Here is a 127,083-nt window from a genome sequence, read left to right on the forward strand (position 1 = left end):
CTAGAGTGCCAGTCTGGTAGGCTGAAAGAAACTCCATCTCACAGTGTCTGCATCAGCAATAGCGAAGGGATCGCTGCCTCTTCCTAATGTTCCACTCAAGAGCTTTTGAATGGATAAAAGTCAAGTTTTGCAGACAGAAGGTTGCTGGCTGATTCCAGCTAGGGTGGAATATCTAATTCAGAGCAATATCCATTGCTATCTAATGGCTCTACGTAGCCCATTTTAATGTAGTTAGAGTGTCTTAGAATCCTCTGTCAAAGTTCATGATTTCTTCTCAGTCCAGCTGGGTATAGCAATCAGTAAAATTCAGGTTCTAAATGACAGGTTATTCCCTGTCCCTCACACTGCAATCTGTCCACAGAGCACAACACCAGCATCAGAACCTCCTATGGCTCCCTCTGTTCCTGAAGATGAGGCTAAGGAGGAAGAAGATGCCCAGGAACTTCCACCTGTTGTCACTCCACATCCCGAAGCAGTAAGTGGCAGCCGTGGTTGGCACTGTTTTTGGTGCAGTGCAGATCAGAAAAGGGAAATGCTCCCTGCTTCTCTTGTGGCACATACACACCAACTCAGGAGTCATTTTGCAGGCCCTGACAGAAGAGCTTTCTGCCAATGAGGACTCTTCAGTCCAGGCAGAAAAGGTGGAGTGGCAGGAGAGGATGGATGGATGGAGCTCTCAGTGTCCAGGAGCTCCTGTGAGTGTTATACTTTCTCACTTTCTGTGGGCAGGGCAGGGCATTGATGGGCTTTAGGAGGTCCAGTGTCAAAGAAGGGATTTTGCATGCTTGTCATTGGAGCACAGATGAGAGAACCAAGCACGTGGGCAGTTGTGGCTGCCCCCTGATAGCTGCCTCCTTGTACTTGCTTCATGAACCTTGAAAAAAATCCTTCCAAACCAGACCAGAATAGCTGGTGAAAGGCATAGGCTGAAAGAAGAGAGGTTCACACACAGTTTCAGGAGAGAGCAAAGAATTGAACCAGAAAGGCAATCAGGCAGCAGAACAAGCGGCTGAGAGAGCCTCTGCGGATTCCACCTCTGGAAATTTGGAAGTCACAACTGCATAGCAACCTGCCCACATCCCTTAGCTGAACCCAACTGCTTTGAGCTGAAGATTGGGCCGGAGTCTTCCTGGGGTCCCTGTCAGCCTGAATCATCCTGTGATACTATGATTATTGGACTGGAAATTCATACACATCTCCTCCCCATATAGCTTGCAGGGTCTTTCATTGTTTCCCCGCTGAAGGCAAGAGCAATTGTGGGAATAAAAATCTGGATTAAGAAAATGTGTCTTACCCAAAGAAAACCTTTGGGAAGTAGCCAATGTATTAAAAAAGAGAAAAGAGTTAGCAGGCAGGAAGCTGTTGAGAATACCTGAGCTTTCTGGAAAGGTCTAGGATTTCTGGAACCTTGTTTTCCTTTCTCAGTGAGGAGTGTTTTACCTGCATCAAGGACAAAGAGTGATGCAGCTTTAGTCAGGGAATTCCAGCACTCTGAATAAGGACTAGAAGGCTGTTGAAAGTCCCTTGAACTGCCATAGGTGGGACATGGTGTGTCACTCTGGTTTTGGAAATGAGACTTCTTTGCTATTAAAGACTTGTTTGTCTGTACCCTGCTCGTAGACCGACAGAGCTATCTACTGTTGAGAGAAACCCCTCTTTATTAGAGAGGGATTTGGTCATGGTGGAAGAAGGAGGGGATATCGGAGGAGACCAGCAGGATGAGGAATTTATCAAGTGGCAACAATATTATAAACGTTGGGTGGATGAAGATGCAGAGATCCAAGATCCCAGGGAACCTATGCAGCAGTTGAATTGGGACTATGGGGGTTTTAGAAGTTATATGGATATGTCCCCAGTTTGAATGTTACATTCCTAATATGGCTGCCCTAATAATTTTTCCCTTAGTCATCCCTGTTCAGGTTTCTTCTTCCCACAAACCCCTAGGGCATTTTCCTGCCAACCCATTCCTGATTGGCCCCAGTTTGGTGCAGTGCACCAGTTTCCCTATATGGTTATGTTTGAACCCTACTCTGTCATTGGTTCCTTCTTCGCTCCTCCCCTTAATTTGCATGTCACCCAGTGAGGTGCATCGTTCCTCCCCGTCTCCTCCCATTACTTCACCCAAGTTCTAGAAAGTCCCAGGCTACCCTATATAAGTCCGGGCACGCCAATAAAGTTGCTTCTCTGCGTGGACTCTTGACCTGTGTGGACTTCTTCCTTCAGGGGGCGGTTGCCAGTTTGGGAGTGGGAGGAGCTGCCCTAGGCCTCAAAGGGGCTCGATCCCAAGGAGCCCACAGCATTGCTCTGCAGGACCTGCCTCTTGAGGCCATGACTTCCAACCCACTGTATCAGTGGACATAAACCATCCACCGATAATTGGTGCCCAACGTGGTGGTGGTGTCCACCACCCTACGGCATTATCAGCTATCGGTATGGGTGAGTCCCTTGGCCATTGGCGGACCTCGGAGACAACGGATCGGGCAGAGCACCTTGGCATTTCCTCAGTGTGTTCCTGAGTCATCCCCCGTTGCTTCGAAATGGGACTGAAGGACTGACCCTCAGCCTACCTCGGCATTATGTAGGTAGCTCTCTGAGTAATTCCTTTACCCTTCTCATACACTGTTTCTCCATTTCTTGAAAATGGGTGGGATTCTCTCTAAGAGAGAAAAAGACAACTACCACCGCCTAAAGTCATTAGTATCCCAGGCAAACCATGAAGTGGATAAGCAGTGGTCAAATCATTGATAAAGACTATGAATGAGTAAAATTATTTGCTGCCATTTAATCTCACTACAACTGAATGGGACTGCTTCGGTTGCAAATTATGGGCGGCAGCCAATAAAAGCGACAAAAATGCCACACATGCTATTGTGGTATGGACAGTTATACAATCCATCTTAGAGGCAGAACAAGACACGGGGATCCAGGGGGGCCCAGGACACAGCAGCGCAGGGAGTTGCAGTCGAAGCGTGGTCTTGGTGTCGCGATCTCAGAACCCCTCCTCTAATATCAATCCACCTGCAAATGCTGGGGCCATTACCAACACAGTGACAACTAACATTTGTACTTCTCCACCTGCATTGATCACTTGTTCACAAAATGGCGGAGGAGAGTGTGGTGAAGGGCCATCGCAAAATGGAGGCTTGGGGAAGGGGGAGGAGACAGCCAATGCCTACTTCTTGAGCGTGGCATTAAGAGGGGAGGGGCTGACCTCTGTGGGAGGCTTTCCCTGTGATCCCTTATGTCAAACCCCACCCCCTTATCCAAAGAGTGGCCCCGCCTCCTCCCTTTATCCAGCCCTCCCTAAGGAAGGCAGCCATGGTGATATGTGTCAACATCTGGTTCAACATGGCGGCGCCCTTAAGCCAGGCCTAAGCCAGGGCCTACTGGACTGTCACGTAATAACCCATTCAACCCAGCATTTGGATCCATACAGAATACAACTGATTTGTCTGTAGTGCGCCATCGCCTGGCACGATTATCTCGCGTGGATCATGTGGCTATTCAGGCTAGGGATATTGATGATTTGCAAGCGGTGAAAGCTTTTCCTGTTTTCTATGATAATGATAATGGTGCATCGTGGGAGCCTTTATGAGTCCCTTTAACTAAAGACGCTAAAAATGCTATAGCGGAATATGGCTTATCCTCTGCTTTTGTTATGGGCATAATAGGCTCCTTTTTGCAAGCCTTTATGTTTACTCCAAACAATCTTAAGGATCTTACCAGGACTCTTTTAAATAACATGGAAATAATGATGTTTTTGGATACCTGGCTTGCCAATATCTGAAAGTACGCCCATGAGACCGCGAATGTGACTAACCGACTGGTTCCGGAAACTATTGATATGCTATTTGGAGTCAGAAAATATTCGTATAATGTCCAACAGATGGAGATTGAGCCACAAGATCTAATAAGCACAAAACCATTGGCTTTTCAAGTGTTACAAACGATTGCGGAGGTGTCCCAAGTAACCCCACCATTTACAGCCATTTTCCAAGAACCAGATGAACCTTTCATGAGGTTCGCTGAAAGACTCAAAGAATCAATAGCTAAGGAAACCAAAGACAAACATGTTCAGGACATTATTTTCAAACAAGTTGCCATTTCTAATGCTAATGCACAGTGCCAACCTGTCTTGAGAGTGCTTAAAGACCCAACGCCACTTGACATGGTGAAGGCATGTAAGGATATTACCTCTACTGACAGACTGGCTAGTACTCTGGCACAAGCCCAGGTCACCATGGGTGATAATATTGGGTCACGTATTGCAAAAAACAATAAACAGTTAGCTAAAGATGTTGCCAAAGAGGTTTCCAATGCCCTGTCAGCAACTATTCAGCTGTTCCAAGCCACGTGGTTCAGTTGTGGTGATGTTGGACATTTCAAGACCAATTGTCCTAAAGCATCAGCTGCTAAATCTTCAGCACCCCCCGGTCTTTGTCCAAAATGCAAAAAGGGGAATCATTGGGCTTCAGAATGTTGCTCACAGTTTGATTGGCAGGGGCGACCTCTCACTCCAGTACAACCCAAGAGACAGTTGGGAAACCACCAGCAGAGCGCTCGGGGCGGCGCGATGACAAAAGATGCACATCCAAATGACAACGTCACTCGTCGCCTGCTGCCGCCAGTACCGGAGAGGGAGCCATCCCAGGTGGGACTGACATGGGGTCAGCAGTTGCCTCCCCAGTGACTTTAGATAAAGACTCGTTTTACACAATAATAATGACCTTGACCCAAGGAGTAAAGACTGTTAATGGAATGTTTCTCATTACAGGGACGCAGACTGCAATTGATATGGGTTTTATTGTTGTTCCATCTTTAGTGACCTTGATGAATGCTAACGCTGTTTCCGTTTTCCTTAAACCCACTTTCGTTCCAGTTGAGCTGTCCAAGGAAGACATGGTAGCTCAGCTGTTGCCAGTTCGGTCACTGTCATCATAGAAAGAACATGTCCAGGTGTCATGGTCGCAGCTGGTAACCTTGCAGAAACCAATACTCAGTTGTGAACTTACCTTTCCTAATGTTGATCAGAAGGTAAAAGTTAATAGTTTGTTGGACGCAGGTGCTGATGTCACCATCATCGCTGAAAAGGATTGGTCGAAGGACTGGTCAAGGCTCATACCCTCAATAGATATTCAGGGTGTGGGGGGAATTCAGATCCCTCGTCAAAGCTCGTTCCCGCTTTTGGTAAGGGGGCCAGAACATAGGTTGGCCTCCTCTTGTCCCTTTATCCTTGAGATCCCAGTTACCCTGTGGGGAAGGGACGTTGCATCCCAGTGGGGACTGTCCTTAGAAATTTAAAATTTATAATGGCGGCCACTGGAGCGCCACAAGCCCCTCCCCTCACCTGGACTGCTGACACCCCGGTCTGGGTGAACCAGTGGCCCTTAAAAGGGGAAAAATTTTGGCACTTACAAGAACAGATTGGCGAACAATTGGCAAAGAAAAGGTTGGTCCCCACCGACAGCCCATGTAATTTTCCCATATTTACGATTCAGAAGTCATCTGGGAAGTGGCGGCTCCTCCATGATTTACGGGAAGCTAATAATCTAATAGAACCAATGGGACCCTTGCAGTTGGGATTACCGTCCCCTGCTTTGATCCCACAGAATTGGCCGATAGTCATTCTGGACATCAAAGACTGTTTCTTTAACATCTATCTCCATCCCAAATATGCCCGTAGGTTTGCATTTACTGTTCCATCATTAAATTCTGAGGAGCCTGCCAAAAGGTACCATTGGGCTGTCCTCTCCCAGGGTATGAAGAATAGTCCCACCATTTGTCAATCTGTGGTTTTGAGGATTTTGGGCCCGGTGAGGACAACCTATCCTGAGGCTATCATTTACCATTACATGGATGACACATTATTGGCTGTGCGAACTTCTGCAAAATTACAAGACATATATGGAATGGTGATTAATACCCTTATGGCCTCAAGGCTGGAGGTAGCCCCTGAGAAAACCCAAATGACTGCTCCGTGGAGATATTTAGGACTGCTCTTATCAGATAGAACTTTTACTCCCCAGAAGGTGGAAATTGCCTCAAGAGTAAAAACCCTAAATCTGTTACAGACCCTTCTGGGAAACATTAATTGGATAAGGTCATATCTGGGATTATCAATTGATCTCCTAGCTCCGCTGTTCCACTGGTTAAAGGGAGATCCAGACCTCTTGTCTCCTCGGACCCTCACCCTGGAGGCCCGACAGGTTTTGGACATTATCAATCAGCGCATCTCATCCTGCCAAGCGAGAAGAAGAAAACTTGGCCTCCCATCTGCCTTAGTCATCTTTAGAGGCCAGCGACAACCGTATGCTATTATAGGGCAAACAGACGACGGGAGGTGGGACTTTGTACTTTGGCAATGGGTGTTTCTTTGTTATCAGTTTCAAAAGACAATTGCCAGTTTTCCAGAGATGCTCGCAAAGATTTGTCATAAGGGAAGGCTGCGTTTTTGGGAGCTCTCTGGACAAGATCCTGATTTTCTTTATTTACCGTTGTCAAAATCGCAGTTGAGTTATTATGATGTTCATATCTGTGACTTTCAAACAGTGATGGCTGAGTTTACCAGAAAGATTCTTTATCATTTACCGTCTATTCTTTTTTTACAGTTTCTTTCCATTTCACAGCCCAAGCTTACGTTTATGCTTTCGAATACGCCCATCCCCGGAGCATTAACAGTTTTTACAGATGGTTCCGGCAGGACAGGAAAAGCAGTTGTGGCCTGGTCTGAAGGAAACAAATGGAAGATGGATGCCCATCAAGTTTCTGGGTCATCTCAATTAGTAGAATTTTCTGCAGTATTAAGAGCATTTTCTCTGTTTCCCCAGCCTTTGAACGTAGTGTCAGATTCTTCTTATGTTGTAGGAGTGGTCTCTCGGATTGAAGGCAGTTATTTAAGAGAACTTTCCAATAAACCTTTTTTTAAAACGTTTAGTCAGTTACTGAGGTTTGTTCAACAGAAGAAGTGTCCGTATTACATCCAACTTATCAGGTCACATACTGACCTTCCCGGCCCACTTGTAGAGGGCAATAGGGTGGCTGATAAAGCAACTAATTCGGACTTAATGGTTAATTTGGTTCCAGTTCCCAACATGTTTGAGCAGGCCAAAATTTCTCATAAATTTTTTCATCAGAGTGCTGAGTCGCTTAGAAAACATTTCGGATTATCAGTCACTCAGGCAAGAGCCATTATTTCCACTTGCTCAGACTGTCAGAAGGTAACACCAATACCTCAAGAGGGGGTTAACCCCAGAGGACTAAGTCCTCTAGACCTCTGGCAGTCTGACCTGACACATATGCAACAATTTGGCTGCCTGCGATATGTGCATGTGTCAGTGGATACCTGCTCGGGACTTATAGCAGCTACTGCCCATACCGGGGAAAAGGCTAAGGACGTGAAGCGTCACTTTTCCTTGGCTTTTGCTATTATGGGCATCCCAAAGCAGATAAAAACAGATAATGGACCTGCCTACGCATTCTCTACAGTGAAGGAGTTCTTCTCCCTTTGGGGTATCAAACAAATTACAGGCATCCCACACTCACCCCAAGGCCAGGCTATTATTGAGAGAGCCCATCTTACTTTGAAAAACCTGTTGGCAAAACAAAATAATTCAGCCACTGGACTCTCTCTGCAAGAAAAATTAAATAAGGCATTATATGTTTTGAATTTCTTAAACAGATTACATGAGGACGGTTCCCCTGTTGAATGGCACTTCGGAGAACAAAAGTTAAAAAAGGGGAAGCCAAGGTGTGGTTGGTTCCGTGATGTTGCCACAGGAGAATGGGTCGGCCCTGTGCCGTTGCTCACATGGGGCAGAGGCCATGTGTGTGTCTCCACAGGGTCTGGCCCACAGTGGATTCCATCCAGGTGCATCAGGTTCCATCAGAAGGATACCCTGGAGAGATGGGCAACGGCGGAGAAAGAGGAAGATTGGGGCTTCACCTTACTCTTCAAATGATGATGTTAATTAGTGGTATGACGGTCATGGTAAAGGGATAAGATGCGTTACCCATACGGACCAAACCAACTTGGGGTTTGTTGCTCTCATTTTCAGCTGAAATACAAACAACTACCACAGAGAGTGTTAGTAATCCAGTAATGCCTACATGGGCATTGTCGGCATCGAAGAACATATGGATTGGTTTGGCTCAGTCTTTGAACACTGATTCCATATGTCTGTGGACCACGGACCTGTCAAACCCATTTAAGACCTGTTTGGTGGGTATTCCGTGGTCGGCGGAACAGTGGAGTCAGACGATTATCCATTATAATACTTATTACAATAAACCTGTAGGCTGTGCTGGGAACCCGTTCATGGAGTGTGCAGTAACACTCCAGGACAGGCCTGACAACAAGGTCAGGGGAAAATATCAGTGGGATAGACCGGAAGAACTGGAAATCTTGGGTACATTGCGGTCTCCCATGTGTTTTTATTTTAAACCAAAGCAACAAGACAAGGCTATGATCTATTTTAATGTTACATCTAAGGGAGTCTACTCTAATTTTAGTTTCTGGTGCAAGGAGGGGGTTACTTTCTCAATACCACCCATGCAGTTTTCAGTTAAGTTACCTAAAGGACTCTTTCTCCTTTGCAGGAAGAGAGTGTGGAAAGCAATTCCACCGATGGCAATAGGAGGACCTTGCACCGTGGGTAGGCTTACCTTGTATAATCCAGCAATATTTATTAATAAGGATGATTTACAACTTAAGGAAACTATAAATACTTCGGACTTGCCAACTCACGTCCACCAGCAGTCCTTAAGACGCCGGAGGACTGTTGCTATGAGAGGTGGGGGCAAACCTGTTCGGCGGCATGTAGGTTTGGAGTGGGGAAACAAGAGAAGAAGAAATAGCACCAGAGGAAGGCGTACCCCCCCGGGCTACCACCAAAGAAAAGTGTAGCCCCCGAATTACCACCCCCACAAATTTGGGGGGAACATCACCCCCTGCAAAATATGAATAACCTGCATGAGTTTGTTGGAGGTTGTGACTCCACTATGGAATTTTGGTCTCCAGGAAAAAATTTAGCAGGAAGTCTCTTTATTCCTGCTATTGGAACAAAACATGCCTTAGATCTATTGACCAAAATGGGGTGTTGGCTGGCTAAGGAGGCGAATGCCACCAGCCAAGCCCTGGAAGAATTATTACTGGACACAGAGAATAACAAAAAGGCGTTGCTCCAAAATAGAGCAGTGATTGATTTTCTCCTCTTGGTCAGTGGGCATGGTTGCCAAGAGTTTGAAGGTTTATGTTGTAAGAATTTCTCAGATCATTCATGTTCCATTCATTCTCTTATCTCACAATTAAAGAGTATGGTTCACCAAGTGAAAGAGGAAAAAGGATTCAACTTTGATGACCTTTTTAGCTGGCTTCCCTTTAAAGGATGGTCAGAAACTGTTAAGAAAATAGCGGTCATTTCATTATTAGTGTTGATCGTGGTTGTTATGTTCATGTGTGTTATTCCCTGTATTCTTCAGTCTTCAAGATCCTGTAGAGCTGCATCATCCCCTCAAGCTTTTCCAGGACAGCAACAACAAAATAAAGAAGGGGCAGATGGAGGAGGAGACCAGCAGGATGAGGAATTTATCAAGTTGCAATGATATTATAAATGTTGGGTGGATGAAGATGTGGAAATCCAAGATCCCGGGGAACCTATGCAGCAGTTGAATCGGGACTATGAGGGTTTTAGAAGTTATATGGATATGTCCCCAGTTTGAATGTTACATTCCTAATATGGCTGCCCTAATAATTTTTCCCTTAGTCATCCCTGTTCAGGTTTCTTCTTCTCACAAACCCCTAGGGCATTTTCCTGCCAACCCACTCCTGATTGGCCCCAGTTTAGTGCAGTGCACCAATTTCCCTATATGGTTATGTTTGAACCCTACTCTGTCATTGGTTCCTTCTTCACTCCTCCCCTTAATTTGCATGTCACCCAATGAGGTGCATCGTTCCTCCCCGTCTCCTCCCATTACTCCACTCAAGTTCTAGAAAGTCACAGGTTACCCTATATAAGTCCGGGCACGCCAATAAAGTTGCTTCTCTGCGTGGACTCTTGACCTGTGTGGACTTCTTCCTTCAGGGGGCGGTTGCTGGTTTGGGAGCGGGAGGAGCTGCCCTAGGCCTCAAAGGGGCTCGATCCCAAGGAGCCCACAGCATTGCTCTGCGGGACCTGCCTCTTGAGGCCGTGACTTCCAACCCACTGTATCAGTGGACATAAACCATCCACCGATAGGGAGGAATTGAAGCTCCTGAGGGATCTGCTGAAGGAGAAGAAAGATGAGCTTCGGTTTGTGACCCCTTGCACTTTCTGGTGCCAAGTCCCAAGGAAGCCAACCTGGCTCTGAATAGAGTAGCAGGGAAACCATGCAGATGTTCTCTGAAACCTCAAGTTTTTCTCTGGTTTTGGTTTCTTCTTCTGTGCTTCTGAACATCAATCTTTCCTTGCCAAGTAGTTTGACATGAGATCTTCAGAATTCAAGGCCCCAACACGCAAGTGTTGTGAGTAGGTCACTGCCATTTTAGAGTGAAGCAAGAGGGTCATGCTGAAAATCTTGAGGGCCTTCTGGGCTAACTTATGTGAAGCATGTTCAGGACCTAGAGTTGCTTACAGCAGCAACAGCAGCAGCAGCAGGGAAATGTCTTTTAACTTCTACACAATCTCTGGGCATTCTTGCTCACCATTCCTGTCCACTGAGCTCTCTAACCTGTCAAGTCCCTTTGGTTGGTCCTGCTTCCTATTTAAATAATGCTTAGTAAGCAATAAATAAAGGTAGCAAGTTCTTCTGTTACCTTCCAGGAATTTAAACTGCAGGATACCCATCTCTCATCCCACATAGTTGTTGTCCAGAGAAAATCTACTTCAGATTTCTAACAAATGCTGCTACAAGCCTGAGATTTTACTGTATCATTGGATATATCCCCTTAGTCCCTTTTAAATAGAAGTGTCTGGAAAATTAGGTACCTTCATGTACACAGTTAACAGCATTAAAACATCCCAAGTCAGATGGGAAAATAGTCTGTTTGCTGCCCCTGCAGAGTGCCTTGAAGGTGCTGATGAAATCAGGGCTGTGAGCAGAAGCTATGCTTTTGCTCCTGGGCACAGACTGTTTGGGCACACTACATGTGTGCAGTTGGTCAGACAACAGCAGTTTAAGATTTGGCTGTTGAGATCAAACTGGACTGAGCTTTATCTGCTGTGCTAGGCAAGGTCATAACAAAAGCCTGGGCACTCCCTCAGAGGGGTCTGCTTTGTTATTTTAAATACACTTGCTGTCTCTGAGTTTCCACGGACTCCATTTCCATACTCAGGTGTAGGGATCTTGAACCACATCTTACTGGAAAAACTCCCATGTGGCTGTCTGGAGCAAGAAAGTGATTTCTGTTCATCTTCATAATTTGTAGGTCAGAGAAGGAGAGCATGAAATGCAGCCTGTCTGAGGCTCAGCAGCAGGTCTCTCAGCTGGAGATGGTCAGGAGTCACCTGAAAGGCCAAGTTCACACAATCATGCAGGTCAAGGAGGTGATGCAAGGTGAGACCCTCATGTACTTTGTTTCTTCTGATGCTCCTGCCCAGAGAAGGTGCTACTAAACCACCTGTGTCTGCTGGGCCTCTGAGCAGTGAAGGAGCTGGGGGCAGGTCCCTCCTAGAATAAGGTCAGTAAAGTCCACTCCTTGAGTAGACTTTGAATGTCACCCTTTGTCATGTTTGCAGAGAATGTGAAGGGCCTTGAAAATCAAGTGGAAGAATGGAGATCCTACAAGAAGCAGGAACTGGCAGATTTGGATCAAGAGCTGCAGTCGATAGAAGAGCTGAGCCACATTACACAAAGGATTTTGGAACATGCTCATGAAGAGGTAAAAAGAAAGCTCTTGCAAAAGGTGGTAAGAAACAATATGCATCTGAATTTTTCAGGCAAGCTTTATGGCCAACTGTAGTCACAGGAACTGCCTTCCTTTCTTTCTGTCCTTCCACGGTGGACAGAGATGACCTTACCTCTGGTCTTAAAGCATATGGAACAGGCTACTAATTCCTGGTACTTCAGCTAATAGCCTCTCTTGAGACTAGGGCATCAGGGGGCTGGCCTCCTCAGTGCCCTGCAGTCCATCTGCCGCTCTACATGGATGAAAAGACTGGTGAACTTTGACAGCAGAGCCCCTGAGAACAGGGAGAAATCCTGAGGATGGTGGTGCCAGGAAACAGGCAGCTAGGAGAGAGGGGAAGGGGACATCTCCATTTCTTCCCCCTGCTTTTCAGTTCCTTGTTTGGACATGATTCCTGGAGGGCACAAAGACACTACTGGGCACCGTTCAGGGGGGTTGTGGAAGGGATGAAGCTTCCCTTTCTTCACTTGAGGAGCTTGGCTGGTCCTTCATGTGGAAGTGTGTTCCTCCCCTCATCAGATAAGAAAGCTGGAAGGCTTGGAGATGCAAGAGCATCAGAAGACCTGCAAGGCAAGGAGAAAAAGAAAGCACCAGAGAGCTCTGCTTGAGATGAAGCAGGAAGTCGCCACCATGCGAGCTGAACAAGACAAGGTAGGAAGCAGAACCAAGCAAGAAAGAGATAGTGAAAGGAGAATTTGCTTTTGACTCTTCTGGGATCCTTGTCTTAGTCCTTCACTGGACACAATCCTTCTGGGTAGAATTTTCTCTTAGATGCGTCTTGGTAAACAGAAATGATTCTTTAGCAACCACAAGAGCTTGTGCCTTGAGGGACAGGGCCTGTAGTGGGAGACGCTACCAGAGGGGACATGTAAGGAAGGCGCAGGTGGTGTTGCAGGCCTGAAGAGAAAACGAATCCCACAACTGTCTCTTCTTGCAGAAGAGGAGGGATAGCCTGGGCAGCGAGGCCAGGTGCTTGAGAACTGCCACCCATTTCCTGTTAGCTACCTAAGAGTTTGTTGGAGTTTCAGTCATGGCTGGACCATATATATACTGCTGGTCTCACTTAGGAAACTGAGCCTTGCCATGGGCAGAAGGCAACCCAGGAGAGCAGAAGCACAGTGCCTTGGGAATGTGGGAGACTGTCAGTTTTCAGTCTTAAACCACAAGTGTTCTACAGGAAGTTTAAAGATATCTCCTCTACCTTCCTGTGCAGGTCCTGCAGGAAAAGAACCGTGAGAAGACTGCACTCTTTGAGAGGCTGCTCCAAATCCAGCAGCAGCTTGAGCAGCCAAGGCAGGAGAAGAAAGAGGAACGAGAGAAGGGCCAGGTAAGCCTGAGTAGCCCCCAGACAGAAGGAAAGCAGTGGCAAAGGGCTGCAAGGTAGGTCTTGGTAATGAGGAGGGAAGGACGATAGCAGGCCCTGAAAGCACAGAGCCCTTCAGGTCCAGAGATGAGCACCAGGAAGGAAGGGTTAGGATGGAAACAGCACCGGGGAGAGACACAGAACAAAGTGTCTGAAACAACAGGAGTTTGGGATTGAAAGAGGAAAAACCTGAGTGTGACAGCAGGTCCCAGTCACTTTGCGTCCGTTTGTGTTTTTAGAACATCAAGGAACAGCTGGAAGCAGAGCTGCAGGAAGCTCAGAGTAAGATCAAGGCACTGGAGAAGAGGCAAAAGGAAGAAATAGAAAGAATCCGAGAGAAAAACAATCTTGTGCTTCAGCAGAGGGAGGCTCTGCAAAACCAGGTGAGGGAAACAGCGGTAGGCACTGCAGTCATGCAACAGTGGTCTCTGTCCGTCAGCAGCAGGATGATGGGGGCACTCCCTCTGATGACCATCCTCTTGTGGTCTGCATTGCAGCTGGTCTGAAGGAGACTTACAGCTCCACTGAATCTCAGCTGCCACTCTGGACAGCAGGGCTGGTCCACTTGGCCAGCAATCATCCCAGTGGATTTCTGCTGGCCTGCTACTACTAGCCTAGTTTTTTGAGATGTTTTTTTGGGTGAACGTGGTGACCCAGATAAATTTTAGATCAAGTGGTCCATGTCCATTGTGATTCTTGTTCTCATAATGGAGTGAAATTTAAAGCTGTTCTTCACCTTTCCTTATAGTCTCTAATGTGGCTGACAGTAACAAGGCTGTAGTCTCTCACTGCTTTGCTCCGTTTGATTGGAGGTGGAAGAGCAATCATCTGAGCATGCAACCTGACACGAGTGTTGTATGGGAAGTTTAAAGCCATCTCCTCTACCTTCCTGTGCAGGTCCTGCAGGAAAAGGACCATGAGAAGAATGCGCTGTTTGAGAGGTTGTGCCAGATTCAGGGAGGGGTACTCCGAACCTGGAAGCAGCTTGAGCAGCTGAGGCAGAAGGCAAGAGGGCAGGACAAGAATGACCATGTAAGCCTGAGTAGTGCAGTGATAGAGGGAAGGGCAGTGGCAAGGGCCTGCAAGGTAGATCTTGATAGTGAGGAAGGAAGGACTATAGCAGTCACAAAGCTGAGCAAGGTCTGAGTGAGGCACAGGCAGTTTCAAGGAAGAAGTGTCGGAGGCTGAAGACTTATCTAAGATACTGCAGAAATAGAGGAGTTGATGGAGGTGGTAGAACATTAGAATAAGGAGCTACAAGCGTGTGTGCAGTCTTGGGAAGGGAATTGTTGAAAAGAAGTGGAGCAGTCATTCTTGCAATCATATCTCAGAAAATCTGTGAAAATGTAACATGAGCTAGTGGAAGACTAGGCTTTTGTTTTTGCCTGTTCACTTTTAGAAGTGGACGTCAAAAATAAAGGGAGCAGTTTTAAGAGCACTGGATGTGGCATCTTCATAAGGGCTTGCATTTGAAATGTGATCCCTGGGGCATCGCTGCCAGATACTTTTCTGACATAAACCAATTTTTTGTCCCAGATATACAGAGGTGAACCTTACATCACACCTCTTGATGCAGCAGCACCCTTTAAAGAAGCCTTTGCTCCCCAGCCTGAGAAGTCAAGCCCAAGCTGTTCATCCATCTTGCGCCTGGACGCAGAGCAGCTTGAAGAGATACGTGAGGAGGAGTCCCTGAAGCTGCTGAGTATGTCTTGTGTATTTCTGGTCTGCTAGAGCAGTGCACTGTGTGCATGTCTCAGCATGAGCTATGCCACGTGTTCCTTCTCCGTTTAGTGTTCCAGTGGCATTTACACCTCCCTACAGAACCTATTGCTGTGCTGTGAGGCAGTGAGAAAGCACTCGGGGTATTTCTCCTGCCACTGAGGGCAGCTCACCCTAAGATGCCTTGCCTGAGCTTCCTTCTATGCTAAAGGCAAAAAGCAGGGATTGTTGCCAGATGAGCAAAAGGCTGTGACCTAGCAAATGACCTAGTGAATTCCTGTGTGCTAGTGACCTAATGGAGCAGAATATTTGGCTTCCTAGTTTCTCTCTAGACTCCTGATGTCTCACCAGTCATCGGAGCCAAAGTACTTCACTGAAATCAATTGGTTTTGGAATTGGTTTCTTATTTGTGTAATTTTGGGCTGGTATTAGTACTGCCATTACATCTACAGTTTGCTTTTGCAAGAATTCTACAGTTTTGTCAGCAAGAACCCCTTTGAAAGAACATCAGGTGACAGCATGAATAAGAGAGGAAGGGAAAGGCGTTTTCAGTGTGCCCCAAAAGCAGGAAAGGATACTTTTATAACATTCCCTATTCCATTTCTTTCTTTTATGCTTATAAAGATGTATTAAAGGGGTATATCTATGTGGCATCATCAGCTAAAAGTGCACTGCAGGCCATTCTCATGAGCAAGCCTTCAGCCCACCCCACTGGATATTCTGTAGACATGGCGCACTTTGTTAACGGCTGATTCCCAGCCTGTTCAAGCACTGGCCTGAAGCCCTGAGCATATCATACTTTAGGAAAAGAGTTTACGGCTCTGTTTAATCTGTGCCTATCGTCAAGTGTTGGACCAAAAAGCGGATTGATCTACTGCTTCATGTGTCCGTTCTCAAAGGCAATAACATTCTGTCTTGAATGGGTGCAACAGCTCTCAATGGGGCTCAGCCTGGCTGTGGCTTCTTCACAGTGGTTGTCAATGCTCCTTCTTGGGCTTTAGAAACCCTTTTGTCATACCTGCCCTGCCATTGAGGGCTGGTATGACTGCAGAGGCTGGAGCCTTCCTTAGCTGTTTCCCCATGCATTTACTTTTCTGTCAAGGAACTTTAGAGGGCAAACAATCAGACTTTGTGCAGGTCATCTGTGCTACAAAGCTGCATGTGTTGTTGTTGTTGCAGTTGTAGTTGTAGTTATTACCCAAATGACCACAAAGGGCTCAGAGCCCCAGCCAGAGGGGCTGCATGTTGGATGTGCTGGAAGGTGGTATCTCTGTTTTGAAGTCAGCGTGTTGCCTTTTGTGTCTTTCAGGGAGCATTGTAAATGTGGGAAATCCGATGAAGAAATACATTGGATGGGAAAAAATTGGAGAAGGGTGAGTGCAAACACACTTACTTCTAGAAAACCATGGGTCAGGTATTTTGCTGATGCCATTTCAAGTGTGAAGTCAGGCAAGCTCTAAGCATCCTCAGACACTGGGCTTGGAGTCTCCCGTCTCTTAGAGCTGGTCAGGATTTATGAGTGTGTCCCGAAGACATGGTCAAAGACATCTAGATGCAGGCAATGTCTTACCTGCAGCAGGGAGCAGGATTTGGAAGATTTCCTGGCCCTCAAGTGTGTGGCAGCTGTTTGCTTATTTTTTTTTAGGAGAAATGCTTTTCGCATGGCTCACAATGAGGCAACCAGGCTAACGGAAAGAGAAAAAGCTTTACTGCCTAAAATGGCAACTTTCCCTCTGGTAGCTGTCAGATGACAGTTCTCAGTAACATGTTTTTCAATCTTCTGCTGAGAACAATATGCAGTAGTCAGGATTATAACCACCGAGTTTAGAAAGTGAAATGAGAGATCAAATAAGGAGCTCTCTTTTCTAGCCCGTGCGGTGAAAATTCAGAACTTCAGGAACAGAGTGCCAGTGCACTTGAGAGAAAAATGCATCACCTGCCGGATGGCTTTAGGAGTTGATTGAAAATATTCCCCAAGACGTTCTCTTTTTCAACCCAACTTTACTTCCTGTGTGTCAGGAGGCAATAACCAAAGAAGATACCTCAAAAGTAGAGTCCTTCCCCTGTCTGGTGCATCTAACAGAAGTAGCTGCCAATGGGTCTTGACACATCAAAAAGCTATCTAAGCATCCTGTGTTTTCAGCAGTTTTCCCTTTTGTGTGTGAAACAATCAACCCCTTAAACTCCTCTAGCTGTGACCTAGCAGGAATGGCTGGAGACTGCTTTCCTTGCATGCTGGATAAAGCTTTGTCCAGATCCTTTCCTGAAAGGGCCATCACCTGTGTTAGGACTTCTCAGAATCACTGCTTGGTGCTGCCTGGTTTTGGCAGAGAAATTCAGAAGAGAGGTGTGAGAAGGCCCACCAGAACTATATGCTCCTTTTTCATTCATGGCCAGGCTTCGCGAATGAAGATTTGAGAAGGGCACTACCCACGCTTGCTGCAAGCTGCTGGTGGTTAAAAAGGCCGATACGGGATAGGCAGGTCCGGTCACAAAAGGCACAGCGGAACGTCTCCCTAGGTGACATTGGCAAGGAACGGTTCTTTCTGCGTTGTCTTTTCTCCTCAAGACTGACTCTCCGTGCGTTCTCAAAGGAAGCAGCAGCGTCGTGAATGGTGTGTCTCCATGAATCCCAATTGGAGGACAGAGTGGATCATTGGTGGCAGTCAATATGGCCAAGGCTGAGGTGTTGTTTCAGGGAGTCCTTGTATCTCTTCTTCGGGGCTCCTCTCTTGCGGCAGCCGATGGTGAGTTCACCATAGAGCACAATCTTCGGAAGGCGGTGATCCTCCATCCTGGAGATGTGCCCTGCCCAGCGCAGCTGTGTTCTCATCAGCATGGCCTCGATCCTGCTGACCCCTGCCTGTTCAAGAACAGACACATTGGTCACATAATCAGACCAGTGGATGTTTAAGATTGAACAGAGGTAGCTCTGATGGAAGCGTTCAAGAAGCCGCAGGTGGTGGCGATAGATGACCCAGGATTCAGACCCATATAAAAGAGTAGACAGTACAATGGCTCTGTAGACACTAATCTTTGTACTTTTCTTCAGGTCTTTATTGCACCAGACTCTTTTATGCAGTTTTCCAAAGGCTCTGTATGCCTTTGCTAGCCTGTTGTCTATCTCTTTGTCAATCTTACCTTCTGAGGAAATGATACTTCCCAGATAGGTGAACTGCTGGACTGACTTAAGCTCTGAATTGCCTATGGTGATGTGAGGATGATGGAAGACTTCTTGAGGTTCAGGTTGATAGAGAACTTCCGTCTTCTTCAGACTGACTTCCAGCCCAAAAAGCTCAGCAGCTTCTGCAAAGCAGGATGTTAAGCACTGCAGAGCTGCTTCTGTGTGAGAAACGAGGGCGGCATCATCAGCAAAAAGCAGCTCACGACAAGGTGATTCAGGGTCTTGGTGTGGGCCTTCAGTCACCTTAGGTTGAATAGGCTTCCATCGGTACGATATCGGATGTAGATGCCATTTTCTTCCTCGAGGTCTGCTGTGGCTCTTTGGAGCATCATGCTGAAGAAGATTGTGAATAGAGTTGGTGCACGAACGCAACCTTGTTTCACACCATTGGTTATTGGAAAGGGCTCAGAGAGTGCATTGCCATATCTGACTTGTCCAGGCTGATCCTCATGTAGCGGGATGATCATTTTGAGGAACTTCAGGGGACATCCTAAATGTTCCAAGATCTGCCACAGGCCTTTTCTGCTCACAGTGGCAAAAGCTTTGGTGAGGTCAACGAAGGTTACATAGAGACCTTTGTTCTGTTCCCTACACTTCTCTTGCTGTTGTCTGAGAACAAACACCATGTCTGTGGTGCTCTTATTGGCTCTGAAATCACACTGGCTTTCAGGTAGAAGTTCTTCTGCAATAGTGGGTACTAATCTGTTCAGAAGTATTCTTGCAAGGATTTTACCAGCAATGGAGAGCAAAGTAATACCACGGTAATTTGAGCAGTCTGATTTTTCTCCTTTCTTCTTGTAAAGGGTGATAATGACTGCATCACAGAGATCTGGTGGTAGTTCCCCTTGTTCCCAGCAATGCACAACAACCTTGTGGAATTTGGCATGGAGTGCTTGACCTCCATGCTTCCAGATTTCAGGTTGAATTCCATCAACCCCAGCTGCCTTGCCAGTTTTCACCTGTTGTATGGCCTTGAGTATCTCTCCCATAGTAGGGGCTGCATCCAATTCATGTTTCACTGGTTGTTTTGTAATGTGCTGAATTGCTGAGCCTTGGACTACACAGCTGGCACTGAAGAGAGTCTGAAAGTACTCAGACCATTGGTTAAGGATGCAGGTTTTATCTGTTAGAAGCAGTTGACCATCTGCACTGAGTAGGGGGCTTTGAACCTGGTGTGTGAGTCCATACACTGCTTTCAGGGCCTCATAGAATCCTCTTTGGTCACCGAAATCTGCACATAGTTGTGTCTTTTCTGCTAGGTTGAGCCACCATTTGTTCTGGATGTCTCGAAGTTTCTGTTGGACCTCACTGCATGCAAGATGAAAGGCGGCTTTTTTTATATGGCAAGATGGCTGAGCAAGGTGTGCTTGGTGAGCAGTTCTCTTCTTCTTCAGCAATTCCTGGATCTCTTGATTGTTCTCATTAAACCAGTCTTTGTTTTTCTTGGAGGAGAACCCTAGGGACTCTTCAGAGGACTGCAGGATGCAACTTTTAATATGCTGCCAAAGCGATTCAGAAGACGGATCTATGGGATTATCTTTAAGTCTAGTTTGAAGGTTTCCCTGGAAGCTGTCTCTCACTGTGGCTCTTTGAAGATTGCTGACTTGGAGCCTCCTCCTTGGAATGCTGCCTCTCTTAGGTGTGGGCTTGAAGTGGAGGTTAAGTTTGCAGCGCACAAGGCGGTGGTCTGTTTGACATTCTGCTCTTGGCATCTCGTGGGTATGACGGACATCACCAACATTTCTCTGTTGTACTAAGATATAGTCAATGAGGTGCCAGTACTTGGATCGAGGATACATCCAGGTTGTCTTCAGGCTGTCTTTCTGTTGAAAGATAGTGTTGGTGATGGTGAGCTGCTGTTCTGCGCAAAACTCTAGCAGGAGGCGTCCGTGTCGTTGCAGTTTCCAACGCCATGCTTGCCCAGGACTCCTTTCCGGGCTTCAGAATTCTTACCTACTCTGGCGTTGAAGTCACCAAGGATTATGATCTTATCATCTGCAGGAACATTTTGGGTGAGGCGGCGCAGGTCGGTGTAGAATTTGTCTTTTTCTGCTGGGTCAGCTTGGAGAGTTGGGGCATATACGCTAAAAAGAACAACCTGTTGCTTGTTGTGTAGAGGGAGGCGTAAGAACATAATATGATCAGAATGACCTGTCATCAGATTTTCAAGTTTGCAGGCAATGGAGTTTCTAATCATTAAGCCAACTCCTGAGATGTGCCTTTCGGTTTTGGGTTTGCCTGACCAGTAGAGTGTGTAGCCAGCACCATGTTCTTTAAGGCTGCCTTCCTCATGAAGACGAACTTCACTGAGAGCAGAAATGTCGATGCTGAGCCATGACAGTTCGTGGGCAATTAGAGCAGAATGACGCTCAGGACGTCCACCATCCCCAGTATCAAGCATGGTTCTGATGTTCCAACATGCGAGTGTTAGTTTGAACACACCTTTGGAGGTAGGTGCATGCCTTTGTCTCTTTGTTTTTGTTTGGCCACATCAGAAGATGCCGGTTGGCTGCAGTTATCCAACCGGGTGTGGAGATGAGCTTTTTTTTAGGCCACCTTTGCTAGGCCCCTGTCTGTGTGGAGCAAGTAGTGCTGTCCCTAGAAAAGGCTGCTTGGTTGTTCGAAATGCTGCCTCATGAGACTGTCATCTCCGGGGTGAAGTCTTGAATGACCAATATTCCGAACCGCCTGCATGCAGGATTGGGTCTGTGGCTTCCAGCTGCTTCCTATCACCTGCCATTTTCGACCCTCACCTGTCGCTACAGGGATTTGCAATGTGAGTGAACCCTTCCAGCCTGTGCAATGGATTTTTCAGGTGAGGCACAGCGTGCACAGAACTGGCCCCACCCTTTACTCCTAAGGTTCATCTGCCACGGCCTACCGAGCTCGGACGGTGACAGTGAATACCTCTGGACGTAGGTTTGGTTAGAGTATCCTTCTCTTAGATGGATGGCCTTACAGGGCTAAGCGAGCTCCATCTGCCTGGGTTTGGAGTTGTCCTTCTCCTAGGATGGCTGCCAGAGGGCTAACGAGCCCATCCTGCCTGTGGACACACTTTGTCTGACCTTTCAGCTGAGACCTGTCTGGCATGGGAGACCCTATCAGCAGCACAAACCACCTCCAGCATAGCTCTCAACCTCATGAGGGCACGCAAGCGTCTCCCCCGCGACAAGGCGGTGTCCCCGGAGAAGTGTTGTGTGTAGAAAATATTTTATAGCCCTATCTGCCCTGTGATATAAGGAATAGTTTTCTAATGATGTTACAAGAGTGTCTGAAGCTCCCTTGTTCTTACCTGGTTTGCACAACCCTTCCCTTGTATTTGAATGTCATGCCCTTAGAGCTTTTATGTAGCAAAATGTGTGTCTAATAAAGAGTTTTTGCTCCCACAACTGGATTGTGTAATTATTGACACTCACCAATGGCACGAAGTTTGGGGTCCAAAGAGCCTCAGCCTCTAAAATTTAGAAGTTTGCAGCCTAGAGCCCTTGGCAGAAGCATGGAGAATGGTGGTTTCCTCCAGCTCCAGTGAGGGTACACAGCAGACCTGGGGAACGGACATGCGCAAAGTTGCCACAGTGTAGGTGGACTACTGGTGAGCTGCTGTGGACTAGTAGAGTTCTTTAGAACAGATATTGAAACCTAAAATAGGGAACAGGGGCGCAGATGTCTTCTGTTCAAAGTCACATTTATTTGATCATGAAGTGGCTGCTTAACAACATAACTCAAACGCTGATGAACAGCTTTGGGCTTTTGGGTTGTGGAAAACATCCTTTAAAACCTTGAAAAAACATGTGTCCAAAATAGCACCAACCCCCAGCGCCTGAAAGCAACAGTTGGCTCGGTTTTTCCACCCCAAAGCGAGACAGAAAAAACTGTTCCCCTCTCCAAACCACCAGCCCGTGCTGCATTGCCACATGGCGAATATGGTGGTAATGGCTGCGCCACACCACTCCCTCCACCATTACTGTAGGCTTCGCATCTGGCTTGCTCCATGATCCTGGTGAGGACCCCTGGGACCACGGTCCCCTTGGCCACAGCCAGGATGCCCAACTGAGTCCTGCACAGATGTCGCAAGGAAGCAGAGCTGGGGAGCAGTGGCAGACATGGTGCCTGCAAGAAGCTGCCTACTCCAGCCGCAGTCACAGACCCGGTTCTGGTCCTGAAGCCGGCTCTGTGTGAGAGAATTCTCCACAATCCCTCACTTGCTAAGCCCAGAAGCAGCCATGACAGCTCAAAGCAGCCAGCAAGACGCAGAAGCAGAGATAGTTCTGAGAACACCTCGGCACACCCTCCCGGCGCTGCTGCAGTCGGCGCTAGGACTCAGCAGAGCCGAGAGGAGCCGAGCCAGCGGTGCTGCAGGAGAGGAGAGCCGCCAACCACAGAAGTTCTGCATGGGAACTTCCCAGCCCCCTGTCATTGGCATGGCTCTGCCGGAAGAGAAAAGGTGGCTACTAAGATGCTGGACAGGACCAAACTTCACACTCAAAAGACAAGAATAAGTGACCAGAAAAAGAAAAAATAACCATCCACTGGACAGTTGCTGGTAAGTTATCAGTTTGGAAGGCTGCTCCTGCTTTTTCCCTGTTTATCTTTTTTATTCAATAAGTACCTCAAAATCTAATAAATTACCTTAAAAACACTAATATAACCAATGCTAGAGGCTTTTATCTCCTCAGAAATTAATCAAACTGGAGAGAAATTACAAGACCTGACCACAAATTTTCTGTTATCATTTTCAAAGGTTAATTATTCTTTCTAAGCACTGTCTGTTGGATTTACTATTTCTGATGGTTCATTGTATTAAGTATAAATTTGGATAAATCAGTGCCAAACTGAAGTTCAGAACCGTGCCTGTGAGAAATGCAATAACATTGTTTTCTTACAAGCAAATGAACTAAGCAGAGAGGCGTGTCGCAGTCTTGGTCTCTCTGGGAAGGGACCAGACCAGCGACGGGGTTCGCAGACTGCCTGCTGAGTTGTTGTTTGCGGCTATTCCTTGACCCAAGGTATGGTTTGCCTCGCGAGCTGAGAACAAACACCAAGGAGCCAAGGATGGTCTGACCTGATCCGAAGATCCAGGCTGATCCAACTTTATTGGGGGGAACAGGGGCTTATATAACTTGGGATAGGGAAGGTTCTGGAAAAGGGGAGGAACTAAGGCGGAGCATGCAAATCCGCTAACAACTATAGGGTAGGAGAACTGAGGGGGAGTGAACTAGGGCGTGGACTTGTGATAGGCAGGGCCAGGCCCGCCCCCTAGAGGGAGCTGGCCAATGGTAGCTGCACCCTTGTTGCTAGGCGCCTGCCTGCCTGGGGGAAGATTCTAGAACTGGGAGAGACATTAGACAATATGATTTAAACAAAAATGAGGGGTATAACTAGCATATAACTGGTAATAACGAAAGTCCTTTCATATGTTGTTGCCGTCAGGATTCTTGGGGGTCTTCCTGGACCTTCCACACGTCGAACTCCGTACGGCGATCCCTTGCCCTCCTCCATTCCTGCATGTCCATATATTCCCCATCTCCAACATCTCCTCCTTTTTTGTCTTGTAATGAAGCAGGGAAGACCCTTCGGATGATCAGATTCTTGGCAAAACCCAAAGAATAGGTGAAAGCAGAGGAAAGGCACACGAGCACAATTTGTTTCAGCCAATTGGGCATAAATGGAATTTGAATGCTTTCGAAAATATCTTTAGAGTAAAAGTTTGGTGGGGCTCGAGCTGCGGAGAATAAATTTTTAAGTTCTGCGAAATTATAGAAGGCAAATTTAGTTCTCTCCTGCAGCTTATCGAATTCCAAACAGCATAGGTTGGGTCTGCCCGAGCAGTTTATAGATCCAGGGAGATTCAGGGTATAATCGGTCAATTTAGTAGTAATTGGATTGACATACTTATCAATGTGCCCGTCTGTCTTTCCTAGAAAAGAACGGTTAGTGAAGCGGTCTAGGGAGTCGAGATCGGAGGTGGTGTTAATAGAGATGAAAGATACTATCGTGGATTTTAAATTGTCTGGGTCCGGGTCCTCGTTGACGCGCCGGGGCATAGTAGGGGTGGCTGGGTCAAGGAGGACCAGCCGGGCGATGGTGCATGGACCCCCTACTGGCAAAGACGGAATGCCCGTCCAGGCGCGGTCACCACAGACCAGGAACCAGCCCTTAGGTAGGTTTTTTGGCCGAATGAAAACATGGGACTTTAGAGGCTCTCTATACCACTTGTTGAAGCACCAAAACGAAATGTTGCGGTAGGCAAAGGAATCTGGCGTTAGGGTGTTGTTAGCAACAGCAGAGGTCTGGCGAAATGAAAAACAGGTGTTAGTGCGGGGTGAGCCTAAAATTTTTATCTCGATAGGTTCAGAGTCAGCCGGGGTCAAGAAATAATAATCATTGAACAGCCGACTGACTTTGGAGCTATCGGGGAGAGCCATCAGGTGAGATTTTAGAGGGTCGTCTATGTTAGTGTTGGTTAAGCAGATTTTGCCAGAATTCATCACATCCGAAAGTTCGGCCCAGATGTTACCCCAAAGGGCCGCTTTGGGTGGTAACTTGGGAGATGCTGGAGTCGGGATGGGGCGATGTTTGGTCGGGGACACGCAGTTGAGGAGGATCAGGATCGCGCATGGGTCGGTCAGGGAGATGACGGTGGCTGCGATGACGATGGCGATGGTCCTTGGAAGACCCGGACTCGCTTGGAGGGAACCCATCTCGGTCCGCTTTCTGTTGAGACAGAAGCGTATCCCTTTCCCCAGGTTATTAGGGGAAAGGGGCCCTCCCACTTATCGGTTTCTAGATTTTTATACATTATTTGAGGTTTTTCATCACTTAAGTTGTTATTCTCATTAAAATGACGAAGGATGGGGGTCAGATTTCCTTCTTGGCGGTTCAGGAGATTGAGGACATACAGGGCTTTGGCCAATTTTTCTTGGGGCGTTAGTGATGCGGTGCTCTTTTCTTGTTTTTTCAGCATGTTTTTTAGAGTTTGGTGAGCACGTTCCACTATCGCTTGCCCCGTAGGATTGTGAGGTATCCCCGTGGTGTGTCTGATGCCCCACTGTTGGAAAAATGCTTGCAGGCTGGCCGAGACATAAGCAGGGCCATTATCGGTCTTAATTTGCGCTGGCACTCCCATGAATGCAAAAGTGGCAGTTAAGTGCCTCTGAACATCCTTGCTTTTTTCCCGCGTGTGGGCAGACGCCATCATTAATTTGGAGAAAGTGTCAATTGAAACATGTACATATTTTAGATGGCCGAATTGTGGAATATGAGTGACGTCTGTCTGCCACAGTTGTAAGGGCTTCAGTCCCCTAGGATTGACTCCCGAGGGCTGAAGGGGGGAAACTTTTTGGCACTCTGGACAACTTTTTACAATTTCTTTCGCTTGATTTTGGGTTAGGCTGAATTGTTTCTGCAACGCCTTTGCGCTTTGATGGAAAAATTCATGGGAGGCGCGCGCCTGCTGCACCAGGTTAGGGACAACAGACACACCTGCCAAAATATCGGCTCGGCGATTTCCCTCCGCTACGGGACCAGGGAGAGTGGAATGAGAACGGGTGTGGACGATGAAATAAGCGTGCTCTCTATTGCTAATTAGTGTCATCAGGGTCCGAAATAGGGTGAAGAGTTGTTGATTGCGTAGTTTTTTGAGGTAGGAGTGTTCCGCTTTCTTAACAACCCCTACTACATAGGCCGAATCACTGACAATGTTCAGAGCCTGGTTGGAGAAAATAGTAAAGGCTCTGACCATTGCCGACAACTCCACCACTTGGGAAGAGCCTGTGGTGACATGGCAGTCGTAACACCACTCATCTTTGACTTTCCATGTCACCACAGCCTTGCCCGTTCTTCCCGACCCGTCGGTAAATACCGTGACGGCGCCGGGAATAGGGGTCAAGGACCGCATAGTTTTTAAATTTAGGGGGATAAATTTGAGTTTTTGTGTGATTTTCTTACCGGGTAAGGAGAATTGCACTTGGCCCTCAAAATCCTGGACCGCCAATTGGAAATCTGTGGAAAGAAGGATCATTGATCATTATGGGGAGATATATGGTATTAGGGTCTTGGCCTTCCATTTCCCAGCACCGCTTTCTCCCCCTGAGAATGACCTTGCTGATCATCTCAGGGAGGGTAACGATGGTTTTAGAAAAGCAGTGCTGGAGGAAGACCCACTCCCAAATGACCACTTCATCATTTTTCTCGTCGATTTGCCCTATGATGGCGAAGGGCTGTTTTGGGCCTTTTAGCACAACCAGGATAGGCGGAGCCCCAACCAGCTTCCTCTGGGACTGCATTTTTGAAATTTTGTCTTCTACAATTTGGAGGGCATTTTTAGCTTCTTTTGTGAGGGAACGGGGCGAATCGAGGTTGGGATCCCCTTGCAATAGATCGAATAGGGGGCTTAACTCATCGGTGGTTATTCCTAATTGAGGCCGAATCCAATTAATATTCCCTAACAATTTTTGCATGTCGTTGAGAGTCCGAATGTCATTATCAATTTTAATCTTTTGTGGAGTAATGGAGGAATGGGACAGTTTCCAGCCTAGGTAATGCCAAGGAGAATCCCATTGGATTTTCTCTGGTGCAATTTCAAAATGGAAGGCCTGCAACGCTGTTGTGACCGAATTAAGGACCCGAATTACATCTTTTTTGGATTCTGCACAAATCAAAATGTCATCCATGTAGTGGTAAATGATGACTGTCGGATTTTGGAGCCGAATTGGGGATAAAATTTTAGCAACATAAATTTGGCACAGCGTGGGCGAGTTCTTCATGCCCTGTGGCAGAACCTTCCATGCAAATCTCTTATGGGGTTCTCCGACATTCCTAGTTGGAACAGAAAATGCGAACTTGTCCACATCCTCCGGATGCAAGGGGATCTGGAAAAAGCAGTCCTTGATGTCAATTACTACAATAGGCCAATTTTGAGGAAGCATGGATAGGGCTGGCATACCTGGTTGTACTGGGCCCATGGACTCCATCGCATCGTTTATTTTCCTTAAATCATGTAATAACCGCCACTTGCCTGACGCTTTTTTGATAACGAAGACGGGGGGAGTTCCAGGGACTGGTTGATGGGGCGATATGGCCTAATTCTAGCTGTTCCTTTACAAGGAGTTCCAATTGTTGCAGCTTCTCATCTGGAAGGGGCCACTGGTCTACCCATATCGGTTTTTGCATTAGCCAATTGAGTTTGGGTAGCAGCTGCTCACCAGTGGCCGATGTTAAAAATTTGTCTTTAATTTGGCACCCCACTGCCCCAGTATGTCCCTCCCCCATAGCGTCATTGGCTCCCTAGAGGGAGCTGGCCAGTGGTAGCTGCACCCTTGTTGCTAGGCGCCTGCCTGCCTGGGGGAAGATTCTAGAACTGGGAGAGACATTAGACAATATGATTTAAACAAAAATGAGGGGTATAACTAGCATATAACTGGTAATAACGAAAGTCCTTTCATATGTTGTTGCCGTCAGGATTCTTGGGGGTCTTCCTGGACCTTCCACATGTTGAACTCCGTACGGCGATCCCTTGCCCTCCTCCATTCCTGCATGTCCATATATTCCCCATCTCCAACAGAGGCGGGAGAAGGGGAGGCTATTATTAACCAAAGTAAGAGTTTTCTTTCTGTTTATAAAAATTACATAGATATAACGTGGAGTTGTAAGGTGAATAGTCCTGTCTGGGCCTGATTCCAGGGAATGTCTCCCGTTGCAATAAGGGAAAAGATAAAGTAGCTAAAACAATGGCCTTCCTTGAAGCCTTTAGTTACAGTGCAGGGGGGGGTCTTATCTTGGTACAGTGGGGTCCCCCCTGTACATATCCATTGGGGTACATCATGACCAGTTGAAAGAAAGGTGATACCCTCTTCCCAATCCACAAAGCAAAAATAACCTTTTAAGGCAAAAATAGCAATTTCATGAATATGGAATAGTTTATGTAACCACAGCAACTACAAAAAGTGCATGTTTCAAACTGGCAGTGTGTCTTCAGATCCTAGTGGACTGAAGTACCCACAGCACTGTGAATAAACCTTCCATTTTAATTCCTATGTTTTGTGAGAAAAACTCTCTGAATAGAAATTTGGAAGACGGTTTTCTATTGAAAGTAGAGCAAAAATTTTATTTACTGCACATAAAGTTTGCCTCACACAGTCGTAACTGAGGAGCACACACTGGCAGGGTGGAGGTGTTACATTTTTATACCCTTATTTCCATGCCCTCTCCCACCCTCTTGATGGCTCATCCCTCTCCTTCCTTTTTCTGCTCGTTGCCTCTGGATTGGATGTTGCTGTGGTGCCCCTTTGCTTCCTGATTAGAAATCTTTATATGGGCAATTAATTGCTGTGACATTCCTTCTGATTGGTGATCCATAGTGCCCTGTCAGCCCTAGTCACCTGCTGAAGTCATTGGCTCCCTGATTGGATCTGCTGCCTTACAGACTTCCCGCCTTTTTCGCCCTGCTACCAAGGCACCCTCCCATGGAAACCCCACAGCAACTCCTAGAAACTTTTTATTAACAAACTCGTAATTACAACTCTGTAACTATGTTTAACTTATAAAAACTTTACAAATGCTGAAGCTCTCAAAGCCCCTCTCCCCAACATCCATTAATCAGTCCTTTGCTTGTAACAAACCCACATAAATTCTTCCTCACAGTTTCACCATTTTTCTAACCATGAGAGAAAAAATTTTCTCACTGTTTAGGGTGCTTGTCCAGGTTCCAGCATCCGTCAGCCCTGGGCAGAGGGACCAGTGCCTCTGGATGGCATGCCCTGCTGATTTCAGCAACCAGTGGCCTTGGAACCCTCCATCAGGATGGCTGTGATGAAGGTCTCTGGATGGCTGTGAAACAAAGAAAGCAAAGAAAGAACCAACTGGTATACAAATGAAGGACCATGGCACTGCTGAATTCTATGCATAGAACCCCATAAGACAAGAAAAGGGGCTGTTTTAACTCTTACCAAGCAGTCGGGGAGACATTCATGTGTGCAGGGATAGTCTAGTGTGCATGTATGTATCTAGAGCAGACGGCCCCCGAGCAGTAGAATCAGTGCCAGCAGCAGGGAAATTGGTGGCAGACAGTGCCCATGGCTGCCTCTGCCACTGGTGCTGCTGTGGATGGTGGTGCTGCTGGCCCAGGGGCTGGAATGGAGGTCCGGGGCACCAGTATGAGGAGAGTTGCACGCTGTGGCTGTGTGGGTGGCAGCTGGAACTGCTCATCCCTGCCCACCACTCCTGTCACGAGTCGCAAGTTCAGGTCAGAAGAGGGGGCAGCAAGAGCCTTGCAGTACAGACAATGCTGATTGGCAAAGTGGCTTGGGCTGACTCTTCTTAATTGTGAGAAGTGGGATACACTTTCAAAGGTGGGGTACAATGACACCATCACACTGAGAGATGAAGGCAGTTAGAAGTCAGCCTATCTGAGAAGACCCCACAAACTACACTAGAGGAAAGAGGACACTGACTTAAAATAATAAAATTAGTCTTAAGGAAGGGACTGCAGAAAGACTAAACAGCTCCACTACCACGTAACTTCTCATTGTTTAACTCTGCTGTGTGTAGCCAAGGGAAAGGGGTGCATTTGACACTGTAATTTGTAACAGATCCTAATAAAAAAAATGAAGCCTTCTCCTACTGAAGAGTCTTACTGCAGCACACATCCTGAAAGTCAAATCTACAACCATATGACTCAACACAGCTTTCAGTCCTCACATTATTTTCTCTTGACTGTAAGCTACAGCTCTTTCAAATATGTTTCTGCTTACAAGGGTTTTGTCCAAACTCTAAAGACATCATTGTTTCAAAATGCAATGGTTTTTGTTAAGATAATACAGAGTGTAGATTTTTAATATTTGGCATGGTTAACTTTAAATGAAAAACTTGGCACAGGTATCCTGTTCCTTGTCTGTAGTAGTTTTTCAAACTATATGATTGACAATGTGTCAGAACCTTTTAAAGAATTTTTAAGGTGTGAGAATCTTTCCAGCTTAAGTGAACTAAAAAAGAGCAAATGGAGGAAAGACAAAGTTCCAAAGTCTTACAAAAGTAAATCACACTGTTCCCTCTGCTGTCCACAGGAAGAAAAGTCAGATTTTTAAAAGATAAATTTAATAAATGCCCATAGAGTGTTGCAAACCAGAAATATGAATAAAAAACAGAGTCTGAGAACATCATAATTATATCAGGAGAAGTTCATAGATTGTAAGTATTTAATTAATCAGCACTTTCATTAGCTGAGTTACTCTTAACTCGCATTACATACATGATCAAGAATTTTGAAGTTGACAGAATAATTCAAAGTCAAGAAGGAAGAGCATTTCTGGCGTGGCAAATAGGGATCTAGTGTGTAGCCCTTGACAGTTCTGTGCAATCACTTTTAATTCAGTGAAATGATCTGATCTTACAGCCATTGCCCTTCCCAGAGGCATTCACTTTTGGTTGTAACAGTCATTGTATGGCCAAACTTCATGAATGAAGATTTGGGAAGGGCTCTCCCCACGTGGGTGTGCCCTTCGAGCCTGCACAGTGGATTTTTTAGGTGAGGCACAGCATGCACAGAACTGGCCCCACCGTTTAAGTCCTACTGCCACGGCCGAGTGAGTTTGCACAATGACAGTGAAGTCCTCAGGACTGTCACAGCACTGGGTACTAAGTGGGCCTGACCCTGCTGAGCATCCGAGATCTGATGGGATCGGATGGCAGGGAGGCATTGAACTGCCAGGAGACGGTCCCCACTGAGACTTGAACTCATGACCTTGTGATCCAGAGTCCAGAGTGCTCTCCATTACACCATGGGACCACCCTGTAACAGTCATTACTTTTCCAAATTTAGGCAAGGACCTGAGCAGTTGAACCCTTTTTGGTGTGAAATATAATATGTCTTTTTAACCATCAGAGATGAATGCATCTCTATCTGGAGACAAAGAAAGGTTTAACCTCTGGCTGAGGCAGACTGTGTTCAAGTGATAAATCCCTCACTCCAGGGGAGAGGAATAATACAAAGGCAACTGGCATGCAGTCATTCCCTTCACATTCCAGGCAGTACACAGAAGTGTCCACAGAGAATTCAAGGCAAGATTAAGCATAGTGTGGTGGCCTTAAAAATTTGGTTTCATGCTCCAGGTACTCTAGAAGTGGCTGATTGACTAATTAATGAACAGGGATATAAAGCAACATTACGAAGATACGTGTAAGGTTGTGTTACAAGACATAAGCAAATGTGATTTTGAGCTGAGAGGCTGAATTAGCAGAACTGAACACATGGTAAATGAGAGGCCTTGGAAAAAAACTAAACCACAAAATGACATTGAAAATATTCAAGATTGGCTGTGTATGTATTTGGCTTACATACAGAGAAAATTAAGAATTACATGTGCATGTGTATTTTAAACATAATATGTAAAATGTTTAATTTCAGGATACTAGTTATTAGCCATCTTGCAAATGGTCTGCAAAAATCTAATTGTCTTACTATTTGCTTTTCTCCTTTTACCATAGATCACAGATTTTCTTCCGTTTTCATTTTTCAAGAAAAAATTATACTGCCTGACACCTTAATGAATAAGCATTGCTACAGGAAAAAGGTTAATAAGATCTATCTTCTTAACTTCCTGTCGTGGTCTTTGAAAATGCAGTATGTTCCACACATAAATATATTATATATATAAATGATGTAATTTTCTGTGATTTTTTCCAAAGCAAGTACTAGAGGAGACACCAACAAAAAATCCTCAACCAAAACCCTCCAAGCCTAAAGAAGGAATCAAACCCCAGAACAGAATAAAATGTGAGGCACTTATTACTAATATATGAAATAATTTCTGGTCAGAAATTTCATTCTGCCTAACAATTACAGAATTAGGTTTTTAGTTAAAGCTTGCAAATAGAGTATGTTGCATTTTGCTTTGAAAGAAAATACAGCTATTTCTATCCTGTAACTAAAAAGATGCCATACTGATTCCACAGCAGCATTAAGCAGTGGCAGTTCCAGTGCCATTTCCAGCATGATGACTCCTTACCATAGTTTTACTTTGAGCAGAATTTTAATAATTCACTTGTATGGATTTGGGTTTGACATCCAAGAAAAAAGGTTCATGACTTAAGCATGCAAAAAGAATGAGACAAAAGGATTTAGACATTTCCTTATGTTTTTCACATTGCCCTAGGCTCAGAACAGAAGGCTAAAGGCAGTGCAGCACAGACTCTTAACCAAAAGAAAACTAAACAAAACAAAAAACCCCTCCCAAACAACAGCAACAACAACAAAAACAAAAAAAACCCAACCAAACAAGAAAAACAAAGAAACCCCCAAACCCCTCAATCTGAACTGCTTGAAGTCTGAACAGTAAAAATAACTACAGAAGAGATATTCTGATTTAATTTTATTAAAATATAAAAGTACCTGGGCAACAGCTGGTATTCTTACTTTCACATACGAATTAGAAAAGTAAAAAGAAAACTATTTCAGATTTTTGTACTTGAAAAAATTTAATAGCTGACAGTTTCCATCTGTTTCTCTAGGAAAAGTTAAATACTCTACCTTTCTTTATGGTCTTTTTATTCTTTTATTGGTTCAAACAAAGATCTATATCCGGCACTCACTTGTGCCATGGGTTTCTCTGCTCTGTACACCTGTTTCCTTTTTAGGAAAGATTTTTTTTCATCCTTCTGAATATGCTCCATAACAAATCCTGGATGGATCTAATAACAGGACTTTGGCTGGACCACAGAACCAGGGGATAGCCAACCTGTTCAAGTAATTGTTTTGAATGAATGCATTGTGCCTTACTTTGAATCCTAAAAAGCACCCCCAAACTAAGAATGAGTAATGGCAATGGAGTTCAGTCCCATTTGTTATTCCAGTCTGTGAATGAGCGATCTGCTCCAGTAAAGCTTTTACACCACTTGTTTTATAGAGGTCAGATTTTCAAACATTAGTTTGATCTTGGTGTGAATTTTGTTATGTTCTTGTTCCAGTAGTTTGATGACTTTTCACCAGTTTGGATCATGGCAACTTGATGGTAATGGAGGAGCAGACAAATCAGAAGTAACAAACTGAAGGCATTGTCTTTCCCAGCACCTGGAGTGACAGAGTCACAAGCAGCAGTACAAGCTGACCTTCAACATTGTACACCAGATCTGCAGAGTAAATCCCTCAGGTTATGTCCTAGTTTAAAGGAAGTCAAGGTGTCTCTAAAGACTAGAGGAGAGGACTCCTTCTCAATAACTACTCCACCCCTTACTAAATTTAAAAGAACTTTAATTGGAAAATGTATAGAAAAAGGATAACTGTTCTTAACTAGTATATCTATACATATAGATATATAACTATAAACCGAGCAGAGTAAGCTACCCCCCCACTGCACCAGAACAACCTCAAAACAGGAGATAGTTTCTTCCTGGTGCAATCATACCTATGGACAGTGGCAGTGTTGCACCTTGACTGGCAGTGAGGTCAGTTCTCAGTCTATTCTCAGCGAGGCAGAGACAAGAGGCAGGAAAAGGTACCGACCTTATGGCTCATGTGGGGGCAGAATGGAACCTTTTCTATGGGGAAGAGCAGACTCTCTCTTCTTGTCCTTTGTTCAAAGAAGGAAGTACTGAAAGCTGCAGTGGGGGGAGGGGAGGGGGTGGGGAAGTGGGGGTGGTTCTCAGCAATCCTAGTGCGGGGGTAGTTGGTCCCTGGGAGAAAAAGGGCTGCAGTGTGTCCAGAAAGCAGCCATGACCCTCCTCTCACTCTTTCTCTCTGAAGCTCAGGGTGCCCAGAGTTGGAAGAGGGGAGGGAGAAGAGCAGAGCCAGAAGGAGCTCTTGTCAGCTCAGCAAATGGTGGCTTCTAGTCACAGCAGTTGGCCAAAATGAAGTGAAGTCCAGCACGCAGGAAAAAACCTTTTCCTCTCTCTCATCTTACTCTCACCATTAAACTGGAATCTAGAGTCATCAACCAAACCTATGTTGTTGGCCCTGACCCAAAATCTTTGTGTTGGTAGGGAAAGAAAAATTCCCTGAAGAACCCCTCCTCCCCCATTTTATTTTGTTTGTTTTGAACCTTTAACAGGTTATTTAATTGTTTTGCTCATTTTAATCTGCTGTACTTTACATTCTGGAAGTTTTTTTTCTAGTGAACTGGCATAATGAATGATTCATGTGGGCCCATTGAATGAAATCAGCTTGTGCAATGCTGGCTAATAGCAACAAATGCTGTGTCAAATTAAGGTAGAATTTTTATCACAGTTCCTGCTCATCTGCAGGAATATTCATGTTTTTTCAGATGGGAACCCTGATAGGTATTATCCCTTGTCCTGTCACTACACACCCTGGCCAAAAGTCCCTCCCTATCCTTCTTGTATGTCCCATTTAGGTACTACATACCACCCAGTATAAGAAGAATAAATGCAATGTATTAGATTATTAGAATTTTAAGGGTTTGTCTTTGAAGTGTTTTTCAACTAGTAGATAATATTTCCCTTCTCACATTTGATCATGTCAAAGCTCCTTAAAAAATCAACCAAGCAAGTAGGCAGAATAATTAGTCATAGTCTTGGTATGTGTGTTCTGGAGGCAACTGGGAGGTCAGGTGACTTAATTCTTGGGCTTAACTGTGCAGGTCTTACCTGTGTGTGTCACTGAAACTACTGGCAATTGTGAGAGTTTTCAAACAACACTGTTGGTTTATTTCTCTGGTCATTTTCCAAGATAAAGCCTCAGAAACTCAAAACAGGCAGTGGAATAGTTTTCTTTATTCTGTTAATATAGTATAAAGTCCACATGCATTTAGTTTAACTAAGCACTTGTCTGGTGAAAACAGAAAAGAACAGTTTGTGGAAACATCTCATTATTTTTACACCTTGCACCCAGGAGAGCCTGAAAGACACAGGAACTGAGCGAAACACATTCCAGTGCAGCATGATGGCATAAAGCTTGGATAATTACTTCAGAGCTATCTGCAGGCTGAGGAGGTCTTCCTAAACTGGGCCAGAATCCTGTTACTATCACTGCATCTGCTGGCTGTCTTTTCCCTCATGGACATTGATGGCACTGTGTAGAAAACAAATTGCATGATGATTTGCCTAAAATGACAGCTACCAGCTTACTTCACTGTGTTCCCAGCCACTTGGATGTCTTGCTGCTCCATCCACATAAAGGTGGGTGTGTTCAGGAAACTCACTTGGTTAAAGAAGATGTCACATTTTAGAAGTCAGCCCATTGCTATGAACAGCAATGACACCTATGAGTACTGGCAGCTGGTGGCATTTGCTCATTTTAAGTCAGAAAGTGACGTGACAAGTGCTTCATGCTGAACTAAAAAAAAAAAAAAAGTGTCCTGATTAGCAGAGCTGACTAGCCTGTAAGATTTTGTAGAGCTCTACGAGTACTCTGTGACACAGTTTCTGCTGATACATTATAAATGTCCAATTCCAGAACAGACTATTTTTGGTTTCATGTTGTGGGGTTTTTTAGCAATTTGACTGAGAATGTGATACAATTTGGCTTACACCAAGAGAGCATTACTGTTCATGCACATTATTTCCTAACCACTGCTACCCTTTGTGCCATATTTATTAGTGAATTGTTATTAATTACCTACAGTATGGCTTTTAGGGATGTGAGTAATGTCTGGCTTTTACTCTGCCAGAGTGGCTTCACTTATCAAAATGTGTGCACCAAGTGGGTGACACCTTCAGATGACCTGTCAATCCACTGGAAATGCTCCAATTGCTGTGACATACTAATATAATCCAAGATCTCAAACCATGAGGGCCATCTGTTCTATGTCAGATCTACATTTTTTAATCACTAAGATCTGGTTTTTGTCCCATCACCTATTGTGTTTGCCTCATTTTTACTCTGTGCTATCTGAGGACTGTGAAGAGCAGTTTGGAATAAAAAGAGAGGCTGAACTCTGCTTTACCATCACATTGTGCAGCAGCAGGAAAATGTCATCCCAGTTACAGTGGCAATGACACAGCTGAGACAACTTCTCCAGTGCAGCAAAGTGTGCAAGACGCAATAGCCAGTCTCACTTCTGCACTGCTCCTTTGCTTCTTGGCTGACACACGGAAGTGCCTTCCACTTGCTGTTCAGCCTTCATTGCTGTATGGAATCAGACCAGAGAAAAAAAAGGGAGGCATGCAACAGTTGAATAGGAAAGGGTTTCGGGTAGCTCTTTCTCTTGACAGAATAGGTCTCTCCTGGCCTAGACAGGAAAATAGACAACAGTAAACTAAAGAGCCTTGTCACTGCTGAAGAGCCTACACATGTTGCAGTGATCATAGGCTCACCACACCACTGGACTGGAGGCACTGCTGGCAGTTGCTAGTCCAAAGCCACACTGAGAGCAGGGTCACTTAGAAGAGGTTTTTCTTATGTTTAGTATGTGTTTTCTGTACTTCTAGTTTGTGTCAATTGCTTTTACCATTGTTTACCACGAAGAAGAGTCTGTCTTCTTCACTCACCTTATCAAATGTTTATATGTAGAGATAATGTCCCCCTTGGGCCATCTCCAGGCTAAACTGTCCCATCTCTTTCAGTTTCTCCTTGTGTGAGCGATGCCCTAGTCCATTCATCATCCTTGTGGCGCTTTTCTGCACTTCCTCTAGTCTGTACTGTCTCTTGTACCGGTGAGCCCAGGACTGGACCCAGCAGTTCAGGCATATCTCAGAAGGGCTGAGCACAGAGGAAAGATCAACCTGCTGGCAACACTCCTCCCAATGCAGTTCAGGAAGCTATTTGCCATAATTGTCAAGAGGGCATATTACTGGGTCTTGGAGTGTTCACTGCAACCCTGAGATTCTTCCTTGCCAAGCTGTTGCCAGCTGGGAAAATGCCTTTCTCTGCATATACAACCTGGGTCTGCTCCTCTCAGTTGCAGGACTTTGCAATTCCCTGTGTTCAACTTCATGAGGTTCTGCTTGGCATTCTTCTTCAAACTAATGAGGACCCTCTGAGTGGTGGCACAGCCCTCTGGTGTATAGATATGCACATGGTACTGGCTTCTTTCAGCTTGTCACATTCCTCAGCAATTCTCAGGAGCTGTTTTCAAGTTACTCCATTAGTCCCAGGATCTCCAATCTTCAGATCACAGAATCATAGAATTGATTGGGTTGGAAAAGACCTCCGAGATCATCAAGTCCAGCCCTTGGTCCAACTCCTGTCCGTTTACTAGATCATGGCACTCAGTGCCACGTCCAATCTCAGTTTAAAAACCTCCAGGGATGGTGAATCCACCACCTCTCTGGGCAGCCTATTCCAATGCCTGATTACTCTCTCTGTAAAGAATTTTTTTCTGATCTCCAACTTAAATTTCCCCTGGCAGAGCTTAAGCCCGTGCCCCCTTGTCCTATTGCTGAGTGCCTGGGAGAAGAGACCAACCCCCAGCTGGCTATAACTTCCCTTCAGGTAGTAGATCCTCCCTACATCAGAGAGAGACACTCAAAGTCCAGCATCAGCTCTTCTACTGGATGCTGTCTCTACAGAGCCATTCTTAATCCCTATGCTCCTGCTTCCCTCAAGCTCTGTATCTGACTTGTATTAAATTCACAGTAACTTTATGTACAATAACACACATATATATGGTTATATATGTCTTAGGAATCAGGCCAAAGAGAACAATGCAGTGAGCTCTAGTGAGAGATAGTTTCTATTATCCTATTAGACCTTTATTTCCTTGTGTGGCAACCAAATTCTAACCATGGCTTTTTAGTTCTATTTTTAAGAGATGAAACTTTGCCTTGAATTGGCTTGGTGCTGCTTACATGTCCCTCCTGTTTTGAAGTGTCCCATCAAGAATCATCTGAAGAACATGATGAAACCCATAAATTATCCAAGCCCTAAAATCTGATGGACAAGATCAGCTATGCTAAGGAAAGTCTACTTATGCCTAGTCTGATCCCACTGGGGTTGCTGAGAGACTGGCCAGTTTTCATTAGCATAACATTTGGTCAATTTTTCTTGGTGTCACATTGGTAACAGGAGGGCTGTGAGGAAGTTGGTGCAGTGGCAGTGATGGATCTCACATGTCTCTTTAGTCCTGTTAGCCTGCCAGGGAATTCTACTCTGTGGTATGAGAACCACGCACATTTTTCTGGCTGAGGAGTTAGATCCCAGGTAACTTTACAACACTTCCATAAGGTTAGGGTTTTTTTATTCATATTTGTGTTCCATTACTGGGTTGAAAAATAAACTTTCCTTTTCTTTGAATGACTACAACAGTTAGTGTTCTCTCTTCTCACACAGTTGAACCATTACTTACTAACAAACAGAACTAAAGAGCCTAAGACACACATGACATGATTAAAAAAAATAACACAACAAACAGTGTTGATGCATGGAGGAGAAAAAGGAATCAACCACTTATTCCTTAGAAAGATGCATCTCCCTTAAAAATTAACAAAATTAAGGAACATATTGTGTGGGGAAGAGCAAGAAGGGTACATATGCATATGATAATGCTCCACATCTGTATCCCCACTCCAGCACAGAAACACACACCCCCACACACCTCCCCATATATATATGCATGCATGTACATACACAAACACGCAGGTATTAGACTGAACAAGTAATTTATTTTTCTTCCCTGGGAAAATATGATTATAATTCTAAATTATATTAATTACATCTGTATTTAAAACAGGAAAACTTACAAAAACACAGAAAAGAAACTTTAAGAGCTCTTATTTGGCTAAACCTTGGAAATCACTGCTTTAGCATAAAATACACGAAAATTCAATTTTTGTAATATTAGATTTAAATATATAAAACTATCACATTCTTAGTGCAGATTTGGCTTGCTTTACCTTTAGAACAGTCTTCATAATTATTAAAAGTGTCTTTTATTAATATTTTTTCAATATATAGGAAAAAAGCATCTAAATACTGACCACTTGTCTATACTGGGTCTCCCAGTGTTATCCCCTTTCTAAAGGCCATAGATAATATCTCTATGGGCATATTTCTATTTTATAAGCTGTGCCTCCAGTTTTGCTGCTCTTGCAGGTACCTCATGCTCTCTTGCTTGTGCTCTTCTGAAGAGGCAATGCACAGCCAGCTCTAAGTGGTCTCTCTTCAGAGGGCACAGGTGAGAGGTAGCCCTTCTAGAAGCAGAGAGGGAGGTGAGAAAGCTATTTCATGTAAAATATTGTCCTCGGGGAAGCAAAAGGAACATTGACTGGCAGAAGTCCAGCTCTGACACCTCACACTCGGAAAATGTGAGAAACCTCAAGAGTGTGCAGAAAAGCTAAGAAGCAACAAGAAGGAATGGCTTTATGTGAGAGAGCTCCAAAATGTGTAATTTATTCAGCATGAAGTACAAAAGTGCTAAAAGACCCCATTAGTCTGCTGTTCATAGAGCCTTGGTGATAGTGACTTACTGAATACAAAGGGTACCATTCTCTCTATCCTTTGGACAGATCTGGAATTCGTGATCACTGTGGATGATGTTTATCCATTAGGTTTCTGCATATCTTGAACTATTGTCCGTAGGTCCATGTAGAGTTACATATTAATTATTTTCTACTGATTTCCTGCCTTGCTCTTAGTGAATCCATTGGTCAGGAGAATGAAATACCTTGTTAGGTGTAAGTCTTGCTGCTTAGAGCTTAAGTTCTCGGAAAAAACTCTTAAGTTTCATAAGTCCCCAATTTTTATCAAATCATTTTTATCATTTTCACTGTTGTGGATTAGTTAAATAAAACCAAACCAAATATCATTTGATAGACTCTGGGACTCCATCCTTCATAAAACCTACAGGAGGTTATGTTAAGATCTATGTTCACATAAAGTAGAAATTAATTTAAAAAATATCTTATTAAAGAGACAGTCAAGGAAAGGTTTAAAGTCTTTAACCATTAAAGGCAACTTTGATATCACAGGACCCTTTCACATTCTGAAATAATGCTGAGTGTGGTCCCAGTCAGCCAAAATGATCCTTTTTATGGTGCCTTGAAGCTTAACACTAACAGCATCTCCAAAGGTAAGTACCAGAAAAACCTCAACTTTTTAGTCAAAAAACCCAAAACCTGATTGATGGACTAGAATGATGATTAAAAAAGACAACAAAATAACAAATCCAAATAATAAACTCTTTTTCCCTCTTCTACCCTGCCTTCCCCAGTTCCAGAACCATATGAGATGCTTGATTAGGAACATACATAATTGATCCTGAAAACCTGATGAAGTTGGGATCACAAGATCCAAGGGGATGCTGCTCTTCTCTGGTCTGTGGGAAGGGATAATATGACAATTTTATGTTGTGAAGCCACATTCCAAACATTATTCTTATTGCATTATCATATACCAGAAGAAATGGCCCATGGCATGAGATGGTCAGGTGGTGGCTGAAGACCTCTGCAGTGGAAACAAGAGTATCTTTTTGGAGATACTTGGCCGAAGGTGAAACCCTGCCATTTGGAGGAATCAAACTCTGTGCGCTTACCAATAGAGTAAGCAATCAAAACAACTACACTTTGCACTCCTTTGCAGATGGTTCAGTTCCTGCATTACAATAGGCTTTTCCCATTACAGGAATTTTGTTCAAAACACAGGTCAAACACAAATTCTCTAGGGTTCAACTCTGCATTTTCCTCCTTTGCCTCCTACAGTGTGCTGTACAAGAAAAGGAAGCATAAAAGTTTACAAAAAACAGCTTTAAAAAAAGAGGAAAACACTCCAACAGGTTTTACATTCACAAATGTAGCTGGAAACAAATTCTGCTTAATCTTCAGACTGAGCTACAGTGAATAGACTCAAATCAGCATATGTAAGTAGTGTAATAAAATGAAGAATAAATTATGCAAAAATTATGCATTAAATACCATGTTTTTCAATTTGTGTAGTGACTTTGAACTTTATGCAAAAATTTCATGTTTGCCTCTTCATATTGGTCTTCCAATTATAGTGAGGTCCACCCATAAGAACACCAGATGGCAACTATCTGTAGTGAAATTCAAGAGCACAGTATTAGCTACAGCTCCATCTTAATAGTGCCACAGCCCAGACATTTTGGATGAGTTCAAGACAACCTTTTCATACACAATTAAGTTGTAATTCCAGGCAGCTGTCATGTACATGAGCCATGTGCTGTCTTCCCAAGATGTAACATTTTTCATCTTCTTTAAAATGAGACAACTAAGCTCAGCAGTAGCTGTGGCAATGAATTCTACAAGTTAGTTGGGTCCTGCAAAAGTGCCAGCAGGCTAGAAATTATCTGTGTGTACATTCCAATCCCCAAAGAATTAACCTGATTGCAAAGACCACCAAAGGAGGTAGGAATATTTAGGTCCATTCCCTTGAAGGCAATGGATAATACTTCTTGCGTAATTCTAAAACTACAGAAAAGCCTCCACCATAGCTACACCAAATGTTCACAGACAAAAGCACTTTTTCTCAGCAAGGATGTGATCACTAACACTTACAAGCCCTGATTTAAGCAAGCAGACATGTAAATCAGAATGTACTAAAACATGAGCTAGAAAAGTTTGCTGTTAATCTTTAGTGTCTGCTTCTCCTCTATTTCAAATGTTTCAATGACTGGATACTCCATGAGATCCTCTTCTGATGTTGTCTCAGAAGGTGTAAACATACCTAACTAAAATACAAAGGTGGCAGGAACAGGATTCAGGACTTACTCAGTAAAAGTAATCTTTCACAATCACACAAATGTGCAAAATTCCTTACAAGGCACAAAATATATAGGTGTGTTCTATCAGATTCACATTTATTCAGCAGTATCTCTCTTGTGATCCCTCTAAGTATCACTTTTTTTTTTTTTTTAATTTCCAAAAGAAAGCCTCTTGTATTTGGCATAGAAGACTTGATTTACTGCAATAGATCCTTCCAGGCTGTCTATACATGTGTTAATTAAATTGGATTGAGTTCTGGAAAAAAAAGTTATGTTAGTCCAGTGTGGAAAGCAAGTCACACTGCTGGATGCTGTGTAGATGCAACAGAGACTTTAAATAGCGCCTCCCTGGTCTGACCTTTATACTACTCATCTTTACTGTATCTTCCTTCAAGTTACAAAAATTACATTTCTTTTTCTCTCAAAATATGAAAGTTTTTGGTGATTGAGAGAAATTCTTTTTCTAAGAGAACAGAAAGCTATGAAATTACATAACAGATTCATGTACTTCAGAGGGTACTTCAGGAAAACACTGACTGTAGCTCTTTTTTATGTAATGTAGAGATACTGAGCAGATTTGCTGTCAGTCACAGCATGAATTGAAGGAAAATACTTCAGTACTGCGCAGCTATATTTGGATTCCTGCTCATGTAATTGAGATCAGAAACAATCCCATTGTCATTCAGTTATGAGTCACAATGAAGCACAGACTGACTGATCAGCTGAAGGACATGGCTTTCTTCCTGGAAACACGAGGCTCGCTGGCATTTGGGAATGGTGGCCAAACCTTGGGTGGCCTAGTGCAGGGTCAAGGGCATTAAAGGCTAAGTCTTCTTCAATTTCAGAACATCTTAACAGTCTACTGCAGTTAGAAAAGAAACCACATACCAAGAAACAAAAGAAAAAGAAAACAAGGTTGCAGCTAACAATAGTTTCATTTCAAAACAAGTAATCTGGAGGTCAGCCTAGGTACCTCAATTGCAATAAATCTTTAGCAGCAGCAGCACTGCCATTGTTTGTGGCTGAAGAGGTTCTTATCCCTAATGAAGGAACTAAAACTAGTATGATGCTTTTTTTTCTCCATAATCCATGTTGCTCAGATGAGGCTCTTAGCAGCATATTCAGGTTTAAGAACACTGACACTAGAGAGAATTTGTGAAAGTAACTGTGGTTCCCAACTTTCCCGTTTTCAGGGATTAACAAGGAAGCTCAGTCCATCACAGCTGTCATATTCTTGAATGCTGCTGTAAGAAGAAAATTGGAGTTTGCTTTTCTCCAGTGCGTAGTTTTTAGTGACACATGCTGGCTGTCATCTCTTTCTGTAAAACAAAGAGAAACAAAAGAGAAAATGGCATTTTGATAAAGTGTGCACAGGCCTCCTCCCTGTTAATATTTCTGCATCTCTGCAAACCCATGCAGTTTTATATGCCACCATGGTTAGAATCATAGAACCATAGAATCGATTGCATTGGAAAAGACCTCCAAGATCATCGAGTCCAACCCTTGGTCCAACTCCAGTCCATTTACTAGATCATGGCACTCAGTGTCACGTCCAATCTGCGTTTAAAAATCTCTAGGGATGGTGAATCCACCACCTCTCTGGGCAGCCCATTCCAATGCCTGATTACTCTCTCTGTAAAGAATTTTTTTCTGATCTCCAACTTAAATTTCCCCTGGCAGGGCTTAAGCCTGTGCCCCCTTGTCCTATTGCTGAGTGCCTGGGAGAAGAGACCAGCCCCCACCTGGCTAGAACTTCCCTTCAGGTAGTTCTAGACAGTGATAAGGTCACCTCTAAGCCTCCTCTTCTCCAGGCTAAACAACCCCAGCTCCCTCAGCCTCTCCCCATAGGACTTGTGCTCCAGTCCCTTCACCAGCCTTGTTGCTCTTCTCTGTACCCGCTCCAGCACCTCAATATCCTTTCTGAACTGAGGCCCAGAACCGAACACAATACTCAAGGTGTGGCCTCACCAATGCAGAGTACAGGGGAAGGATCACTGCCCTGGTCCTGCTGGCCACGCTATTTTTAATCCAGGCCAGGATCCTATTGGCCTCCTTGGCCACCTGGGCACACTGTTGGCTCATGTTGAGCTTCCTGTCAATTATTAACCCCAAGGTCCCTTTCTGCCTGACTGCTCTCCAGCCACTCTGTGCCCAGTCTGTAGCTGCTGCAGGGGGTTGTTGTGGCCAAAGTGCAGGACCCAGCACTTGGCCTTATTGGACTTCATCCCATTGGAATCAGCCCATCTCTCCAGTCTATCCAGATCCCTCTGCAGAGCCCTCCTGCCTTCCAGCAGGTCGACACTCCCTCCCAGCTTGGTGTTATTAGCAAATTTGCTGATGATGGACTCAATGCCCTCATCTAAATCATCAATAAAGATGTTAAGCAGGACTGGACCCAACACAGACCCCTGGAGAACACCACTGGTGACTGGCCGCCAGCTGGATGCAGCTCCGTTCACCAGCACTCTCTGGGCCCGGCCCTCCAGCAGGCTCCTAATCCAGGAGAGGGTACACTTGTCCAAGCCATGGGCTACCAGCTTTTCCAGGAGTATATTATGGGAGACAGTGTCAAAGGCCTTGCTGAAGTCCACATAGACCACATCCACAGCCTTCCCCTCATCCACCAGGTGGGTCACCTGATCGTAAAACTTGCTCTTTTTAAGTTTTCTCATTCACATGGATTTAAGAAGAATAATTACAGCCCAATCCAACACCCAATAAAACTAATAAAGTCACTCAACATGTAATTTTCAAATTAAGAAGAGGCATATTTTTAGTCAGGTACAGTTGCTTTTCTGAAACTTCTTAATTATGTCTTTATAATTGCCTTCTGATGAACTACTGGATTAAGCCATGGAGTATTACAGAAAGGAAATTATATGCATTTTTGGAACTGTTACTGAAAATCTCAAGTTTCTTCGAGTTGTAGTAAATCTCAGATTTAGCTGCTGTTGAGCTTTTGTAGCCAGTCTTTTATTTGTGTAAATTGACAACACTCAGTCAGTTGATTTCCTCCTTGTTTTAGTCTTCTAAGAGCAGCTGATACACATTATTCAGACAAGCACAGGATATGACTAAAATGAGAAGATGCCATTTTGCAATGCTGCTGAAGAAGCTTTTTCCAGGCTGTGCTTGCTGTTAGTGTACTCCCCTCACAGGTCATGAGGACAGACAGTAAGCACGCAACCTTTCAGCTAACTGGAATAAGAACAAGTGTAAGTGGACCTATACAAACTATAGGTGGAAAAGGCTATTTGATTAAACACTTAGTGGTTTTGTCACTTTCTGATTTCACCTACACTGTACTACTCTCCAGGGTTTTGCCTTCATGGGGTATGAACTGCAACTCTGATTCACAATGGCTACAGGGTACTAGAAGAGGCTGAGTAAGTCGTGGTGTTGCAGTTACTGAGGAGCAAATCTGGCTCTGATTCAGCTCAGAATTTAAACACAGGGACAGGTCCATGTGCAGGGCAGAACACTTATGTATTTATTATAAAACAAGTAGTTTCAAATTTCTTTGTTTTTAATAGCATAACTAACATTGTCATTTTTCATAGTTTTGCAACCTCAACTGCTTCTTGTTACTTTGTTTATTTGATTTTTTTCTCCTTGTTACTGTAAACAGGATAGATACTCCCTATACATACTGAGCTAGGAATAACCTACTGACTCGGCAAGATTCATATGAACACATCAGAAGTTCAAAATCAATTAATGAATTATGGAAAAGATGTGTGTGTGTGTGTGAGAGAGAGAGTGTGTGTGCGCGTGTGTTATGTCCCTTGTATTACGGCAATCTAGGAAGGAAGGAAGGAAGGAAGGAAGGAAGGAAGGAAGGAAGGAAGGAAGGAAGGAAGGAAGGAAGGAAGGGAGGGAGGGAGGGAGGGAGGGAGGGAGGGAGGGAGGGAGGGAGGGAGGGAGGGAGGGAGGGAGGGAGGGAGGAAGGAAGGAAGGAAGGAAGGAAGGAAGGAAGGAAGGAAGGAAGGAAGGAAGGAAGGAAGGAAGGAAGGAAGGAAGGAAGGAAGGAAGGAAGGAAGGAAGGAAGGAAGGAAGGAAGGAAGGAAGGAAGGAAGGAAGGAAGGAAGGAAGGAAGGAAGGAAGGAAGGAAGGAAGGAAGGAAGGAAGGAAGGAAGGAAGGAAGGAAGGAAGGAAGGAAGGAAGGAAGGAAGGAAGGAATTCGGAAGGAAGGAAGGAAGGAATTCGGAAGGAAGGAAGGAAGGAATTCGGAAGGAAGGAAGGAAGGAAGGAAGGAAGGAAGGAAGGAAGGAAGGAAGGAAGGAAGGAAGGAAGGAAGGAAGGAAGGAAGGAAGGAAGGAAGGAAGGAAGGAAGGAAGGAAGGAAGGAAGGAAGGAAGGAAGGAAGGAAGGAAGGAAGGAAGGAAGGAAGGAAGGAAGGAAGGAAGGAAGGAAGGAAGGAAGGAAGGAAGGAAGGAAGGAAGGAAGGAAGGAAGGAAGGAATTCGGAAGGAAGGAAGGAATTCGGAAGGAAGGAAGGAATTCGGAAGGAAGGAAGGAAGGAATTCGGAAGGAAGGAAGGAAGGAATTCGGAAGGAAGGAAGGAAGGAATTCGGAAGGAAGGAAGGAAGGAATTCGGAAGGAAGGAAGGAAGGAAGGAATTCGGAAGGAAGGAAGGAAGGAATTCGGAAGGAAGGAAGGAATTCGGAAGGAAGGAATTCGGAAGGAAGGAAGGAATTCGGAAGGAATTCGGAAGGAAGGAAGGAAGGAAGGAAGGAAGGAAGGAAGGAAGGAAGGAAGGAAGGAAGGAAGGAAGGAAGGAAGGAAGGAAGGAAGGAAGGAAGGAAGGAAGGAAGGAAGGAAGGAAGGAAGGAAGGAAGGAAGGAAGGAAGGAAGGAAGGAAGGAAGGAATTTGGAAGGAAGGAAGGAAGGAGGGAAGGAGGGAAGGAGGGAAGGAGGGAGGGAGGGAGGGAGGGAGGGAGGGAGGGAGGGAGGGAGGGAGGGAGGGAGGGAGGGAGGGAGGGAGGGAGGGAGGGAGGGAGGGAGGGAAGGAGGGAAGGAAGGAAGGAAGGAAGGAAGGAAGGAAGGAAGGAAGGAAGGAAGGAAGGAAGGAAGGAAGGAAGGAAGGAAGGAAGGAAGGAAGGAAGGAAGGAAGGAAGGAAGGAAGGAAGGAAGGAAGGAAGGAAGGAAGGAAGGAAGGAAGGAAGGAAGGAAGGAAGGAAGGAAGGAAGGAAGGAAGGAAGGAAGGAAGGAAGGAAGGAAGGAAGGAAGGAAGGAAGGAAGGAAGGAAGGAAGGAAGGAAGGAAGGAAGGAAGGAAGGAAGGAAGGAAGGAAGGAAGGAAGGAAGGAAGGAAGGAAGGAAGGAAGGAAGGAAGGAAGGAAGGAAGGAAGGAAGGAGAGCAAAGTATCAGATGGTTGCTGTTTTGCAGTTAGTTTCTCCTTCTTAAATGTTTTGCAACACTGAAGACATTTGTAGGAAGAAGTTTCTTGAAAAGTCTCCTGTTCTTGCTTTATTCTGAACTGTTAACTACAATGCTTTTTTCTTTGTATTAATAATCTGAAGGACAAATATGGTGCTGTTTATTGCAAACTGTGAAACATAGATCAATTTGGAGAAGCCCTTTGTATTCAAAAGGCTATAATTTACAGTCATTAGCTAAACTTTAAAAGAAGACTTATGTAGTGTCCTCCTAACCAGCAACAGACACCTATACCTATCCACCCACAAGAGTGAGAACTGTGTCAAAGCACAAGACAGTAGAGAGGGTGGTTAATCCAGAGCACTAAAAAGAACCACTCCAATCCCTCTGATAAAGAGATACCATACAGAAAGTTGTACCAAGGAAAGTCTTTCTGTCTTGAGTTCAGTGCAGGCAAGGCAGTTGATGTGATAAAAACATGTATGCCAGAAATTACACACTCAAAAAATCTGAGACCACATGCAACGGACCGGAATACTATTTTGGGCCTTGAAAAGTAGGTCCTGTGGAGACATGGCACTCCAGATCACATTGAGTCAGACAATGGGACTCATTTCAAAAACAATCTAGTGGCCACTTGGGCACGGGAGCATGGTATTGAATGGGTATATCACATTCCATATCACGCACCTGTGGCTGAAAAGGTTGAAAGGTGCAATGGACTGTTAAAACAACTCTGAAGGCACTAGGTGAAGGAACTCTGAGGAACTGGGATAAGCACTTAGCCAAGGCCACCTTGTTGGTTAACACCAGAGGCTCTGTCAATCGAGCTGGTCCTGCCCAAACAGAATCCCTCCACATGGTGGATGGAGACAAAGTCCCAGTGATTTACCTGAGAGGCATGTTAGGGAAATCTGTTTGGATTACTCCTCCCTCGGGCCAAAGCAAACCCATTCGTGCAAGCCTGGACGGTCTGTTCTGTTTCTGTTGGTTTTCCTATCCTGGGACGTGGTGAGATTATTTCATGCTTGTTCTCCTTTCCTGAGGTCTTTAACAGTATTTATCTGTTTCATTTGTTTTGGTTTGGTTTTGGGTTTTTTTTTCCCTATTTCTGGTTCATGAGTTCTCTTTTTCCACCTTTCCCTTTTCCCCCTGGGGTGGGGATCCAGTAGTGTGTACAATTGCATATGTACCTGCAAATGTTAGGAAATATAATTCCTTTTTAATTCACTTCAGTTTCTTCTAAGTTCTTTTCTTTTCAGTTTTTTTTTCCTTTGTCGGGAAGGCTCTGGGGGGAGGGAGGAGGCAGTCCAGGGTTGGTGAAAAAACTAGGCCAACCTGAGACACCAGTGCATCTTATGATTCTCCTTTCTTTGAGCATCAAAGTTGAGAATTCCATTTTTCAGAAATGTCAAGTTCTAGAGTTTTCGATTCCTCTCTAACTTTTTCAGGACATGTAAAAGGAGGCATTTAGCTATGACTGGTTTCTTGTTTAATTAGTGATCAGATTAATTTCTTGAGAAATTTGCATCACTTCTTCACTTGTACAATGCAAAAGAAACCTTCTTGGAAATCATCATCACCATATTTGGACTAGGGGCAGGGAATACTTGGTTTCTTTGTTCTTGCTTTTTGCTTTTCGGTTTGGGGTTTTTGTCTAGAATTAAAAAATGCTGCTTTCTAGTTGGCAGCAGTGACAAGCATTGCCTGAATAGGAATGCTTTTACTAAAGCAAACAACCAGGAGATGGGAAGAAAGAGAAAATTATACCTAAAGCTGACTTAGTAAGTGTGCATCTATTTTTGGATAATACCTGAAGAAGTGATGATAAAGCAACAACTTTAACAGGAAAACTAAATTATTAAATGAATTAAAATTGTGAACAATTGTATCTGAATTTTGAACAGTTTTAGAATAGTATGTCTACATTACATGCCTAAAGAGAACCACTGAAAGCAAACACACGCTCTCCCTGGTAAACAACCTCTGACTCAGTTATCCAAATGTACACACATACTGGGCATTGGTTCTGCATCTACAGGCACACATAACAGTTGGGCAGATAGTAAATATTCAGCAAATAGATTTTGAATTAAGAGAGACTGTTAGTCAGCTCCATCTAGTAGAGAGCTTTGTGTGCAGTTTTGTGAGAGGATAGACAAAACCATGTCAGAGAAAGGATGGGGAAGTCAGGTGCCAGCTCCTCCAGAAGGAGCTGTTTGGGTTGTGTTTATTTGTTCTTAACAGACCAGCAGGGAGTTGTCAGCTCTCCCTTCATATTCCACAGTGTCAAGGCATAAGAAAAGCAGAAAGAGTTTTTCATACAGAAGCTTTATTGATTTATTGATATATTTTTGGTTAGAATTTGTAAACAAAGCATTATTTAGGGAATGATCAGTTATCCTTCTGGAGCATGAGCAGCATCTATGACTCTGAACAAGATTAAACACTACATGTTCCCTGCTTAAAGCTTAAGCCATCCAGACAGCGCACACAACACACTGAGACATCTTAAAGGATAAAAAGCCAGACAAATCTTTAAAATAGTGTGTTAATACTATGGTTGTCCTGCTTCTTCTATGTGCTGAAACACAGGACACTGGAGAAGGATCTGAAGGGCTGTACTTTGATGGCAGTCAGCAACAGTATAAAAGTAGAACTGTGAAGCTATAAAGGATAGTGACAAGAAGAACACAGTGATTATAATTAAATTAGTTCTCCTGTACTTTTGAGCTACAATTGTCCTCTGCTGACTGGCAAATAATTTAAATTTCAGACTCTATTGATTTGTGGGTACCTTCACTGCTTTCATGAAGATTGTAAGTGGACATGTGGAACAAATGGACTGGAAGAGTGCAAATTCTAATTTTCAATATATAAAAATTAGCTAAGCAGGTAAAGCAGTAATTTGGGAAGAAAACCCAACAAGTGAAACTAAGAAAGGTGTATTTTTATTTTAAAATACATTCTTGAAAAATGTGTCTGCAGAAATTTCATTTAATCATCCTATTTCACTCAGTTGTGCTTCATCTGAGTGCTCCTGTGTCAAAATGTCATTACATTGCCATGTTTTGTTAAACTTGCTGCTGCTGAGTTTTCCACTGTGAGTGCTGGATGGGGCTAGTGCCAGACATGCTATGTTTACACTATTTCTACTATATTTATGGTATTGCTGGCAAAGAATTGCCTGATGAGTAAACATTTTTTGTATAGACAAAGAGGCAGCAAAGTCACTAATTATTTTGTGGAAAGATGTAAATTAAATGTGTAGTAGCAGCTAACTGGGCCTCATGCATAGAGTCAAAGTGACAGTGTGATGGAGCTGGTGAACTGATATTTATGCATTGCTGTAGCTGTGGCAAAGCAAAAAACATAAAAGAGAAGTTCTCAAGTGTTCACCTGAGCACCATATGCCTACTGTTGATTAGTCCATCCTGAAACAGACAGGGGACATAGAGACACTCATGTGGAAACAGAGACTTTTTGATGTGGTATCCTGATTTTTGTGTCATTGTTAGTTACTTTCAAGCAACTTCAAATGTGACATGAAAATGTTATCAGAAACCAATTATGCTATAATGCCAATGGGAAGATTTTAGATTGACTATAACAGAGAACAAGGCAAGAAAATTCTACTGTCCTTGTTTATCCTGCAGACAAACTACATCTTCATGGAGGAAATTACCAGCTTCACCATTTTTAGACACTCAGCTACACTGACAGTCATCCCTTCTATGCCCAACACTATTCAGTTGCTACCATGGCTAATAGTCTCTGCATCTAAATTAAATCAACATTCCAACAGTTAGGAGAACAGCACACATAAGTAATATTTTTCTCTAATTGTTCTCTTTCAAGTGTAATTATTACTTTTTGTTCTTGTTAAAAAATGTTTACAAAAATTTCTGCTGAGAAAAACGTCCATGTTTTCATAGGATGTGACATAAAAAAAATACTTCTGGAGAATAAGCAAAACAGGTGGCCATATTCTGCTATTACCCCTGTCCTCAGAGGTGATTTTTCACTACCATCAATAGTTTCTGATTACTTAGGAATCTGCTGGGAAACTGATTTGCAGTATATTTTTGGATATTTCTGAAGGTGCACAAAAGGTAATCTTTGCTCTGTAAGGATGGCATTACATTGACTAAACAGAATAAAGATTGCCTTGACCAAGTGCGAGACCTTGCACTTGGCCTTGAGAACTTCACAAGGTTTGCACAGATGCACTCCTCAAGCCTGCCAAGGTCACTCTGGATGGCATCCCTTTCCTCTAGTGTGTTAACTGCACCACACATACACAACCACTTGGTGTCATCAGTAAACTTGCTGAAGGTGCACTCGATCCTGCTGCCCCTGATGCTGACAAAGATGTTTAACAGCACTGGTCACAAACCCAAGCCCTGAGGAATAGCACTCTCCACTGATGTCCACTGAGCCACTGACTACAACACTTGTGAGTGCGAGCATTCAGTCAATTCCATATCCACTTATCCACCCATCAAATCCATGTCTCTCCAGCTTAGAGACAAGAATGTTGTGTGGAAAAGTGTGAAATTCTTTGCAGAACTCCAAAGAGATGATAACCAGTTGCTCTTCCCTCATCCACCAACATTATAATCCTGTTGTAGGCAGCCACTAATTTTGTCAGGCATTATTTGCCCTTAATGAAGCCACGTTGGCTGTCACTAATCACCTGTGTCTTCCATGTGCCTTAGCATAAGTCCCAGGAGGATCTGCTCCATGATCTTCCCCTGCAGAGGTGAGACTGACTGGCCTGTAATACCTCAGGTATTTTTTATTTAGTTTTTTAAAAACAGGGGTTATGATTATCCTTTTCCAGTTGGCAGAAACTTCATTAGACTGCCAAAACTTCTCAAACATGATGGAACGTGGCTTAGCCACTTCCTCTGCCGGTTACCTTAGGATCATGGATGTATCTTGTCAGGTTCCGTGGACTTGTGCACCTTCAGGTTCCTCAGATGGTCTCAAACTCGATGCTTTCCTACAGCTGTTGGTTCTTTATTCTCCCAGTTACTGCCTTTGCTTTCTTTGACTTGGGCAGTGTGACTGAAGCACTTGCTGGTGAAGACAGAGGCAAAAAAGTCATTGAGCAGCTCAGTCTTCTCCTGGGTACCATGATCAACTATGCCCTGGGTAACCAAGTCTCCAGCAACCTTCCACAGAGGGCCCACATTTTCTGCTTACCTTCTTTTCATCACCAACATACCTATAGAAGCTTTTCTTGTTGCCCTTGGTGTCCCTATCCAGATTTAATTCTATTAGAACTTTAGCTTTCCTCACTTGAAAGGTGATCCCTTGGATCACCCTTGTCTGCTTGGACAACCCTTCTGCATTCCTCCCAGATTACCTGTTCTTATTTCCATCTTTTGCAGGCTTCTTTTCTGTGTTTGAGTTTGTTCAGGTGCTCATTGTTCATCCAAGCAGACCTCCGGGCATTTTTGCTCATCTTCCTCTCCATTGGGATGCATTGCTCCAGAGCTCAGAGGAGGTCATCCCTGAATATTAACCAGATTTCTTGAGCCCTTCCTTCCTCCAAGGATTTAATCCTTTGGTACTCAACCAAGAAGATATCTGAAGAAGCAAAAGTCTACTCTCCTGAAGTCCAGTGTCGTGAGCTGGCTGTGTACCCTCCTCTCTGCCTGAAGGATCTTGAACTCTACCATTTCATGGTCATGGCAGCCCAGGCTGCCCTTGAGCTTCACATCCTTGCTTGTTGCGTGAGAACAAGGTTCAGCATAGCACGCACCTTGTTGTTTCCTCTATCACCTGAAGAAAGAAGTTCTCAACTCATTCCAGTAACATCCTTGGTTGCTTGTACCCTGCTGTGTTGCCTCTCCAACAGATATTGGGGTGGTTGAAGTCCCCCATGAGGACCAGGGTTTGTGAACACGAGGCCACTCTGATCTGTCTGTAACAGGCCTCATCTGCTCAGTCTTCCTGCTCAGACAACCTGTAGAAGACCTCCACTGTAATGTCATCTGTCCTCACTGTCCCTTCAATCCTGACCCATAAGATCTTACCCAGCTCCTCATCTGTCCCCAAGTGATGCTCCATTCACTGAAATTTGTCATTGACATAGAGAGCAACACCCCCTTCTCATCTTCCCTCCTTGTATTTCCATTCCAACACTCCAGTCATAGCAGTAATCCCACCATATCTCCTTGCTGCCAGTAAGATCGTAGTCCTGCAGGCATGTGCATGTCTCTAACTCCTCTTCTTTTTTCCCTATGCCATGCGTGTTTGCACAGAGGCATTTAAGTTTGACCCCATTGGACTGCCAGGAATTCCTCTGTGCTGCTCTTCAGGTGCTCTCCTCCTGACCTGTGATCCCTGTTCAGTCTCTGGGCATTTATAGCTGACCCTGCCATCAAACTGGCAGGAGTAGGATGGACTGAGGCTCTCCTTCCTTGGCACCTTTAGTTTAAAGACCTCCTCGGCAGCTTGGTGACTGAAGATGCTCTTTCCCTTCTCTGATTGATGAACCCCACCAAGCCCCAGTAGACCAGGTTCCTTGTCTCACTTCCCTGTTTTACCAGTGTAATTCCTAAAGCAACAAAAAAGCAAGCACCAAGTTGAGAAACACAGTAAGTTTTGGTCTTCTCAATTCATTTGTATGTGGCAAGGATCCAGTTTGCTGCTGAAGGTAGGAAGTAGAACTAGGAGCAAGCTCCACTACTAGTACAACTCTTATTTTGTGGCACCAGGATACTTTGCAAACACTGTTAAATTCAGGCTCACCAGACTTCTGTCAAATGCTAAATATTTTTATATTCCACATGAGAGGAGTCAAGAAAAGAGCTATTATCCTGAGATAAGCAAAAAACCTACAAAAAAATTGGAAACAGAAAGTAAGGCTTTAAAGAACAGATTACATATGATTTACTTAGAAGAGCACTCTTTGTACTGGGCTTAACTGACAGAGTTTTTGTAGCAAGGAGTGACTTCTTGTGGCAGGAGGCCATGAACTGTCCTGTGGCAGCCAGCTACTTCTAGATGCTCCTGAAACCACTGCAATAAACCTACCATGTGCCAAAATTTCAACTAGAAAAGCACGTGGTGCCTCTGCTCACACATTTTAAAGAAAGCAGCAGATGTTAAAAGAAGAGGACAAATGGTGGCACTGTTGGAATGTGGTTAGAGACATACTCATGGAAGGAAGTGTTGTGTGCCAGAGCAGACACATCCCTAAAGGGACTGTCAGTCATGGGAAATCTACACCAGAACAAGGACACTATGTTCCTCAGTAAACCCAAGCTGGTGTCAAGGAAAACAAGTAAGAAGAAAGAAGCAACACATACATCCTCAGTCTCCTACATTGTCCCTTTCTTCACCAAAAGGATTAGGGGTAGCTGAATATAACATGTAGTATAAACAAGATCAGTCAGGACCCAAAACAGGAAAAAGTTTTTTACCAAATTAGAGCCTGGGGAAAAAAGTGTTTCTTCACTAAGCATTTTTGTTTGTTTTTTTAAACTCAATACCCAGATCTGTAATCAGAAGTTTTGTTAATTGGCAATAAATTAAGTAAAATTCCACAAACCAACACTGTTTTGCTTATGATGTGCTTATAAAGTTACACGGTATATTTCTTAAGTCCAATGTACTATGAAATATGTTGATGGAGAAAAGGAATCACAGGAAGGAAGAAGGGTGGCCTTACTTGCCTTAGCTGTGCTACTGTTTGACAAGTGAATTTATGTGCTGAGGCAGCTGCATAAAGATTCTCACTAAAAAATATGTTTAAATGCTGTGTGTGAAGTAGACAGGCAGTCACCTACACAGGGTGAGGGTGGGATGGAGGTAATAGGCACCACTATGCTACACAATTTTGGGCATGGGAAGAGGCTCAGAAGGGAATTAAAGTGAACTGCTCCAGTGGAAAATAATGCTGGTTACACAAGCAGCTGACACAAAGCAGCCACCACATCTTAAAACCCAAACAGTTTGTTTCCTGATAGCCTTCTCATGAAGGCATACCTTAAAGGTCTTCTGAGAGCTCTTATGTTGCTGCCTTGTTTGTTAGTTGCAGGAAAGGACAGATACACTTTCTGACTTCTTCTTTTTCCCTAAATTAACCCACTGGATATGTGTTTTTCCCTCAGGAGCCTCTATGGGTTCAATGAGCATGTCACTTCCATTTTTCATGTCCACATAAAACAGCTCTATGAAAAAGTCAGGAATCTGTCAAATTAACATACTGATGTGGATGGGAAAATGATGTGTAGCATTTTCAGCTATAGCCTCCTCTTTCACTGCAGAAAGGGCAAGTTATACAACTCCCAGATAGGAGGGAGAACCCCATTTGACTTATTTGCTTCAGTTCATTTTATAAATGTGGCACTGGGTTGCAAAAGATGAATAAAATCTATTTTAAACATAGAGCATAAATCCTGCGGATTAATATTATGATTCAGCTACCACCAACTTCCGCTCTAATTTTCTCTTCCTAAAGTTACATTGATAAATCAGTTACCTTCCTGTTTATTAGAGCATGTTGCAGTCTGTTTATTTATTTGTCTCTTGGCCCATTTTCTAATTAAGGGAGATAATGTGGGCTCATTTCCTGTCATAGCAGACCACAGGTTGTCCTCAACTACCATATTAAAATTCAAGATTATTTGCAATGTCTGCTTTGTCTGACAACTCCTTCCCTCCTCCCTGCTCACCTGAAGAGAAAAATACAGACATGGATTTTTTTCTGCATTTCCACACTGTTGATAGCCACCAAAGTCAAGGACAGGAAGAGCAAAGCAGGCGAAACATTTTTCTGTGAGATGGTGCATCACAGCAAAGTTAACAATACTGCATCATATGATGATCCCATGAATAATTTTGTGAAGGGAAGGAATGCTGGAATGCAAAGTGAAAGCACAGGTGGAGGACGTTCCTAGCTTGCTCTGCTGCTGCCCTTGGCCCACCTCCTGGACCATTCTGGCCCCAAACCTTCACGTCAGCTAACCATCAACTGAAGTATTAAATAAGTGTCCCAGTTCAGCAGGAGGGACCAGCTAACACTGTGTGGGGGTGATCAAAGCTGTGTATTCTACTCCCTCTATTCATTCCCCAAGGACAATGGGCCATTAGCAGCAGCTGCCCAGGGAGCCATTATCACCTTCACACCCAGCCTGAGGGGGGCGGAGCTGCTAATGGGCCATCAACAGTTCAACACCCCCTGGCTCCCAGAGTTAATCACCCATTGTGTGAGTCCCCGCCCAGGGGGAGGGACTGGGTGCTCCCTGAGGGTACATAAGTGGTGGGTAAGAAGACCTCAGGAACTTCTCGTTGGATCCAGAGAAGCAGCAGGACCTCGACAGAAGGAGATCACCGCTCTCGCCCAGACCACAGCCCTCACCTGCACCAACAGGTTTTTCATTTCCTTTTGCTCTGGACTGGGGGGAGCCACAGGGGTCTGAGCACAAGGGCAAACAAACCCCCTTGGGTTTGTGCCCCAGGACACTGGGTTGCACTGCTGGGGTTTTGTGAGTTGAAAGCAATTTCCCTTTTGTGTCAGTGTTTTTATTGTAATATTATTATTAAATTTTAGCTCTGACTTATAATCTCTCTGTGGTGAGTTCATTTCCCCTGCTGGTTCGCCTTTAAACCAGCACAATAAGTTTTGTGTTCCCTGTTTTCCAAAGCAAGAAAAGTTCTTGTAACAGCCTTAGGATCACGGCTATTCCTACTTCTGAGACATCCTTCTTTTGTATCTTGCTTGTGATTCACCCTCAGTATTTAACACCTACAGCTAACCTAGGATCATTAGTCTGGCAGAGAAAATCTCTTTTGCAAGGCCTTCCTCTATCCCTTAGGACACACTTAGATGGCATATTAAATTCTGTCTAGAAAGAAACCATAGATAAATTGCAACTTATCAATACATGCCACACTGAAGTGACTTTCAGTGGGCCTTGTGAACTGTTGAAACAAGATGATCAATTTTTGTCTCACTTCACAGGCTCTACTCCAATCAGCATTAAGTACATGCAAGAACCACACCTGCAACAGCTCGAATTCCTGCAGAAACAAAGGCAAACACCACTTTGACACACTTTCAGAATTGTTTCATATCAATTATGCTATACACATCTTGGCAAAGTGACTTTCTTTACAAAAACTGAAAATGTGATGTGGTCCCAGGCAGCCCTTTCTTGGCGTCACAGCTTTGAGCAGGGGTTTGGACTACAATACCTGTAAGGTGCCAACCAACCTCAGCCATTCTGTGATTCTGTGTAAAAAAAAAAAAAATTTAAAAATCCCAGTGTTTCCAGCACTTCATAATAAGCTGTATAACATAGTATTTTCCAAACTCTGACCTAGAGAGAAAAGTCTTCCTGATCCCTTTTAAAATTGGCTAAATGTCCACAGTGAGAATTTGAACATAATTTGCTTTCTTAATTGTGCCTTACTTTTCCTTCTCTGCTTATATTTTTATTTTATTTGCATTTGCAAGCAACAGCATAAGCAGTTTCATTTCTTGGGCCTTACTTTTGAAACAACAAATTTAATTTTAATCTATTTCAGTCACAAGGAAGTGTCTGGTTTTGTTACACTGCTAATTATTTGAACCTCTGTCTTACCTCATCTCTCTCCCTTATATTCAGAGTGTGCTCTGGAGTTACCTTCATAAACACCTATTTAAAGATTAAAAAGACTTCACAATTCAGCTTTATATAAATAACTGTTCCTTTCACATGCATTCAAGTGACTGCTATGAGTGCCATGCTATTACTGACCAACAAAAATAGACAGAAAAAAGTTATATATTAAATATATAGTACAGGAGGAAGCAGAAGATAAACTTCTATTTTCAAATGGCAGGATTTCCCATCTTGTATTTTTCTATACAAAATACATTACACTTTCCTCTTTCTCCTGAGCCTAGTGAGCATCTCACAAATACCACAGCAGATGGAATGGGTCTATGCGCAGAGGCAGTTCATCCATTTATGTTGCCAGTGTTGAATCACAGACCTTATTCCTAGAGGAAATTCACTGCAATAAGTGTGAGAAAATCCCAGTGAAGCAAGGAGAATTTCCTAGAGCTTTTTCCAAACACACACTTACCAAAGGCTCTAGTTCTCTGCAGTCTATGAGGTTGAACTCTGTCACAAAGTAATAAAAATGCTTGTAACAGGTATTGACATGGGCCTCAGCTCCCATGAGGATGATACGGTCAAAGTGATGGATGTAGACGTGAACAAACACACGAAAAAGCCGACAGAGTATCTTCTTGCAGATCTGAAGGAAGTTCTTTGGAAAGGGAACATCTGTGAATACAGAAGGCAGGGTTGTCATAACCATACTGTCATCCTCCCAAGACAAGAACTTTGGAGCAAAGTGAGAGATTGCAACTGCAAACTAGATTATGACTTCCTGGGCCTCCTTTCCAATCCAGGAGGTCACCTAATGCACTCTTTCATCTGATGGCTAATACCAAAGACAACCAAATACTTGAGCAACTTCAAAGGATCAGGGTTGACAGGTACTAGTCTTTTTTTTTTCCCTGAATAATTTATTGGAAGAATATCCATTTTCCTAACATTCAAAAATGTGATTTTTCACTCCAGTGCATGCTGACCTATTAACATCAATGGCTTTACGTCATGAGGTGGCTGTTTGCCAACCTGATAAATACAGAGCTCTTTCTAGAAGTAAGAGATATTATCCTGCTCATCTTACTCAACAGTGGCATTTTACAGCATCAAATTTAAAAAAATTTGAAATAACTGAATAAAGGACAGACCCCTTTGCCTTCAATTTCTTCCCAGTTATATGTACTAATGATTGTTCCTTTAATATAAAAACTCCTGAGACACAGGAACAGTTCTTCTGAAACACTTTAGAAGTTACACTGCTTTGTAGCTGAGACTTCAGAGCAGCTGGAATAATAAAAAGACACGCATACACACTGTGGTACAAGTAATTCCTTCAAAACTGCCCTTCATAAAAGACTGATCTTGCAAGGTATTGTGTGCCACTGAGCAGTTCCTAAAAGTTTAAATGTTCATCTCCTTCCATGATTGTCCCTCAGACATAATGACTTCAGTGCCATGCTTGGAACTCTACTGCTACTTTGCTTTTGTGCACAGCCTCCTGATTTGTGAGGGTAGTTCATGCTTTACTTGGATTTGAACCACATAAATGCAGTTATTGCTTCTTAAAAAAACAAAAACGAACCTCACAATCAACCAGTCCTAGACTCCCTAAAAGCCCAGCTCATGCTTTGAACAAGGAAAAAAAATTATTTGCAGAATGAAGGTGGAGATACTAAATTAACATGATTGCAATCTTTCTAGTTTTCAAACTTTAGGCTCCTGTTAAATATTATTCAGAACTCATAAAAGTGATGAGTTAATAGACAAATAGCCCACTTTCACTGAGGGTGACGTGAGGACATACTATGAGAATTCCCGTATCAAAACCAGATTTTTGATTACAGATGACAATAAACTGTGGCTGTAACCAGTCTGGGCCCCATCAACATAAATATGTACCTTACTTTGGACTCCCTGGCCAGGGAGGTACCAGGATATGTCCACTGTGGATATGAGCATTGGTATGTCTGTTAGCACTAGAGTGGGGAAGCACATTAGCCTGCAGAAATGTCTTGTAAGAGTATCCCTGAACTGCCTCTATATTTGTGATTGCTGAGGAGTAGATAACATTGGGAAATATCTTTGAGGTTTTGGCTTGTACTGGGTCCAAATCCTCTTGAAGTAATTTCAAGTAGCTTTAGAGATTCAGTGCAGCTCTTCTTATTCCTGGTGTACAAACCAGGGATCAGAAAAATAGCTGCTTCAATCAAAGAGTAATTACTTTAATTTCTTAAGAAATGTTTGCTTTTTGTTGTCACATCCATTCATTTAAATGCTACAGCTATTACCGAAGGTCACAGAGGAGAAGGCCTGAATGACCAAGACATGAACTGAGACATGATTAAACTACAGAAAGGACGATATGTTCAGATGTCTTGGCAATATTTGAATTAGAACTCCACACAATTAACCAAGCACATGGATTATAACAAGCAATTGTTATTTCCAAGGGCAAAATAAACACTGTCTATCAAAAACATAACAGAACCCTCAGTTAGTTGCTTATTAACCCAGAAGGATTATATTCCAACCATCAGAGTACAGCTAAATTCAGCAATTATTACAGCAGCAGCCTGCTCTACATTTTTGTAAAATTACCCAAATAGAAAATAAAAAATATACTGAACAAAATGTTAAGTCTTAAAAAAGGGGGAAGGAGAATAGCTGGCACTTTTTGCTGCAAGCTGTCTCACTGAACTGAGAGATGAAATCTGGAAAGCACTGTATTTTCTAGTCCAGAACATATATAACCCAAAATGGAGAATTAGTTTCATCTTCTATGAGCTGACATGATTGTTACTGAAGAATGCTCTTGTAATGAAGACATTCATATTTCTGTATTAACTTACTAAAACAAGCTGAATAAACCAAGCTGACAAATTCTTTAACTCCCCTGCAGTCCATGTGCCCACTCTGCAGCTACCAGCAGTACGGGCACAGGCCACAGAGTGCTGTTTCCTCTGCAAATGGGTTGTCATCTGACAGCTTTTTAGATGTTTTAGGCAGTAAATTTGAGGACATGTAGATAACACATTGCAAAAAAAACCAGGTAGTATAGAACGGCCTAAGATACATAATAAACTTGCTGTGTTCCAACTGCTCCTCACATGCATCAAGTTTTCAGACGTGTTCATTTGCCGTAGCAGAATTTCTCCAATTTTGCAAAGCTATTTTGTTTAATCCCAAAGAAACAGTGAAACACTGCTGCTATCACAAATATATCATCTGCATATAGCAGAATTAGTAATGGCTGTTACAGGGTGGTCCCATGGTGTAATGGAGAGCACTCTGGACTCTGAATCCCAAGGCCCTGAGTTTCAGTCTCAGTGGGACCATCCCCTGGCAGTTCAATACCTCCCTGCCATCCAATCCCGTCAGATCTAGATGCTCAGCAGGGTCAGCCCCAGTTAGTACCCAGTGCTGTGACAGTCTCGAGGGCTTCACTATCACTGTCCAAGCTCGCTTGGCCGTGGCAAATGGACCTTAGGACTTAAATGGTGGGGCCAGTTCTGCGCATGCTGTGCCTCACCTAAAAAATCCACAGTGCAGGCTCGAAGGGCACACCCACATGGGGAAAGCCCTTCCCAAATCTTCGTTGGTGAAGTCTGGCCATACACACAATGGCTCTCGGACTTCTCTCTCCTTCCTGCAAAGCTGATTTATAGATTTTCAGTGTCCTAAAAAGTTAAAAAGTTTCTTCTAGTGTCACTGAAAGTAATTGGTAGCTGTGTAGTGAGCTAGCTAACCAGACTCCTCAGCTGTGGAGAGTCTGCCAGGCTCTCTGTTTGTCACTGGCATACAGAAGAGGGTCCAAGTCTGGTCAGCCTCAAGGTACAAATGAGCATATGGAGGTGGCTGCAGCCCTGTAATTGAACATATACTCTGTTGGTCTTTGCATTCAAAACTGGATTTTATTCTGACCTCAATTACAATAGAATGAATCCAAAGTAGGATCACCAACATTTAAAAAATCAGAGCAAAATTATTCTAGATTTATATTTCAAGGTCAGAATTTGGCAGAATACAGCAGAATAACCAGGTTTCCTCTGAGGAATGCTCAGCACATGCCCAGTATGCACTGGTTGCATCAGGTTCAGTTCCAAAGGCCATGGTGACGGTTTTCATTCCAGACCAAGGCCAGAGAAGGTAGTGTTGTCTGTCTTTTATAGATCACCCTTTTGATGCAGCCCCTGATTCAGGTGGGTCTGGAGGACCACCTGACAGGTTTCGTTTTCACCTTAAAAGGACATGTTTCCAGCCTCAACCAATTGGAGTCAGACCACCGCACCTGGGGCGGGGTCACTTGAGGTCATATATACCTGTGTTTTTGATTAAACTGGGGATTTGCTTGAACATCATATTCGTGTGTGCAGTCTCCTCTAGAGCCTGGGTTGCAACACCCTTTTTTTTTTTCTTTGGGGGGGGAATATCTCCAGAGCTAAAGGCACTCAAATCTCCTTCTATTGTTTTGCAGGGAAGTATACTTATCAACAGAGCATGTCCCCTTGAAGGCACTGTGCTGAAAGGAAGAGAAGACTTGCAATGGCAGAAGGTAGCAGAAGCCACAGCATGACTCTCTAGCCCAGTGGGTCAAGTCCTGGTTCTTAAAGTGCTCCTGCATTTTGCAGAAAATACTCATCCAATAAAAGGAAAGCCATTTCAAATAATTCTGGAATAGGAATCAGATTACACAGGACTTTATATTCACAGATGATGGTAATTTCCAAGGAATCTCAGGTTATGTCAGCAAGCATGTGCACACATACACAAATCCACACACGGAAAACACCCCCACACACACTCATACAGTGAAGGCTGCATAAAAGCTATCATTGACTGACAAGTTTCAGATCCAGCATAATTCCAAAACAGGAACTAAAGTCATATAAAGAGGTTTTGAATATTTTGATTGCATATGCCCCTGTAAAACTCTCTATACTATTAAAGTAAAGGTCAATGATGTTTGGATTTACAAGGCACACAAAATCCACTATTGCCCATGCAAGAGGAGCTACTATCATTTAAACAGATTTTTCCCATATGTCATAAATAGATAAGATCTTCCTCTTCAGATGCCTAGGGCTCCATCTGGTACCTAGAAATCAAAGGAAGCTTTGCCACAAATTTCATTGAAATTATGTCTGAAAAATCAATGAGCAAGAATATCTTAATTCTTTTAAAGAAAGAAACTAAGCAGAATAATAAGTTTCATGTCTTCATCAAAGAACAAATACAGAAACAATTTCAAAAGTTGAATTAACTCAACTTTAATCAATGATTTTTGCAGGATTCATGTGCTAAGAAAAATTTTGAACAAAAAGAATTCAATAAACATCAAATGCACTACTGAATCAAAAGTTCTCAAAGAAAGCAAATAAAAGGGTTAAGACACAACTAGCCAAAAATAGGTTGATTTGCTCTATTATCAAATTCAGCTGAGAAAGGGAGACACACTGATTTCACCAGAGTAGTAATTTCTCTTTTTCAGATTAATTACAGAGTTAATACAAGTCCTTCCCTAACTCATCATTCCCAGCTTTGAATATAGAAGATTTTTGACAGCCTCAAACACTATCTTCAGAAGAAACACCTCAGACCCCATTAGTCATGGGCAGCACCATCTTATCAGGAGACCTTTTAACTACTATATAAGGAACATTTCAACATTGCAACAGGTTCAGCTGAATGAAATCTTCTTTGGGTCTTGAAAACTGTTTGTAAACATCTTCTGTTGTTCCATTTCATGCCTACTGAATATCACAGAAATGAAAGGAGAGTTAAGACAAATATAATTCTAGCTTAATATCTTTTTTTTTAGAAGTTAGAAGCTAGTTCTCAGGAATTAAGTGTTAGCTCATTGACAAGAAGAACACGGAAACACTCACCAGGCCTTACTTTTCATAAACACAAAACCTAAAGAAATTCAAACACAGAATCAAGTAATGTTTCTTCAGGGTGCCTGTTTTCTACACAAATCAGTAAAATACTTTTTTAGGGAAAACAGTATATACCCCTAGACCCCTAAGGCATGCCTCAGACATACGATGGATACCACTTACACTTCTGCCTTTATGGTTTATCTGAAATTGAAATGCTGATCAGATCCTCACATTGTTTTTATTATGCAGGGACAATATAACTGAAGGTGAAATTTATGGAGATTATTTTGTTGGTGTCAGCACAATTATAGAAACTTGCAATAAGACCAAGTGCACTTACACAAGCAAGGGTTACTACTCCACTTCAGTAATAGAGCTAAACATACACTTGTAAGTTTCTTGCTGAAGAGACTGATTTATCTATTTGTTTAATGCTAATTGTCTGAGTAGCAAACATTCATTTATCTTCACATTTAATGTCTATGCATTTTTGTCTATACGTTTAAGTTCACGTGATCTCTGTCACTGCTCATATGGTGTAGGACATCAATTACCTTTTAAATTGATGGGCATATATAGGGTCACACCTAACAGAGACTGAAAGGTAAGACATTGAAGGACAGATAAAACTTGTGTGTAAAGCCTGACAGAGAGCTGACAGATTTATAGGTATCTGGATACTTAAAATTTCCTGTACACCAGGATGATGGCTGAAGGTGGTCTTGGCTCAGCAACTATCCTTAAGCATAGACACTACAATGAGGTAGAAATAAGCAGTGCATACTGAAATTGCCATGAAGTTTAATTTCTACTAAGTTATTTTAAGCTTAAATTAACTTAGTATTTTACTGAAGCTTGGTTGCTTGGTTGGTTAGGTGGGTTTTTTTAAAAGTTTGCTTACCTTTATGTAAGTAAAGCTTAAAATCTACCAAAAATGGTTTCTGATTTCTGTGTGACTCATGTAGGTAAATGCATATTGCTCAGAACTAGAAAGGAAGACAATGAGGTTGCCCTATCACAGTATTTGGGAAAAGGACAACTGTAGTTATTCACAAAAATAGAAGCCCTAGAAAGAAATGGAACAATTATTCTGCATTGAGAGTTTCTGTATGAAGCTTTAAAAAGAGTTTTTACAAAGACATCCTTTTGGATGCTGCATAAAATGCCTAAGTTTTTTTTCCCACAAGGACAAAACTAGTATGCATGGAAGCCCAGGAAAATTACAACCAGAATTCTAGAATTTCCAATGATTGCTGAGACTTGTTCAAGAATCAAAAGAAAAAACCTGCAAACCCAAAACCCAACCAAACCAAAACAAAGAAGCTAATCCTATGATTATTATTGCTGGTCCCTTACAGTGGCAGCATACACTGTCTGGTCAAAGCCTTCAAAGAAGGTTGTACAATCCAAGGCTGTGGTCTTGACTTTTTGTCCTCCTATTTTCTCTTAGGACCCTAACTAAAGAAGCTACTGCACTGTGTCACATCCACTGAACTCGTAACTTTGTAAAGTGGTAAAGCTTCTTAAAGCTTCTTAAAGTGCACAACATGAGGTGAAAAGTGAAATTTCTATGTTTATATGAGATGTTTTAGTGTAACAAACATTTCTCATCACACTGTTACAAAATTTCTTATATTTTTATTACCACCGTTGAAAATCTACTAAGATTATTGGTAATAAAACTTGTAAAGGGGCGGGAAGGGGGGAGGGGGGGAGAGGGGGGGTAGGAGGTGGGGCAGGGAAAGCCTGTTGCATTCAATGCTCAATGTAGTACTACATCAATAGCTCAAAAGATCTACTAGACTGCCAGACATAAAGGAAATTTTCACCTTATTGTCCACAAATGTGTCATTCTATGAAATTTACAGGTCAGACCATGTAAAACAGCAAACCAATGGGTTGTTACTGATCCAGCCTGTCACCCCACTGCCTTCGCATACTTTGCCATCATTATGATATGTATGTCTCATCTACCTCTAAGAGTTAATCAGTGCTGGTTTACTGAAATATGCTGAAAAGCACAGCATTCTGGGCACTGGTTTCTTCATTTTCTACACCGAATTATATCTGCCTTTTTTTTTTTTATTGCTCATTTACCATCTTACAGTATTGCCTTCTACAACCCCTCAAAGCCAGACCTGGTCCTGCTACCCCAAATAACTTCATAACATCAGGAAATGTTGCTCACCTTTTTTCCTGCTTACCCCCGACTATGTAAAGCAACTGAAGTCCAAGCATGTCAGGCTGCAGGTCTTCATTGTTGACCATCAATGTCACAGTGGAAGTCTTCAACTATTTATGCTACACCTTGCTTCTTTTTCTAGCCAGTATTTTAGGCGTTTATCATCTGCAGTTTCAGCATTGTGCAGGAGCTTTCACTATGCAAATATCATAATTGTGGCATGATCAAGAGACCACTTTTTTCCAAGGGAATTCATAAAAAATAGACAAAGAACAGGAAGTAGACACAGAAATCCCTTCATATACAGTGTAATTCAAGTGTGTTGGTCCTTAAAAAAGAAACTCACAAAAAACCCATCTACATATTAGGAGGCAAACAGAGAGAGTTTATGTGAGAAGGTAATAAGTGATTCAAAGAAAATCAAGTCACCCTGAAACAAATTTTCCAGAAAAAGGGAAAGTAATATACACAAGAAAATGACTCTGTGATGCTAGATCTGCTAAAAGTAGACACAAATCTTTGAAATCAATTTTGTTGGCTATCACCATATCTATGTTATTGTGACCAGTTATCCAGACTGTTGTCATAATACAGTTACACAGCTGGGAAAGACTCAGATGAGGCAAAACCCAGGGTGTGAGGAAAGGAAGATGAATACAGACACTAAAGTTAATGGAGGAGATGAATTTCACTGATAAAACTAAAATTTGGGTCAATTGATTCAGGACTAAAAACAGAACACCAGAAGGCAGATTGACAGGATAACACTGAATACATAATTCCTAGAGTAAGACAGCAGTAGGAAAGTTAATTGTTTCATTCCCTGCAGTAGCACCTCATTAGCAGGAATGCTAAGTTTTTTCTGAAATGAGCAATTTCAGTGGCCACTGAAACTGGATTATGGTCTACTTCAGCATTCCTTGGGTTCTTGCTCTTTATTCTGTTAGGTCACCCATTAATAACAAGCCTACTGGACTTTCTGTGGCAATCATTCATAGTCAGCTAACTATGGCAGTTTAGCCATTTTCTGCTATATCAATTTAGTGCTCAGGTGTATTGCATTGTTAGAGAACTAACCTGGTATCCTCTGTGTGCAACGTTTCTGTAAACATTTCCCACTTTCCAGATCACAGAAAATTCTTACAACCTTGCTACCACCCTCTACTCTATTCCTTCAGGCAATGAAGTTTCACCACATTGCTGGAAGCCAATGCCATGTATGGCCTTAGATTGAGACTGTCCATTGCCCTGACTCATGTCCCACCTCTTATATATTCCCAGCATTCAGAGTGTAAGGTTACTTCAAAGAATCTCTCATTTCTGTCATTTGCATATTGATGTGATCAAATCATTAATAATTTCTGAGAATTTAAAAGGTACTCCAAGCTTTTCCTCCTTTTTTTTCGACCATCAAAGTTTAAAGTAAACATCAAGAGAGTTTTGTGCTTCTGCTAAAAAAAAAAAAAAAAAGGAAAAACCCAATTGAAAATGGAGATAATGTTAAAAACAACTGAAATATAAATAGGAAGCTGTGTGGCTGTCTCTCTCGGAATCATCATGTTAGAAAAGAGGCACCAAGAGGAGTTCAAATGTGGTACACAGATGATAAGTTAAATAGGTATCTTTACGTACCACTAGATAATTTTACAGCTTGTCCCTGGCCAGCAAGGTGAAGTGGGCCATTAAAGATGCAGTATTAAGAAAGAACCATCTGGCAAAGCCAGTAGAGGCTGGTAGTTTGAATTAGTGACTGGAGTTTGCAGCTAAGAGGCCTCACACTCATTTCTTTGTCTGTCTCAGTGAACAGGAATTAACAATAGAAAGTTTAAGAGAAACCATTGTCGATTTTGCCCTGCAAATGAAGTTCACACAGGAAGACAAGCTACTTGCCTTTTTGGGATCATATTCTGACAAATAGGTTATTACTCACTGAGTAACAGAATTGCTGGTGGAAGATAACAACTTTGAATTCCTATCAGTGTGTTTAAATCTAGACTAGATGAATATAGACGTTACAGAGAAGAATGCCAGACATGTAGCAGCCAAGAGGAGACAAAATATAAAAAAGAGAAAGAGATAATTTGTTTTATTCAAGAAGAAAATACTATAAAAATTTTTCATTATAATCATTGAAGAAAAAAAAAAGTAAAAATAATCTGTAACTAGAAAGCCTGATCCTAAATATCCAATATTTTTGTAGTCACCCACACTACTGTGAAGGCAATTTTCAGTTTTAAATAATTGAGAGTTTATCTGTGATTTGATTCATAGTCTGTGTTTCCATCCTATCTTTTTCTCTTTTCCTACAAGACACTGTTCTATCATCCAAGATATATTTTAGGAACAAGTGTGTGTAAGTACCTACACTTGGAGTGGTTTACAGAAACAGATTTTTCCTGCCATACCTTCTGTTATCCCTCCCCAGGAAGTCACCTGCCTGTGTCTCTCAGCAGCTGCCAGTTGTACTACCTCAAAGGGTTTTGAAAGCAGGGGGCTCCCATCCACAAGTTACAGCCTGGAACATTTTGGCAGGATCAGTTTCAGGCTAGTTTGCCTTCTATGATTATACCAGAAAATTTCATTTAAAATGTACTTATAAGCACATCAGAAATTGCAACACATGTTCTAAGCAGCCACATTATAAACATGGGTGGAATGATTAGAGGACTGCAATACAGGGAAGTGGGTTTTTAAGGAAGAAGGGGCAGGAATGACTAGGTGGGGTGTGACCTGTTCTGTGTAAGCTTTAGAAATGGAAACAGAAATGGGACATGTCAGGAGTCAGTCAAGAGCTTCTATGTTAAGATTAATGGCAGACCAACATGGGTACTATTGTGGTGGGTACCATTTTCAGGAAACAAGCAGGAATTTAACATCACAGACTCTGATCCTCTGGGGAATTTTAGACACCCCCATAATGATCTATTGGAAGTGTAGTACAATAGGGCTCATGTAATCTAGCATATTTCTTGAATGCATTGCAGCCTACTGGAACAGGTAGTGGAGGAGCCAAGAAGAAAGCTGCTCAGCCAGGTCTAATACTTAAAGAAGACAGAAGAACTGTTGGGGAAAGAGAAAGTTGGAGGCTGCCTTGGCTGCAGTGACCATAAAGTCATGGAGGTCAGGGTCCTAAGAGGAAATAGGAGGACAAAAATCAAGACCACGGCCTTGGACTGCACAAACACACATTTCTACCTGTTCAGAGATCTGCTTGGAAGAGCCCCATGAGGCAAAATCCTGTGGAGAAGAAGGTTTTTGTATGGCAGGCTGATAAGCAAGGATAACCTCTTGTAGTCAAGAAAGGTCTGTCCTGAAAAGAAGGAAATCAAGAAGGAAAAGCTTGCAGGAAATCTGCATGGACGAGCAAGTTGCTCCTATCAGGACTTGAATATGGGAAAGTACATGAACAGCAGTAATAAAGGATTTTACAAGTATATAAACAGTATAAGGAAAACATGTGTCTGCTGCTGAAGGAAGCATGGGAACTGGTGATGAATGGCACAGAAAAGTCTTTACTACGACTGGCCTTGAGAAATACAAGGCCTCTGAGAACAGAGCAAAAGTATGGAAAAAACAATAATTACCCCCAGTGAAGGAGAACTAGCTTATGGAAAAGTTAAGCGTACTTGGTGTACATAAGTCCATGGAGACTGAAGAGATGGACCCAAAAGAGCTGAGGGAACCATCAGTCATTGCAAGGCCACTCTTGACTACCTTTGAAAGGTCATGATGATTGAGGGCCATTCCAGGAAACTGGGAAAAAGCAAACATTACTCCTGTCTTCAAGACAAGTAGTAAGAAGAGTAAGTAGGAAGCTTCAGTAACTCCAGGACACTCAGTTTCATCCCAGTCTCTGGAAAGGTGTTGGGAGAAAATCTTCCTGGAACACATCTTCAAATACATGAAAGACATGAAGTTTACTGGGAGTAGTCAGCAGGGCTTCACAAAGGCACAATGGTCATGTCCAACCTGATGGCTTTTACAATGAGGTCACTACCTGGGCAGAAAGTTGAGAGAGCAGCTGATGCTCTTTACCTTTACTCTAGTGAAGCCACTGTATCTCTGCCATCACAGACCAGCCGACAAAGTACAGGTTAGAAGAGTGGATAACGATATGACTTGAAAAAGGGGCTATGCTTCTAGGCCCAAAGAGTTTCTACCAGTGGCATGAAGTGCAGTTGGAAGCAAGTCTGGAGGTGTGTACCGCAAGGATCAATACTGGGGCAAATAGTTTAGGTTTTTCCTTAATGACCTGGATGATGGGTCAGAGTACACCCTCAGGAAGTTTGCAGATGACACAATGCTGGGAGGAGAGGCTGATACACCAGATGGGTGCGCTGCGGTTCAGAGGGACCTAAACATGTTGGAAAAATAGGTAGAGAGAAATCTCATTAATTTCAACATGGGTAAATGCACAGTCCTACTCCTGGGGAGGAACAACCGAGGCTGTGGTACATTCTGGCAGCTGCATGACTGGAAAGAAACTTTGTTGAGGAGGGTCTTTAGGTTCTAGCAGACCAAGCTGACCATGGGTAATCCATACACCCTCAGTGTGAAAAGGGCAAACAGTGCCTTGGCCTACATTAGGAAGAGCACTAGCAGCAGGTCACAGGAGTTGATCCTTCCCTCCACACAGCCCTGATGAGTATACACTTGAGTTCTAGGTCCAGTTCTGGACTTCCCAGTAAAAGAAAGACATGGATTTAACTGAACTGTGTCCAGTGCAGGAACACAAAAATTACCTGCAGGATAAAGCAATAGTCGAAATAGCTTTCAAAAGTGGCTCTGGTTTTTTTTCATGACGTCTTCTGTTGCCTGACACAGGACTCTTTTTCAAAGCAGAAAGCTCGTGTTGTTATCCCATGTTTACACACCCCATAAACTGGGTTTAATGCACTTCAATGGTACTGGTGTATGTCTGATGATACCAGCTATGGGAGAAATTTTCCCAGACTTTTAGGACAGTTTTGGCTGAGCAATGAATATAGACTGTGACTGGTGAAAGAAAAAGGTGGGTTTTTTTCTCTATTTCTCTATTTTTTTCTCTCTATTTCTCTCTATTTCTATTGTTTTGGCCTACACATTCTGAAATACTTCCAATGACAGAAATCAATAGTTTAATGCTCCCAGTTATTCCATATAAAATCAGCTAGATTCCATATAAAATCACTCAAAAATCTCAATGGAAGTCAATGATATTTAGAGTCTATTTCCCCCAGATTTATTGTACTACCAACAAAAAAGATCCTGATATAACAAACATAGCTTTTGTAAATCAGCCCTATAAAATCTCTCATAAAGAAAAGCCTGCTTAAAAAACAAACAAACAAACAAGGAAAGTCCCATTGTCAACAGAATTCAGTTAGGGAATGAGAAGATTTTAAAATTTTATTTAGAGGAACTATTAAGACATACATTAAATGGAATGAAAAGAAGTTTTATGTGTTAACAGTTGAGGCCTTATAATTGGAGACATGCTAGGATAAGATGGGGCAGATGACAAAAGAGATTAACAAGGAAATCCTACATCACACATGATGATTTTTTCACCTTGAATATATCTATATCTATCTATATCTATATTTCAATAATTGTTTGTTTTACTATAAAACTTCTCAGTTCATGTGCAAGCAGCTGAATATGTAGACACATGTTCTCAATGTTGTACAATCTGCAGGAGTGACGAACCATGCCAAACTAAAAGAGTATCACAACCCTGGTGACAAATCTCCACATGAGTGAATAACCCCAGCTTCTTTGCATCAACAAGCTTCAGTACTTCTTTTTTCTTCTCTTTTTCTGCTGTTGGTATCTCAGAAGATAATTAAATTACTGTACATTCTTTCTCATTTTCTTGTCACCTTTTGTGATGCCTTGGGACAATTACAAACGTTTGTGATCTCTGTGGCAAAAATACGTACTGTTAGTTACTAACTGCTACTCGATCAGCTCAAGTTACAACACAACCTGAACACTAAAATGAGTACTGATTTTACTCAAAAATTTTGAATCTCGGTGTGATAGCTACTGTGACATCAAATATTTTCAAAATAGGCCTGTCCAAAGATAATTTATAAAGAATTTAAAGAAATTTCAAGTTTAATTATTTTTTAAAAAGGCATAAATTTCTAAATCCCTAGTTTTCACTTCAGAGGAGAACAGAACAATGTATCTTTAGCTGCTTTTTTCTTTGCCAGCAAAAATTCTCGATGCAGCCCAAAATAGTAGAAAACTGAAATGCCCAGAATAGGGAGTCACCATCAATGTAAATGAGCGGGACTCTCATTTGTGAGATCTTCATTGTTACCAAAATCCCCTGGATCAAAGAATGTTTGACTCCTCTGAGACAATCTATATACCACGTGGATTGCTAGAAACTGGGAAACAGCAGGTTTAGGAACAGATCAAGAACACTCTTGGAATCACTAACTCTTCCTATTTCTGGATCCACCAATAAACCACTGTGTAAATCCAAGAACAAAGCCTTCTACTCAGAATTTCCTACCTAAACAGCTACCTACACCTATACCAACACATGCCCACACCTATATATATAAGCAGAATTTTTGGATTACCTGAGCTTTGGCCTTTTATTTGACAAATGAAACAGTAACATATGCCTAGTCTTAGAAGGTTCTTCAACAATCAGGTCTTTTTTAAAAATTGCCAAAAAAGGATCAAAAATTCCAAAAGAAAGGCAATCATGGTATGCAATTAGTTTTAAAGCATATCAATTCTAAACTGATGTATTGTCTTAATGCCCTAATGTTGACTGACACTTTTCTAAAAGATCTGATGTCATCCAGCATGTGGTTTGGAAATGTTTCTGCTGCTGAGTGCTCAGCTTCAAGCTTTAGGAATTGTCCATTAGAGGACTGAGTTATTTCAGTTACGGCTACTTGGAGCAGACACTGCACAAAATCCAAACAACAATCACTGTTATTTCACCACGCTAATGATGACAGTATACATTTATTTGTAAACTATAACAGTCTCTCAGTTCAGCTGAACATCAGCTTCTTAAAAGAAAAGGTACTTCTTTCCATATCCACATGAGAGATTTGTCTTTCAAAGATAATCTGTTCCTTGTCCTCTCTCTTCACTTCCAACTATTAACTGTCTTTGATTACTCCCTTGATTATCTCTGATTCCAGACATCTTGGCAACTTTCCTTTTGTTTCTAAAGAGTTCAAGTGCCACTGATTCACATTATGAGAAGGAAATACAAGTTTCCATGGTGTACTTTCAAGAATACGAAAGGGCATAGCCTCCCTGGAATTCCTCAGGCTTGTGACTCACTGTGAGATGGAAAGAAAAAAAAATCCTCTGTCAGCATTATTTGTAAAGACTGTTTCACTCCTGTTCTGCTATGTATCTGAGATGCTATGAGTATTTGTCAGGTCCTTTCTAATATTTGATGTTCCTACAAGGAGGTTTTCCTGCTCAGACATACAAAACAGTCACTAAACAGGTACCACTTTTCCGAGGATTCAAAGCATGACTCAGAGGATTTCCAAGTGAATCAAAATTTCTGATGAGGAATACACATGAAACACTGTAGAGATCTCTAGAGATTTCTAGGAAATTCCTATATCCATTTGCACACAGAGGGACCAATTACCATGGTAAATCATCTGCTGGAGAGCACCTTATGTCAGGCTTCAGCGAAAAAGGAATAATTTAGATCTTGGATTTTGTGGTTTTTCTGTACTTGAACACAACTCTCTTACGTTAAATGTGTAATCCCAAGACTTGGGGTCTCATATAAACAGTGTCAAACAGAAAAAATTAATTGTTATTTCCACAGCCATATGCTGCACATGTAAGTTTTGTGGCACTGTAACTGAAGAATTTTTACTGTAAACGTTGTTCATCCCTATGACACACAGCTTACAGCTGAGCCCAGGAATTGTTTCCTGTGCCCTGCAAGCAGTTTTTGGAATGTACTGGCTGCTGGATTTCAGTCAAAACTGCCCAGCTTACAGAGAAAAAACAACAAACACTTAGATCAGCAGCTAAATATGTTAAGAGAATGAAAGAGAAAAATTTAATTTTAGCTGCTGTTTATACCTGTGCAATTCCAACAGTCAGATAGGAAGTAGATTTTCATGAGGTAACAGCTCTGCATAGAGGTACCTTAAAGGAGATTGGAGGCTTGATGGAGTTCTGCAGTGCTTAAAAACTATGACCATGACTTTAGTCATACCTGTCACATGTGCAGCCACAGCACAGTTGTTTAAGAAGCAAGAAAGTAAGTCACGTAAGAAAGGCAAGCTTGCATGCATCACTGAACTCAAAAAACACAGTTCACAATTAGCAAGGACTCACCATCAATTATCATTCATTACATACAGCCATGCCTCATACTGGTCACATCTATAGAAGTGTTTGCATTACAGCTTGAAAAGTCCAGGACTTCTAATTTGATTTTTCCAAGATGTTTAAAACTTGTAAGAAAGTATTTTATGCCTGCTTGGATAGACCCATAGAAACACAAGGAGGAATAACCTACTACAGTTCTAAATGTTGGGGTTTTTTAGGTTTTTTCTGAAGTCAGGTGGTCTCCCAGCATGCAACAGTTGTCAGTGCTAGAATGAGAGCACATAGTTGCTCCACTGAGCATTAGCTGACATTTTTAAGTTGTTCTAGTGCTTTCAGTTACTTCATTTTTTAATGCTCAGTGGGGATCTCTGCACATTTCAGAAACTTCCATGCCGCTTACTTTTTGAAGTCTCCATTAGCAAGGATATTGTAGCGAACATGTTCTAGGTGTATTACAGTACAACTGGCTAATATGAACAATTCTATGCTCACAATCCATTTTTGACAGGAAAACAATTATCCATTTAATATGTCTTGCTCATTACTGAAACACAAAATGAAGATGCATGTTTTACAGCTATCATTAAGTGCTATTTATCTACATGTCCAAACCATCTAATAGAGTATTTCTTGCTTTAGTACTATTAGAAGCTACCTGACATCACAAGCACAAGCCGAGTTTAACTAGATAAAAGGCAATGAAGTATATTACACACCCTTGCCATATGAAGTGGTATGGCAAGTTAAAGTAAGGTCCATTCATGTTATACATGCTCTAATCAAAGCTTCTGATGACTCTTAGTACACAAGCATCAGTAAAAACAAGAAGGATGCTTTATTCTACTGCTAAGTATGACTACTAGGCAGGTAGGTAACTGTGCCTGCATGAACACGGACGAATTCTGATAACTGACACTCATACTGATTCACATCATAATAGATTGACACCTGTGTAATGAAACGGTTTTGTCCATTAATTTTAAGGTCACAGAATGTGAACAGGTTGAATTGTGATGTCTAATAAGTAATTAGTGAGTTGTACATAAATTCAACTTTAGAATCAATCTCCACTTTATGAATCTCAATTTTTTTCTGTTAGGATGATGCCAGGCTTGCTTCAGCTGAACAGAGACCACCAACTGGGAATCCTGTGTCCCACTGTCCTTACTACTTTGTGCTTGTTTATCTGTTAATGTACCAGGCCTCTTAGAACCCCCAATAATCAAGAGTTGAAACAGTACAGCTATCTTTTTCAAGATCAGTTGTCTTTTAATGGTAAGCACACAAGTTACTTAATCACACTTATAAATAATACTGTTAAGAAAGTTTGATGACTTTCTCTGTAGCATTATCAGAATGTTCTTACAAATGTTTTAGGTGATCTGAGTATGTCATTCTTGCTTTTGTGTTTAAAGATAAAAGAACCATAGAATTCTTTAGGCTGGAAAAGAACCTTAAGATCAAGCTGAACCATAAAATCAACACTGACAAGTCCACAACTAACCCATTTCCCTAAGTGCCTACTACACGACATCTACATGTATTTTAAATATCTGCAGGGATGGTGACTCAGCCATCCTGTTCCAATGCTTGACAATCCTTTCCACAGAGAATTTGTTTCTAATATTCAATCAAAGCTTCTAGCACAACTGAGGCCATTTCTGTTTGTTACTTGCCACGTGGCAGAAGAGACCGACCTCCACCTGGCCACAACTTCCTTTCAGATAGTTGTAGAGAGCAGTAACATTCCCCCTGAGCTTCCTTTTCTCCAGGCTAAACATTCCAACTCCCTCAGTCACTCCTCCTAAGATCTGTGCTCCAGACCCCTCACCAGCAACATTGCCCTTCTCTGGACATGCTCCAACATCTAAATGTGCTTCTTGTAGTGAGGGGCCCAGAAATAAACACAGGATTCAATGCCAAGTACGTGGGGAAAATCACTGCCCTGGTCCTGCTGGCCACACTACTATGATACAAAGGCTCACACATGGCTTTTATCCACACAATGGGTTTTTAACTGTATATTTTTCACATACATATTTGACATTCCTTCAAAAAATATCCATAAAACACATGAGAATCTAATTTAAAAGCAACTAATCAGTTTTTCCTCTCCCTAAGTTTCTAATTTTGCTCTGTGCTAAATCTAGAAGGTCAAAATTCTATTCAAAAATGATGGCCAAACTTAAGGGCAGATTTGGTGCTTCTGGCTGAAACAAAGACCTTGTCTTTGACTTAGGCTTTTCAGAAGTACTCTTAAAAACACACTAAGTGGCAGTCCAGCCACTCCACAGTGAAGTAAAATTGAGACTGCACTTTAAACCGGAATAAATTATTTTGTTTTCATACTTCTATGATCATATTTCATTCTGATATTTGTTACTATATGTCTGGGGCAGCTGAAGACCCCCTTGACATACCTCTCTTGTCTGGATTCTGCAGAAAACATGCCTCCCAAGTACCAGTGCTGTCCTCAAAAGATTGACCTTAAGGATAAAAATTCTTTATGGGAGTAGGGACTACTATGAATTTTATACAATATTTCTGAGGTTAAATAACTTCAGCTTGTCAAAATAAACAGAAAGCAGTCACTAGTGAAACTGATACTTCCAAGTCTTATTTTGTTTGTGTTCCAAACAATGAATCAGCAAAGTTATTGTGATATGTAAATTCTACTTCTACACATATTCTGCTTTGCAGCCTATGACACTAGGTCTGTTTTATAAGGTTCCAAATAAGGAGCTATTCTCCTTGTTAATCAGGGAAATGAATGCACACAACTGTAGAATGCAGAGTACTCAGTTCACACAAATCCACTGTCCAAAGCAAACCATGTTCAAGATGCCACATTTCCCACACTCTTGAGTCTGACAAAATGTCAACTCCAGCATGCCATAGAATTAAGACACTGCAGACATCAGCTGTGCTGTGAAGGTAGCTAAAGAGAAGAGGTGACAGTTCAGTTAGGGTAGAAGCGGTGGTTGCAGAGTCACTGATTCTCTGGGAGACTAATTTAAGTAATGTCCCATAGCATCTGCAATCACAATGTGCTGGAGAACAAAACTCCTCAAGAACCAGAGGTATGACAGCTACTGGACTCTAGTTCCCATATGGGACACCGCTTCTTGCAGACATTTTATACTTTTCTTCCTCCCAAAACAGTAACAAAGTGAGCAGAGACCCTGAAACCTTTTAGTCTTTGCAAAACCAGCTAACACATCCCTTTCCCAGTGAGCTTCCCTCAACCATTCATGCTACCACTGAAGCTGGTTCTTTCTTTTTCTTTTTCAAGTTTCTGTAGCATGGACAATGGAAGGAAAAAGCTGCTGAGACCTGCTTTTCAACAAGTTAGCAAAAGGGGGCTTTAGCCCTTCATGATTACCATAGTACAGAAAACATAGCACATGAGGCATCAGACTTCTAATATACATTATACAGGTGAGACAGCATTCCTTCATACCAACAGTACCAAATTCTTCTCATGAAAAAGCAGAGAATGTGCTAAAAAATTTGCATCTACTTTCTACTGCAAATACTTTCTATTATTACTAGAATTAGACTGAAGAATTAATAAAGGGTTATTTCATATGTCTGAGCTGGAACTGGACATATATGTACCTCAAAAGGCACAATTAGCAACAGATCAAGATGGTACACTAAGGAACACATCTGGGAAAGATACCTTAGGGAGCAATCACCTGTCTGTCAATAATGATTGTGGTTGAGGACTGTCTAGACTACTTCTAAACTTCACACCATATTCACATATAAGTAGAATACCTAAACTTATCAAGACATTTTATATATCAGACAAAAACAAGGCATCAAATTGCTCCAAAATATAGTAAGTCCACAAGAAAGTAATGCAAGACTAAGAAGATCACATAGATAGCTTTGGGTAAACTGTATCACTCACCATTCAGATGTGGTCTATGCAATTTGCATCAATTTTCATGGTACTCTTGAAGTGTACTATGTTTGTGTACTGGTTCATCTGCCAACTTAGTTTACTTAGAAGCATCAGTTAGATCCTAAACCATGGGAACAGGAAAAATTGAAGAGCAGGACAGAGGTTTGAACATACAATGTAGTAATAAAATATCTACCTGATATTTTTCAGGTACATATATTTCAAGACACCAAACTCTCTAACACGATAGCTGTGCTGCTGTTGTAACTTTTCTGTAACACACATACATGCACATAATTCACAAAGTTTAATGACTAGAGAAAGTTAGAGCCATAGAATAGTGTAAGTTTTGGAGAATTTTCTTTATTTCACTGGCACAAATGGTTAATGGAAGACACTTGGCAAGTATATCCATGTCAAAGGAGCAAACAAGAAAGAGCAGTAACAAAGAAAAGAGGACAGGCATTACAAAATGAAATTCTTCTATAGCCCAAATCCAGCAATGGTGTGACAGATGTAAAGATCAAGCAGAAAGGATTATTTGGATTTTATATCATTCTTCAAGTGGTAGCTTACAGCTGTATGTGTCCAGCATTGGGTGACTGAATGACAGCAGTCATTTAACAGCCAGCAGTCACCTCCTTTCTTTGGCCCCTCGTAAAGCTTTGTCTTAAAAGGAAAGAAATAAACTGGCTACACAGACTGTACATTTTTTATGGCAGAGCGGGTGTGCATGCAGCAACAGCAGTTCCCAGACAGTGCAATTGCAAGGGCTGAAAAAAAAAAAAAGAAGAAAAAGTATATGCAGCAAATGCCACTTTGTCCACACCACAAACACCACCTCATACATTGGAACAGCGGGAAGACAGGGATAACTTTTAGAAAAAGTCAATGAAGTCACTCTCCCCACATTTCTACAGGCTGTACTGTGAAGGGGTTGTTGCTCAGCAAAAGTAGTTGAGCGGAGTCTATTCACAAATCAGCTGCTCTCCTGCCCCAGGAGAGAAGTGCCCTAAGTGGTAACTTGTATTACTGGATAGAGAATCAGAAAAAATCCTGCTTCAATACTTTGATACCATAAATATCAATTGATATTTAATAAAGAAAATAAAGAAACCATTGGAAAATTTAAATTGTATCCACAAGGACCCTCCAGAGTCCTGCTCTGGTTTTGCAGATGCATAGTTATAACATACTGGGCTCCTCTTTTGGAAGCAGCACCACACACATGCTTTGTGCAAATGCTCTGAAGCTGATAGCTACCAAAATTTACTAGTCAAACACGGACCAGCCAGGATATTTCTGAAGATACAGTAACTTTTCAGCTGAAGTCCTAGGTTTTAAACATTTTAAAATTATGTTTTCATTTTGATCAGCCATAACTAGGCTATTTGATTGCAGTAATTTAACAACCTTTTAAATCCTCCTCTACAAATACTCTCATAGCTTAAAAGTGATTTTGTATTTCCTTTAATTGTCAAATTGCGACTTTTTAAACTGCTTAATCAGTTTTTAATCAATTTAGCTCTTCTTCCTCAGGCAGCATGGCAGTGCTGAAATTAAAATTAAGAATCACAGAATAATAAGGGCTGGCACAGATTTTGGGAGGCCTGCATGCCAGCATGCTGCTTTATATGGCCATCAGATCAGATTGCTCAGGGCTTTATTCTGCATGGTCTTGAAAACCCCAAAGGATGGAGACAGCACAACTTCTCTGCTCCCGTCTCAACTGCTTTATTTTTCTCACTGGGAAAAGTTTTTCTTTATGTCAAGTCAGAAAAGAATCTAATCTTCTGTTATTTTTAGCAAAATTCTCTGTCTTCTGACCATCTTCTCATTTCAACCTATGTACCTGATAAGGATATCATGTTGTGATGTTCTCCAACCTGTGTTATTCTGGAGGTGAGATAAGAGTAAACGACATAGTCCTCGTGGCCTTAAATATCTGTATATTTTTCTCAGTGACTCTTGTAACAGAAACTCCCCCACCCCCAGTCCATACACTAGGAAATCCAAACAAAACAGACTACTCCCAATTTAAGGCTGCAATGAGTACAAAAAAAAACCCCTAAAGCAACTGAATTCATCCTATTTTGGAATCAGGGCATGAAGAGAGCACAGAAGAATAGAACTGCTTGCTTTCTTAACTCCTTTTCTGACACTGTCTGAAGTCATATGGTGAAAGCTGACAATTACATTTCCACAAAAACTGTGTATGTCCCAAAGATCTACTGGTTTTGACTCTTAAATATTTCTTCAGACTGTTTCCCAAAAAGCACAGAGATGAAGAAAGTAGAGAGTTGAAAGAAAAGGTACTTTTGAAACTATGGAATATTTAAGTTGTCTACATGACCCTGAGAAATATATCCCTTGAATAGTGTTAAATAGTGAAGTTACTAGGTGTCTGGAAGAGCAACTAATATTTACTGAAGAGTTTGCCTTAAAGCTAAATTAACTTCAACACACTACAAAAATTCATGCTGGGGACTAATACAGATAGCATCACAGGAGTGGCCTGAGCAGGCATACAGACTTGACTCTGTTCTGTTCTTGCTTTCGTATTCACTGAGGGCTGAGACGCGTCTATATGTGGTTACCTGTAGAACTTGTTTCCAGAGTTGTCAGTCTCTTACATGACTTAAATCCACTTAAAATGGATGAAAGAAATTTAGAATAATGGAAATAATAGTGATGCCGAAGGGGTTTTTGTTCTGATTTTCACATTTTGTAGATTTTAGGAACACAGTAGTTGCAGATTTTTAGAGGGTTAATATTTCTAACAGTTTAAGTTTAATGCCTTTCTATCACTACTCCTGTCCCAGAACAGGGAGCTCAAATTCCTTTAGTTAATTAATCTTGTTTAGACTCCTTTCCAAGGTAGAGCTGAAAGATATCAGAAGACCTACAGAACGAAACATAAACATAGGTAGAGTGACCCAGAAGTCAGAACTGGATGAACTCCCAAGGACCTTTGTGTGCCCGAGGAAGAGGAGCTGATGAAGACAGAGGGTCTCGACGACCCCAGACCCAATTCCAGGGGGTGGAACAGGGGTGGGACTGGGGCTGGACTGAGAAATGTGTAAAGCAATGATTGGAGGGATCTTATTATAAAAGCCACGGAAACTAGAACTGGAGAGCACATGCATGTCATCCTGTATTCCTGTGGGCCATAGGCCTGTGTTATTAAAAGGACCTTTACTTTTTATCTTACCCTACACTAACGTGGCTTGGAGTTCTGCTTTTTGGAGGGGGGGGTGTCACTCATGGCATCAATAGCAAGAACATGACCATGTCTTCAATCCTCTACAGACTGTGAGGCCATTTTTCAAAGATACTCTGCAATGTTTTGCTATACAATGAAGTGTCCTGATATTCAGCGCCTGTTTCTGTCACCTGCACACAATTCTTGACAGTTCTTCTGTTCCCATAAAAGGCTCCCTTTTTTCCTGCCAGCCAGTTCAGTATTAGTAGGAAAGTGGCCCCACCTTAAGATGGAAGATCCCACCATACTTGGTCATCCCTCTTCTGAAATTATTTTCCTTAAAACTAGATCCTCAGTGAAAGCTGTGCTTAATCACAGTTCTTGAAATCTCTTTTTAGATAGGGATATCAAAAGATATGTCAAATAAAAGAGGAAAAGTTTAATAGGATTAAGCTAAGAAAGGTGTGTTCAGGGTTTCTGTGATCAGCTCTATTCAATCCCAGCCTGGATCTCTTCACCAAATTCATTTGCTAATGTAAAAGTCAGCCCAAATATCATCCACTAGACATAACTTCTTTTTTAGCAGAACAATTCTCAGCAGACTAGAAACATTCAAATTAATCTTTTTAAGTTACATCCACTCAATGTTTTAAAACTGTTGCACTGTTTTGTTTTCTGAGTGTATCATCTTTCAGCTGCTTTAAAGAATGAACAATCATCATTTTCATTGCAATTAATTTATCTGAATGAAAATGGAGATTTGCATTAGTACCCTGTGTCTAACCTCTTTGGTGTATCTAATCAAAGGCTGCTGCAGAACAGATAGGAACAACCAGTATCCAACACAATAACAAAGGTTATCTCTCGGATCAATTGTGAAATACAAAGCATGTAACAACATACATACTGAATGACTGCATTGTGGTCAACTGCTTTATAAGCAGTACTCAGATACGCTGGCAGGTAGCATCATCTCCACTTTACAATTAGTTGATTGATGTGTGAATAAATCAAAAGATTCTTTTGAAGGAAAAGTTAACTTACCCCAAGAAGAGACACAAACTTCCCAGTGACTGTTTTGAGTGCCTAACTGGGGACTTGGTGACAGAAGAGGGACTCAGAACACCAAATTCAACATGGCATTTATGTTTCTGAATTGCAAGATCTTAGGCCTTCCAAACAATTTTACCAACAGTTTCATAAAAAAACTGGCGAATCAAAACGATAATGAGAAATGTTCAGGGGCCAGTATATTATCTGCAACAAAGGCTCAAGAGGAGGGGAGAGAGGACTACAGGGACAAGTGCTGCATTATGAAATAAGGCTCCAAAGGTATCTGTAAAATCTCTTTATGGGACTGCCCAGCCATTTTGGTCTGTAATATGAACATGGCACAGTCAGACACTGCATGAGGTCTCAAGCACAGTCTTCCTCTTCCTTTGGGTCAATTCAGAGTGAGACAAAGATTTTCGTGGACATCAGACTTTCCTGTTTTAACTGGAATCAGTCAAGCCATATTTAGAGACCCTGTCTTTCCCCTTCTTCAGTTGTTTCAGGTTTGATTTAAAATAGTAGAAGCTGTTAGAAGGAAAAAAACCTTATAGATTGAGTGTATTTACTGATTTCATTCTTAGACTTACGGTAGGTAAGACATTAGGATTAAAGTACGTCCAAAAGTATCTTACTACAAATATGAGAAGGGAGGATCTAGAGCTGAAAGTTTGTGTGTTGTACATTATTTGTTCATTCAGTAAAACCCATCAGCATGCCAGTGTGCTACCAGTTCCTCACATTTCCTGACATACCACACTTTCTGCACATGCAAAACACAAGAAAATGGAACAATACTGGAATACTCCAAGGAGGAACGTTGATATAACAAAAACCTGCAGAAATACCAGTGGAAGCAAAATCACATATTTTCTGCACCTTCAACCAGCCTTCAACTCCAAAAATCATTCACCCTGACGAAACATAAAACAATAAATGCTTCAGAAATCAAACTCACTTTTCACTATACCAAACACATGATACTGCTTCCTCTGAAATCTGCCTTTTTGCTGTGTTGTCAAAGTTCAGATTAAAAAATACAGTTATTGCATTCTTCTACCTATTAGTGTAGAACAGAAAAGTGATAGTTAACAAACAAGAGGAATGGAATATATTTGGATTAGTTCAGCCCAATCTTTTGCAGTGTATATGCAGATAGGGCCTGTGGGTGGATTATATGCCTATTAGTTATACTTTGACAGCTATTGGTCTGGAAAACCTCATGATTTGTTTCCCATTTCCTAACTGGAAACTTGGTATAACCAAGTTCCTATCTGGGAATTTCAAAGGTATTTCAATGGTCAGGAATTACCGATAGAAACATCACCCATAGCCCCTGTCTGCATATAAACTGCAAAATATTGGGCTGAACTAATCCAAACATATGCCATTCTTCTTGTTTGTTACTAATCTGGGCCAAGTACTAATATACAACATCTCACAGCAAGCTCACATCCTACAGAAAGCTCCTAGTTTTTCCATTTGAAAGAAGTAATTCAGGACCCACTAATTAAAACTGCTACAAATCATGTAAGTATATTGATATTGATAAGATATAACACTGTCATTTTTTAATATTTTTTATTACATGCAGCCACTGCTAAAGATCTAGGCTATCTACACTACACAATGAACTCTTCTGCAAACTTGTCCTCATTCAGAGGGAACTATTTCAGCAAAGATACTTCAACCTACTTGCCTCAGTCTTCAGAGAGAATATTATAAAAGGAAATTTGTGCTGCTCTTAACACCTTTCTCATCTGGGCTGTCTGGTTAAACAATAGCAAAGTTTTTAGTTATATGGAGTAGTAAAAATAGTACTTTGGAGAACAATTCACTTCGCAGCTTGTCAGTTTGGGGTGGGAAAATCAAAAGTGGGAGGGCAAAGTTCACTGCATTCCTGACTCTCCACTGTCTTGTACACAGATGTATATGTTAGGAAAGAACTTTTAATAGTTTTGCTTTCCATCCATTATAAATATTCCATCCATTCTGGATCTAACTGGAGTGGACAGCCAAAGTGCAAAGCCATGCAAATCGGATTAGTTTTCAAGAAAGTATTAATGCAATGCTGACCACTCTCACTGATAAACCTAAGAGGCTCCCCAGAGATAAACATTTAAGGCTAACAAACTCCACCGTATCTAGCAGCCACAGTTAACATTTCACACATTTCACATTGTTTCTGAGCACTCCTTCTCCCCACCTGCTGTTTAACAGCTTGATTGTTCCTAAAAATGAAGGTGTGAAGAGAACATGCTTAGTACATAAAATGAAAGGCAGTTTATGCTTTAGGACTTCTTCCTCGCACTTACTTGCTCTCGTAGGAAATATATTCTCATTGTTGATTTGCACCTCGATCCAGTCCATGAGAAGATTCATATATTGGGGTGCTGGCAATGCTGTGGGCTTCTTGTACTTGACATTATCCTGCCACCGGTACTCATACTTAGGGCCTCCAGACATCACTGGGCAGCTCCTCTCTGTGCAGAACTCACAGATAGTTCCATAAATGAGGTTGATCCTATTGAAGAAGTCAACCACATGAACAGCTACCCAGTCATTTTGGTCTTCTCCACTGGGCAACTGCACGGCTGCTCTCAAGTCCACTCCTGAGTTGAGAGATGCCTGTGCTTGCTTGTGAAGTTCAAACCTCTGAGTTCCAGGTTCAAACTTGCGTTTTGAGCGGAAAGTCTTATCTTTATTAAAGACTTGCTTGAGTGCTGCAGACATGTCTGCTAATCTTCCGCTCTTCGGTTGCTCCCTATCACAGGTCCTCCAGGCCCTGCTCTTTTTCCAGAGAAGTTCGTATCAACTTTGGAGCAATCTATTAACTCTTCCTCTTGAAAGGCTCCCCAGAAGGCTTCATGTCCCTAAGGATATAGAAACAATACACATCAGGGGTAAGTTCAAGTCTGGTCCTGTCATTTTTTTATTACTGTTTTACCATAATTTTCTAGTAATTATAAGCTAAAAAGAAAATAAGTAACAAGCTAGCCTTAAAAAACGGCCAACCCCTAACTTGATGACAATTTAAAAGAAAAAAAAATGCCTCATTTTTCAAAATCTTAAGGAATTAACTTTTGTATTCTTTTTAAATATCTACCAAAATAGAAGCACCTAAGTTAAAAATTTGGAATTTCAATAAGTCTTGTATAATCTCCTAATTTTAAAAGCAACTTTTCATTTTGCAGCATTGTTACAGTGACTGCATACCATACAAAATGTGTGTATAAGTTTAGTAGAGGTAGGAAAATTTTCCTTCTCTTAAATTTAGGAGATGGCAATAACCTATGAAACAAAAAAATTATAACAAAGAGGAGAGTTTTATTTTCAGCCTGTGGTGGTGGTGGCTTCAAACCACAGGAGGTCTGGAAGCACATGTCACATTGAAACTTTGTGCTTTTTGTAGTCTACGAAGTCCTGTCAATTTTCGTCAGATAATGTATATCATCACTTGCTGGTCTTGCTGTAAGAGGTGTCCTCTCCAAAGGGAGAGAGGGGTGTCATCTTCTCTTAATTGGTTGTGAAGAATCCCCCGCACACTAGATGAAGGGTCTCCTTTGTTCACAGAGACCACCACGTATCAAAGAGGCCTTTGTGCACAGGGGTCTCTGCATGTTCATTTTAAGTACTTGGTATTCTCCCACCCCACGCCCCCCCATCCCCGCCCAATCGTAAAAGGCCCTCGGTGCCAGGTCCTGACAGTACCTGGTACCTTACAATCTTCACAATATGCCTATAAATATCCTATAAAATCACAGCAATATAAAAAGAAACCCTAAATAAAGGAAAAAGATCCCATTCTAACTCAACTGATCTTGCTTGTAATAAGACCATGTTATTTTATTTCTCACAGTAGACAAATACTATGCAACAATTTAAAAGGTTTATCTAAATGCTCCTAAAGTGACCAATGGTGCATCAAAGATTTGTCATAGTTGCACTGCCCTTCTCTGTAGGGAAAAAAACTCTCCAAGCAACACTTTTCCTTATTTGTTATATATTTTAAATTACTGAGCTGTTTGCTTTGGCAAACATCATATAACCTAGTTAGAGTGAAAACTATAGTATTGCACAGAAATAATTCCTTTTTCCCACAGAACTGCATGGAGATAGTTAGTTTTCTTGACTCACCTTCAGAAATTCACTAGTGGACTTAGTTTTCTATTGGACTGTGTAGAATTACTAAAAAGCAAACGTAAAACTGCCACTTCTTTTATAACTCCATTCATCTTCTCTACAGGGGAATACTTGTCATTGTTGTTCTTATTAAAGGAAGGGCATAGACTCCATGTTGTTTGATCTAACCTACGCTGTCAACAAAGAATGAATTTTACAGTGGCTGGGGCTGAAAAAATAAATGACTGCATTAGACCTTTATTTGTCCTTATACTTGTGAAGGAGTATATCATCACTAAAGGTAGGTGATTATTAGGTGATAGAGTAGATATGTGCTGCCTCAAATGTCTCAATTAGACTTCTGTTTTAGTACTGAAGATTTCATTAATAAAGTTGGAGAATAAACATTTCATTCTGTGCATTATTTAAGTTAAATAACATGGTATGTGTTAAATTTGCACAGAAATACAAAAATCCTACTATACCAAAAGCTCATGAATTATTACGGCATTTTGTATGCCAGTCAGTTCCCCTTAGGAGAAATCATGTCCAGGAGCATTTTACTATGCTGTGTGTGCCTAGCAGAAAATTCTTCTCAAGACAGTTGCCCAAAACTTTGCTGAGGGGCAAAAAGGAAGAGAAAAATTGCCTGCATTTTCTTAATCATAACAAGAAAGTGACATCTACCTAAATAAGAAGAAAACTGGTGTGCTACACTGCATGCTCTCACAATAGGATGGAAGAGCCATAAATAATCCTTCCCCAAATATTAGAAAGCTTAGCTTCCAGCCAAGTTGTCAGCAAAGGGCAGTTACACAAAACCAGCAGAGGAGTGCTTGTTTTAACTTTTGCTGATGGCATGATGGATACTCCAATCATGACTTTATAAACAATCATTCCTTCTGTGCCAGCAAAATACGAGCAGTTCGAGTATCAACTCCAGGGAGATTACTGGCATTATCTGACACACTCGCTGAGTAATGTTCAAAGACAGAGATCCTGAATGATCAAATCTAGAGATCCTGAAACCTGACAAAGGTCACAGAAAGAAGACTTTAAAGAAGATTAGCCTTGGAACAAGTGTTGGCAGGAAATGAAGGTACTTTTCAACAGTCAACTTTGCTCTGCAGATTGTTTGGTACTAAGACCCATAACCTCCAGCTCTCAAATACTAAAAGACAGACAGCTGTTTATTTAAAAGCCTTGCAGAGAATAGGCAACTACTGCTGCAGACTGAGCTTGTGACTGACGCACTTGGAGATGGCATGGAGCCACTGTCCCAGTTTGCAGTAATAAGGAGGTTAACACCAGAGTTTTACAGCTCAGGAAATTACTTTTTTTCACACTTTAATACACTTAGTGTTCTTATGTGGCTACTTTGACTGCCTTCCTCACCTGCAAATATTCACAAAACATGCAAGAAATTTTTATTCAAAAAATAAACTGAACACCTAATAGCACTCATCTTCAATAGAGACATTTTAAAGCACAGTACCCAACGCTGTAAAACCTTTTCCAAGAAAAACAAAACAAACTATATTTTAAACTATTCTCTATGCAATACTCAAACATAATCTCTGAAATCCTTTTTCAATTCTGCTTCTTGAAGATGTTTGCTGTCTAATTAAGCCTTGTCTTCACTCCAAAGCTAACAGAAACGAACAAAGAAATAAACAAGAATTTAGACTTTTATGAACAGTTACATACAGCACCACCATTACTTCCCCAGAATAAAGAAGCTTTCACTTTACTCACAGGAGACAAAGAACATGCTCACCTGATTTTCGGAAGAGCTTAAACACAGACACTTCAGTTTTGGATCCTTCAGAGGCTGACACTATTGGGAAAGCTCTAGCCAAAAGCCTTTGTGCTGTAAGAGCATCTTTACTGCTTAGGCAATAAAGTGGTGGGAGTTAATGGCAGGATGGCCACTCCTCTGTTTAGGACTGAATCACTAATCCATGTCAAGAACTCATTCACCATTAGACTTACAGCATGTTGGTGTACTGTGTTTGAATCAAACCAATGACAAGCGGTTTGTCATTGTATCCCAAATCACATACTGCCAATTAAAACTTTGTACTGGAAGACAAAGACATGAATCAGAAATGTTCCCAGTTTCGTTATCTCAGTAGGTGCTGAGGGACTTCAGAGTTGAAAGACTGTGAATGATATTGTGCTATGGGTTAGACTAGATCACAACTCCTTGAAATCTGTGGTCCAGTAGCAGCCATCCTCATTCCACATAAAATTAAATTTGACTATTGCTAACAGATACTTTGCAGTTTACTGTCAATATCAGCAGAACTTCTCAGACTTATATTTGTGTCAAAAGTCATAGAAACTGTCTTCTGATCTTCTATGGCAGGGCCTAACCATACAATGAGGCGTAGAGAATGATGTTGTCATTCATAGTATTTGGCCTAATGGTATCTAGAGACAGTGTTCTGCATGCTGTTCTGAATTAATGTATGACTCTTCTGATATGGGCAGTTCAAAGAAGTAACACTCCTTCCAATCATTCAGTTTCTTTTCTTTCTTCTCATAGCAATGTGTTTCTGAAGATTTGTGACAGTAACCAATAGCTTTTCTTGATGGACTATTCTATAGTATGAATCATACAGCTAGATGAATTTCCTTGCTGGCAGAGCCATGACTGAGAATGGTAATCACAGATTTGGAGACGATCTCGGAAGAGAGAACCAGACTTTCATCTGTGGCATCAGCATCACACTGATCAATACCATCCCCAGCCTCATGCACATACAGGGACAGCAATTCAGTCTAAATATTAAGTATACCAACATCTGGAAATAATAAACCAGTGCTATCCATGTAGATTCTATTAAATAAAACATCCACAACAAAATGCACACTGTGATCACCATCATATGTGAGTCACTACTGAGTTAAAAGGACATTATATAATTTTGTCATACCTTTTCTCTTAGATAACAGGTAACAAGAATGCTACATGACACACTTTCATCATCATGACATCACAGCACTCTAATAAGCAATACACAATCTTCAGAGATCTGCTGAGAAGGTAGCTGGTATAATTCTTGTTTTATTAAACCAGAAAGTGAGGAAATATGACTTCTCCAGCATCAAATATACAGTGAACTGTCTATCCAGGAGGACACTGTATGAAAACCCACTTTGCATCAGCTGATGTTTATATTTTTCTTTCCAAAATCTAACTCTCTATTCCTCATTCTTTCAGCAGTGATACTGACTAAGAGCTAATTTCCTTTTCGCTAAAGCTACTGGGATTACATTACATTAATAACCACAATAACATATAATCATCATATTTTCCATGGACATGTTAGGCAATATCTGGGAGAACTATTGCATTTTTGTATCCCAGTGCTTTATTTACAGCCATTTAATTTTTTCTTTCATCAAAGTTCCCTTCTTTACAGACTACAAAAAGAAGCCCCTCTTTCAGGAAAACTGGTTGTACAAAACAATTAGAAGCTGATGCAAACAGAGGTAATTTCTATGATGAAGCTGCTTGACAGCAGCAGAATCAGGTATAACTGCTCAAATATTAGTAAGTGCTGGGTTTTCAGGCAATTAAAGCATATATTTGAAAATGGGGAATAAACATCTGTGTTTTAACAGAGAAATGACCTCTTACCCAGTATCATTCTAGTGCCTTCTACAAGTACTAAATCCAACTACATCTCATCTACAGTTCTGCAAAAGTGTACTGATCACCATGAAGATTACTCAAAGTACGCTGGCACTTCTTCACTAGAAGTTTATATTGTTACAGCATTCATGGCAATGTAGTCAGGAACACAGACTTACTGTTTAAACTGAACTGAATAGGTATATCTCAGAACTAGAATAAAGAAACTGCAAAAAATATATGACTTAGAGTACACTGAAGGTCAGCCTCTACTCTCCTGTCATACAGGAACTTAAGGTCTTGATTCCTTTACAGACCGATAGCTGATAGTCATGCAGGGGGTATGTATGACTATGTTTTTTTCATGAAAACTCAGTCCTGCTTCTCCTACTCACCTTTCCAGTTCCTACCTTCTTGCCATTTCCCTTATGATACCTGGCCCATGCATTAATATATCCCCTTGCAGGGAGCTGTATGAGACTCAGATGTAAACCACAATAATTCAACAAACCACCAAATTTTCATCTCAATCAACTCCTTTGATCCCATGTTTGGCCACACAGAAACAGGGAGAAAGACAACATAAGGAAAAGTCTGTGTGGAAGGCAGAGGGTGAGACAGATGGAATAAAACCCCATGGGAGTGGTTATTTAACCACTACCACTTAAGTGAATCAGTGTTCACCATGATAATTTCAGACCTCCCAAACCTTTAAAGCAGATGGGGAACTCCCTTTAGCTCAAGCACTTACTGAGGTTGAAGTTTGACAGATTGACAGATCACAGTGCAGCATGCAGTTCTGACAGTCCTCTTTTGAATCCTCTTTTTTTATTACACGTCCAGGTTCTTCCAGTTATCTCCCTGGTTCACCGGCTTTGACAGGTCTGAGTTTTGGCAATCATACATGCAAGAATAGTCACTAAACCACATTCTCTCTGAGTACTCAAGCAGCCTCTGCTTTCAGTTATCAAGCCTCTGTGACCTGCTACATCCTTCCAACACCACTAAAGCAAAGCCTTTATGACTTCCATGTGCCTTGTTTCCCCAGCTGCTGTCATAATCACAGCTCTTGTATACATACAGCTGACCATACTGGTGAATTGGGTGGGTCAGCTTATTTTCTGAAGTATGAGTAGCAATAGAACCATCTCTGTGCCCCTGTTTCTGTGCAAATCTCTTAGTCTCTGTGGACAGAGGCCTCACCACAAGAGTGGATAGTGGACACAGTATGCACATTACAGAATTTGATGCAACAGAGAACTGTTATCCTTCATTCCTTTAAAATCAGTATACAAAGGATGGTGAAATTGAACTGTGGGTGATCTTCAAAAATCTCTTTTTTGTGTTCAGCTTAATTCCTTAATCTGTATTCTGGCTTTTAAAAGCACTCATACAACTGAGTAGACACTGAGAGTGTTAAAATGTGATTTCTTACTCACTCATACACTATCAAATCATGCAAACAATTCCCATATAAAACCCTAAAACTAAGTTCACTCACATCTGTAGAAAAAAATGCTAATCAGTTCATGTCAGTGGTCCTCATCATGGCTGGGCTTCACGAATGAGGACTTGGCAAGCGCACTACCCATGCTTGCTGCAAGTGTGCTGTTGTCTAAAAATGCTGATACAGGATAGGAAAGTCCAGTCATAAAAGGCACAGTGGAAAGTCTCCTTTGGCAATACTGGCAAGAAACAGTTCTTCCTGTGTTGTCTTTTATTCTCAAGACTGACTCTGCATGCGTTCAAACAAAGCTGCATCATCATGAATGGTGTATCTCCATGAATCCCAATTGGAGGACAGAGTGGACCATTGGTGGCAGTCAATATAGCCAAGGCTGAGGTATTGTTTCAGGGAGTCCTTGTATCTCTTCTTCGGGGATTCTCTCTTGCGGCAGCTGGTGGCGAGTTCACCATAGAGCACAATCTTCGGAAGGCAGTGGGTGATCCTCCATCCTGGAGGTGTGCTCTACCCAGTGCAGCTGTGTTCTCAGCAGCATGGCCTTCATACTGGTGACCCCTGCCTGTTGAAGAACAGACACATTAGTCACATAATCAGTCCAGTGAATATGCAGGATTGAATGGAAGCAGCGCTGATGGAAATGCTCGAGGAATCACAGGTGGTGGCGGTAGATGACCCATGATTCAGACCCATATAAAAGAGTAGACAGTACAACGACTCTGTAGACACTGATCTTTGTACTTTTCTTCAGGTCTTTATTGCACCAGACTCTTTTATGCAGTTTTCCAAAGACTCTGTATGCCTTTGCTAGCCTGTTGTCTGTCTCTGTCAATCTTACCGTCTGAAGAAATGATAATTCCCAAATAGGTGAACTGCTGAATTGACTTAAGCTCTGAATTGCCTATGGTGATGTGGGGATGATGAAAGACTTCCTGAGGTGCAGGTTGATAGAGAACTTCTGTCTTCTTCAAGCTGACTTCCAGCCCAAAAACTCATCAGCGTCTGCAAAGCAGGATGTCAAGCACTGCAGAGCTGCTTCTGTGTGAGCAATGACGGTGGCATCATGAGCAAAAAGCAGCTCACGGACAAGGTGATTCAGGGTCTTGGTGTGGGCCTTCAGTCACCTTAGGTTGAATAGGCTTCCATCAGTACGATATCGGATGTAGATGCCGTTTTCTTCATCGAGGTCTGCTGTGGCTCTTTGGAGCATCATGCTGAAAAAGATTGTGAATAGAGTTGGTGCAAGAACGCAACCTTGTTTCACACCACTTGTTATTGGAAAGGGCTCAGAGAGTGCATCGCCATATCTGACTTGTCCAGGCTGATCCTCATGTAGCAGGATGATCATTTTGAGGAACTTGGGGGGACATCCTAAATGTTCCAAGGTCTGCCACAGGCCTTTTCTGCTCACAGTGGCAAAAGCTTTGGTGAGGTCAATGAAGGTTACATAGAGACCTTTGTTCTGTTCCCTGCACTTCACTTGCAGTTGTCTGAGAACAAATACCACCCCTGTGGTGCTCCTGTTGGCTCTGAAACCACATTGTCTTTCATGTAGAAGTTCTTCTGCAATAGCAGGTACTAATCTGTTCAGAAGTATTCTTGCAAGGATTTTACTAGCAATGGAGAGCAAAGTAATACCTTGGTGATTTCAGCAGTCTGATTTTTCTCCTTTCTTCTTGTACAGGGTGATGATGATAGTAGTTCTCCTTGTTCCCAGCAACGCACAACAAACTCATGAAATTTAGCATGGAGCACTTGACCTCCATGCTTCCAGATTTCAAGTGGAATTCCATCAACCCCAGCTGCCTTGCCAGTTTTCACCTGCTGTATGGCCCTAAGTGTCTCTCCCATAGTAGGGGCTGCATCCAATTCAGTTTTCACCGGTTGTTGTGTAATGTGCTGAATTACTGAGGCATGGACTACACAGTTGGCACTGAAGAGAGTCTGAAAGTGCTCAGACCATCGGTTCAGGATGGAGGTTTTATCTGTTAGAAGCAGTTGACCATCTGCACTGAGTAAGAGGCTTTGAACCTGGTGTGTGGGTCCGTACACTGCTTTCAGGGCCTCACAGAATCCTCTTTGGTCACCCAAATCTGTGCATAGTTGGGTCTTTCTTGCAAGGTTGAGCCACCCTTTGTTCTGGATGTCTCGAAGTTTCTGTTGGAGCTTACTGCATACAAGACCATAGGTAGCTTTTCTTACGTGGCAAGATGGCTGAACAAGGTGTGCTTGGTGAGCAGTTCTCTTCTTCAACAATTGCTGGATCTCTTGATTATTTTCATCAAACCAGTCTTTGTTTGTCTTGGAGGAGAACCCTCAGGATTCCTCAGAGGACTGCAGGATGCAATTTTTAATATATTGCCAAAGTGCTTCAGGAGAAGGATCTATGGGATTATCTTTAAGTCTAGTTTGAGGGTTTACCTGGAAGCTGTCTCTCACTGTAGCTGTTTGAAGATGGTTAACTTGGAGCCTCCTCCTTGGAATGCCACCTCTCTTAGATTTGGGCTTGAAGTGGAGGCAAAGTTTGCAACACACCAGGCTGTGGTCTGTTGGACATTCTGCACTAGGCATCACTCAGGTATGACGGACATCGCTGACATTTCTCTGTTGCACTAAGACATAGTCAATGAGGTGCCAGTGCTTGGATCAATGATGCATCCAGGTTGTCTTCAAGCTGTCTTTCTGTTGAAAGATAGTGTTGGTGATGGTGAGCCACAGCTTGCAGAACACAGCTGACAATCTCTGGAAGGCCCATTTGAAGGACTCTGCCTTGCACTAGAGTCATTCCCCACAGCCTGGCACTGCTCAGTTTAGCTCTAAGAGCCAATTGCTGACTTTTATGAAAAATTGACTGTATAGCTGGCACAGTTTGAATGTGGGACTTGTTAGGTGGCCTTGAAACCTTAAGGCCTCTTTACACCATTCCTCATCCCATGGCTTCTCAGAAGAATTCTAGTGGAAACTGCTAAAAGGCATCTGAATCAGGGCAAATTTTAACTAAGTATAAATTCTGGGGAACATATAGTCTGACCTGCAATGTCTTATCAAAGAGACATCCAAAGCAACAGATGGTTACAGTAACTGCAGCAGTGAAGGAATTCACAGCACCTCCAGTATTTCACCAAATGAATATAACCCATACACCAGAAAGACTCTTATTCCCTCCAGGTAATATTTTGTAAGACTCGCACACTCATGTGACATTTAAGACATCAGAAGCAGAAGCTGGTTCAGAGTAATTATAACAAAAAATCAAACAAACAAAAAAAAAAAAACACCAGCAGGAAAAATAACTACAACAAAAAATCCCAAACCAAACCAACAAACGAAACAAAATGCCCCCTCCCCAAAACCTAAACTAACAACAACACAAAACCCACCACCATCCTGAGATCACCACCAAGAAAGAAACAACTAACCAAAAAAACAAAAACCAGATCACTGAAGAGAGAAAACAGATCAGATCAGAAGCAGGAAAACCATCAAATTGGTGGAGAAGTCACTGGGGTAAACAGCCTTGTACAATTTGCATTACCTGCACTTAATCTGAGTCTTCTATCTTATTCTTTTAACAGGTCACCCCTGGTTTGAGAATCTGAATATTGGCCCTTTATTATGCACTAATATTCTGCTGCTGAAACACTGACTTAAAATCCAGGAAGGCTTCAAGATACAATCTTTGTAGATAATTTGGAGAATCTTACACAAAATCATCATCATACATTCAAGTTAATTGTATTTAACTGTAGAAAAACAACAACGTCCTCCCAAAACCTCACATATTGCTTGGTCTTCAAAGGTGATTAGCACCTGAGGTTTCTACCCTACCACAGCCTTCCTCTCACTTCTGTACAGTCTTCCAAATGGGAAGCACTTGGATCAGTAACAGGCTTGTCACCCATTTATCCAGACTATGACCTAGATGTCATACCCTATCTCACAACATAACAGAAATGATAGTGTTTGATATATTGTTGAGTATCTCCAAGTCCAGGGTTTTTTTATGTCTTCCCCTCTTGTACTTCCTGCCAGAAGCATGTTCTTCAACATCCAAAAAACAAAGATGCTGAGATTTTTTTCCACTATATGTTTAGCACTTCTATTTCATAGCATTATTATATTCATTCTAACATTTTATTTTATACATTATAATTTGATAGAATCTTTAACAATCCTGAGAATGCTGATTAAATTCAAACAATTATAGCACTTGTAATTTATTCCTAAATTGGCATTAAGCCAAAACAGCCTCAGACCTACTGCCCTTTAGGATGTTTCCATTGTTCTGATTGCTTCATATATAAGTGGTTATGAAATTGCACTGCTACCTTGTTATTCTTTATCTTTTGCCACTCATTCATTCCATATATTTATGGTTTTGATCCTTTCACAAATTATTTGAGTATACACAGCTGTATAACACATAATATCTGCTATTATAGAGACATATGCCATCAGAATTTTTGACCCAGCAATCACCACAAATCCCAAGAGTACTCCCAAATAATAATACATCTGTTCTCTGAAAAGAATGACACCCAGGTGACTAACTCAGAAAACTGAATCCCCACCCTAGCATGTCAGGGACTGAAGTCCAAATTTTCTTTAGAAAAATGAGTGAGAACCCAAGATAGCAAAACAAGAAAGTTTCTAAGAATGCAGTCTTTTGAGGTAGTCACTGTCTTGAAGGTCACTACTCCAGTTCAAGCAAGACGTGAAACTTCAACTACAGATTTTTCTTTAAGAGCCACCAGAAATACCTAGGGAGTATCAAAGTGCAAAACACTGGAGGTACATCTGCAGATGTCATGATTATAGACACGTGGATGGCAATCACTAGGCAGTTTATCCCATGCTGCTTCTTACGTTGAAAACACACATCTTAGTGATGCTGTAAAATCAGACAAAGATTCCAAAATGCTTCCCTCTATTGCTCTTTCTATATGAGGAATTTAAATCCCTTCTATTCCTGTCTTCCTTTCAAAACACCCTTTTCATTTGCTTTGTGCTTTTTTTTATTTTCTCCTCTTCTTCAGTCATATAAGAACTGCATCAGGCTTTGATTTAATTGTCAGCAAAAGAGCAATTCAGGAGGCTGACAGCAGGCACTAAAGCAAAGGCTGCTGGCTATACCCTGTTTTGTCTCTCTTGAGTTTCTAACCCTAGCTTCAACTACGGAAAAAAATCAGGCAAATATACAAAGATAGTGTAAACCACCTACATTTGCTGCCTTTTATATCATCATGTTCAGACAGGTTCAATTACTAGGTTATTGCATTTCTGTGGGAGTACATGCAATTATAGGATTATTTTTCTTGTGGACTTCCTGTTTAAAGGACAGGATAACATATTACAAGTTATACACCCTGTAAGACCAGAACCTATCATGCAATTCTTCTTCGCCTTAGCTCCATTTAGGCCAGAGCCAGATTGATGTGGCATACATGGGAATTAAAAAAAAACGACCTACTTATTCTGTGATTCGTTCTTTAATACCCCTGCTTAAACTGGAATGAAAAGTGTGGTTTGGTATAAGTGATATATAAATTTAGAGGACATGGTCACTATAAAGGAACATGATAAAATACAGGAGAAACTTCAAACACTGAATACACCACTTATAATTACAATGGAAATCTGTTACTGCCAGAAAATCAGGATCCTAATTCTGCTAAGCATCATCATTATACAGTTTCTTTCAGCTCCAACGTCCTTATTGTAAAACAAATACGGACATTTGTGCTGTATTTTCCACTAATTACTAAAAGAAAAGAAGGTAGTCAAAACAACAGACAAAGCTTTCAATGCCCTAAATATGTAAAAATAAAGACCTAACTTGCAGTGTAAGCATACATTCAGATTCAAACATTTTTGATCATTGTATTGAACAGAAGCAGTTAAATTAAGCTTGTAGCAGTAAAATGGTCATATTGATATATTTCAACAACTTTTCAAAGGTAACTTTTAGAAATCCATCCAGACCTCTCTAACTAGTTAATTGAGGTGTACTTTATTATAAACATATTGATAAATCTTCTGAATATAATAAAATGTAAGGGTGCTTCCAAAATTGTGTAGGCCCCATGCAAACTGTACTATTCCACTGTAATTTAGTGAAGCAGATTACATCTACAGAGTTATGCAGACACAGTATGTAGCTATTCTGGCCTACAGAGAGACAACAGGTCTCCTTTATTTCCTATAGATTTCATTCAAAGCTTGTGTCTTTGATGTAATCATCAGTTTTTCAGGAGACACATACATGGAGGCAGAATATAGCCCTTAATTTCTAATACACAGTTACCCATCCAAAACCCCTTAAGCCTAATGACATAATATCCTGCAAAACTTCACAGAACAAATGTCACCTATGGTAGGTTAGACACATAAAACATAACTGTTGACAGCAGTCTTTCTATATAGTGACACATATTTCGACTGTGTGGCAGAGATACTCTATCTAGGCTGTGAAACTGCATACTCCATACCGTAACTGTGCCTTCCACAAAAGAAATTCCAACATAGGGCTGCTAAAGAATAAGGGGTAACTTTATATGCTTGCATCTGATTTTTCACATCCCTTTGTCATTAGGATTGTTGGATTAATTTCATGGTTTATTCCACTATCAGGCAGATGTCACAGAACACCTTCACTGAAAAAATGCAGGAAACATTATGTCAAACCTTATGCTTCCTGTCTGCTTAAGACTTCATAATGTTTTGGTTTCTAAGACATTATCAAATGAATTAGTCTACACCCGATCCTGTCAACTATCGGAAGCTGAGCAGGGTCAGGCCTGGTTATTACTTGGATGGGACACCTCCTGGGAATACCGGGTGCTGTAGATTCTAGTCCTGAGGACTTCACTGTCACTGTCCAAGCTTGCTTGGCTGTGGCAGATGAACCTTAGGAGTTGAAGGGTGGGGTCAGTTCTGCGCACACTGAGCCTCACCTACAAAATCCACTGTGCAGGTACAACGGACATGTGGGTAGAGCCCTTCCCAAATCCTGGTTTGCGAAGCCTAGCTATGATGATGAGTCTAAAGTGGAGATGGTGCGCTGCTGTACTACTGTTCATAGGACCATTAAAAGATAAGAGTTTGCTGGAACAGATTCCAAAGTGCAGGCAGCAATGCATAGAAGTGAATTGGTTCAACTCCACATCTTTTTTTGAGTGAATGTGTAATGAAATCGACTGAGGAAGGGGGACATTTATGAGGAATACAAGGAATCAGCTCACTGATCCAGACCTCAGTATCCTGGAAAACTAAAACAACCCCTACTGTTACCCTACTGTCTACTTTTGAGTTGAAACACTAGCATGCACACAGAAAAGATCTTCAGGAATAAACTTTGAATATAAAGATAAATTCTCATTTAAGCTGTAGTTGCTCTAGGCAGAGAAAAAGAACTGAAGCATGCTTTGTTTCCGCAAGATGGAGGTAAAAAGAAGCACCGAATAGCACAAAACTGTCATATGAAGATTTAAATTTATGATCAAATTTAACACGTTCTAAAAGTAAAGCAATGTCTTTTTGTGGGTAAACAAGTTTCCACTTGGTTAAAATTTCAAATCCCTTTTCTACGTCAGATTTTGCAGATGGAGTATCAGTCTTCTCGGCTATCATACCCACACATTCTCCCACACCTACAGATCTGAAAAGAGTATACACCAGCAGTTCATTAGTTCCTGATGAAAACTAAAATGATGACCACGTGGAACATAAGTAATAGCAGTCCCTTTTATCTATTATTGTTGAAGGAAGAAAACACCTCAACAAAACCACCTCTGGAAATAATTTACTTGTCAGACATGAGATGCAATGGGATGAAGGACCTTCTAACTACAAAGCCTTAAGAAACAGTTCTTAAGGATGATTCTGTATTTCAGAATTGTTCACCATTGCTCCTTTATATAATACTGTACTAAACAAGCCACTAATGGCAATTCTGTCTTCTTTCTACCTAATATAAGAGGTAAGACAAAAGCCTGCTAGGCAAACAAGGATTTGACCTTCCAACATGAAAAATCATGTAAAAATATATATATTTTTGTGGATCTAATTTTTTGTGTGCTTCCCATGGCATGCTTTTCAAAATAAATCTTGGAATTCAAGAGTCTGAGACATTTGAAAAAAGTTTTTCTCATCAGATGAAATATGCTGGATCATTGTACATCCCTTCCTTTGGTTTAACTAATAAAACAAGTCTGATTTGTCTAAAGAGAAGATTAGATTTGATTGTTAAAAGCAGTACAGCTTGTGCCAAATTTAGTATGAATGTCTGATAGTGTTGCTGCAGCAATATAAAAACAATAATTCATCATCATCATCATCATCATGGCTAGGCTTCACGAACGAAGATTTGAGAAGGGCACTACCCACGCTTGCTGCAAGCGTGCTGGTGGCTAAAAAGGCCGATACGGGATGGGCAGGTCCGGTCACAAAAGGCACAGCGGAACGTCTCCCTAGGTGACGTTGGCAAGGAACGGTTCTTTCTGCGTTGTCTTTTCTCCTCAAGATTGACTCTCCGTGCATTCTCAAAGGAAGCAGCAGCGTCGTGAATGGTGTGTCTCCATGAATCCTGATTGGAGGCCAGAGTGGACCATTGGTGGCAGTCAATATGGCCAAGGCTGAGGTGTTGTTTCAGGGAGTCCTTGTATCTCTTCTTCGGGGCTCCTCTCTTGCGGCAGCCAGTGGCGAGTTCACCATAGAGCACAATCTTCGGAAGGCGGTGATCCTCCATCCTGGAGACGTGCCCTGCCCAGCGCAGCTGCGTTCTCATCAGCATGGCCTCGATACTGCTGACCCCTGCCTGTTCAAGAACAGACACATTAGTCACGTAATCAGACCAGTGGATGTTTAGGATTGAACGGAGGCAGTGCTGATGGAAGCGTTCGAGAAGCCGCAGGTGGTGGCGGTAGATGACCCAGGATTCAGACCCATATAAAAGAGTAGACAGTACAATGGCTCTGTAGACACTGATCTTTGTATTTTTCTTGAGGTCTTTATTGCACCAGACTCTTTTATGCAGTTTTCCGAAGGCTCTGTATGCCTTTGCTAGCCTGTTGTCTATCTCTTTGTCGATCTTACCGTCTGAGGAAATGATACTTCCCAGATAGGTGAACTGCTGGACTGACTTAAGCTCTGAATTGCCTATGGTGATGTGAGGATAATGGAAGACTTTTTGAGTTGCAGTTTGGTACAGAACTTCCGTCTTCTTCAGGCTGACTTCCAGCCCAAAAAGCTCAGCAGCCTCTGCAAAGCAGGATGTTAAGTGCTGCAGAGCTGCTTCTGTGTGAGCAACCAGAGCAGCAGCATCAGCAAAAAGCAGCTCACGGACAAGGTGATTCAGGGTCTTGGTGTGGGCCTTCAGTCGCCTTAGGTTGAATAGGCCTCCATCAGTACGATATCGGATGTAGATGCCGTTTTCTTCATCGAGGTCTGCTGTGGCTCTTTGGAGCATCATGCTGAAGAAGATTGTGAATAGAGTTGGTTGCAAGAATGCAACCTTGTATCCCACAATTTACAACGCAACATGGACAACGCAACAACATCAGCTTAATTTGCTGCATTGCTGAACACAAGCCCATTAAGAACAGCTAATGGCCCTGCCTTAGAAATATAATGATTAGAAATAATAAGTCAGCAGCTTCAGTTTTATGGTCAATATGTCAAATCAAATGGCATAATAAAAAAATCACACATATTAAAACAAATAAATGCATGAACCAAGTTCCTAACCAGCAAGCCCAGAGGCTCACAGTTATCTATCAATAGCTTTATTTGGAGACCTCTCATAGAGAACAGAAAAGAAGACAACTATGCTTCTGGACTGATATAGTCTAAAATGGACTAAATTTTGGAACAGCATAGAACTGAACGAATTTTGATTGTATGGTTTACAGGGTCAACACATTACCAGCCAGTGAGACAATTCCATACTTAGAACAGACTGATCACCTAAGATAACCGACCTAGTCAGCATTGATGCACAACAAGGACAGAAAAGAGTGTTGACTCTGTGATTACTAGCCCAGAACAGTCCTCAAAGTGTCACTACACCATGCTCCTCATAACACAAAAGCCTGTGAGGCCTTTTGGCCCTTTGAAGCACATTGGTCTAGCAGTATGTTCAGGGTAATCAATGTTCCCATAATGCAGGACACTGGTGGCCCTGGCACAGACAACTATAGCAGTCCAGTGGGAGAAAGTGCAGCTGCCACTGCCATGATTGAGAATATGGCAAAAGTTAAAACTTTCAGGTAAGTTGAGGGGCATATTTTCATAGAAAAATACATAGATCTGGGGTATTTATTTCTTGGATGGGGCAGTGGGTAGTGGTAAGATACAGAGGGATTACAGATAGAACCAAAACAACTGACAGCTTGAAAGGATCTTACATGGTCTCCACTCATGCCCTTACAAATACAGACTCCTACTAAGCACCTTATTTTGTTTCCATTGTATTGATTAGGTTGCCATGAGGCACTACGCATTATATTAAAAGGCTCTAGCCAGTTGAATTCAGACTCTCAAGACTAAATCCTTTACCTAATACATCATATTTACTCTCAATTATTGCGTTAAGCTTTCTACTGCAGTGTAAATTAACTTCTTACACCTACCTTACTCTCTCTTAGAAGACATCAATGTGTCCATGACCATCTTTTAATCCTATTTCCTACATAAGGATGGTAGAACAGACTTTGAAAAACAGAAATTGTATTGGTGATGCACAGCTTTCTCTCTACAACTTTACTTATTGGGTAAGTTCTGTTAACATGTTAGTTTACAATATGATACAGAATATAGTACCTGGAAAAGAGCTATCAGTTATTGAGGTTTTCTTCTACGACTGATCCCTCCTGCCATGTGGATTCTGCAGTCTGGCTCTGCAGCACACCCATCTGTTTGAGTGGGAGAGCACAGTTATGCAGCTATCTCCCAGCTCCTGTTCCAACTGTACTGCTAAGAGATGGATCATTAACAGTTTGTAATTCTGCCTAAAAAAGTGACTTGGGACTTGCATTTAGCTGACAGTATTTTGTAAAACAGCACACATCAGAACTCAAGATTGTCTAAAGCAAAAAGCAGAATGAAAGTTCTGCCTCTTCTTCAGACCTCTCATTAAAGAGGGAGAAAAGCTCTCTAGATATGTAGTCAGGAAGGAATGCAAACTCCTTTCACTTGCAAAGGATTTTGCAAGTAATGTTTTTTTTACTTGCTCCTGTGCTCTCAGAACACTAAAGGAGTTCAATTATGCACTCACCATGTCATGCACAACAGATATCAGCCAGAAGCTGTACTTCAACAATCCTTGTGAGTCCCTTCCAACTCAGAATACTCTGATTCTACTTTTTAGCAGCTCATCCTATTTTCCTCCATCAAAAGAGACAAGATGCTTCAGCAGAAGGCTTTTCAGCCTAAACACTTCTGTTGCTAAATAAGGTTCTCTTAAAGGTAGTGTTGAATTAAAATTTTGTTTGGGGCTTAAAGTGGAATGCTATCAATATCTTACATACTATATATTACACTATAGGATTCTCTTATCCCCTACATGCCCAATGGAATCACACTTCTCTGCTATCTGCCACATTTGGTGACACTGCAGAAACTAGTACTCTGCTAACAAAAAACACTAAAAAATCTAGGAGGTAAGAAAATATATCTCCAAGCATAATGAGCTGTACATGCAAGAGGAATTCTTTTTAATTCTATAAAGGTCAATAATGTAATTATGTTGTGTTTGGTGGTTTTAACTGTACAATAAACAAAAAGTAAATCAGATTATAAAAGCTACTATTATAACAGTGAACAACCTGGTTTTCAAACAACTGCTCTCTTTGATATAAGATATCACAAAATCCTTATCAAAACAAACCCCACTGTCTCTTGTGTAAAAAATATGTATCCTCAAGTGCTTTGGGAACAGAAAACAAAAGCAAGAAATTGAGAGTAAGTAATTTTCCAAGGTCACACACCAGGCCAATAGCAGACTAAGGAAGAAAACCACAGTTGCCCCATTTGGAGTTGCCATTTGTTCATGAAGCTAGACTACAAACACATTCATTAAACAGACTTTGGCACCTCTGTAACTCAGCTTGAACCTACTCAACAAAACAACATGTGTCCCAATTTCCGCTAGATAATGGAGAGCTTTGCATCTAATAGATTAACACTGGAAATTAAATACCTGGACACTAGGATGTCAGAAAAATGGATGGCATAAACTTGCTATCTTTGAATCCCTCATGAAGTTTGTTTGTTTTCTCTGAGCTGTTAAGAAGTTGCACTGTTCTTAGAATCTCAGTGTCATCAAACTAGAATAAGCATGTCATAATTATTAAACTAGCATGTTCAACCTGCAAGCAGAGCAGAAAACAGTAGAAGTGGAAGATGTCAGCTCAAGTTATTGAAAAACATATAAACATGATTCATTAGATTTTTTGGGATAGATGGAAGAGGATAAATTTCATTTACTTTATGAGTTCACCTTTGCCTCTTGCAAGTATTGTAGTACTTCACCTAACTGCTCAACAGTCACCTCTTCTTCACCGTCTTGTTTCTTAGCTGTGGAAACCTCACCACTTTCCAAAGGAACAACAATATTTCAGTCTGTGAAGATTTATAAGACATGGCCTAAGATCACTGTCTGAAAACAGTGAGTTCTGAGGAGGAAAAAGAAAAACGGTATCAAGGGGCAAATTTAGTTGATGAGAGAAAATGCAGAACCACTTGAGGTTCCAAGGCCCAACCTCTTCTCTTGCACTCCTGTGCTTCTTCCCAACATATCACATCTGTCCATCAGTGGGTGATTAACAGTGAACAGTTGGTAATTCACCTTGGGGCACCTAGAATGAAGTCCTCTGAATATCTGAACATATTCAGGTGATTTCTGTACACCTTCAATTTGTGTATTTGTTCAGATTCTACTACAGTGAATGGTTTTCTGAACTGAAGTCCTTTGGAATAGGGGAACAAAATGCATCGTTAATCTAATTATAACTATCCCATTGAATGTAGACATCAGACATCCATTTACCATTAACTCTTCTGGTGCTGACAACCACAACAAAATCAAGGAAAAAATAATTTTATCCAGAAAATTAATTTGTTTGAGACCCTGTTAGAAATATCATGCATGATATTCAAAAAGATACTACGTATAAGGGTATATATTACCTATAAGGATATTCCTTAAAATAAATCAAACTCCTTAGAAACAGCTTACCATTTATCTTCTCTGCTCAAGATCCAAAAGTCTATGTTAGTATCCCTTCCTAAATCTCTTTACAGAGACACAAAGATTTAATCCTTCAGGTAAAAATCTGTCCAGAAAAACAAAACAAAAGAACAAAAAAAAAAGAGTATCAGTGCTAAGGACTGAGTGTTGGGAGCTTCCCTTCCTTCTTACCCGGTGCTGGGAGAGAATAGGTGCATCATGTAATGATTAGTTGTTTGGTAGGTAGCAACAGTTTGCAACACCCTCTCTGTGGAGACCTTTGAATTAACCTGAGGTACAAGACACAAGGAAAACAACTAATGAAACAAAACAAACCAAGAAATCACTTTCTGATCCACAAACATTTCTTTGTGGATGAAGCAAGACTGCTAAAAAGTAAAGGTAGCAAACAATGAGGAGACAAGAAGGTAGAAAAAGCCACAAAGCTAGAACAGCACTTTCCCTTCACTTCTCAAGATACTCTTTAAATTTAAAAAAATGGCAATTAACGCAAGAAAAACCTTACTCTTTCAGCACCACAAAAATTTGATGCAGGTTACCTGGAAGTTACCTCTCATCACCTTGTCAAGACACAAGAGTTTATTGACAGAAAAATATGTTGTTAGAACAGTGCAAATATTTGTTTTCCTATGATGTAGAGTGTGAAGGACCTGGAAGACAAGTCAAGGATTTTTTTAACAGCTGCAGGTAATCAAAACTGACACAGCTGCCAAACCAGTGTATCTCATGGGTCCACCTTGTAACATCTTGTGGTTTAGGACCTGCAAGAGAAATTTCAGTTGTTTCACCCTTCAATATAGAAATATTGTACAGCAGATACATCCTGCTGCATGAAACAAGCTCAAGGCTGTGCTAATTACAAAAAAGTTTTATTCCCTTTGGTATATTGTTACCTGGTAGCTGAGTGTTTTACATCTGACAGTAAAATACTATTATTGGTTTAAATTCCTCTCTCATTTCATTAGTGATTAGTTTCTGCTATAAAACTCTACAAAAATAACAGCAACACTAAAGAAGGAAGCTTTAGGAAAGTTACAGCTCTCAGGGTCACCAAGTCAGGTTATTTTTAAGTCAACAGTATTATTTGACCAAAACATGACTTATTCACTGACCCCAGTTTTAGTTTTTCCAGGAAATCATCAATCTCTCCACATGATTGCCAACCTCACTGTCAGAAACAGGTGGGGGCTTGGGGCCCACAGCTGCATTCAACTTGCAGCATTCAACATTCACTCCAGCTGCAGTGCTGGTACAAATCCACGCAGCTAATGTGAAATATGTTTCACAGAAGGTGACTACCAGGCTTGAGTCTGATGGTGTAGCTGTTCAGTAAGTGTCAGTCACTGTGGAATTACAATGAGTAAATCTGTAACAATGCAGCCTGTTGGGGCAGTTTGCCATAGTACTTCCCTTTGCTTAACATGCAAGTGTCCAGGCAGAAACCCGGAAACCTACACTCTTCATTCATCAAGTGTTTTTAAGCTATTCTTCCAGTAGACTTTGAAATAAGCATTACAGAGAACTAGTTCACAGCTTCAGTATAACAAAAGTTCCTATATTCAGAAGAAAACCCTGATCTCTCATGTGCTAGCCTGTTTAGTTGTCTGCATGTGTGCTGAGCACATGGCACAAAATAAGCATTGGCACCCATGACCACTTTTTAATGTGGAATAATATATTGTGGAATAATATTAATGCACATTTGTAGCCTCTAATACTCATATAGGCTAACATATGACACAGACTGGGCACAGAGTGGCTGGAGAGCAGCCAGGCGGAAAGGGACCTGGGGGGACTAATTGAGAGGAAGCCAGCATTACGTAGAAACATGGCACTTTGCTAGTGCATATTCAGGAACCAATCAGGTACTTTCATTTCAAGCCACAGTGCTTACATGGCACTTTCTCAGAACTGCCATTACAAAAGGCTGAGATTGTTCTGCAAACTTACAATTAACTTGCTGGTGGCTAGCTGCAGTCCTTCTACAACCTGGCCCAAAGACTTGATATTCATAGAAGCACGCTGGTTAGACACTGGAAGACAAACTGCAGCATTACACTGACTGGAGTGATCCTGATGATGGGACATTTTGCTACCAATAAAAGTGAATTCAGTCTCCTTGAGAGCTTGTTTTCATGGTGTTGCCGTAAAAGTATGTAAAAAAGACTCTGAGCCAAGTTTTGTACAAGATAAGATAATGGGCAGGCACTTTAATGAGCAACCCCGCTCATCCAGGAATACATAGACACACGCGCATGCAAGCTTTAAGTTCTATAGCTTTTATAATATAACTTATCCAATCACTACTGTCTACATGTCCAGTTCTACTTCTGTCCCCTCCCAGTTCCCACTCTTGTTGAACTGGGGCTGGGGTTGTTGGGACCCTCTGTCTTCATCCACCTCCTCTTCTTCAGCACACAAAAGTTCTTTGGACGCTCTCCAGGGCTTCGGGTCACACTGCTCCATGTTTATGTTCTCTTCTGATATGCTTTAATCAGGTACCTTGAGAGAGAGACTAAATAGCTGGCAGATCTTAGCTGCCTGTTCTGGAGCAGGGGGAGAGATAGAAGGACTTTATGCTACAAGCCACTGAATATTAATTCACTAAAATCTACAGCATTACATTTACTGTGTTCCTAAAATCTACAAAATATGAAAATTGAAAATTCAAAAAAACCCCTTCGGCATCAATGAGAGGGATGTCCAGGTGTTAGGAAGATTAAATACTTCTCAGTAGAATGCCTTTGTTAAGCTTTAGATCTTGTCATGTTTCAGTGATCTCAGACCTTGGGGGAGGTTGGCATAGCTTGTGGAGTAGGATAATACCCCCGAGTGTGAACACAAAGAATGCAGAATTTATGGGCCACAAGTGCAATAGCCAGAACTCCCAAGATAAGGAAGTAACTAACAAAGTCAACTCACTAATGGTGTTGAGTTCAGCTCTGACTGTGCAAAGGATATTCTGGCAGGGGGAGATTGTGACCCCTGACTCATGGACCACTGACTCAAGGAGCCCCAGGACAGAAAAGAAGAGAAAGACTGAGCATGCAGACTAGACAGTATAAGAAGCAAGGGTGTGAAGTCAAGACTACCGATCCCAGAAATGGAGGTAAAAACTGAAATGTTTACTGAACATGCAACATGCAATTTAAAGGTCTTGGGGCCAGAATACGTTAATAAGGAGGATGGATTATGGTAATATATGTTAATTAAGGGATTATAAAGTTGCACAGTTAGTTAATATTTTCTATAACAGAAGTTTACATGGGGGGAAGAAGAAAAAGGTTTTCAGCATGAATTGATAACATTCATCTTAAAATCCATCTCTATCTTTGAGCCAGAGACAGCTAATCAGTATGGTTGAATATCAACAGGTCTTATGAGGGAACTTTGGTTTCTTAGGCGATAGGATTTCTTTGAACCTCTGTTGACTAAGGCCTGATGTTTAAGCTTGTCAGTTCCTCACTGTTGGAAGCTGAATTTCGATCCCTACACATGCGAATGACTTAAGCAAAAGAAGAAAGAATACTAATTAAAAAAAGAACCTGTATCCAATAAACATTAATGTCTTTGTTTGCTAAAATGTAAAAACAGTAAGTTTCGATAGTCTGCCTGCTGGCTTCGTGAATTTGCAACCCAACATCCCCCTCTGCATAGAAACATAAATAAATACCTTGACTCTGTGTGCAGATAAACCTCTTGCATACCAGGTGAAAGAATCCATTTTGGAACAACAGTCTTGGTAACTTGGATGTGTCCTGGATCATCCTGCCACCCCCAGCAAAGCAGGATTGGATCAGATAGGACTCTGATCAGTTTGACTGGCTACCCCTTCAAATCCTCTCCAGTGTCAAGGCAGTGAGAGACTCCAGGGTGCAAGAGCAAAATGGGGTGAATTCCTGGGCTGGAGGGTATCAAATTTCATTTGATTGTAACTCATCATGGGGATTGGTACAGGAAGACTCCAAGTTCTGTGTAAATCAAATCAGATGAACTTGTCACAGTGGCTGTGATTGTACACAACAATAACAACATACGAAGAGGGGAGGGGCCTTACTACCTTTACCTACAGGGAGTCTGAGCAATATGTAAGTAAATACAAGGGATCAGAATTGGAAAATAATAAATGCCTAGGTTGTGGAATTGTTACACACAAAACTGTATGATGGGAGAGGGTGCCTCTCATCTCTCTGCTGAAAAGGAGCTGGAGCAGAGTGTAATGAAATATTTGGTCTGGACTTAAGGATAAAGGAATTGGGTAAAGTATTGCCAAATCAGTCCACAATTCTTCCCTGTAGCCCTCTGAGTTGTATTTTCAAAAACTAGAAGAAGTTGGGGAAGATCCTATGACTAAAGATAAAACAAATAAATATGTAATCAGTAGTGGCCACCTTTTAAATTGGTGAATGGAGAAAACAGATTGTTACAGTTCTATATTTTCTTGGAGTCAATACTGTTTTGTTGCTGACTTGGTAAACAGGGTGAGGTTTGGTTAAATTGATGCTTTTATGACATTGTGTAGAGATCCAGGTATTCGGAAAAAGTCTATGTTGGGAGGAGATATGCTGATGTCATTTACTAAGAAGGAGAAAAAAGCAGATTGTATGTTGCAGAGGGGATGAGCTGGAAGATGTGTGAATGTTACTTCTCTCCTTTTCACCTCATGTAACATTGGAGTGAGGATGCATAAAGAGAATATGGATCAAAGTAAAGAGCATATGGGAAGAAAGGATTTTTTTGTCCTGTTGTAGCCCATACTCAGGGATATAATCAACCAGTAACATAGGTGTCTTTAAAACAAGCAATGAGGGCAAAGAGTCTGCCAGTTTCTGCACGTGTCATTTTTATTACTTCGAATTTGTTGAATTTGAAGTGATCTGCTGGTTTGTACCAAAAGAATCTTGAAGGATGTATCAGCTTTTGGAAACTGTCATGCCGAGTGATAACCCTAACTGAGGGGATATTTAGGCTATATTGAGTACCTTTTTACTGTGGAAGAAAAGAGAGTAGTATCACAAAGGTGAAAGAAATAGAATAGGCAGAGGGTTTGGGATCTGAGAGGCCCCTACTCACCCCCATTCTCATCTCTACTTTTGGCCTGAATCAATGTGCTATTTGTAGGCAGGAAGGATCACTTAGAAGATATAAGTATTATGATGTTGGAGAACTTTTTACAATGGAAGAGGGGAGCTGGGGTAAATATCAGGGAATCCCCATCAAATCCTCTACTTCCAGTAAAACCAGGGAATGAAACAGTAGATTTTGATCAATAGCAGAGCCATACATTCAGTAAAACCTACCTGCAAGGGTCTGCTAAGTTACAGCACCAATTGTTGCAGCAGTGGGAAAAAGAGCTTGATGGACATTCTTACAAACTCACAGAGTGGACAGTAGATACGAAACTGAACTCACTAGAATGTTCATGTCCAATGAGGAATAAGATTTACTATGCAAGTTAAATGATCGCATTGGAAAGCTCTATATATCTCAAAAGAAAGGCACAGGAGGTTCGAATCTGTTTACTAATGATGCAGACCTCAGAGGAACAAGAGGGTCAGAGGGAATAGCAATAAACTAAATAACTGTGGACAAATACTCATTTGACTGGTTTGGACTTAAAAGATGCTTTCTTTTGTATTTCAGTGGATAACCAGAGCCAAACTGTCTTCTGCACACCAGGTGAAAGAACTCATTCTGGGACAACAGGAGGAGGATTCAGAATAAGAGATTTCTTATTCTGAAATGTAAGGAATTCCTCTTCTTTACATAAAAGCGCTCTTCTTAATGGTTCTAAAAATTTAGTCTAATTCATCAAGTGACGAAGTAGAACAAAGCTTTTCTGAGCACTGAACTATCAGAGATTTTGGAGAAAAAGCATTTGTCTTAAGAATTGTATACACTTATTTTTCTGGCAACAGAGTGATAGCGACATATGCCCCTAGTGAGCTGATGCCTGTGCCAACAACGTGGTTATTTTGCTAATAAAATTTCAGCCACTCCACAAAGAAAACAATTTAGCATAACAGAAAAGATATTTGTTCTTTAACCAATAAAATTGCATCTTGCTTCAATTGCATGTCTGTTAGATAGGGATGTGATTATTTTTCACTGTTTTTGTCAACTTAAGCATAAAAGTAAAATTTCTCAGCATAAAGCAGGACTGCCTGTTCTAGTAATAATATGAGAAGACAAAATGCTCTTAACAGATTCTAATCTGCTAATCTGCCCTTGTCCTCTGATTGATCAGACTGACTGTCTATTTTCAATTAAATACAGTCACATCAGAAATGAACAAACCTTTGCCACTGTGTGAAACTGAAATAAACAGTAAACCTTGGCAGGACCACAGTTGATAGAAAGTGCAATTCCTAGAAAATGAGTAATACACAGCATGTTACAGAGAGAAAATAAATTCAGAGATTTGAAAGAGAAGCATGTAATCAAGGAAAGACAACCAAGAAAGTACAAGCTTACAGATCTGCAGAAAGGAAAGGAAAATCAGCATGATCACCTTGGTACAGAGAGGTCTACTGCGCATTTGCGTTATGTTGGCATTGTGCATCAACTTCTCACATCCATCTTGTCTTTTTGAAGGAATCAAAATGAACTACCACGACATGAACTTTCTGTGGAAAATGAGTGGTTATTTTTCTCAGCAATGTCTCAATGAAACAACTGATTTCAGATTTCCCATAGAGTTTACCAAAATCACACAGAAAAACATCACAACGGACCTCCAACAGACCTTCCAACTATTTAGCACGAATCTTCCTGTTAATGCTTGGAATACAAGAAAGATTGAGAAATTCCAAAATGGAATTCATCATCAAATGGAAGAATTGAAGACACGTTTATCAGAAGAGCAATCAAAAGCAAGGAACAGCTTCCAAACATGGATCCCAAAAAGCTCTATATACAGCATAAAAAAGTACTTTCAAAGAATCACCAATTTCCTAAAAGATAAGCAATATAGCCACTGCTCCTGAGAAGCAGTTCAAACGAAACTGAGAACAAGTACTGTAATTTTTGACAGTCTTATGAAAAAAACCCCACATAAAGAAGTAAAATCTTCTATGTTTTTTTTCTTTTTAACAACACATTACTTTTCACCTTAATAGGTTTTCAATTTCCACATTTTAATAATTTTCATACTAATAATTGAGGGTTTTTTCCAAAAAAATTTTCAGTTAAACATGAAGACTACTCAACTGAAGAAGCAGTTGGTTATCACCACTTCTGCAGCAGATGTGTGTGTGGCTCAGCTTCGCGAATGAAGATTTGGGAAGGGCTCTCCCCACGTGGGTGTGCCCTTCCAACCTGCGCAGTGGATTTTAGGTGAGGCTCAGCGTGCGCAGAACTGGCCCCACCGTTTCAGTCCTGAGGTTCATCTGCCACGGCCGAGCGAGCTTGGACAGTGTGCCAGTGAAGTCCTCAGGACTAGAACCTACAGCACCCGGCATTTCCCAGGAGGTCTCCCATCCAAGTACTAATCCGGGGCTGACCCTGCTTAGCTTCCGAGATCTGACGGGATCGGATGTCAGGGAGGCATTTAACTGCAGCAGATAATCTCTTTAAAAGTACAAGAGGATACTGCTCCTGTATTTTCTCTTTGCACTATAAAAAAGGTTTTGAAGTCTTTCCACAGAATATGACAACTGTTTTTCAACATTAAAAATTTGCATGTGGACACTGCATAGATTTTATTTTGGCATTACTTCACTAATTCAAACATAAAAGATGTAGACACGCATAAGGAAGACAGACCTTCCTGCAGTCCTGTACGCTACAGAGATCTTAAATTACAAACCAGATGAGAATTTAACATGGTCTAGACCTCCTTAAACTCAAAAATAATGATAGGTAGTCCTAAGCAAGAGCAGTCAATTTCCAGCTTTGATCCTTATTTGCAACTACATCTACCTGTGTATCATATGGAGATATATTTTATATATATAATATATATATACATAAATGTATGTATAGATTTCTATAAGGCATATTCAATAACTACAGCATGGATTTTCAGGATATGTTCATTCACAATACTATGCAAAATATTTAAGTGTTCTGCATTCATTGAGTTCATAGGCAGACAAGATTAATCTCAAAATAATCACTATATGGACACAGATGCTAACAAATTTCTTCCATTCCTCTTCCACCTTTCTTCTCTTCATTCAAGAAGAAAGCAAGTACTTCAGGATATCATCTTCACCAGTTTAGCTGTTACTCAAGACACCCTGATTATCCTGGGTCTCAGTACCATTCTCCATACATTAGAAAACTGCATGAGTTCTGACATGGATTTTTTTCCCACTTGTATCTTCAAGCATATCTCATTCCTTAAGTATTTGTGTCATAAATTAAATGTGTCAAATTGGAATGTAAGAGGAAAAGACTTGAAATATTTCTGGGACTGGGGAAGAAAAAGGAATTATTCTGAGGAGAAAAAAATCAATATACTGTTATAATTAACCAAGGACAGAATCTCAACATTTTTACTGAGAAGTCTCAGGGCTGGACTGTAACTTTGGTCTCTTGCCTTTCCTTAATTCAAATGGAATAACTATCTTAAAATGCCTTCCCTTTTAGCTATTGTAATGGAATGTTATTATTATTCCTGATTCCAGGAATGTACAACAGGGTATTTACAACTGCCTAATTTTAGGCATCTAAATTAGACACTGGGCTAGAGAGACCAGGTCCACCCACTTCCCACTCATGTTTTACAGAAACAAATGGAAGAAAAAATGGGTTTCAGACTCCTGTATATAATTCCACTTTCAATCACCAACATTATACCTCGGTTCTTAACTGTTTTTTCAGGGAACATAAAACCAGTTTGGCACAGTGTTAATGATACATTCTCAACAGACTCATTAACCAATCGCTAGAATCTCTGTTTTATTAATTTAAATACTTTGCATCTATGTTGACACCACAATGATTTTTGATAGCAGCAAAATATATTCAAGAACACTTAAATCCATTCTTTTTTTATATTTCTTACTTTTAATGTATGGTTACTGTGGGGAATTAACATACCCCAGTTTTGGATGTCAAGCTTAAGAAAGTTGATGAACTGAAGTTCATGAACTTGAAGGTTTCCCTATGTGTAATGTATCAGGCAAGACAATGACAGGTTGTATATACCTGTATCTATGCAGGACATTCTTCTCTTTGCTCAAATCTGCACTTAGATTCCAGTCTCTGAAAAGCCAAGAGTCAGCACAGACCAGCGAATATGACTAGTCACAGTCTTCAACATCCCATTACATTCTGTCAGTTCTTCATGAGATCACAGCATGTTTTAATGACAGCACCATGAGCAAAAGAAAGCCTATCCCCAGACTGTGTGGAACCATTCACTTCCTTCATCTGCTCTTCTGGGGAGGTATTCCATGAATGTAGAGCAGATATGCCAATCAACTCACGCTTTCTTTATTGTGAATTGTGACTTACATTTCAAGATGCAGGCAGGTTTTTTTTGAAAGGAGGAAATGGAGACCTTATAAGGTGATCACTTGGAGAATCCACGTAGCCTTAGCTTACTGATATTAGCCAAGCATTTAGAGGGAAAAAGTGTTTAAGAACTGCCTATGCTCTCTGCAAAAAATCCCTTTTATAAGTTGAAATCAACTGCATCTTACAGAAGAAAAAAGAAGTAACTATAATCAATACTATTTTCATATTTCTCACCTGTAATTCAGTGTTAATTCTCAGTTAGGACACATATGTAACTTCCTATTTCTGTAGAAAAAACTGCACTTTCTGAGACCACATATGGTCTTTACTATTTGGAGTGTAATAACTTTAAATCTTGACTACTTTTCCTTACACAAGTAAGTACTTGTGTACTTAGAAATTAAGTCCTGCACATATCTATGAAAATTTTAGACTGCTGTTGTTACAGGTAACTATTACAATTAAACATTTTGTACCTTTTGTAACTGATGCCGAAAGGGTTTTTGTTCTGATTTTCACATTTTGTAGATTTTAGGAACACAGTAGTTGTAGATTTTTAGAGGGTTAATATTTCTAACAGTTTAAGTTTAATGCCTTTCTATCACTACCCCTGCCCCAGAACAGGGAGCTCAGATTCCTTTAGTTAACTAATCTTGTTTAGACTCCTTTCCAAGGTAAAGAGCTGAAGGATATCAGAAGGCCTACAGAATGAAACATAAACATAGGTCAGAGTGACCCAAAAGCCAGAATTGGATGAACTCCAAGAGACCTTTGTGTGCCTGAGGAAGAAGAGCTGATGAAGACAGAGGGTCCTGATGACCCCAGACCCAATTCCAGGGGGTTGGTCCAGGGGTGGGACTGGGCTGAACTGAGAAATGTGTAAAGCAATGATTGGAGAGATCTTATTATAAAAGCCATGGAAACAAGAACTGGGACACATGCATGTCATCCTGTATTCCTGTGGGCTGTAGGCCCTGTGTTATTAAAGGACCTTTACTTTTTATCTTACCCTACACTAACGTGTCTCGAAGTCCTGTTTTTGGGGGGAAGGGTCATTCACGGCATCATAACCTTCTATCATTACTGTAACTGGAGAGCTGCAACACTTGAGGGACACTCAGATCCAAGGAACTAACCCATTACCTGGAGGGGATATGCTCCCTCTTTATTCTCTGCCACATGACTCCCGAGATGCCCCAGAAGGGACACACAGAGACCACAGGAGAGGAACCAGAGAGAGAGAGAGCTTTATTATCGTGGGTACAGGTATGTAAAGATTTTGGTGGGATTCAAGCTACAACCAATAAACCAGGGATTACAACCAATAAGAAAAGGGTGAAACAGGGACCAATAAGGCAAACTTACACAAACTTTTCAAGGCCAACTCAGGTTGGCCTGGTTGGTGAGATAAGAATCTCTCAGGGGATTTTGGGAAGAAGACATTGACTCGGGAAAAAAAGAATAAAGATTCCAATTTGTAACATATATTTACACAACTGTAAAAGCTTCTGTTTTTCGGGCATTTGGGCTTCCTTCTTCATCATCCTCATGAGCCCATTTCTTACAAGATTTTTTCCATTTTTGATACTGCATGCCCTCTGCCACAGAGACCCAAAGAAACAAAAACATTTGTGTACAAAAATGTCTGCTTTTTCAAGTTTTTTAGTTTGTTGTTCTTGATATCCCTGTGGATAGATATGACTTCAATGTCTACCTTAATCAAGCACTCTAATGCCATGCCAGTGGGTACAACAAAAAAGGGAAGAGAAAAAAGACATTACAATTAGAAAGTAAAAACAGTATTCTAAAACTCTTAGAATTTGCACAGTGATTCACAGCCACTTAAAATTAATTTATAGCAAAAACTAACTACATTTCAAGATCCTCTGTGTGGAGAAGTCTTGACCTTTTTCCTGGGTAAAAGAAAAAAAAGTGAAAGTCCTGATTTTGTGCTGGGAAGCATCATCTGAAATAGTCACTGCTAGCCTTTGTACCATATTGTACTAGTCATTGAAAGGTTGGATCACTTTGAAATACAGACAGTTGGGAGATGGTTCCAAGAGGTACAGCAGGAAAGGAATTAATGACCAAAGGGTAAGAAATGGAACATTCTTACAGCCTTCAGTCACACTTCTTCAGTTTCAGCACACTGAGAGTACCACCCAGTCAAGGCCTGCTGTCTAGCCTCCCAAAGCTGTTTTAAATGCCAGTTCAGCACTCTCTCCAGTTCCTGATTTAGAAACTGCACTCATCCAGCTTAGCTGACAGAATTTGCTTTAAAACTTTGGAGCTGCATAATGAAGATAGGTGGTTTTTTTGCTTTTGTTTTTGGTTTTGGTTTTGTTTCTTTTTTTTTTTTTTAATACCCAAATGGTAGTAAAATGCCAAATTACGAAAACAAAAATCCAAAACTAATAGTCACTACAGTGGTGAAAGTCTTGTTCTTAAGACAGGACTGGTCCTCTACTACCAAGCACCTGAATATACTGCATGATGCTAGCCACAGAATTTACTAAATTTTTTTGTCTGGATTCAAAACCTTCATCTTTTGCTAGCATAATGGCATATGGGATCTTCAAAATAAATTTAAAAAAATAAAAAAAAACACAACCAGAAAAATCTTGGCTCATCTGATTGTATTGGTATGGTAAGAAAATGCCCTCAACAGCAGAAGCAGCATGTATCTTCAGATAAAACTAAAAGCAGATTTTTTAGATGAAACAGATCTTAAAAAGCCTTGGCCAAAACTCCTCATGCTCTTAAAATGTTTTATTCTTGTTAAGCTATTTGATTAGCCTTAGTCCCCTTTTATCTTTCTGGGATAAATTAAAACACAGTGATGGTTCACAAGATAGGTTGACTCAGTTTTACGTCTTCTCTTCCTCCTTTCCCCTCTTTTCCATCTCACATTCTTGTACTGCTTTGATACTTTGAGCCTTTTCCTGAGCTCATCAGAAGAAGTTCTGAAAAAAAAATCCCAAACAAAAAAAAGAATCCACACTTTTGTTCTAAGACAAAGATTTAAAACCAGAGAAGAATCCCCACTGCATATGAGAACCAGTACAAAAGAGAAAGGGGAGTGTGGCAGCAAGACTGGGTAACAACAACAGGATAATAGTGAGCAAAACCTCCTCTGTGCTTCTTGTTTGGTCCAAATTCTTTTAAACAGTTTCTCAGTTACTCTGTGAGTGATTGACTCATCTTCAGGCATACCTGCAGTTCATTTGTAAGCACTTTTCCCTTAATATATTAATATCTTAATTACTCATCATCAAAGCAGTTCAGTGTGGTAATAAGGTGGTAATTTCTCTGGACATAAATTTAATTCTACAATAGGTAACTAGCATTAAAATTATGTGACTCATTTCAGCTTTCTCACCATCTGTATCTGCACAGGCCTACTTAAAACCCTGGCTCAGAAGAGGCACACAAGACAGTCATCTGTCAAAGGTATTACTGAAGCATCTAATCCTGAGATAATACCCTAAAACAGAAGAATGAAAGTAACTGCATTTTGTCTATTAAATACTCCATTTGAGATCTGTTTACCTGACTAGTGATACAGACTGAATACTAAACAAAGTACCACATTTTTCCCTGTAACATTTTTAAACAACTGCTGCTCCAAAGGACTCTGTGATCCTTGTTTCCAGTGCACCTTCCTCAGGGATCTAAAAATGCCAAGTATTTTGCTGGCAGATAATAAAATACTTATCAGCAGAGAAATACCAGCAAAGGAGCTGAAGTGATTTGGTTCAGTCCCAAGCTCCACATCACTCACTAACATGGTCTAAGCAGCACCAGCAACTACACCAACACACCAGCAAACTGCATAAAATCATCATTCCAAGATACTTGATGCCAAACAACATGACATTCTGCATCCACTCATTTTCTCTTAAGCACTTTCTGGAACTCAGTATTGCTTGACTGTACCCAGTATACCTTGTATTCCTCTTCTTTCTATCCTACACCCCTCTTTCAGATGTGCATGCTCTCTGTCAAAAAGAGAAGTTCCCCCTTTTTGAATTTTTTTTATGCCAGGAATGATCTTTTCTGTGCTTGTGTTGGTTTAAAGGTAAACTGGCAAGAGAAATTAGCTTACAAGAGATTATAAATTAGTTACAATTTAATAAAAATATTACAGTAAATGCAATGTCACAAAGAGAAATTGGTTTTAACCCACAAAACCCAGAAGTATAACCTAGCACCCTCAGACACAAATAGAATGGTGTTCGTTAGCCCCTGTGCTGAGTTCCATATGGCTCCTGAGTCCAAGATAAAAGGAAAGGAAAAACTTGTTGCTGCAGATGAGAGTCGCAGTCTGGTCAAGAGTGGTGGTCACAGTCCTGTTGAGGTGCTGGTCCTCCTCTGGGTCTGATGAGCCCTCAGATGTCCCCGAACCCCAAGATCATATACCCTCAGGTTCAGGTGGGATCGTCCAGTAGCTTCCCCAAGGCAGGGAGTTCCACCATGGGTGATCTAACTCTGTGAGTCATGGGGTATTTTTGGAATCATTGATGGGCCATTAGCAGACATGACCCCTCAGGCTGGGTGTGAAAGTGCTAACGACTTCCTGAAGGGGAGTTATCACAGCTCCTCTCACAGGCTTCTTTAACACCCAGCTTACACTCTGAGGGGTTGAGTGTGCCCTGGGCAGCTGCTGCAAACGGTCCATTGTTAACAGTTCATGGGAAATTACATTAAGAGTGTAGAATACACAGCTTTTGTTACACCTACACAGGGATAAATTGGTCCTGGCTTGCTGAACAAGGACAATGCCCCATTAAGTGGAAAAGCACAAGTGTCACAAATGTTGGTCCATTCAGAGGAGTCTGCAAATCTTGAGTAACGTGCTTTGTAGTGGAAAAGGGGGAGACAGACTCTCCTCTATCTACTGCAGCTCACCTCCAATGTGAGATATCCAGATTTTCTCACAGGTATCCCTCATTATATGCAAAATATATCTGTGTTCAAAGTACAATTAAATGGCTTGGAGAATAGAAACAATCCTATTGTTTACCTAAGAAATGACTGCAATATAAGCAGGGGTGGGAAGGATCCTTAAGCACAGTTTATCCACCTGACTATCATATAGCTAAGGTGTTCTTGCCCCAGCTTGGTTTAGGACACAACCCTGCATCAATCAGAATATTTTATCTATGAAAGCTGCCCACAATCAGCCCCCGAGCAGGTTGATTTGACTGTCAAATGGGAGCAGCAAAGCCCCTACATCTTTAAATGCCAGCTGGCAGCAGTCTTGCCAGAAGAAAGATGGATGATCTGCAGGGTCACTTATCTTCAAGTAGGACTCTCCAGGAGCCTCTGCCAACCAGGATTGCTCTGTGTTTGCATGGTAGTTTTTCTCTTTTAAGCGAACAGCATGCACCTCTAGGGTTTGCTACTCCTTGCACCAGCCATTACACAATTCTCCATAACAAGCCCTGGGTCAGCCTCTGAGAGACCAGCAGTCAGGTTATCACACTGTGATGCTGCAAAGACTTGCAGAGATTTCAAATACTGTGTTCCAATAGTGATCAAGTTCTTTAACACAAACATTTTTTCATTGAGCAACTCCTCACAAACTAAAAGAAAAACTCAGCACGCTGAGGCTATTTCGCCACAACTAATAGACCAGGTAGGTTTGTTTAGATACTAACTTCGCCTTCTCCGTTAAAGGAACTGCTGGGAAATTGACATTTTTTACAGGCTGTCACCGCGTTTGACATGACAGAAGACCAGCTCCCGGGCTGTGGTGCTGGGTCCCCATCTCTGGGGTCAACATGAGTACTACAGCATCAGCACGCAAGGCTCCAGACCTCGCCTCCCTGTGCTCGAGCAGGTGCAGGAAAGCAGCAGGAGCCCTCGCGCCCAGCCCAGGTGCGGCTCGTTCCGCTCGCTCCCAACTCCCGCTGCGCGGCAACACGTCCGCAGAGCCCTGCGCTGCCGGGCAGCACCGAGCCGACTCCCGAGGCTCGGCAGAGAACCACGCAGCAACGTACTTTTGCCGGACGGAATGGGGTGGGGGAAAAGGGGAACAAACAATAAAAGAAGAAAGGAAAGAGGAGCACCTAGGAAAGTGCATCTCTGTGTGGGCTGCGGGCCAGCCGGGCGCTGCGTGAAGCTCAGCGAGCTCGCAGGCACCGTCCCGTCCCCTCACAGCTCCCACCTGCCCTCCCAGCCGGGATATGCGCAGGTGCTGCCCTCGCCACCCTGTGGGGCCGGCGGGACCCCTTCCCGGCGGGGCGGACCGGCCGAGCCCCTGAGCCCAGCAAGCCGGGCCGCCTCCCCGGGGGGTCGGGAGAAGCAGGGGAGCAGGGATGGGGAGTGGGAGCACCTACACTTGCATTGTGCGCAAGGAGGAACGAGCGCGTCCCAATGGCAACTTTGCAGGCGGAGGGACCCAACCCCACCCTACTCCCTCGCGTGAGCCGCCCCGGCCCACGGCAGCCCCCGCCCCCGCCGTACCTCTCACCACTCCGAGCGCCGCAGCCGCTGCTCCTCCAGATGCCTTCCTTTCCGAACAGTCAGGGAAAGGATGCGACAGCCATCAGCCCCGGCGGCAGCGCAGCACTGCCCGACCCGGCTGTGCCGTGCCCGGCCCGGCGCTGTCCGCCCCTGGTCCGCCCCGAGCGCCGCCGCCCCGGGTTCTCCCGCTCCCGCGGCTGAAGGCGGCCCCTGGCGGGAGCGGAGCACCACACGCTCTCCCCGTGGCGGGTCCCCTCCGCGCCCCAGCCCACGCCGCGGCCGGCACACTCCCCTGCGGCCACATGCAAGAGGCAGCCCCCGTCCGCACAGAAGCACGGATTACCCGAGCTGGAAGGGACCCATCAGGATCATCGAGGCCAACTCCTGGCCCTGCAAGGGGCAGCCCCAACAAATTGCACCATGTGCCTGAGACCATTGTTCAAATGCTTCTTGAATTCAGACTTGGTGCTGTGATCACATCCTTGAGGAGCTTGTTCCATGGTCAACCACCCTGTGGGTGAGGAACCTTTTCCTGTTATCCAGCTTAAATCTCACTGACTCAGCTTCATGCTGTGTCCTCAACTCTTGTCAGTGTTCACAAGGATGAAGAGATCTGTACTTGTCCCTCTTCCTCTCATGAGGATGTTGAGGACCACAAATGGGATCTCCTCTGAACCTCTTTTCCAGGCTGAACAAAGCAAGTGGTCTCAGCTGCTCCTCATACAGCTTCCCATGCAGGCACTTCACGATCTTCATAGCCCTCCTCTGGATGCTATTAGCTTAATATCTTTCTTATATTGTGGTGGCCAGAATTGCACAAAAGACTCAGGATAAGGCCTCACGAGCACAGAGCAGGCAGGGCGATCACTTCCCACAGCTACCAGGAAGAAGTTTACTCCCACACTGTACTGCACAGAGTTTGGAGGAAGCCTTAACTTCAGTTTAGGCAACAAATGTGAAATTGACCTAACATGGAGACTCTGTATCAATAGCAGGAAATCACAGCCCCCATGACCCTCTTTCATGGGGCTCCTTACAGACACAGTGCTCTGTACAACTGTGCCCTCCACAGCAGTATCCCTGCTGATGTGGTGGTCATCAGCACAAACCATAGAACATGGTCCTCTACCTCAGGCTTGAAGGATAAAATAAATAATAGTATCCATGTTGCTGTTTCATCAGGTAATGGGATTTTTGGTTTATCTAACCCATGGCATTTACAGAAGTACGTTCATGATATACAACCATTTCTATAGCGATATCCACTTTCGCAGTTACATGGATTTGATTATCTCAGTAGGGAAAACCCCCTAACAATAACACACATTCTCTCAGCTGACTGTATATATACAGCTTTTACAAAAACTCCTTTCTTTTTTATGCCTACAAAGATTTCTTACACCTTGCCATCTGACCGATCTTTCCCACTGACAAACAAAACCAGGCAGGAGGTGGGAGGCAAGAAACAGCAGAAACCCATCCAACTAAAAATAAAGTGATTATATACCAAACTCTCTGTTCTTAAGTGGAGAGAAATGCTGAGTTTGGGAAATCCTGTTTTCATTGAGTGAACAAAATCCAAATCCCCCTCTTTTCAAGCAGCAGAAACCCACAAGGAACTGTACAGTGTAATGAAGATGCAAGGCAAAGAATTACGCAAAACTGAAAGTGTGCCTCTGTGAACAAGAGCAGTATGGCAAATATTGACAAATGTCCTGGTGAACTACTCTGTCTTCTGGAGGAATCATATGGCAAAAGGCAAGGGGGATAGAACTGCCCACTTTACAGGTTTGCAGAAGATAGCAACAAGTCAGCAAGGTTTGCTGAAGACTGGTGTGGTGCCTTTCCCTCTGTGAAAGGCAAAGGAAGGTGGCCTCTTTTGCCCCGCAGTGGACACCAACTGTTACAATCACTAAAGGGCCCAAATTCTGTTTCTTTCCAAATGGGAGATGAAATGTGGCACCAGTTCCATGTGGCAGAGGACAAGCAGAGCCTCGGCTGGCCTGAAGGAAGGATTGAATCCTTGGTCTCTTAGTTGAGAGCTTGGTTTAGGAACGATTGTCTGCCAAACCAGAGAAGAAAAGATGAATGGGTAATTAAGAAGCTGCCAACAGGTTGTGACGGGGTGGGAGATTGACTTGCTTGGAAGGAAATAACCTACTGTGACTGATTAACTTTTATTTCTAAACATGTGCAAATAAAGATAGTGGATGTAACCCCTGCACCTTCACAAAGACAGCAAGAACTGTCTGAAAAGCTACCCTCTTTGAAACAACTTTTTAGTTTTAGTGTAGCAGTCATTAGGTGTTTCTCACAAAGCTATCTGAACAAATGGGGGACCATCCCCTGGCAGTTCAATGCCTCCCTGCCATCCGATCCTGTCAGATCTTGGATGCTCAGCAGGGTCAGCCCCGGTTAGTACCGGGTGCTGTGACTGTCCTGAGGACTTCACTGTCAATGTCCAAGCTCTCTCAGCCGTGGCAGATGGACCTTAAGACTTAAAGGGTGGGGCCAGTTCTGCACACGCTGTGCCTCACCTGAAAAATCCACTGCACAGGCTGGAAGGGCACACCCACGTGGGGAGAGCCCTTCCCAAATCTTCGTTGGTGAAGTCTGGCCATACATCTGAACACACAGTACACTAGAAATAATCTTTCTGATAGGAGCATGAGCAGGTTTAAGTAATTGGTAGAACTGCTTTACTATATCATCACAAATTTCCTGATTTCAGGCAGTGAGTCCGTTCTTTCTTTATCCTGAGCTGCAGCCTGGTTTGACACTGACATTACTGTATCATATATTCCTGTGTACAACCGTGAATATCATAACATATGGGTACAGAGAGTTTGAGGGATAACATCCCCCAAAAGGTGTAGGAAAAAAAAGTGCCACACCCAAAATTTCCTGAAGTACTTGGAAAGACATAATATTAGTACAATGCCAAATCCAAACTCAGTGGCACAGTAAAACAATTTTCAGTCAAGTTCCCTGTTAGAACAACTGGACAGTCAAAACAAGCTACAGTTTTCACATTATCTCCAAATGTTTAAAGAGGTTTAAAGTTTACATGCCTCTAAATGCTCCATGGAATGATGTTTCAAAAATGTAGTAGGTGTAGTTGACAAGGTACATTTGGTTATATAACCTAAAAGAGCGACAGACAGTGCCTGTGAGAACACCATTCTCTTTTCTGTGATTTATAATAATTAAAGTGTATCAATAACCTGCCATCTTTGCTTGGGAAGGTTTTGATTTTGATGACAAACTAGAGTCCAGAAAGGACAAATTACAGTTATGGTTCTTTTCCTGAACTTCAATCCACAACCCTTTATTTTCTAACCATCACAAATTGCTAGAGTGCTTAAAAGTACGTCAAGGACAGCTGACTTTCTGTACAGGAAGGTACCTTGTCTCTCCCTTCTCTGTAGTCATGGTGTACTCTGGATCATTGCCATGGCCACATTCACCAGTACAAGCAATGGAATTGCTCCTTTGCTGCTAGGAGAGAAGCCAGAGACCAGGATTGTGAACCCAATCAACCAGTTTACTTCAGCAGAATTTAACAAGGAATCGATTCAGTCATCTATGCCCTATTATTCTGAGCACATGCAGCAAAGATGATGAAGTCAAGGGTCTTTCCTTTCCCCATTGCACAAAATACATAGCTCAAGGGAAAAAAAAAGGAAAAAAATAGGTTTTCAGATTAATTGTTGTCAGTATGAGCAAAGTGAAATTCAATTTAATTTAGCATCAAATGGCTGAGTACTGGTGGATGTCTTCCATTGTTTGAAATCCAGAACGAAGAAATGTAAGATAGGACAGATCCCATTGGTAAAAAGAAATCTAAACTAGAAGGGACAATCTGTTGTGGTGGTGCTCTGTTTGGAGCTAGATGTTCTTGGATACTCTGAATGAACCAAGATCTTTAAAGAGGAGCTTGCAAAGGTTATTTCTCTGTGGCTCTTCTCTTCTTGTTTTTGCATTGTTCTGGGGTTTTGTGCCTGATAGGACTAAATTCATATTGCCTCCTCAGCAGATCACAAAATTTGTGTACCCCTGTTTGTCTGCTCTGACAGAAATTTGCATAGGAGCTGCTGGAACATACAATTTTTGAGATTTTTATCCCTTAATTGATTTTACAAAAATGGCTAGCAAAATCAAAGTTGAACTGGAGAGAATGGAAAGAACACAAAATTTATGTAACCAAGATGCTATCAGAAATTCAGTTTTCTTGGGAAAAGCAGGATGAAATTAAAGTCTGCCTCATCCTCTTTCCTCTTCTCAAGTGGACAGCTTATGGTTTCGATTTGAGTCTACAAGAAATTGGAGCGGCTTTGTTAAACTCAGCCTAAACTTGAAGATCATTTTTACTCCATTCTACATCAAATATAAATGATTTCAGCCCTGAATTACCTGTTCAATCCAGATGGAGGTGCCAGCCTGGCCTCTACCAGTTGTGATGTCTGCACAGACTCGAGCAGGGCCAGACACAAAAGTACAGTGCACACAGCAATGCTCGGAAGGTATTTATTGCCTCAGCATCCAGGCAGCACTTCCCAAATAATTTCCAGAGTGGTAAACACCAGCAAGGGAAATCCCATGGTGAAGAACAAAGGGAGTGTGAGTTTATGAAGTTTTCATGTGAGGTAGCACATGAGCACAGATTGTGATGACTACATGGATATCCTTGCAAGCTATCACATGAAATGTGCATGAGGCACAACACATTTGGGGGAGAAAACAGACAAAGGCAACTTAAGCAAAAATGTATTAAATGTATTAAAATGCAGAATAACGATCTTTACAAAGCAAAATATGTTTCATTATATCTTGGTTATTGCTGTGCTGACCTCCATTGCCTATCTCCTTGCCGTTCTTCCACACTTAACTATACATCATCTTAAAACAAGCCAGGATGGCCATTGCTAAATACTGACTGGCAGAATCAGCCGAGGCATTTAAGAGGTTACTGTCCATAGGCGCTTACTGCTTACCATTTACTGACGACTACCACCCACAAAGCTGTTTGCTTTCCTGAAAAATAAAACATCTTCATTTAGCTCAGCTACCATTAATGGCAGTTCAGATAAGATGATTTTGCACTGAAGTAGGTTGCAGCAAGCTGTCATGTTAGGACTTGTGGCCATGTGAATCGTCAAACAAGTGTGACTAAAAAAAAATCTTGGAAATGTAACTTTAACAACACAGTCTTGTTATAAAATAAGTATTGAAATACTTGTGTTTACCAACACCCAGTATTGTATGTATTAGGAGTGGTCTTACTACTGTCGGTAAACTACAGAGCTTTACTGAAACCACAGGACTGAGCACATATCCAGTGGCTTATAGCTACACTGCTATTAGAAGTATTATGATTGAAAGGTCTTTAATTAGTTAAATAAAATCACTTTTTTTGAAAAAGTAACGTTTTAAAAACTATCAAAACCAATACCAAGAGTATAAAATTTGCCTTGTGATGTGAGGGAGGAAGAAGGAGAGCTTAGAGCAACGTACCATATTAGAATATCTCTAACTTATTAACATTTTTGACTCAGTATTTGGATGTGTTTATGCAGCAGAATATCTTGGAATAAGGAAGAGAACATTATGTACCCTTTGTGTCTGTAGAAGAGATCTTCTATGTTTACCTTTAAAAGGGTTTTCTTCTTTTTCTTTTGCATTTTCAGCATGACTTTGATTCCCTGTACCATGCTTAGAAATATAGTAAAGCAAAAAAAATTGAAAACAGACAAAAAATTCAGCACATGCAGAGAATCAATCAATGACATTCAGAATAGGTTCAAGCTGCAATTCATGCAAAACTAAGTCTACTTTCTTATAGGATTTTACGTCCCTACACTTCTTTCAGTTGGTAGCCAGGAGGGTACTTCATGTCAGTATCCATCACGGCTGAATCGTATTTTACATGCTCTTCATTGTTCACAGCTCTACCTGGCATTAACTTCTGACTTAATTCCTCATTATTTCACAGTAAGAACGTGCTGTCATAAGGACATATTCAGCAGAGTAATGCTCTTTCACACTTACTATATCCTTGAAAGTCCTACCTATGGCACGTATCTAGCATATTGCTTCTCTAATAGTTCTGGCAACAGAGTATTCACCAGCCTAGGCATGGCCACAACAGGCAGCTGGTTGGATTGCAAACAGCTATGCCTGAAGGACAGAGATGTTTGCACCTGTGCTGAAGGCAAGCTGTTGCTGGTGTTGCTCAGGGAGTGCCTGAAGTACAGTGAGACCAGAACTGTTTCACTGGTACCACTGCATTATGACATGCACCTGCTGCTGTAATCAAATAAGTTGCTTTCATGCATTCACTACTAGTCTTATTTCTAGTCCATAGCCACCTGCTTTAAGTGGCCAGAACAA

At 41.8% G+C, this 127,083-nt stretch overlaps 1 protein-coding gene across 2 annotated transcripts; it reads right to left on the reverse strand.

Moving 5' to 3' along the window:
- Positions 1–38,694: 38,694 nt before the first annotated feature.
- Positions 38,695–120,859, reverse strand: MOB3B (MOB kinase activator 3B). 2 transcript variants are annotated; one of them, XM_071581037.1, is made up of 4 exons: positions 120,694–120,859; positions 84,606–85,163; positions 58,215–58,417; positions 38,695–43,069 (listed from the first exon to the last, which is right to left on the reverse strand). In XM_071581037.1, the coding sequence occupies exons 2-4, from the start codon at positions 85,021–85,023 to the stop codon at positions 43,040–43,042; spliced, it is 651 nt and encodes a 216-aa protein (XP_071437138.1). In that variant the 5' UTR covers positions 85,024–85,163; positions 120,694–120,859; the 3' UTR covers positions 38,695–43,039. The 2 variants fall into 2 exon arrangements, with proteins under 2 accessions (XP_071437138.1, XP_071437137.1); XM_071581036.1 differs by lacking the exons at positions 38,695–43,069; positions 120,694–120,859 and adding exons at positions 56,566–57,375; positions 88,190–88,240.
- Between the last annotated feature and the right edge of the window lie 6,224 nt (positions 120,860–127,083).

The sequence above is a fragment of the Pithys albifrons genome, chromosome Z (assembly GCF_047495875.1).
Source record: "Pithys albifrons albifrons isolate INPA30051 chromosome Z, PitAlb_v1, whole genome shotgun sequence".
Lineage (NCBI taxonomy): Eukaryota > Metazoa > Chordata > Aves > Passeriformes > Thamnophilidae > Pithys > Pithys albifrons.

Coding starts and splice junctions, on each gene's coding strand:
- MOB3B (XM_071581036.1), bottom strand. CDS start 85,023: ATGTCTGCAGCACTCAAGCAAGTCTTTAATAAAGATAAGACTTTCCGC. Junction 58,418..84,605: donor TATATTTCCTACGAGAGCAA/GTAAGTGCGAGG, acceptor CTGTATTCACAG/ATGTTCCCTTTCCAAAGAAC. Junction 57,376..58,214: donor GCAGAGAACTAGAGCCTTTG/GTAAGTGTGTGT, acceptor TTTTTTACACAG/AATCACAGAATGGCTGAGGT.